Here is a 144,179-nt window from a genome sequence, read left to right on the forward strand (position 1 = left end):
CTTGCTAATGTCGTAGTAAATATATTTGTTATAGTGAATATGGAATATGATATGTTGAGTAAAATGTTGTGCTAAGATCTATTTAGGTCAGGAGCTGGTTATAAGTTCTGTTCCTATCCAATAACAATGGACAAAAGGGTCCTATCTTGTCAGCCTTGTCAGCAGGTGGCCAAGGACAACACCCACGCCATAGGCCTCTCAGTTCTTCCAACTCACGAGTTCTTGCTCTGAGGACACACACACACACAAACACACACACACACACATCATCACTGTTAAACACACACACACACACACACATCATCACTGTTAAACACACACACACACACACACACACACACACACACAAAAATCCCCTCTCTTAGGCTGAACATTTGAAGACAGAGAACCCGACTCAGAGCCAATGCAACAGTGACAGTAGCCTGCAGGGGACCTCGCCCAACTCATCAGGACCAATCAGAAGATCAGAACTACTAGATTGAACCTACTTCATTTATTGCATAAAATGTCTGCACACAATGTTTCGGGGCTCTCTTCAGAAATAATAATAATAATAATAAGCCATTTAGCAGACGCTTTTATCCAAAGCGACTTACAGTCATGCGTGCATACATTTTTGTGTATGGGTGGTCCCGGGGATCGAACCCACTACCTTGGCGTTACAAGCACCATGCTCTACCAGCTGAGCTACAGAAAGTGGATACTCATGGATGCGCATTGCAATTGTAAAATGTCAACACAATTGGAGACACCACGTCATTTTTGGAGACATGTTATTGACAGTAAACTATTGTAGATGCGACTGCTAACTAAATAAAACATTTTAGCTGGCTAGCTAATCATCTTAGCTAAATGTGGGGCAAACAATTCAGTTATTTACCGTTAATTTGAGGGATTGGGGTGAAAGAAATCGAGTTACATAGTGATACTTTACGATATACTGTATTGACAATATCGCAATATTTTAGCGCTAGTTGGCTGTACCTGCACCAAAACACCATTATTGTTCCTTCATAGCTTGTTCTCAATCTTTTCACATTGGGAGCAAATTTGTTTTCAGCACTTTTATTTCCATGACTGATCAAAACTCGTTCTCATGGCTTTCTGATCCCTCTGCAACAGACATATGGTGCGCAATAAAATCACAGTATCGAATCGCAATACGTATAGAATCATGAGACTCGCAATGCTGATGCATATATCTTATCGTGAGGTTCCTGGCAATTCCCAGCCCAAGTTCATTTGCCACAACAAATCTCTTCGCTAGCAAACGCGATGTCTTCTCCAAAACGGCAATGTGTCTCCAGCAATGTTTACTTTTTTGACGTTCTATGGCATCTCCACTTTCCAAGCATATATGACCACATGTAATATTTTGGTAAGTGATTCAAATAGTGAACTATGTAGGGCCAGGATGTAAAATATATGTAGCTGCAGCAATTTCTCTTATCTGATATGGTAAGTAATGGGGCTTAATTTATAGCTCCCTAAGAGTTTGACGAACGGGTCCGTGAACGCGATTCCAGATATATTTACCTCTGAATAAACTGCCTTTATTACACCATATCCACATCCAGTAAACTTGTGATTATCAACACTAACCTCATCGTTGTGGCGGCGGACAGCTAGCCTGTATCCCTCGTCATCCAGTTGAGTGAGTGGCAATGTCTTTTTTCGTTCGTACCAATTTTTGGAAAATCCTCGGGTGTAGGACTTTCCGCCTTTAGTAGAAACCTGTTGAATTATTAAATTTGGTCTGGGAGGTCCTAATTGTTTCGTTGCCAATTTATCTTCATTTGTTCGCCGAATCGCCGACAAAAAGGAACTTCTTTCAAACAATCCACTCTTTTCTCAGTTACGTTCATGGTTACGTAACGTATGACGAAAGCGCGTAAGTGCAAGCCCACAGACACCCATTGAGATTGTATTGAAGGCTCTGAAATTTGAAAAAAATAGATTTTACATGGGAGTCTATTACAGACTTCTGGGCGATTTTCAACCTGACTGAAATCGCCCCAAAAGGGGGGGGGGAGCCATTTGAAGCACGACTTTAGCCTGATTCGACATTTAGTGGCAGTGTGGCACTGTGGCAGATCAGACGTATAGATTACAACACTGATAACTACTGTTGCCGTGATATAATTGATTAGAAAAAAAATCCCTTCCTTTTCCCGTTTGGCAGTGCGTCGCCCATATCGCCCTATTGAACAGGCCGCCCCTGGTTCTGGGTCGATAACATTGATTCTTTTTTATATGGAAAACACCTTTTTGTCACCCTAGAATACACGCATAAATCAAAATCAAATTTATCTATAAAGCCCTTTTTACATCAGCAGATGTCGCAAAGTGCTCCAGTCACACAGATAGATGGGACTCCAAGGTAATGTTTCCCCTAGGTACAGATCTAGGATCAGCTTCTAGCAACACTTGCTCTACTTTACTCTTAACCATTGGCAAAGAAACTGACCCAGGATCAGTGTCCAGGGGCAACTCCGCCCTACTCCGATAGGGCGGTAGTCTTTGCACACTGGTTTACAATTCCAATCAATATTTGAAATGGGATGTGTCCAATGGAAACTGATGGATTCAATTCCATCTGGCCCATACACTTTTTTTGGCCTGCTGATATGAGAAAATAAAGTTAGAGCACCATTAATGTGTAAAATATAATTACTATAATTCTACTGTAATTTTATTTTTGTGGGTGTTGACTACCAGTCATGGTGTCAGTTCAGGTCAAACACAATAATTCGTCTTGGAAAGGTGAAACATTTGTTTAAGGATGATCGGTCCACTTTCAGAATGAGGCCACACCGAGAAATATGAAATCATATTTTTATTTATTTAACCTTTATTTAACCAGGTAAGCCAGTTGAGAACAAGTTCTCATTTACAACTGCGACCTGGCCAAGATAAAGCAAAGCAGTGCGATAAAAACAACAACACATATGCATTCATCATTGTCCGTGTTTCAACTCATCAAAAGTTCCGTTTTATTTTTTATTTTTTACATACATAAAGTGTCAGAAACTGCACCTAATTGTGTAAGAAGAGAACCACACGGCGTAAACATGACAAGAAGTTAATCAAAATCTTTATTCGTTACACTGTGTTACATTCAATATCCAATGAGTTTGTTTGACACGCATATAATAAGACCAATACAAACAAGCAGATTTTGTGCCTTACCTAACGGAGGAGGGACAGACGACTGAAATGTACTTCACGCCCTCATCTTCCAACTTCATACAAGTTGATACCTTCAACATTTACAGAATAAATGAGTCGTTTACGAGGAACGAGATACAAATCTAGTTCAGTTCATGTTGCACCACCGAGATTGTAGAATATTTGCAGAGCACAATGGCGGGCTAGAGTATCGAGTAATTTGAGAATTTAAATTCGTTGAGGCCGTTTGAATCAGCAATAGGTTGGACATTCCATATTCAAAAGAGTTGACACTAGTAAATTGACAGCAAAAGTCATGCCTGAAGTGACATTTTACTCGTCTGGTCGCAGATCTGGTTGTGCTGGAAAGCATAAACGCTTGAAGTTGCTAACACCCTAGGAGTTGGCTATACAGCACAAACAGATCTGGGACCAGACTAACATATTACTACATAAAAAAGAAATAGAAAAAAATCCTCTTAATTCTCAAAAACACAGGACTTGTCAATTGCTAATAAGCAAGTAACCTCAAATGACAGTAATATTATTCTGGAGAAATACAAATAACTCAACTGAGCCTTCAGCGTCCCCAGATACAGTAAGGTTTCAATAGTCTTTAGTACGATTCAGCTTTTCCTTAACAGTCAAGAAAATGGAAATCATTCCAAAATGAGACACAAAATCAGCGATCTATGGAACGAAAATAGAGGAAATCTTAGTTCCAGAAACTCTAAATGGCTCGGGTGGATCACCACGGCAAATATCATGCAAAAAATATAGTTCCGCATTATTTTCCATATGATCAAAAACTGATTTATAACATCATCAGTGTTTAAGACAGATCCAGCAACATACACAGGGGGTGTGAACAGGACGTCAGTTGGTCAATTGCACCCATCCAACCCTTAATAGATCACTGCAAAAATGACTAAATAAAACTACTGCGTTTCAGCCCTTAATAGCCATGAGCTGTTATGTAGTGTGGAATAAAATCAAGCACAAATAAAGACACTAATTGGTGGAAAAAAGAAAAGTACAACCTCTGTCGCTACACACTAGTGATTTAATGCTCTGAGTTTGGTTTTAGGCTGGACATAAAACTACAATATTATGGACAAAACATGGCGGTATGTATCAGGTTCTCTAGTCTGTGATGTCACATCTGGAATGGGATGTTAAACACAGTGCTCATGACAAATCATTTTTTAAATCACCATAGATGATCACTTTTCCAACTGTGAATATCAAACAATTAAGTGCAACTCACCCCCTTAATATCACCAATGAAAATGTATTTTTTTTACAAATATTTTTAGCTTTTTTATTTGATATGGAAAGAAACAAACCAATTAGTGATAGCTTTCATTTTTTAATCCATACTGAAAAATGTGGTTTCCTGAAGTCTACCATCAGATCCAGTGAATGTGAAATGCCACAGGTTTAAAACTGAATAATGCCTCAATCGAAGTCAGTTGGTTGGGAGTGCATTGAGTACATGGACCACGGTCGCATTCATTAGGGCACATCGTAGCAAAACACTGTACAACTGAAAACAAAAACAAGCGTTTCTTATTGGACTGATTGGAAGTCCTGGTAGTCCCTCCCTTTTTCATTCAGTTCGTTTAGTAAGCCTGTTTCGTAGCTTATGAACAACCCAGATGCCGATGAGTATAAAAAGGCTCAATCTACCTGAGATTTTAAGTTAAAGTATATTTACACACTCTCGCTAATTGGCACAAGTGTGGGACGAGAAAACCAAAATCACTACCTAAGTCAAAAATAACCATTGACTAAAGTGAGATTTGAGTTTTGTAAAAAAAAAAAAATGTAGTTGTTTAGATGAAAAGTAAATTTTTCTGATGTTTTGACCACTCTTTTTTGCTCCAGACCAACATAACAAAACAAAAAACATGACGTTAGATATGGTAAAATGGACAGACCAATGCGTTTCATAGAAAAGCATACAGAAGAATTGGACTTGAAAAACCACAGTGAGATGGCTGTGGGAACTAGTAACAGCCATAGAGTGGAAGCCATTTTTAATTTTGCCACGTCACAAGTCTAAAGCCACTCGTTTTAGTATATTCCCTCTGCTGACAGCCTGAAGCCTCGCAGCCAGGTGAGGTGAGTGCCACAGCCACAACCACACCCCATCAAAGAGTCCTACAAGCTGCTGTGAGTTTAGCAGTGGAGGCTGCTGAGGGGAGGACGGCTCACAATAATGGCTGGAACAGAGCAAATGGAATGGATTCAAACACCTGGAAACCATGTGTTTGATGTATTTGATACCATTCCACCTGTTCCGCTCCAGCCATTACCACGAGCCTGTTCTCCCCAGTTAAGGTGCCACCAGCCTCCTGTGGAGTCTAGATAGAAAAAACGAAGATGTTCAGGTGCCGTGGCTGCGGTGAGTCAGCATAGAAATAAAATAAATTGTTGACCTCAAGTCGAATTGCAACGTGGCCAAGTGCTGATAATATACATAACAAAAGTAAAGAGAGGAAAAATATTTGTTATAAATATAGAATATTTGTGACAGTCTCTCAGTCTCGGGAGCGAGGTGAAAGGTCAAAGTTCACCGGGGGGTGGATTCAGGGGTTGAGGCTGCTCTCTTCGACCTCCTGGAAGAGGGCGGTGTAGAACTCAGGCTCCAACTGCTTGTTGCGGTACCGGTTCACCACCTCAGCGATCTTCTGTTTCCGACGCACGTGCGGCGGGTTGTACGAGTCACTCTCCAGCCGCTTTCGCCGGCACGCGTTGATCACCGTCTGTCTCACCAGGAACCCTGAGAGGAGAGAGAGGACCAATGGCTCAGCACTGATGTGGAGAGAGAAGTGGTGGAGCTAGGCCCGGTGACTCACACATTTGGCATGTGTGAAGAAAACACACACAGTGCTACTCGTCACGAGTCATCGTGATAGCTAACACACACACACACACCTTTCACCCCTCCCCCCATACTCTCACCTAGTGACCTTCTGCTGACCACCATGCCGTCCACCAGGGGGACGACCATGCTGAACTTGCCCAGGGCCCCGTGCAGGCGGATCCGGAACAGTCCGGTCCTCAGAGGGTGGATGAAGATCACCTGCACGTCCTGACCTGACGATGTGGGCCTGAGAGGAGGAAAGAGGGTTGGACATGCGCACACAGAGAGAGACAGAGAGAGAGAAACAGAGAGAGAGAGAGAGAGAGAGAGCGAGAGCGAGAGCGAGAGCGAGAGCGAGAGCGAGAGCGAGAGCAGAGAGAGCAGAGAGAGAGAGAGAGAGAGAGAGAGAGAGAGAGAGAGAGAGAGAGAGAGAGAGAGAGAGAGAGAGAGAGAGCGAGAGAGAGAGAGAGCGAGAGAGAGACAGAGAGAGAGACAGAGAGAGAGACAGAGAGAGAGACAGAGAGAGGCAGATAGGAAGAGGAGGGAGAGCAGAAAGGTGGAAGTAGAACAGAGGAGATATGAGAGACTGTCTCCGCTGCAGAGGCACTATGAGCACCTCTTACCATCCTGCTTTATGAGGTCAGACACCATCCAGCTGGCCTTGTTCCTGTACTGTCTCTGGCCAGCCACCATCCAGCTGGCTTGGCTTTGTTCCTGTACCGTCTCTGGTTCAACCCTACATTGCATTGCCTTGCTCCTGTATCCTGTTCTACATGCTGCCCTGGCAAGACCTCGTCCCTGCCCTGTGTCTGGGTCCCCCGACCTACACTGCTTTGTCTCAGCTAAATGAACATTATGGATAATTATGAATGAATCGTGAATAATGATGTGCGGGAAGGTTAGAGGCATAAAAAAAATGTATGCTAACCTCCCCTGTTATTGGTAAAGGTGAGAGGTTAGCATGTTTTGGGGGGTATGATCTCTTTGGGCACAACATAACCTGAAACACAACCAAAACAAACGGCAAATGCATCCAACAAGTTTGTAGAATCACAAGCTTGATGTAGTCATTGCATGCTAGGAATATGGGACCAAATACTTAACTTTTGACTACTTTATTACACATATAAGTGGATTTGTCCAAATACTTATGACACATGGGGGGACTACATACATAAAGTGCTTTCATTTCTAAAAGGTAAAACAGATATGTATGAAAATACCCTCGAATAAAAGGTGAGATTCTGTACTGTCGCTTTATAGAAAACATTTGATCTCAAATCCAAAATGCAGGAGTACAGAGCCAAATACATTTTTTTAGCTTCACTGTCCAAATGAATAAACTCTGAGTGTACATTAGCCTCGCGAGCCACACTGATCCTGCGGACTCACGTGAGCCATTTATATTTGACTGGAGTAAAGGACAACTGTCTGGTCTTGGTGGTGGTCCGCTCTGAGCTTCTATCAGGTAAGTCAGAAGAGGATAGGGCTCCTATAGAGGTCTATTTAACTATTTTCTAGGAGTTTTTCCTTGTCATTGTCGCTGTGCTTGCTCTTTTGAGGGTTCAAGCACCCATTTACAGTGGGGAAAAAAAGTATTTAGTCAGCCACCAATTGTGCAAGTTCTCCCACTTAAAAAGATGAGAGAGGCCTGTAATTTTCATCATAGGTACACGTCAACTATGACAGACAAAATGAGAAAAAAAAATCCAGAAAATCACATTGTAGGATTTTTAATGAATTTATTGGCATATGATGGTGGAAAATAAGTATTTGGTCAATAACAAAAGTTTCTCAATACTTTGTTATATACCCTTTGTTGGCAATGACACAGGTCAAACGTTTTCTGTAAGTCTTCACAAGGTTTTCACACACTGTTGCTGGTATTTTGGCCCATTCCTCCATGCAGATCTCCTCTAGAGCAGTGATGTTTTGGGGCTGTCGCTGGGCAACACAGACTTTCAACTCCCTCCAAAGATTTTCTATGGGGTTGAGATCTGGAGACTGGCTAGGCCACTCCAGGACCTTGAAATGCTTCTTACGAAGCCACTCCTTCGTTGCCCGGGCGGTGTGTTTGGGATCATTGTCATGCTGAAAGACCCAGCCACGTTTCATCTTCAATGCCCTTGCTGATGGAAGGAGGGTTTCACTCAAAATCTCACGATACATGGCCCCATTCATTCTTTCCTTTACACGGATCAGTCGTCCTGGTCCCTTTGCAGAAAAACAGCCCCAAAGCATGATGTTTCCAACCCCATGCTTCACAGTAGGTATGGTGTTCTTTGGATGCAACTCAGCATTCTTTGTCCTCCAAACATGACGAGTTGAGTTTTTACCAAAAAGTTATATTTTGGTTTCATCTGACCATATGACATTCTCCCAATCCTCTTCTGGATCATCCAAATGCACTTCAGACGGGCCTGGACATGTACTGGCTTAAGCAGGGGGACACGTCTCGCACTGCAGGATTTGAGTCCCTGGCGGCGTAGTGTGTTACTGATGGTTGGCTTTGTTACTTTGGTCCCAGCTCTCTGCAGGTCATTCACTAGGTCCCCCCGTGTGGTTCTGGGATTTTTGCTCACCGTTCTTGTGATCATTTTGACCCCACGGGGTGAGATCTTGTGTGGAGCCCCAGATCGAGGGAGATTATCAGTGGTCTTGTATGTCTTCCATTTCCTAATAATTGCTCCCACAGTTGATTTCTTCAAACCAAGCTGCTTACCTATTGCAGATTCAGTCTTCCCAGCCTGGTGCAGGTCTACAATTTTGTTTTTGGTGTCCTTTGACAGCTCTTTGGTCTTGGCCATTGTGAAGTTTGGAGTGTGACTGTTTGAGGTTGTGGACAGGTGTCTTTTATACTGATAACAAGTTCAAACAGGTGCCATTAATACAGGTAACGAGTGGAGGACAGAGGAGCCTCTTAAAGAAGAAGTTACAGGTCTGTGAGAGCCAGAAATCTTGCTTGTTTGTAGGTGACCAAATACTTATTTTCCACCATAATTTGCAAATAAATTCATTAAAAATCCTACAATGGGATTTTCTGGATTTTTTTTTCTCAATTTGTCTGTCATAGTTGACGTGTACCTATGATGAAAATTACAGGCCTCTCTCATCTTTTTAAGTGGGAGAACTTGCACAATTGGTGGCTGACTAAATACTTTTTTTCCCCACTGTATATTGAACCCTTAGGCCTAGTTTCCCAGACCCCTTGACTAAAATGCATGCTTAGAGGAGAATCTCCATTTAAAGTTTTATTATTTATTAATATTGATAGATAGGGAGTGATGTGGGACAGGCTGTCAGTGATCAGTAGTGATAGATGGAGAGTGATTAGGGACAGGCTGTCAGTGCTGAGTAGTGATGGATATGGAGTGATTTGGGACAGGCTGTCAGTGACCAGTAGTGATGGATATGGAGTGATGTGGGACAGGCTGTCAGTGATCAGTAGTGATGGATATGGAGTGATTTGGGACAGGCTGTCAGTGCTGAGTAGTGATGGATATGGAGTGATTTGGGACAGGCTGTCAGTGCTGAGTAGTGATGGATATGGAGTGATTTGGGACAGGCTGTCAGTGCTGAGTAGTGATGGATATGGAGTGATTTGGGACAGGCTGTCAGTGCTGAGTAGTGATGGATATGGAGTGATTTGGGACAGGCTGTCAGTGCTGAGTAGTGATGGATATGGAGTGATTTGGGACAGGCTGTCAGTGCTGAGTAGTGATGGATATGGAGTGATTTGGGACAGGCTGTCAGTGCTGAGTAGTGATGGATATGGAGTGATTTGGGACAGGCTGTCAGTGCTGAGTAGTGAGAGTAGTGATGGATATGGAGTGATTTGGGACAGGCTGTCAGTGCTGAGTAGTGATGGATGGGAGCCTGCAGTGCAGTAACCTTGTGGAGGTGCTACTGTTGGCTGTGGTCTCCACTCCAGTGCTCGTCTCTACCAGCAGGTCGGCCAGGGGAAAGTTATCTACAACACAGGAATTCGACATACACTGCTCAAAAAAATTAAGGGAACACTAAAATAACACATCCTAGATCTGAATGAATGAAATAATCTTATTAAATACTTTTTTCTTTACATAGTTGAATGTGCTGACAACAAAATCACACAAAAATTATCAATGGAAATCAAATGTATCAACCCATGGAGGTCTGGATTTGGAGTCACCCTCAAAATTAAAGTGGAAAACCACACTACAGGCTGATCCAACTTTGATGTAATGTCCTTAAAACAAGTCAAAATGAGACTCAGTAGTGTATGTGGCCTCCACGTGCCTGTATGACCTCCCTACAACGCCTGGGCATGCTCCTGATGAGGTGGCGGATGGTCTCCTGAGGGATCTCCTCCCAGACCTGGACTAAAGCATCCGCCAACTCCTGGACAGTCTGTGGTGCAACGTGGCGTTGGTGGATGGAGCGAGACATGATGTCCCAGATGTGCTCAATTGGATTCAGGTCTGGGGAACGGGCGGGCCAGTCCATAGCATCAATGCCTTCCTCTTGCAGGAACTGCTGACACACTCCAGCCACATGAGGTCTAGCATTGTCTTGCATTAGGAGGAACCCAGGGCCAACCGCACCAGCATATGGTCTCACAAGGGGTCTGAGGATCTCATCTCGTTACCTAATGGCAGTCAGGCTACCTCTGGCGAGCACATGGTGCGGCCCCCCAAAGAAATGCCACCCCACACCATGACTGACCCACCGCCAAACCGGTCATGCTGGAGGATGTTGCAGGCAGCAGAACGTTCTCCACGGCGTCTCCAGACTGTCACATGTGCTCAGTGTGAACTTGCTTTCATCTGTGAAGAGCACAGGGCGCCAGTGGCGAATTTGCCAATCTTGGTGTTCTCTGGCAAATGCCAAACGTCCTGCACGGTGTTGGGCTGTAAGCACAACCCCCACATGTGGACGTCGGGCCCTCATACCACCCTCATGGAGTCTGTTTCTGACCGTTTGAGCAGACACATGCACATTTGTGGCCTGCTGGAGGTCATTTTGCAGGGCTCTGGCAGTGCTCCTCCTGCTCCTCCTTGCACAAAGGCGGAGGTAGCAGTCCTGCTGCTGGGTTGTTGCCCTCCACGGCCTCCTCCATGTCTCCTGATGTACTGGCCTGTCTCCTGGTAGCGCCTCCATGCTCTGGACACTACGCTGACAGACACAGCAAACCTTCTTGCCACAGCTCGCATTGATGTGCCATCCTGGATGAGCTGCACTACCTGAGCCACTTGTGTGGGTTGTAGACTCCGTCTCATGCTACCACTAGAGTGAAAGCACCGCCAGCATTCAAAAGTGACCAAAACATCAGCCAGGAAGCATAGGAACTGAGAAGTGGTCTGTGGTCACCACCTGCAAAACCAGTCCTTTATTGGGGGTGTCTTGCTAATTGCCTATAATTTCCACCTGTTGTCTATTCCATTTGCACAACAGCATGTGAAATTTATTGTCAATCAGTGTTGCTTCCTAAGTGGACAGTTTGATTTCACAGAAATGTGATTGACTTGGAGTTACATTGTGTTGTTTAAGTGTTGCCTTTATTTTTTTGAGCAGTGTACATCGCAGTTCAAACTTTTAGGTGCACACAATCTATCAAGGTGCACTGAAGTCAGTCATTTCAGAAATATGAAGACATGCCTCTAAAAATACAGGATAACAAACATTTAACTACTCGTTAACAGTTGCATCTGATAGTAAAATGTCTGTAAGGAATGAATGAGACATTCTACAGATCTGATACGTTGTTTCTACCAATAGTACAAATATTTCATGACTAGATAAGAGTGTAGTTCCGCTAGACTTAAATAACCAAAATGGCAGCCAAAAGAGGCCAGTTTCACGTGAAGGAGCAGGAAGTTAGCCTACCAATATCGTCGTAGCGCTCCACCCAGACTACCAGTACTTTGGTCTCGGGCCCCATTGGAGGGATAGTCCTGCCAGATGGCATCTTTTTAGACTTCACTGTGGGACTCTAAAGGACAGACAATAGTGGAAATCATGTGAACAAGCTAGAACAAAGAAAAAACGTTCAACTGACTACAGGATAAATGACTCCATAATCCAGCTTTAAGGCCTCAACACAGTTGTATTTTAACCTTTGCGTAGCGATCACCGTTCGCTAAACACAGCTAAGTAAGTCTCGAGTCAGTGAAAACCAGAAGTGCTTTGGCCCTCCAGACATGAATTGAACATCCCTGGGGTAGGGTTTGGGTTTAGGTGGGATGTGGGCATTGATAAGGTCAATCGGTCTGAGGAAAATAATACTAGCATACTTCAGGAGCACTTCACCACTTTTTAACCTACATATATGTTCACATATAGACACTGGTATAGTGCTGGAGAGAATGCTAATAATGTTAAAGTGTTACAATAGTCTGCGGTGTGTCTTACCCTCTGCGCAGGGGCCACATTGTCTGAGTGGTTGGGGAAGAGGTCCAGTGTGAGGTTGGACTGTTTCAGCAGGCTGGGCAGCAGGTCCATCTGAGAGTCTGGGTCTCCCGTGGGGAAACTGTTCTCTGACCACTCTGCTACAGAAACAACAACACACAGTCTGCACCCTAAACAGCACCCACTCCAGGCCACTCTTCAACATCTACAACTAGTTAGAAAGTATGTACAAATTATAATGGACATAAACCTTTTCAAATAACTGCCCTTTTCTGGCCTGCAAATTGCTTTTGACGAACAAATCGGTCCGAAAAGAAATATGTGCACCCTTGCCCTATATAATGCAGGTTCCATAGCGTTTCTTATTAGACAGGTTCAGGTAGTCCCTCCATGTATTAGTATGTTCTTTTTGTTTTGTGCCTAATGAATACCCCCTGCTTAATGGCTACCTAATGAATACCCCCCTGCTTAATGGCTACCTAATGAATACCACCCTGCTTAATGGCTATCTAATAGAATTACAACGTTCTAGAAAATAAAGAAGATTTGTAGAACAAATTAGGGGAAATCCATAAAGACACACAGTGGGGATTTCCTTCCTCTACAGACGACTTGAAACGGAGAACAGCGGCTTTGGGATCGATGGCAAACACAGAAAAAGAGCTGAGGAGAGAAAATAAGAAGTGAAGACTTGAAAGAGAGATGAGGAACGTAGAGGAAATAAGACCGGAGGATGGGAGAGAGGGATGAGGAGTGGGAGAAAAGTAAGAAGAAGTGAAGATGGGAGAGAGGGATGAGGAGTGGGAGAAAAGTAAGAAGAAGTGAAGATGGGAGAGAGGGATGAGGAGTGGGAGAAAAGTAAGAAGAAGTGAAGATGGGAGAGAGGGATGAGGAGTGGGAGAAAAGTAAGAAGAAGTGAAGATGGGAGAGAGGGATGAGGAGTGGGAGAAAAGTAAGAAGAAGTGAAGATGGGAGAGAGGGATGAGGAGTGGGAGAAAAGTAAGAAGAAGTGAAGATGGGAGAGAGGGATGAGGAGTGGGAGAAAAGTAAGAAGAAGTGAAGATGGGAGAGAGGGATGAGGAGTGGGAGAAAAGTAAGAAGAAGTGAAGATGGGAGAGAGGGATGAGGAGTGGGAGAAAAGTAAGAAGAAGTGAAGATGGGAGAGAGGGATGAGGAGTGGGAGAAAAGTAAGAAGAAGTGAAGATGGGAGAGAGGGATGAGGAGTGGGAGAAAAGTAAGAAGAAGTGAAGATGGGAGAGAGGGATGAGGAGTGGGAGAAAAGTAAGAAGAAGTGAAGATGGGAGAGAGGGATGAGGAGTGGGAGAAAAGTAAGAAGAAGTGAAGATGGGAGAGAGGGATGAGGAGTGGGAGAAAAGTAAGAAGAAGTGAAGATGGGAGAGAGGGATGAGGAGTGGGAGAAAAGTAAGAAGAAGTGAAGATGGGAGAGAGGGATGAGGAGTGGGAGAAAAGTAAGAAGAAGTGAAGATGGGAGAGAGGGATGAGGAGTGGGAGAAAAGTAAGAAGAAGTGAAGATGGGAGAGAGGGATGAGGAGTGGGAGAAAAGTAAGAAGAAGTGAAGATGGGAGAGAGGGATGAGGAGTGGGAGAAAAGTAAGAAGAAGTGAAGATGGGAGAGAGGGATGAGGAGTGGGAGAAAAGTAAGAAGAAGTGAAGATGGGAGAGAGGGATGAGGAGTGGGAGAAAAGTAAGAAGAAGTGAAGATGGGAGAGAGGGATGAGGAGTGGGAGAAAAGTAAGAAGAAGTGAAGATGGGAGAGAGGGATGAGGAGTGGGAGAAAAGTAAGAAGAAGTGAAGATGGGAGAGAGGGATGAGGAGTGGGAGAAAAGTAAGAAGAAGTGAAGATGGGAGAGAGGGATGAGGAGTGGGAGAAAAGTAAGAAGAAGTGAAGATGGGAGAGAGGGATGAGGAGTGGGAGAAAAGTAAGAAGAAGTGAAGATGGGAGAGAGGGATGAGGAGTGGGAGAAAAGTAAGAAGAAGTGAAGATGGGAGAGAGGGATGAGGAGTGGGAGAAAAGTAAGAAGAAGTGAAGATGGGAGAGAGGGATGAGGAGTGGGAGAAAAGTAAGAAGAAGTGAAGATGGGAGAGAGGGATGAGGAGTGGGAGAAAAGTAAGAAGAAGTGAAGATGGGAGAGAGGGATGAGGAGTGGGAGAAAAGTAAGAAGAAGTGAAGATGGGAGAGAGGGATGAGGAGTGGGAGAAAAGTAAGAAGAAGTGAAGATGGGAGAGAGGGATGAGGAGTGGGAGAAAAGTAAGAAGAAGTGAAGATGGGAGAGAGGGATGAGGAGTGGGAGAAAAGTAAGAAGAAGTGAAGATGGGAGAGAGGGATGAGGAGTGGGAGAAAAGTAAGAAGAAGTGAAGATGGGAGAGAGGGATGAGGAGTGGGAGAAAAGTAAGAAGAAGTGAAGATGGGAGAGAGGGATGAGGAGTGGGAGAAAAGTAAGAAGAAGTGAAGATGGGAGAGAGGGATGAGGAGTGGGAGAAAAGTAAGAAGAAGTGAAGATGGGAGAGAGGGATGAGGAGTGGGAGAAAAGTAAGAAGAAGTGAAGATGGGAGAGAGGGATGAGGAGTGGGAGAAAAGTAAGAAGAAGTGAAGATGGGAGAGAGGGATGAGGAGTGGGAGAAAAGTAAGAAGAAGTGAAGATGGGAGAGAGGGATGAGGAGTGGGAGAAAAGTAAGAAGAAGTGAAGATGGGAGAGAGGGATGAGGAGTGGGAGAAAAGTAAGAAGAAGTGAAGATGGGAGAGAGGGATGAGGAGTGGGAGAAAAGTAAGAAGAAGTGAAGATGGGAGAGAGGGATGAGGAGTGGGAGAAAAGTAAGAAGAAGTGAAGATGGGAGAGAGGGATGAGGAGTGGGAGAAAAGTAAGAAGAAGTGAAGATGGGAGAGAGGGATGAGGAGTGGGAGAAAAGTAAGAAGAAGTGAAGATGGGAGAGAGGGATGAGGAGTGGGAGAAAAGTAAGAAGAAGTGAAGATGGGAGAGAGGGATGAGGAGTGGGAGAAAAGTAAGAAGAAGTGAAGATGGGAGAGAGGGATGAGGAGTGGGAGAAAAGTAAGAAGAAGTGAAGATGGGAGAGAGGGATGAGGAGTGGGAGAAAAGTAAGAAGAAGTGAAGATGGGAGAGAGGGATGAGGAGTGGGAGAAAAGTAAGAAGAAGTGAAGATGGGAGAGAGGGATGAGGAGTGGGAGAAAAGTAAGAAGAAGTGAAGATGGGAGAGAGGGATGAGGAGTGGGAGAAAAGTAAGAAGAAGTGAAGATGGGAGAGAGGGATGAGGCCCACCGGAGGACTCTGTGAGCGAGGGAACGACAAAGGCGATTTCGGTCAAGGCGTCTGCATAGTACAGCACCCCCTTCTCTCCGTTGAACACGCCCCCGCCCGTGTCTCCCAGGGTGACCACGTCATCTGTGGGGACAGAGAAGAACTTCCTTACTGCTGTAAAAAAACAAAACAAGATTCAGGTCGGTACGATAATGTGAAAAAAGTACAGAAGCCCTTGGGGATGGGGTCTCCCTCCCTCCCACCTGGTGGGCTACTGTCTCTGTTATTGTTGCTGTTGTTGTTGTTGATGGACCAGCTGGTGTAGACACTGCCCGTCCAGCCCGGGTGCTGCCCCACCTCCACGGGCCAGCCCAGCGACAGCAGGAACTCCAGGAAGTGGTGCTGCACGTTGGAGCTAGACTCCACGTTCCTCAGGATCTGGTATGGGACAGAGTGATGGAGACACACAGATCACTGAGGAGATGTGAAAATAGAAATCAATGGTCAAGCCTTGTCTGTAAATGATTTTACATCGTCCAAAACTATTTTTAACTGTTAAAGAAAAGCGTATTCTTCTCTGAGACAGAAATTATTTTTCACTTTACAAAAACAACCAACTCAGCAAACAAATTAGCATTTCCCTCATCTTGACATATTCATATGTCTACACACTTGGCAAAACCAACAGATAATATTCTCCAGTCCATATCAGGTATTTTATCAGGGACCATTTTGCTTCAGACTAATTTTAGTGCTAAATTCAGATAGTAACTTCCTGTTTCAATGTTGATGCCCTCCCCTTTAACCCAGTTGATGGCCTCCCATTTAACCCAGTTGATGGCCGCCCCTTTAACGTGTTGATTCCCTCTCCTTTAACCGTGTTGATTCCCTCTCCTTTAACCGTGTTGATGCCCACCCCTTTAACCGTGTTGATGCCCCCTCCCCACTTTAACCCAGTTGATGCCCCCCCCCACTTTAACCCAGTTGATGCCCCCCCCCACTTTAACCCAGTTGATGCCCCCCCTTTAACCCAGTTGATGCCCCCCCCACTTTAACCCAGTTGATGCCCTCCCCTTTAACCCAGTTGATGCCCCCCCCACCCCCTTTAACCCAGTTGATGCCCTCCCCTTTAACCCAGTTGATGCCCCCCCCTTTAACCCAGTTGATGCCCTCCCCTTTAACCCAGTTGATGCCCTCCCCTTTAACCCAGTTGATGCCCTCCCCTTTAACCCAGTTGATGCCCTCCCCTTTAACCCAGTTGATGCCCTCTCCTTTAACCCAGTTGATGCCCTCCCCTTTAACCCTGTTGATGCCCTCCCCTTTAACCCTGTTAACCCTTCACCTCCTGGCTGCTCTTCTGGCCAGCCTTCATGTAGAAGAGGAAGACTGTGTCACAGGGCCGACAGGGCAGCAGGTCCAGGTAGCTCATGTCATCAAAGAAGCCCGGCAACCCAGAGTCCAGTGCAATCAGGTGGGGAGGTAGGCGACTGTTGCCGGGCTCCTGGAGGGCAGGAAACAAAGTGAAATGTGATTGGCTGGTTTAATCTGCCAATTTAAGGGCCAGTTTAACTGCTGTATTAGTTTGACTATATTTTGCTACCATGTGATAACCCATGTCATCAAATACAGGGTTTTAACTGAATACATCTTGCCATGGGTTGATTGCATGCTTTCCTGTTGAAACTTTCAACATGCTTCTTTCCTTCCTTGAAGTAGTCACTGATCTAACAGGATTGGACAGGTGAAAGCAAGGGTTTCCACTACATGCATGTCAAGGACCTTGTCTGTTTCAATCCCTTCAAAACAGACCCATTCTTTCCTCTTCTTCTCTCCTCTCCCTCACCTTGTTCCCCTCCACTCCTCCTCTCTCCCCTCACTCACCTTGTTCCCCTCTCCTCCTCCTCTCTCCCCTCCCTCACCTTGTTCCCCGCCACTCCTCCTCTCCTCACCTTGTTCCCCTCTCCTCCTCCTCTCTCCCCTCCCTCACCTTGTTCCCCTCTCCTCCTCCTCTCTCCCCTCCCTCACCTTGTTCCCCTCCACTCCTCCTCTCTCCCCTCCCTCACCTTGTTCCCCTCTCCTCCTCCTCCTCCTCTCCCCTCCCTCACCTTGTTCCCCTCTCCTCCTCCTCTCTCCCCTCCCTCACCTTGTTCCCCTCTCCTCCTCCTCTCTCCCCTCACTCACCTTGTTCCCCTCTCCTCCTCCTCTCTCCCCTCCCTCGCCTTGTTCCCCTCTCCTCCTCCTCTCTCCTCTCCTCTCCCTCACCTTGTTCCCCTCCACTCCTCCTCTCTCCCCTCCCTCACCTTGTTCCCCTCTCCTCCTCCTCTCTCCCCTCACTCACCTTGTTCCCCTCTCCTCCTCCTCTCCCCTCCCTCATCTTGTTCCTCTCTTCCTCCTCTCTCCCCTCCCTCACCTTGCTCCCCTATCCCCCCTCCTCTCTTCCCTCCCTCACCTTGTTCCCCTCTCCTCCTCCTCTCCCCACCCTCACCTTGTTCCCCTCCACTCCTCCTCTCTCCCCTCCCTCAACTTGTTCCCTCCTCCTCCTCCTCTCCTCTCCCTCACCTTGTTCCCCTCTCCTCCTCCTCTCCTCTCCCCTCCCTCACCTTGTTCCCCTCTCCTCCTCCTCTCTCCCCTCACTCACCTTGTTCCCCTCTCCTCCTCCTCTCTCCCCTCCCTCGCCTTGTTCCCCTCTCCTCCTCCTCTCTCCTCTCCTCTCCCTCACCTTGTTCCCCTCCACTCCTCCTCTCTCCCCTCCCTCACCTTGTTCCCCTCTCCTCCTCCTCTCTCCCCTCACTCACCTTGTTCCCCTCTCCTCCTCCTCTCCCCTCCCTCATCTTGTTCCTCTCTTCCTCCTCTCTCCCCTCCCTCACCTTGCTCCCCTATCCCCCTCCTCTCTTCCCTCCCTCACCTTGTTCCCCTCCACTCCTCCTCTCCCCACCCTCACCTTGTTCCCCTCCACTCCTCCTCTCTCCCCTCCCTCAACTTGTTCCCTCCTCCTCCTCCTCTCCTCTCCCTCACCTTGTTCCCCTCTCCTCCTCCTCTCCTCTCCCCTCCCTCACCTTGTTCCCCTCCACTCCTCCTCTCCCCACCCTCACCTTGTTCCCCTCCACTCCTCCTCTCTCCACCCTCACCTTGTTCCCCTCCACTCCTCCTCTCTCCCCTCCCTCAACTTGTTCCCTCCTCCTCCTCCTCTCCTCTCCCTCACCTTGTTCCCCTCTCCTCCTCCTCTCCTCTCCCCTCCCTCACCTTGTTCCCCTCTCCTCCTCCTCTCTCCCCTCACTCACCTTGTTCCCCTCTCCTCCTCCTCTCTCCCCTCCCTCGCCTTGTTCCCCTCTCCTCCTCCTCTCTCCTCTCCTCTCCCTCACCTTGTTCCCCTCTCCTCCTCCTCTCTCCCCTCCCTCACCTTGTTCCCCTCTCCTCCTCCTCTCTCCCCTCCCTCGCCTTGTTCCCCTCTCCTCCTCCTCTCCCCTCCCTCATCTTGTTCCCCTCTCCTCCTCCTCTCTCCCCTCCCTCACCTTGTTCCCCTCTCCACCTCCTCTCTTCCCTCCCTCACCTTGTTCCCTCCACTCCTCCTCTCTCCCCTCCCTCACCTTGTTCCCCTCCACTCCTCCTCTCTCCCCTCCCTCAACTTGTTCCCTCCTCCTCCTCCTCTCCCCTCACCTTGTTCCACTCTCCTCCTCCTCTCTCCCCTCCCTCACCTTGTTCCCCTCTCCTCCTCCTCTCTCCCCTCCCTCGCCTTGTTCCCCTCCACTCCTACCTCTCCTCCTCTCTCCCCTCCCTTGGTTTCCTCCACTCCTCCCTCTCCTTTCCTACCCCTCATCTTCCCCCCGTACCTTGAGTGCCTCCAGCGACAGGAAACCAAAGTGCGACAGGAAAAGGCGGGCGGTCTGGAACTCTTCTGAGGGCGGTGGGGGCTTGCAGTCTGTCAGCGGGTCTGGGAAGCTCTTGTTGCACCAGCGCTCCTCGCTGCCATGCTCCAGTGTTGTTTCATACTCAATCTGCTTGGCCATCACACCCCACAGCTTGGTGTGCTGCATCTCCAGCTGAGGGAGAGAGAGAGAGAGGGCAGAGAGAGCGAGAGAGAGAGAGAGCGAGAGAGAGAGAGAGAGAGAGAGAGAGAGAGAGAGAGAGAGAGAGAGAGAGAGAGAGAGAGAGAGAGAGAGAGAGAGAGAGAGAGAGAGAGAGAGAGAGAGAGAGAGAGAGAGAGAGAGAGAGAGAGAGAGAGACAGACAGAGGGGGAAGAGAGAGAGAGAGAGAGGGGTAGAGAGAGAGAGAGAGGGGTAGAGAGAGAGAGGGGGCAGAGAGAGAGAGAGAGAGAGGGGGCAGAGAGAGAGAGAGGGGGCAGAGAGAGAGAGAGAGGGGGGCAGAGAGAGAGAGAGAGAGAGAGAGGGGGGGCAGAGAGAGAGAGAGAGAGAGGGGGGCAGAGAGAGAAAGAGAGGGGGGGCAGAGAGAGAAAGAGAGGGGGGGCAGAGAGAGAGAGGGGGGGCAGAGAGAGAGAGGGGGCGCAGAGAGAGAGAGAGAGGGGCACAGAGAGAGAGAGAGAGGGGGGGCAGAGAGAGAGAGAGAGAGAGAGAGAGAGAGAGAGAGAGAGAGAGAGAGAGAGAGGGCAGAGAGAGGGGGGTCAGAGAGAGAGAGAGAGGGGCAGAGAGAGAGGGGGGGCAGAGAGAGAGAGAGAGGGGGGCAGAGAGAGAGAGAGAGAGAGAGAGAGAGAGAGAGAGAGAGGGCAGAGAGAGAGAGAGCGAGAGAGAGAGGGGGCAGAGAGAGAGAGAGAGGGAGGAGGGCAGAGAGAGAGAGGGAGGGGGCAGAGAGAGAGAGGGGGGCAGAGAGAGAGAGGGAGGCAGAGAGAGAGGGCGAGAGGGTGTAGGATGATGATGTTGCCCCTTTTCTCTGTTTTGTTTATTAGTTTCTTCTCAAAATGGTGATTAGGAGAGGGTAAGCACTGATCCTATATCTGTGTCAAAGGGCATATTATCTGCCTGGAGTGGGAACCTGTGGCGTAGTTCATTCTGAACACCATCTTATTATAAAATAGTAGTAGTCATTGTTGAAGGCCAGACCATATAAGAAGACTGCTCCCAAGATCATTCCCAGGACAATTTGTTTTAAAAAAAAAAAGGTATTTGAGTTGTGCTGGCGAGTCCCATTGCATACATACATCCACCCAATCGCACAAAACCACACCCATAAACACACACCCAATCCCCTCATCAAAAAACCTCAAAACACCACCACCAAAACACCCACACACGACATGAACAAACCTTCACAAAGCCTTCAAACTCTCACAAAACCAATACAACCCAATCCCTAGCTCCCAAACATGACCAACTCTTTCACATCAAAACCTTTCTTTCCCAGCATTAAATATAGATATTGGTGAAACATGTCCTGTTTGTGTGTGAGGACAACTCACTCACAGCCTGTCAGTTGAGAAACATTGCATTCCACAAATCATTTTCAGATAGACAAAGATTCATTGAAGTGGACAAGTTCACAGAGAATGACAAAATCTGAAGTTAGCCTACATTTAAAATCTAAAGTTAGTCTAGATTTAAAATCTAAAGTTAGCCTACATTTAAAATCTAAAGTTAGCCTAGATTTAAAATCTAAAGTTAGCCTAGATTTAAAATCTAAAGTTAGCCTAGATTTAAAATCTAAAGTTAGCCTACATTTAAAATCTAAAGTTAGCCTACATTTAAAATCTAAAGTTAGCCTACATTTAAAATCTAAAGTTAGCCTACATTTAAAATCTAAAGTTAGCCTACATTTAAAATCTAAAGTTAGCCTACATTTAAAATCTAAAGTTAGCCTACATTTAAAATCTAAAGTTAGCCTAGATTTTGTTTGTTGTGCTTGTTGTACAAAGTGTCCCATCTGGGGCCATATTCATTAAGCTGACCTTGAATCCGTTTTTTAATTAATAAATAACAGTGGGACCTGATCCCAGATAAGCACTCCTATTTTGAGGCGCTTTGTAAATACAGGCCCTGGCTGATGAGAACACTACCTCTACTCTGCAATACAATCCTCATTAGGGCAATGGAGACATAATGATTCTAATATGGACAGACAACCGATGCTAGCCTACCTCCTTATCTATGATATCGTGCAGGTCCGGAATGCTCAGGTCCGCTTTCACAAATGGAATTTTGTCCACTTCTTCAGGGAAGGGTCTGTGTTTGACGTTGAACCGGATCCCCACGTCATTTTTGGGAGTGGGCCGGCTCTCTGGGACAAACACCTGCTACAGAGAGAACAGAGAAAGAGATGAAAAAGAGAGAGAGTGAGATGGAGAAAAGGAGATGGAGAGAGAGAAAGACAGAGGGTGACAGATGGAGAGAGAGGGAGGAGGGAGGGAGAGAAAGAGAGAGAGGGACTTCTTATGAGACACAGACCCCTGAGAAAGAAGCTGGGAAGACTCCACAAAAAACATGAGCTGACACGATCATTTAGCAATGCTAAAGGTCTACGATGATGGGAAGACTCAACATGAAACCCGAACTGACATATGATAATTTAGCATTGTTAAAGGTCTACGATGATGGGAAGACTCAACATGAAACCCGAACTGACATATGATAATTTAGCATTGTTAAAGGTCTACGATGATGGGAAGACTCAACATGAAACCCGAACTGACATATGATAATTTAGCATTGTTAAAGGTCTACGATGATGGGAAGACTCAACATGAAACCCGAACTGACATATGATAATTTAGCATTGTTAAAGGTCTACGATGATGGGAAGACTCAACATGAAACCCGAACTGACATATGATAATTTAGCATTGTTAAAGGTCTACGATGATGGGAAGACTCAACATGAAACCCGAACTGACATATGATAATTTAGCATTGTTAAAGGTCTACGATGATGTGAAGACTCAACATGAAACCCGAACTGATATGATAATTTAGCATTGTTAAAGGTCTACGATGATGTGAAGACTCAACATGAAACCCGAACTGACATATGATAATTTAGCATTGTTAAAGGTCTACGATGATGTGAAGACTCAACATGAAACCCGAACTGACATATGATAATTTAGCATTGTTAAAGGTCTACGATGATGGGAAGACTCAACATGAAACCCGAACTGACATATGATAATTTAGCATTGTTAAAGGTCTACGATGATGGGAAGACTCAACATGAAACCCGAACTGACATATGATAATTTAGCATTGTTAAAGGTCTACGATGATGTGAAGACTCAACATGAAACCCGAACTGACATATGATAATTTAGCATTGTTAAAGGTCTACGATGATGTGAAGACTCAACATGAAACCCGAACTGACATATGATAATTTAGCATTGTTAAAGGTCTACGATGATGGGAAGACTCAACATGAAACCCGAACTGACATATGATAATTTAGCATTGTTTAAGGTCTACGATGATGGGAAGACTCAACATGAAAACCGAACTGACATATGATAATTTAGCATTGTTAAAGGTCTACGATGATGGGAAGACTCAACATGAAACCCGAACTGACATATGATAATTTAGCATTGTTAAAGGTCTACGATGAATATCAATGCCCTGACGCAGACATGTTTTCACCAAACAAGTCTGGGACCAACATCATGAATCATTGTTCATTTTGAATGAGAATATTGCATTACTTGACATTACTAGTGTCTCATTAAAGCCATGTGAAAAAACCTGGTTTTTAACAATGGAGTTGCTAGTTAAGTTAGATGTCACAATGTAAACCTGGACACTAATAGAAAGATATCACCGTAATGAATCTAAAGGGCTACCTTGTGGCTGGCGCGGGCCTCCCTGGGCTGATGGAAGAGCTGCATGGTCCAGGCGTGTCTCCCAGACATCCCCCTGATCAACATGGTCACGGACGGACAGGAATCTGCTGAGACACACACACACAGGGAAACCAGGTCAAAAGGGTATTTCTCATTAGGCACTAAACGGAAGAAGACAGACTGAAACACGGGAGAGCGGACTTTGTTTAATGTTGCTAAAAGTTTAGAAAAAAGTTCCGTTGCTCTAATGAAAACGACACAGGACTATTCTTATCAGCTATCAATCTGGTATCAGTGAACATGTTGAGGACTGATAACGTGAGAGAATAACTGATACCATGTGGAGGATAACTGATAACATGTGGAGGATAACCGAAACATGTTGAGGACTGATAACGTGAGAGAATAACTGATACCATGTGAAGGATAACTGATAACGTATGGAGGATAACTGATAACATGTGGAGGATAACCGATAACATGTGGAGGATAACTGATGGAGGATAACCGATAACGTGGAGGATAACCGATAACGTGGAGGATAACTGATAACGTGGAGGATAACTGATAACGTGGAGGATAACTGATAACGTGGAGGATAACTGATAACGTGGAGGATAACTGATAACGTGGAGGATAACTGATAACGTGGAGGATAACTGATAACGTGGAGGATAACTGATAACGTGGAGGATAACTGATAACGTGGAGGATAACTGACTTTGTTCATTGCCCAGCGGCTGCTCCAGCATGGCCAGGATGACAGAGTTGTCCAGGACAAAGTATCGGAAGTTCTTGTGGTTGGTGGAGGTCAGCCTGGAGTACTTGATCAGGGTGTCTTCGTTCAGCAGGCTGCAGGGGGAGGCGGGGCCGCTAGGCGACGGGAACGCCCCCAGGACTTGCATTATACTGACAGGGAGAGCAAAGAGAGGGTTTCCACTAGTTACCACTGCCACAAAGTATAAATGGGCCTTACCTTTAAAATGTATGAAAACAAAAATGTGCTTTTTGGTCTTAATTCAAGGGTTAGGCATAAGGTTAGCAGTGTGGTTAAAGTTAGGTTTAAAATCATATTAAGAAGAGAAACTGTAGAAATAGGCGGGGTTTATTACTCTTTGGCTGTGGTAACTAGTGACGACCCAAAGAGTGGGCATGAGGAGTGACTCCAGAGCTGCTGAGGGGAGGACGGCTCATAATAATGGCCGGAACGGAGCAAATGGAAAGACATCATACACATGGAAACCATGCATTTGATTTATTCCGCTCCAGTCATTACCATGAGCCCATTATCCCCAATGAAGGTGCCACCAACCTCCTGTGCTCCAGAGGTACAGTGTATTGGAAAGATAGAAAGGATATATGAGGCAGGAATCCCCACTATAATACATTTCAAACACTGAATAGGATGTACACTATCTGTCCAAAGTTTTAGAACACCTAGTCATTCAAGGGTTTTTCTTTATTTTTACTATTTTCTACATTGTAGAATAATAGTGAAGACATCAAAACTATGAAATAACACATATGGAATCATGTAGTAACCAAAAAAGTGTTAAACAAATCAAAATATATTTTATATTTGAGATTCTTCAAAGTAGCCACCCTTTGCTTTTATGACAGCGTTGCATACAGTATATACACAGTACTGTACCATATTGGGCTCCCGAGTGGCGCAGCGGTCTAAGGCACTGCATCTCAGTGCTTGAGGCGTCACTACAGACCCCAGGCTGTATCACAACCGGCCGTGATTGGGAGTCCCATAGGGCGGCGCACAATTGGCCCAGTGTCGTCCGGGTTTGGCCAGTGTAGGCCGTCATTGTAAATAAGAATTTGTTCTTAACTGACTTGCCTAGTTAAATAAAGGTTAAAAAAAAATAAAAAAAAAATAAAATAAATTGGAGTAATGGGGAATATACCAGGGCAGTCAATGAATGTATTCAACTCAAATCATATTTAAAAACAATTGTCAATATCTTCAAACCATGAACTGAATTTTAATTCATTCCCTGAACCGAGAGACTGAAAAACAGCTTCTATCTCAAGTCATCAGACTGTTAAACAGCCATCACTAGCACAGAGAGGCTGCTGCCTACATGCAGGCTTGAAAATCACTGGCCACTTTAATAATGTTTACATATCTTGCATTACTCGTCTCATATGTCTATACTGTATTCTATACTATCGTAATAATGTTAACATATCTTGCATTACCCATATCATATGTATATACTGTATTCTATACTATCTATTGCATCTTAGCTTATGCCGCTCTGACAATGACATTGCTCATCCATATATATATATATTCTTATTCCATTCCTTTACCTAGATTTGTGTGTATTAGATATTTGTTGTGGAACTGTTAGACATTACTTGCTAGATATTACTGCACTGTCAGAACTAGAAGCACAAGCATTTCGCTACACTCGCAATAACATCTGCTAACCATGTGTATGTGACAAATACATTTTATTTTAATTTATTTGAAATGGAATTGGCCCAAACTCTCCACTGTGGATTGAATTGTGTGGAAGCGTTTTACCACCGTGTTGACCTCTACCTTTGCATTTGAATCCCTGATCACAGTCAATTTCAAGGACTAGTAAATATTTATGGACCTCAGAGATGCAAAGCTGACTGCATTATGAATAGCAGAATATGAAACGAAAGAACATCTTCCAAATAATTGATTCTCAGGAGAAAGGGCCTCGATCCTTCCCTTGCTGCTTTGTACCTTTTCATTAAGGTGCATCTTTCATATTTTATAGAGTGCATCAATTGTTAGTCTATTCCTAGAAAACATTGAACCGCTGTAGTTTACAACAATTACAGTTTCTGAGGTGGAAGTTGGGAGAGTTCTATTTGGGTGTTTCAGTGAAACGTAAGTGAGGGAGGCCCCGCTCTCTCCTTTCCCAGATGTTTAGTTCATTTCATTCCGATCTCCTTCGCATTATTGTAGCCATTTTCTGTAGCCTGTAAACTATGCCTCTGTCTATCCCTGTTCTCTCCTCTCCGCACAGGCTATACAAACGCCTCACACCGTGTGGCTGCTGCCTCTCTAACCTGGCGGTCCCTGCACGCACCACCCACGTGGAGTTCCAGGTCTCAGGCAGCCTCTGGAACTGCCGTTCTGCTGCCAACAAGGCAGAGTTCATCTCAGCCTATGCTACCCTCCAGTCCCTCGACTTCTTGGCGCTGACGGAAACATGGATTATCACTGAAAACACCGCTACTCCTACTGCTCTCTCCTCGTCTGACCATGTGTTCTCGCATACCCCGAGAGCATCTGGTCAGCGGGGTGGTGGCACAGGAATCCTCATCTCTCCCAAGTGGACATTCTCTCTTTTTACCTTGACCCATCTGTCTATCTCCTCATTTGAATTACATGCTGTCACAGTCACTAGCCCATTCAAGCTTAACATCCTTGTCATTTATCGCCCTCCAGGTTCCCTTGGAGAGTTCATCAATGAGCTTGACGCCTTGATAAGTTCCTTTCCTGAGGATGGCTCACCCCTCACAGTTCTGGGCGACTTCAACCTCCCTACGTCTACCTTTGACTCATTTCTCTCTGCCTCCTTCTTTCCACTCCTCTCCTCTTTTGACCTCACCCTCTCACCGTCCCCCCCTACTCACAAGGCAGGCAATACGCTTGACCTCATCTTTACTAGATGCTGTTCTTCTACTAATCTCACTGCAACTCCCCTCCATGTCTCCGACCACTACTTTGTATCCTTTTCTCTGTCGCTCTCCTCCAACACTACTCACTCTGCCCCTACTCAGATGGTAATGCGCCGTCGCAACATTCGCACTCTCTCTCCCGCTACTCTCTCCTCTTCCATCCTATCATCTCTTCCCTCTGCTCAATCCTTCTCCCTCCAATCTCCTGATTCTGCCTCCTCAACCCTCCTCTCCTCCCTTTCTGCATCCTTTGACTCTCTATGTCCCCTATCCTCCCGGCCGGCTTGGTCCTCCCCTCCTGCTCCGTGGCTTGATGAGCTCACAGAACAGGGCTCTGGGCAGCCGAGCGGAAATGGAGGAAAACTAGACTCCCTGCGGACCTGGTATCTTTTCACTCCCTCCTCTCTACATTTTCTTCATCTGTTTCTGCTGCTAAAGCCACTTTCTACCACTCTAAATTCCAAGCATCTGCCTCTAACCCTAGGAAGCTCTTTGCCACCTTCTCCTCCCTGCTGAATCCTCCTCCCCCTCCTCCCTCTCTGTGGATGACTTCGTCAACCATTTTGAAAAGAAGGTTGACGACATCCGATCCTTGTTTGTTAAGTCAAATGACACTGCTGGTCCTGCTCACACTGCCCTACCCTATGCTTTGACTTCTTTCTCCCCTCTCCCTCCAGATAAAATCTTGCGACTTGTGACGGCCGGCCACCCAACAACCTGCCCGTTTGACCCTATCCCCTCCTCTCTTCTCCAGACCATCTCCGGTGACCTTCTCCCTTACCTCACCTCGCTCATCAACTCATCCTTGACCGCTGGCTATGTCCCTTCAGTCTTCAAGAGAGCGAGAGTTGCACCCCGTCTAAAAAAACAACAACACTCGATCCCTCTGATGTCAACAACTACAGACCAGTATCCCTTCTTTCTTTTCTCTCCAAAACTCTTGAGCGTGCCGTCTTTAGCCAACTCACTTGCTATCTCTCTCAGAATGAACTTCTTGATCCAAACCAGTCAGGTTTCAAGACTGGTCATTCAACTGAGACTGCTCTTCTCTGTGTCACGGAGGCTCTCCGCACTGCTAAAGCTAACTCTCTCTCCTCTGCTCTTGTCCTTCTAGACCTGTCTGCTGCCTTTGATACTGTGAACCATCAGATCCTCCTCTCCACCCTCTCCGAGCTGGGGATCTCCGGCGCGGCTCACTCTTGGATTGCGTCCTACCTGACCGGTCTCGCATGGCGAGAATCTGTCTCCGCACCACGTGCTCTCACCACTGGTGTCCCCCAGGGCTCAGTTCTAGGCCCTCTCCTATTCTCGCTATACACCAAGTCACTTGGCTCTGTCATATCCTCACATGGCCTCTCCTATCATTGCTACGCAGACGACACACAACTAATCTTCTCCTTTCCCCCTTCTGATAACCAGGTGGCGAATCACATCTCTGCATGTCTGGCAGACATATCAGTGTGGATGACGGATCACCACCTCAAGCTGAACCTCGGCAAGACGGAGCTGCTCTTCCTCTCGGGGAAGGACTGCCCGTTCCATGATCTCGCCATCACGGTTGACAACTCCGTTGTGTCCTCCTCCCAGAGTGCGAAGAGCCTTGGCGTGACCCTGGACAACACCCTGTCGTTCTCCGCTAACATCAAGGCTGTGACCCGATCCTGTAGGTTCATGCTCTACAACATTCGGAGAGTACGACCCTGCCTTACACAGGAAGCGGCACAGGTCCTAATCCAGGCACTTGTCATCTCCCGTCTGGATTACTGCAACTCGCTGTTGGCTGGGCTCCCTGCCTGTGCCATTAAACCCCTACAACTCATCCAGAATGCCGCAGCCCGTCTGGTGTTCAACCTTCCCAAGTTCTCTCACATCACCCCGCTCCTCCGCACACTCCACTGGCTTCCAGTTGAAGCTCGCATCTGCTACAAAACCATGGTGCTTGCCTACGGAGCTGTGAGGGGAACGGCACCTCCGTACCTTCAGGCTCTGATCAGTCCCTACACCCAAACGAGGGCATTGCGTTCATCCACCTCTGGCCTGCTGGTCCCCCTACCTCTGCGGAAGCACAGTTCCCGCTCAGCCCAGTCAAAACTGTTCCCTGCTCTGGCACCCCAATGGTGGAACAAGCTCCCTCACGACGCCAGGACAGCGGAGTCACTCACCACCTTCCGGAGACACTTGAAACCCCACCACTTTAAGGAATACCTGGGATAGGATAAAGTAATCCTTCTACCCCCCCTTACCCCACCCACCAAAATAAAAAATATATATATTGTAAAGTGGTTATCCCACTGGCTATAAGGTGAATGCACCAATTTGTAAGTCGCTCTGGATAAGAGCGTCTGCTAAATGACGTAAATGTTAAAATTTTTAAAAAGCATTAACAAGATATACAGGCTCTAATAGGTGTGGATACTGCATTAACAAGATATACAGGCTCTAATAAGTGTGAATACTGCATTAACAAGATATACAGGCTCTAATAGGTGTGGATACTGCATTAACAAGATATACAGGCTCTAAAAAGATGTGGATACTGCATTAACAAGATATACAGGCTCTAATAAGTGTGGATACTGCATTAACAAGATATACAGGCTCTAATAGGTGTGGATAATGCATTAACAAGATATACAGGCTCTAAAAGGTGTGGATACTGCATTAACAAGATATACAGGCTCTAAAAGGTGTGGATACTGCATTAACAAGATATACAGGCTCCAATAGGTGTGGATACTGCATTAACAAGATATACAGACTCCAATAGGCGTGGATACTGCATACAGCCCAACAAGATATATAAATAGACCCGGATTCTACATACAGCCCAACAAAATATAAATAGGCGTGGATACTGCATACAACCCAACAAGATATAAATAGGCGTGGATACTGCATACTGCCCAACAATATATAAATAGGCGTGGATACTGCATATAACCCAACAAGATATAAATAGGCGTGGATACTGCATACAACCCAACAAGATATAAATAGGCGTGGATACTGCATACTACCCAACAAGATATAAATAGGCGTGGATACTGCATACTGCCCAACAATATATAAATAGGCGTGGATACTGCATACTACCCAACAATATATAAATAGGCGTGGATACTGCATACAACCCAACAAGATATAAATAGGCGTGGATACTGCATACTACCCAACAAGATATAAATAGGCGTGGATACTGCATACTGCCCAACAATATATAAATAGGCGTGGATACTGCATACAAACCAACAAGATATAAATAGGCGTGGATACTGCATACAACCCAACAATATATAAATAGGCGTGGATACTGCATACTGCTCAACAAGATATAAATAGGCGTGGATACTGCATACTGCCCAACAAGATATAAATAGGCGTGGATACTGCATACTACCCAACAATATATAAATAGGCGTGGATACTGCATACTGCCCAACAAGATATAAATAGGCGTGGATACTGCATACAACCCAACAAGATATAAATAGGCGTGGATACTGCATACAACCCAACAAGATATAAATAGGCGTGGATACTGCATACTGCCCAACAAGTTATAAATAGGCGTGGATACTGCATACTGCCCAACAAGATATAAATAGGCGTGGATACTGCATACTACCCAACAATATATAAATAGGCGTGGATACTGCATACAACCCAACAAGATATAAATAGGCGTGGATACTGCATACTGCCCAACAAGATATAAATAGGCGTGGATACTGCATACTGCCCAACAAGATATAAATAGGCGTGGATACTGCATACTGCCCAACAAGATATAAATAGGCATGGATACTGCATACTGCCCAACAAGATATAAATAGGCGTGGATACTGCATACTACCCAACAAGATATAAATAGGCATGGATACTGCATACTGCCCAACAAGATATAAATAGGCGTGGATACTGCATACTGCCCAACAAGATATAAATAGGCATGGATACTGCATACTGCCCAACAAGATATAAATAGGCGTGGATACTGCATACTGCCCAACAATATATAAATAGGCGTGGATACTGCATACTACCCAACAATATATAAATAGGCGTGGATACTGCATACAACCCAACAAGATATAAATAGGCGTGGATACTGCATACTACCCAACAAGATATAAATAGGCGTGGATACTGCATACTGCCCAACAATATATAAATAGGCGTGGATACTGCATACAAACCAACAAGATATAAATAGGCGTGGATACTGCATACAACCCAACAATATATAAATAGGCGTGGATACTGCATACTGCTCAACAAGATATAAATAGGCGTGGATACTGCATACTGCCCAACAAGATATAAATAGGCGTGGATACTGCATACTACCCAACAATATATAAATAGGCGTGGATACTGCATACTGCCCAACAAGATATAAATAGGCGTGGATACTGCATACAACCCAACAAGATATAAATAGGCGTGGATACTGCATACAATCCAACAAGATATAAATAGGCGTGGATACTGCATACTGCCCAACAAGTTATAAATAGGCGTGGATACTGCATACTGCCCAACAAGATATAAATAGGCGTGGATACTGCATACTACCCAACAATATATAAATAGGCGTGGATACTGCATACAACCCAACAAGATATAAATAGGCGTGGATACTGCATACTGCCCAACAAGATATAAATAGGCGTGGATACTGCATACTGCCCAACAAGATATAAATAGGCGTGGATACTGCATACTGCCCAACAAGATATAAATAGGCATGGATACTGCATACTGCCCAACAAGATATAAATAGGCGTGGATACTGCATACTACCCAACAAGATATAAATAGGCATGGATACTGCATACTGCCCAACAAGATATAAATAGGCGTGGATACTGCATACTGCCCAACAAGATATAAATAGGCATGGATACTGCATACTGCCCAACAAGATATAAATAGGCATGGATACTGCATACTGCCCAACAAGATATAAATAGGCGTGGATACTGCATACTACCCAACAAGATATAAATAGGCGTGGATACTGCATACTGCCCAACAAGATATAAATAGGCGTGGATACTGCATACTGCCCAACAAGATATAAATAGGCGTGGATACTGCATACTACCCAACAAGATATAAATAGGCGTGGATACTGCATACTGCCCAACAAGATATAAATAGGCGTGGATACAGCATACAACCCAACAAGATATAAATAGGCGTGGATACTGCATACTGCCCAACAAGATATAAATAGGCGTGGATACTGCATACAACCCAACAAGATATAAATAGGCGTGGATACTGCATACTGCCCAACAAGTTATAAATAGGCGTGGATACTGCATACTGCCCAACAAGATATAAATAGGCGTGGATACTGCATACTACCCAACAATATATAAATAGGCGTGGATACTGCATACAACCCAACAAGATATAAATAGGCGTGGATACTGCATACAACCCAACAAGATATAAATAGGCGTGGATACTGCATACTGCCCAACAAGTTATAAATAGGCGTGGATACTGCATACTGCCCAACAAGATATAAATAGGCGTGGATACTGCATACTACCCAACAATATATAAATAGGCGTGGATACTGCATACTGCCCAACAAGATATAAATAGGCATGGATACTGCATACTGCCCAACAAGATATAAATAGGCGTGGATACTGCATACTGCCCAACAATATATAAATAGGCGTGGATACTGCATACTGCCCAACAAGATATAAATAGGCGTGGATACTGCATACTACCCAACAAGATATAAATAGGCGTGGATACTGCATACTGCCCAACAAGATATAAATAGGCGTGGATACTGCATACTGCCCAACAAGATATAAATAGGCGTGGATACTGCATACTACCCAACAAGATATAAATAGGCGTGGATACTGCATACTGCCCAACAAGATATAAATAGGCGTGGATACTGCATACAACCCAACAAGATATAAATAGGCGTGGATACTGCATACTGCCCAACAAGATATAAATAGGCGTGGATACTGCATATAACCCAACGGCTTTGATGAAGTAAGACATTTGTGAACAAAGTTATTGTAAACACACTGTATAGCTTCAAAACATGGTTAAAACTATAATTTTGACCTCAGCTGTCCACAAAAACAAGAGGTGTAGTTTAGTTAAAGGGGCAATATGTATTTCAAACAACAAAGCAGTGACCCCGAAACTTTTGGTTAACAGCTAAGGGATGGGGCTGGAAAATTTTACCACTCTCAAATTCATAAACAGACCTATGGATTCAAGGACTGACCATCCATAAAACCAAAAACATGGGCGGCAGGTAGCTTAGTGGTTAAAAGCGTTGTGCCAGTAACCGAAAGGTCGCTGGTTCTAATCCCCGAGCCGACTAGGTGAAAAATCTGTCGACGTGCCCTTGAGCAAGGCACTTAACCCTAATTGCTCATTTAAGTCACTCTGGATAAGAGCGTCTGCTAAATGACACACACACACACAAAAAAAAAATATATATATATATATATATATATATATATTGTTTTAAACATGTTTTGAGGCTATACAGTGCTTGTTTACATTTACGTTACAAACAACGCAGTACAAGTTTATATTTTGGGTTCTGATGTGGTATGACAGTTGAGCTAAGCTCATGAGGCATCTTCAAGAAACAATGGTTATATGTTTCCGGATTTCAATTTCAATTAAAGGGCTTTATTGGCATGGGAAACGTATGTTAACATTGCCAAAGTAAGTGAAGTAGATAGTAAACAAAAGTGAAATAAACAATACATATTAACAGTAAACATTACACTCAGAAGTTCCAAAAGAATAAAGACATTTCAAATGTCATTATGTATATATACAGTGGGGAGAACAAATATTTGATACACTGCCGATTTTGCAGGTTTTCCTACTTACAAAGCATGTAGAGGTCTGTAATTTTTATCATAGGTACACTTCAACTGTGAGAGACGGAATCTAAAACAAAAATCCAGAAAATCACATTGTATGATTTTTTAGTAATTCATTTATATTTTATTGCATGACATAAGTATTTGATACATCAGAAAAGCAGAACTTAATATTTGGTACAGAAACCTTTGTTTGCAATTACAGAGATCATACGTTTCCTGTAGGTCTTAACCAGGTTTGCACACACTGCAGCAGGGATTTTGGCCCACTCCTCCATACAGACCTTCTCCAGATCCTTCAGGTTTCGGGGCTGTCGCTGGGCAATAAGGACTTTCAGCTCCCTCCAAAGATTTTCTATTGGGTTCAGGTCTGGAGACTGGCTAGGCCACTCCAGGACCTTGAGATGCTTCTTACGGAGCCACTCCTTAGTTGCCCTGGCTGTGTGTTTCGGGTCGTTGTCATGCTGGAAGACCCAGCCACGACCCATCTTCAATGCTCTTACTGAGCTCTCTGGTCTTGGCCATTGAGGAGAGCTTGGAGTCTGTTTGATTGAGTGTGTGGACAGGTGTCTTTTATACAGGTAACGAGTTCAAACAGGTGCAGTTAATACAGGTAATGAGTGGAGAACAGGAGGGCTTCTTAAAGAAAAACTAACAGGTCTGTGAGCGCCGGAATTCTTACTGGTTGGTAGGTGATCAAATACTTATGTCATGCAATACAATGCAAATTAATTACTTAAAAATCATACAATGTGATTTTCTGGATTTTTTTATATATTTTTTTATTCCGTCTCTCACAGTTGAAGTGTACCTATGATAAAAAATTACAGACCTCTACATGCTTTGTAAGTAGGAAAACCTGCAAAATCGGCAGTGTATCAAATATGTGTTTCTAATATGGTCATACATTTGGCAGGAGGTTAGGAAGTGCAGTTCAGTTTCCACCTCATTTTGATTTCTCTATTGAGGCTTATATAAAATGTAAGTGATTTGCTTATTGTCATACACTGTCGTTGGAAGAAACATGGGGAAGATATGCAGCTTTAAAAGTTGACAAACTTGTTATCCCACCTAAGGGTTAAGTAGGAGAAAATGCCCTTTGAAAGATTTTGATGAGACTTTCACACTTCCTAGAGAGCTCTTCTTTGTTTACGACCATTCATCATCGTTCATACCTTCTTAAGCCTTAGCCCCACCCACATATGGGTCAGCATGGCATTGTCCTCCAGAAAGTACTCCATGTTCTTAAATGCAGCTAAATTCAGGGCAGCCATGTTTTTGAGAGCTATAGCAACACTTTTGCAGTTGTCCGTAGCTATATTTTCCCCAAATCTGCAGTAGCAAAGAAGGTCTATATACTGACCAGGGAAGCCCCCATCCTGTTACAGACAGGAGCCTGTGACAGAGCAGTCAGGACTCATCTCTCAGCATGTCCAACCACTCCATTATCTCAATCATGCCAATCATGACTAGCCAGGAGGGATCTTTTCCTTCTTCTGTATAGCTCAGTGCTTTCTCCTTGGCTAAACTAGGCTCATAATTTAACATTTTTATTTATGAGTCCCATACAAGTTTGTAATTAAGGCACATGAAAGTTCACATGTTCAAGAAGGCATGTATGGAAAAGAAATCGAATAATACAAAAGATTTCTAACGGCCCTACTGTGAAGTAGGAACTGGCGTCAAACGGCTCAAAACTTGAAACTGGTCACATATATCATTAAGTCCAAAAACGGATGTACCAATCACAGATTGCCCATTAAAGAGAGCACTAAAGGCAATGCATCTTAATAATAATAATAATAATAATAATAATAATAATCTTTCCCTAAACAACATAACAATATATTCCCATTACTCCTCTCAGGTGGCACTCACCATGACAGGGTGGCCTCAGCAGCATCCTTCACCCTCATGGAGGCCGGGTTGTGCTCCTTGTCCCCTTTGTACCTCACTTCCTGGTCACCCGTCTTGGACTTGCTGCCCGATATGCCCAGCTCCACGATCTCCAGGACCTCTATCAAACAGTCCTGCAACAAAACGCTACGTCATTGCACAGCACAAAAGTCAGGTGGTGAGTTTAGAGTGCTCATATAAGGCAGAGAGAATAAAAAAATTAACAAAAAAGTAAATCATGTAATGACGTCAAATGGAGGATTTGTGACCATTTGAATGATGAATGATTCAAAAGGAAGATTTGACCCACACTTTTCACAACTCAAAGCTTGATATTTGCTTCTATAGTGATAAGCTGTTTGAAGTCCAAAAGGTGGCTGTGCATAAACATGGCAGCCTCCATGCAGTACCACAAATGCCTTGTTTTCTAAGTTTGTCGTATTGCAGCTTGCTCTCCATTACTCTTTTGTATCTGCATTAGCACGTTATACATGATCCCAACTGTCGTTCCCAGATGCAAGCAATTTCAAAAATCTAAAAAGTAGATTGAGCTGATTTATTCCATCTTTATGCACCTTGGCCATTCTTAGATGGACAGAACAGTAAAAACACAGATTAAGCCTAGTCCTGGACCAAAACACACTCAAAAACAATATAGAAGGAAATATCAATGAGACTAATTGTGGATCAAATGCCTTTGAATCATTTGTCATTAAAATTGCTTTCTAGTAGCCTACTAGGCTTAAACTGGGAAAGCAGTGGTCCATATAGTAGGTGTTGTTGTGGTCCCTCTACCTTTTCATTGAGCATGTCAGGGTGTTCTATCAGCCACACACACAGGCACTGGAAGGCTGCCACGATCATAGAGTGGAGGTCTCTGGAGTGGAGGGGGGCCGGCCGGCTGCACTGGTACACGATGTAACCGCACACCGAGCTGATCGCACGTTTACGGTCTGCAGACTCCACACTCGCCTTCACCTGAGGAGGAGGGAGATCCAGCAGAGTTCAGTGAACTACAACTGAAAGTGTCTGTGTTGTAGAATCTCCTGGCTCTTATTCATCTCTATTGCAGTGGCAGTATGTGTTCATTATCATAGCCTTTTCATATTTGTCTGGCCACCTCATATGGTTTGTTGTTTCCACAACGATTACTAACATGGGAAAGGAAAGCCATGCTGGTTTTGTTGTCCACCGTCACCTTACAATGTAGGGTTTTAATTTGCTTTAATGGACAATGTAGGTGTTGTTGACAGCTCCAGATGCCCACTTGGTGTCCTAAAACGATCATTTTAAAACGTTGTGTGCCCTAATGAACAGGACCCTGCGGCTTTACCTTGGCAAGGCCGGCCAGCAGCTCCAGGGCGGCCAGGGAGATGCTCATGTCGGGCCTCCACTGGGAGTTGAGCCTCTGGGTGACCAGGTGGATGCTGCGGATCAGCAGGCCGGCTGCTGTATCTGTGTGGAGAGCTAGGGATATGACCCCCCAGAAGAAGACGCCATACCACGCCACGTCACACCACCACGAGCAGAGAAGGAGAGCTGGGGTTAGTAACTACTGGACCAGGCAGAGCACGTCCAATAAGCGGCAGCTACACTTAGGCCTTTACATACACACACAGCAATCAGAACGTCGACAGTACTATATGAGCAGTCCTTATGAGGTTGGATATTGTGGTTGTATTAGGTCAAATTCCATTTTCAATTAATTGAAAAATCCTCATTAGAAGAAAATATACATTTTTCAATTCATGAATTGAACCCAGCCCTGGTTTAAACCATGTTTGTTGCCAATAGAACGGTAGCCAAAACTAGGACAATTTTACCAAACATGAAATGTTTCTCAAAATAGAGCTGTGTTTGTTTGTAAGTGTTTCACTTGTCTTTCGGACACTTAGAGGTTAAAATTAAGATGAAGGAAAAGGAAATACTCCAAGAAATTGCAGTACAGTTGCTGCACACAAGAGGGTGCCTGCATTTAGTTGACGTTCAGCACAGCCATGTATTTGCCCAGTATGTAGCTATTATGAAAGACATTTGCAGCCAGTCAGTGGGTATAACTTGGGGATGAATCTCTATTGTATTTCCTTCATTCTCTCCTTGCCTCCTCCTCCAAAACACATTGGAGAAGAAGATCTCAGATTTCTGCTCCAATGTACTTTGAGAAGGAGACAAGGAAGGAGGACATGAGGAATCAAGGAAATGCATAGAGATTCACTCCACGTCTTGGCTCATATTCCAGCTCTAATAAAACAACATGCATATGCTGTATACACTAATGCATGCAGTTAAGATGTTTATGCACAAGTTGCACACGCTGTATAGCGAGAAAAGCTAGCAAGAGACAACAGACAGACGACTGTGTGCATTGTGATAATATAAGTAAAGTATAGTATCATTGAAATTACACAGCATTCCTGCAAATATGAAAATAAGAATGCCTTTTTGGTTCGTTAGGGAATCACCTTCACCCAACGTCATACATGTCCACTATAAAACTAAAGCATGACTGACAGGAATAAAAAAAAAAGGTGAAAAAACAGTCAACTTTCAAAACTATTATAGAAACATTACTGAAGTATTCAGACCCCTTAACTATTTCCACATTTTATTACGTTACAGCCTTATTCTAAAATTGATTAAATTGTTTCCCCCCCCCTCATCAATCTACATACAATACCCCATAATGACAAAGCAAAAACAGGTTTGTAGAAATGCTTGTAAATGTATTAAAAATAAAAGATCGGAAATATCACATTTACGTAAGTATTCAGACCCTTCTCCCATTCTTCTCTGCAGATCCTCTCAAGCTCTGTCAGGTTGGATGTGGAGCGTCGCTGCACAGCTATTTTCAGGTCTCTCCAGAGATTAGATCAGGTTCAAGTCTGGGCTCTGGCTGGGCCACTCAAGGACATTCAGAGACTTGTCCTGAAGCCACTCCTGCGTTGTCTTGGCTGTGTGCATAGGGTTGTTGTCCTGTTAGAAGGTGAACCATCGCCCCAGTCTGAGGTCCTGAGCACTCTGGAGCAGGTTTTCATCAAGGATCTCTGTACTTTGCTCTGTTCATCTTTCCCTTGACCCTGACTAGTCTCCCAGTCCCTGCCACTGAAAAACATCCCCACAGCATGATGCTGCCACCACGCTTCACCGTAGGGATGGTGCCAGGTTTCCTCTAGATGTGATGCTTGACATTCAGAGCAAAGAGTTCAATCTTGGTTTCATCAGACCAGAGAATCTTGTTTCTCATGGTCTGAGGCCTTTAAATGCCTTTTGGCAAACTCCAAGTGGGCTGTCATGTGCCTTTTACTGAGGAGTGTCTTCCGTCTGATCACTCTACCATAAAGGCCTGATTGGTGGAGTGCTGCAGAGATGGTTGTCCTTCTGGAAGGTTCTCCCATCTCCACAGAGGAACTCTGGAGCTCTGTCAGAGTCACCATCGGGTTCTTAGTCACCTCCCTGACCAAGGCCCTTCTCCCCCGATTGCTCAGTTTGGCCAGGCGGCCAGCTCTAGGAAGAGTCTTGGTGGTTCCAAACTTCTTCCATTTAAGAATGATGGTGGCCACTGGGTTCTTGGGGACCTTCAATGCTGCAGAAATGTTTTGGTACCCTTCCCCAGATCTGTGTTCGAAACAATCCTGTATCTGAGCTCTACGGACAATTCCTTTGACCTCATGGCTTGGTTTTTGCTCTGACACGCACTGTCAACTGTGGGACCTTATATAGACAGGTGTGTGCCTTTCCAAATCATGTCCAATCAATTGAATTTACCATAGGTGGACTCCAATCAAGTTGTAGAAACATCTAAAGGATGATCAATGGAAACAGGATGCACCAAAGCTCAATTTCGAGTCTCATAGCAAAGGGTCTGCATACTTATGTAAATAAGGTATTTCGGTTTTTTTTTTTTATATACATGTGCAAAAAAAATTCTAAAATCTGGTTTTCGCTTCATCATTATGTGGTATTGTGTGTAGATTGATGAGGGAAAAACATGTATTTAATCCATTTTAGAATAAGGCTGTAACATAACAAAATGTGGAAAAAGGGAAGGGGTCTGAATACTTTCTGAATGCACTGTATATACAGTGCTATGAAAAAGTATTTGCCCCCTTTCTAATTTTCTCTACTTTTGCATATTTGTGATACTGAATGTTATCAGATCTCCAACCAAAACCTAATATTAGATAAAGGGAACATAAGTGAACAAATAACACAACAATTACATATTTATTTCATAAACAAAGTTATGCAACACCCAATTCCCCTGTGTGAAAAAGTAATTGCCCCCTTACACTCAATAACTGGTTGTGCCACCTTTAGCTGCAATGACTCCAACCAAATGCTTCCTGTAGTTGTTGATCAGTCTCTCACGTCGCTGTGGAGGAATTTTGGCCCACTCTTCCAGAGTTTGGTTTTCGCCAGGCATTACTGGAACCATGTCGTCCAGAAAGTTATACTTTTGAATCATCTGTCCATAGAACGTTCTTCCAAGAGTCTTGATGATCATCCAGGTGCTTTTTGGCAAACTTGAGTCAACTTTTTGGACGAGATGGGTCCCATTATGCCTGGCGAAAACCAAACACTGCATTCCACTGCATTCCACAGTAAGAACATCATACCAAAGGTCAAGCATGGTGGTGGTGGTGTGATGGTTTGGGGATGCTTTGCTGCCTCAGGACCTGGACGACTTGCCTTAATAGAAGGAACCATGAATTCTGCTCTGTATCAGAGAATTCTACAGGAGAATGTCAGACCATCCGTCTGTGAGCTGAAGCTGAAGCGCAGCTGGGTCATGCAGCAAGACAATGATCCAAAACACACAATAAAGTCTAAATGAAAATAGCTAAAAAGCAACAAATTGGAAGTTTTGGAATGGCCTAGTCAAAGTCCAGACCTAATCCCAATTGAGATGTTGTGGCAGGACTTGAAACGAGCAGTTCATGCTTGAAAACCCACACGTCACTGAGTTAAAGCAGTTCTGCATGGAAGAGTGGGCCAAAATTCCTCCACAGCGACGTGAGAGACTGATCAACAACTACAGGAAGCATTTATCTAATATTAGGTTTTGGTTGAAGATCTGATAACATTCAGTATCACAAATATGCAAAAGTAGAGAAAATTAGAAAGGGGGCAAATACTTTTTCATAGCACTGTATATAAAAACAAATCCATTGTTGGACATGAAAGACTGTAAAAACACCAAGAAATCAGCTCCAAGTGATATACATTTTGGAAATCTGTTCCCATCGTATTCAAATGTAAGCAAGGTTTGAAATTATTATGTTTTAGTCAAATATTATCTGTTTGGGCTTCGTGCGGTCAATTTGCCGTCTACAGTTGATGATCCCTGGGATAGAGTTGACTAACTAGGAAGAGCTAGAGGTTACTAACTAGGAAGAGCTAGAGGTTACTAACTAGGAAGGGCTAGAGGATACTAACTAGGAAGGGCTAAAGGTTACTAACTAGGAAGGGCTAGAGGTTACTAACTAGGAAGGGCTAGAGGTTACTAACTAGGAAGGGCTAGAGGATACTAACTAGGAAGGGCTAGAGGATACTAACTAGGAAGGGTTAGAGTTTACTAACTAGGAAGGGCTAGAGGTTACTAACTAGGAAGGGCTAGAGGATACTAACTAGGAAGGGCTAGAGGATACTAACTAGGAAGGGTTAGAGTTTACTAACTAGGAAGGGCTAGAGGATACTAACTAGGAAGGGCTAGAGGTTGGTTGATTGATTTTGGCAGACATTGGTTCAAACAGTATTTATTTTATATTAAAATACTTCAGCTGCTCTCGATTAAGCTTCCCTGGCACAATGGCGCCAACTGAACAGTCTCAAAAGTGCAAACCCCGCCCACTTGGCACTCAGAGCATGCACAATGAAACACTCCAAGAAAGCAAATACTATTTGAACCCAGGTTAGGATTTTGGAACAGGGTGTGAGTGTGTTCTCCAAGGGGCTCACCGTAGTCCCTGAGGAGGGCCTGGGTGGGCCTCTCTCTGTCGGGGGTGGTGGCCTCGGAGCTGCCCCCGCTGGTGTTCCTGCTGTGGCTCTTGGTCAGCGCGTGGCTGCCGTCCACAATGCCCTGTTGGGATGGCATTGTCATAGTCTGCTCAAATCATTAAAGGGATATTTCACTCAAAAACAAACAGATTTGAGTATTTTGTTCATTAGTCCACCCAAAACATCTTTGTGGACTAATGAACAAAATACTAAAATACGTTTGAGTAGAAAATATCCTTTAAATACTAATTTATGGTGACCTCTTGCCAGGTTTCTAACCTCTTTCCTGGTTAAAAAAAAAATAAAAAAAAAATAAAAAAAATATATATATATATATATATTGTTTTTACAGATCTCTCTTAGCTACATGTTTTGTTCAGTTTATTTTCTTTACAAATGTCTTTCTGGTTGAGTGAGCATTTCTACAGCGTGGAGAACAAAATAATTGGACTCACCACCTCCGCTTGGGCGCAGGTGGACTCCAGGAGAGCGGAGTCTTGGACAATGTTGAGCATTGCACCTGTACAGAAAAAAAGGCCCTTTATGATTATCTTGATTCAAGGGCGACTCTGCACTATGTAAAAGAGAAAACTGTTTTGGCACGTTTCCCATGTTCGAACACACACACACACACACGAGACAACTACATCAAAGCACGCCTCCAAGACTCAAATCTGGTTGTCAGTCGCATTTCCTAATGAGGATTGAAACAGAGGCTAAATCACTCAGTTCAGCCACCTTTTATTAAAATCATAATATATCAAATTTTATAACAGACTTTTCATTGTAAAACAATCAAAGGTCAAATTAAGAAAATGGGTGGAGATAAAATGAAGATCAACTAACCCAGGATCATCTGCGTGTTGGTGGGGTCTGTCTCCGTCTGTAGTGCTCCTATTAGGATGTTGACCAATCGCAGCTTGAGGGAGACAAAGGAGACAGCCTTGTCATGCAGTGAGTTGTCGTCGTTGCTGAACTTTCCCTCCAAGAGCACCTGGAACATACAAATAATACATGTGGTTGACTTTGCACTTAGACAACCCTCTGGAACTACAGGGCATTGCAACTGTTAACTAAAACAGACAGTTTAGTAGAAATTCAGTATAACACAAAACGACTAAACATTGATTTAAGTCCAAGTCCCTGTCCATCGATTGTATCCATATGTAAATTATAAGAGCCATCCATACCATTTCCTCATTTTATTCGGTGCTCATTTTTTCTCATTAATTTAGGGTTGATATAAGGCATATTAGCTGTGTCTACACAACTAATTACATTTACATTTTAGTCATTTAGCAGACGCTCTTATCCAGAGAGCGACTTACAGTTAGTGAGTGCATAAATGAATGTTTTATTTTTTCATACTGTCATCCCCCGTGGGAATCGAACCCACAACCCTGGCATTGCAAATGCCATGGTCTACCAACTGAGCTACATCCCTGCTGGCCATTCCCTCCCCTACCCTGGACGACGCTGGGCCAATTGTGCGCCACCCCATGGGTCTCCCGGTCGCGGCCGGCTACGACAGAGCCTGGATTCGAACCAGGATCTCTAGTGGCACAGCTAGCCCTGCGATGCAGTGCCTTAGACCAATGGTGTGGGACTTGGAGCATCTTGAAGACTACGAGGTTTGAAAACATCGGACAAACTTTGGTTTTAGAGTGTAATGTTCCTTTAATGACAAGTGACTAACAGGTTTACCTCTGACTTGACGTTGCCAAAGTGGTGTGGCAGAGGCAGCATGGACAGCAGGATGTTGATGGAGGCTCTCCTCAGGTCTGTAGGGTTCACGTAGGTCTTAAACTTTGACAGCTCTCTGGAAAGGAGGAAATAACAAGTTACTTTATATAAAATGACAAACATTCAAAGGATATACAAAGGAGTTAGGCTCCTTTTAAATGTTTGTCATTAACTCCTTTTGAATATTTGTTATTGGAGTTAAAACTTAAATGACAAACATTAAAAGGAGACAGCAGTCAGATACCATGTTTAACCAACAATCAATTGTCCACTGATAAGACTCCTCAAACTATTTCTTACATTGACATTTTAGTTTTTTTCAAGCGTATACAGTGAGTTATGTTAAAATGTTCATTTCTGGGCATTTCCCTTGTGTGACACTAACAGACAAACATACAAAGACAACCTTCACCCGAAGAGCTAAACACACAGATTTCTGTCAACAGTGCATTCATTATGCAGGCAGATGTCCTTAACAGAGACCATTTGACTAACTTTCTGTCAAACATCATAAGACTAATTAGACAAGGTACATTTCCTGAGGAAAATGTGTGCGCTTGCTTCAGCTGTATAAGCTGTAAAAGCAGTTTCAGCACAGGAGAGTTTAGAATATTGAGAAGTATGGGGAAGAACAATAGTAGCTATTCTTTCAGCAAGCAAACTTAAAAGCTGGAATCCGCATTAGGAGAAACAGCACCACTGTTCACCCCCAGCACATTTGTTATTGTTTTTGTTTAAAAAAAAAAAAGCTATACATACTCTGCTGTCCTATCGCGCATGCAATGATTTCCAAGAGAAAATAAACTTTGTTCGTTGTTTGACGTAATTTCATTGTTTTTGTAATATCGCAAACGGATGTGGCAGTTTCACCACGACTGATTCCAGCTTTAATATAGATGTAGCATTAGTCACCGGTCGGGGAGGATGTTCTCCAGGGCAGAGATGAAGTAGGGGACCACCACGTTGATGCCCTTCAGGTCGGAGCAGAAGAGGGCAGAGGAGTTGAGGACGATGCTGGCTAGGACCGGTCGGCAGATGTAGTCGGAGATCTGGAGGCCCTGGATCAGAACCATGTAGAACCTGGGGAGCGGAGACAGAGAATGGTTTAGTCTAAGTGGAGCTTTTTAGACAGACCTAGAGGAGAATCCAGAAAGCAGCATTATTAAGTTAGCTGGCTAAGTATGATGAACAGCCACATAACTCTGGTCCTGGGGCCCCCAAGGGGTGCACATTCTTGTTTTTGCCCTAGCATTACCACACCTAATTCAAATAATCAAAAGGAGTCAAATCAAGTAGGTGAGTTGAATCAAATATGTTAAAGCTAGGGCAGAAAATGTGCACCCCTTTAGGTCACCAAGCCCAGGATTGGGAAACACTACGTTAAACATGTGGGTACCTGGACAGGTAAACGGGCAGGATCTCCTCGCCGGTCTTCTTGCTGCAGAAGATCCTGCAGAGGGTCCCACAGGCCTCGGCCCGGCCCGACTCATAGTTGTCGGGGAACTCGTTGGCGTCGAACATGGGGTTGGACACCATGGTGTCTGTGGACATCTGGGAGCCCTGCCTCCTCGGCTCTACACCCGCCTGAGTGGCCAGGGCTGGGGGGGAGAAAAACACAAGAATGGGGGACGGAGTAGAAGAGGGGGAGCAGAATAGAGAGGAAGGGGGTAGAGATAAGGGAGAGAGAGAAAAACACAAGAATGGAGAATGGTTAAGGAGAGGGTGGGGGTAGAAAAGCGAGAGAAACCACACCCATTGCCACACCCACCCCCCTGAAAGATGCCTCTAAGATCTCAGTGAGCTGAAACATGTTTTCAAATGTTGTGCTAATGGAATGGTACAATGGAGGATATTTACTATCAAGTTAACCTGACCGACTGCCTTTCACCTGACCGACTGCCTTTAACCGGACTGATCTACTGCTCCACACCCTATTCCCTATATAGTGCTATGGGCCCTGGTCAAAAGTAGTGCACTATATAGGGAATAGGGTGCCATTTCAGAATGCAATTTATGAATTTTGTCATTTCTAAGATAAAAGTGTGTATGTATGTGTGTGTGTGTGTGTGTATATATACACTGCTCAAAAAAAATTAAGGGAACAATTAAACAACACAATGTAACTCCAAGTCAATCACACTTCTGTGAAATCAAACTGTCCACTTAGGAAGCAACACTGATTAACAATACATTTCACATGCTGTTGTGCAAATGGAATAGACAACAGGTGGAAATTATAGGCAATTAGCAAGACAACCCCAATAAAGGTCTGGTTTTGCAGGTGGTGACCACAGACCACTTCTCAGTTCCTATGCTTCCTGGCTGATGTTTTGGTCACTTTTGAATGCTGGCGGTGCTTTCACTCTAGTGGTAGCATGAGACGGAGTCTACAACCCACACAAGTGGCTCAGGTAGTGCAGCTCATCCAGGATGGCACATCAATGCGAGCTGTGGCAAGAAGGTTTGCTGTGTCTGTTAGCATAGTGTCCAGAGCATGGAGGCGCTACCAGGAGACAGGCCAGTACATCAGGAGACGTGGAGGAGGCCGTAGGAAGGCAACAACCCAGCAGCAGGACCGCTACCTTCGCCTTTGTGCAAGGAGGAGCACTGCCAGAGCCCTGCAAAATGACCTCCAGCAGGCCACAATTTTTTTAAATTTTTTTTATTTCACCTTTATTTAACCAGGTAAGCCAGTTGAGAACAGGTTCTCATTTACAACTGCGACCTGGCCAAGACAAAGCAAAGTAGTGCAACAAAAACAACACAGAGTTACATATGGGGTAAAAAAAAAAAAACATAAAGTCAGAAATACAACAGAAAATATATATACAGTGTGTGCAAATGTAGCAAGTTATGGAGGTAAGGCAATAAATAGGCTATAGTGCAGAATAATTACAATAGTATTAACACTGGAATGCTAGATGTGCAAGAGATTATGTGCAAATAGAGATACTGGGGTGCAAAAGAGCAAATTAAATAACAATATAGGGATGAGGTAGTTGGGTGGGCTAATTTCAGATGGGCTGTGTACAGGTGCAGTGATCGGTAAGGTGCTCTGACAACTGATGCTTAAAGTTATTGAGGGAGATAAGAGTCTCCAGCTTCAGAGATTTTTGCAATTCGTTCCAGTCATTGGCAGCAGAGAACTGGAAGGAATGGCGGCCAAAGGAGGTGTTGGCTTTGGGAATGACCAGTGAGATATACCTGCTGGAGCGCAGACTACGGGTGGGTGCTGGTATGGTGACCAATGAGCTAAGATAAGGCGGGGATTTGCCTAGCAGTAATTTATAGATGGCCTGGAGCCAGTGGGTTTGACGACGAACATGTAGTGAGGACCAGCCAACAAGAGCGTACAGGTCACAGTGGTGGGTAGTGTATGGGGCTTTGGAGACAAAACGGATGGCACTGTGATAGACTACATCCAATTTGCTGAGTAGAGTGTTGGAGGCTATTTTATAAATGACATCGCCGAAGTCAAGGATCGGTAGGATAGTCAGTTTTACGAGGGCATGTTTGGCAGCATGAGTGAAGGAGGCTTTGTTGCGAAATAGGAAGCCGATTCTAGATTTAACTTTGGATTGGAGATTCTTTATGTGAGTCTGGAAGTTGAGTTTACAGTCTAACCAGACACCTAGATATTTGTAGTTGTCCACATACTCTAGGTCAGACCCGTCGAGAGTGGTGATTCTAGTCGGGTGGGCGGGTGCTAGCAGCGTTCGATTGAAAAGCATGCATTTAGTTTTACTAGTGTTTAAGAGCAGTTGAAGGCTACTGAAGGATTGTTGTATGGCATTGAAGCTCGTTTGGAGGTTTGTTAACACAGTGTCCAATGAAGGGCCAGATGTATACAAAATGGTGTCGTCTGCGTAGAGGTGGATCTGAGAGTCACCAGCAGCAAGAGCGACATCATTGATATACACGGAGAAAAGTGTCGGCCCAAGAATTGAACCCTGTGGCACCCCCATAGAGACTGCCATAGGTCCAGACAACAGGCCCTCCGATTTGACACACTGAACTCTATCTGAGAAGTAGTTGGTGAACCAGGCGAGGCAGTCATTTGAGAAACCAAGGCTATTTAGTCTGCCAATAAGAATGCGGTGGTTGACAGAGTCGAAAGCCTTGGCCAGGTCGATGAAGACGGCTGCACAGTACTGTCTATTATCAATCGCGGTTATAATATCGTTTAGGACCTTGAGCGTGGCTGAAGTGCACCCGTGACCAGCTCGGAAACCGGATTGCATAGCGGAGAAGGTACGGTGGTATTCGAAATGGTCGATGATCTGTTTATTAACTTGGCTTTCGAATACTTTCGAAAGGCAGGGCAGGATGGATATAGGTCTGTAGCAGTTTGGATCTAGAGTGTCACCCCCTTTGAAGAGGGGGTTGACCGCGGCAGCTTTCCAATCTCTGGGGATCTCAGACGTTATGAAAGAGAGGTTGAACAGACTAGTAATAGGGGTTGCGACAATTTCGGCGGCTAGTTTTAGGAAGAAAGGGTCCAGATTGTCTAGCCCAGCTGATTTGTAGGGGTCCAGATTTTGCAGCGCTTTCAAAACATCAGCTGTCTGAATTTGTGTGAAGGAGAAGCGGGGGGGGGCATGGGCAAGTTGCAGCAGAGGGTGCAGAGTTGGTGGCCGGGTTAGTGGTAGCCAGATGGAAAGCATGGCCAGCTGTAGCAAAATGCTTGTTGAAATTCTCGATTATTGTAGATTTATCGGTGGTGATAGTGTTTCCTAGCCTCAGTGCAGTGGGCAGCTGGGAGGAAGTGCTCTTATTCTCCATGGACTTTACAGTGTCCCAAAACTTTTTGGAGTTAGTGCTACAGGATGCAAATTTCTGTTTGAAAAAGTTAGCCTTTGCTTTCCTGACTGCTTGTGTATATTGGTTCCTAACTTCCCTGAAAAGTTGCATATCGCGGGGGCTATTTGATGCTAATGCTGTACGCCACAGGATGTTTTTGTGCTGGTCAAGGGCAGTCAAGTCTGAGGAGAACCAGGGGCTATATCGGTTCTTAGTTCTGTATTTTTTGAATGGGGCATGTTTATTTAAGATTGAGAGGAAATTACTTTTAAGGAACAACCAGGCATCCTCTACTGACGGAATGAGATCTATATCCATCCAGGATACCTGGGCCAGGTCAATTAGGAAGGCCTCCTCGCTAAAGTGTTTTAGGGAGCGTTTGACAGTGATGAGGGGTGGTTGTTTGACCGCGGACCCGTTACGGACGCAGGCAATAAGGCAGTGATCGCTGAGATCCTGGTTGAAGACAGCTGAGGTGTATTTAGAGGGTATGTTAGTCAGGATGATATCTATGAGGGTACCCATGTTTAAGGATTTAGGGTTGTACCTGGTAGGTTCGTTGATAATTTGCGTGAGGTTGAGGGCATCTAGCTTGGATTGTAGGATGGCTGGGGTATTAAACATATCCCAATTTAGGTCACCAAGCAGTACAAACTCAGAGGATAAATGGGGGCAATCAATTCACATATGGTGTCCAGGGCACAGCTGGGGGCTGAGGGGGGTCTGTAGCAAGCGGCAACAGTGAGAGACTTATTTCTGGAAAGGTGGATTTTTAGAAGTAGAAGCTCAAACTGTTTGGGTACAGACCTGGATAGTATGATAGAGCTCTGCAGGCTATCTCTACAGTAGATTGCAACTCCACCCCCTTTGGCAGTTCTATCTAGACGGAAAATGTTATAGTTGGGGATGGAAATTTCAGAATTTTTGGTGGCCTTCCTGAGCCAGGATTCAGACACTGCTAGAACATCAGGGTTGGCAGAGTGTGCTAACGCAGTGAATAACTCAAACTTAGGAAGTAGACTTCTGATATTTATGTGCAAGAAACCAAGACTTTTGCGATTACAGAAGTCAACAAATGATAGCTCCTGGGGAGTAGGAGTGATACTGGGGGCTACAGGGCCTGGGTTAGCCTCTACATCACCAGAGGAACAGAGGAGGACTAGAATAAGGATACGGCTAAAGGCTTTAAGAACTGGTCTTCTAGTGCGTTGGGTACATAGAATAAAGGGGGGCAGATTTCCGGGTGTTATAGAAAAGATTCAGGGCATTATGTACAGACAAGGATATGGAAGGATATGAGTAAAGTGGAGGTAAACCTAAGCGTTGGGTAACACTGAAAGAGATAGTATCTCTAGAGGCATCAATTGATTCGGTCTCTGAGTGTATGGGTGGAGGGACAAAGGAGCTAACTAAGGCAGGTTTAGCTAGGCTGGGGGGTCTACAGTGATATAGTACAATTAGAAATAACCGAAACAACAATAAACTAACCATGTTTGGGCTGAGGCTAAACATAAACAGGATGTAGTACCGTAAAAAGGAACAGTCCAGCAGATATCAGCTGTATAGCTGGGTTATCATAAGGTCCGGTGGTGAAGTGCTAGTGAGTAAGAGGCCACGGCTAGCGTGTGCTACGTCCGTTTTGTTGTAGCCAGCTGGTAGCGAAGAATCCGGAGTTAAAGGTCCAGTGATTCCGGCGGAAAAACTGATATGTTCTGGGTCGATAACGCCGCAGTGCTGACTGGCCGAATATCCGGTGATCAAAGTCCAGTGATTAAAATTAATCCCGCGGAAAAAAATCAAATGTTCTGGGTGAAACACTGCTAGCTGTGGCTAATAGCAAGTAGCTAGTCCAGTAGCTAGTTCAGTTTAGTGAGTAAGCGTGTGCTAACGGGCCAGGGCTAGCAGATGGATGGAATCTTCGTGGTTACGTCGTAACCACATCAGACGATTTCGCCGGCAGACCAGTCGTGTAGGATCGGCGGGGCTCCGTGTCAATACTATGTGGTCCCGTCCGGTTGATAGAGAGGTAGATAGCCGGGAGATGGGCCTAGCTCAGGTTGATTAGCCAGACCACAGCGTCCGTTTTGTTGTAGCCAGCTGGAAGCGATGAATCCGGAGTTAAAGTTCCAGTGAATCAGTGATTCCGCGGAAAAACTGATATGTTCTGGGTCGATAACGCGCTGTGCAGACTGGCCGAATATCCGGTGATCAATGTCCAGTGATTAAAATTAATCCCGGAAAAAAAATCCAATGTTCTGGTGAAAACACCGCTAGCTGTGGCTAATAGCAAAAAGCAAGTAGCTAGTTAGCTGGCTAGCTAGTTTCAACTGGAGATTCTAGATTCTAGATAAAGGTAAGTCAATAATAGAATCCGTTCCACATTGAGTGAGGCGGGTTGCAGGAAAGTATATCTTGTAGAAGGATGAAAAGTCTGATAGGGAAATATGTACGAAAAATGTACGAAAATAGGGTATTTACAGGCTATTTACAGACAGACGATAAAAACACAACTGCACTACTTCGCCATCTTGGAATGTGCATGTGTCTGCTCAAACGGTCAGAAACAGACTCCATGAGGGTGGTATGAGGGCCCGACGTCCACAGGTGTGGGTTGTGCTTACAGCCCAACACCGTGCAGGACGTTTGGCATTTGCCAGAGAACACCAAGATTGGCAAATTCGCCACTGGCGCCCTGTGCTCTTCACAGATGAAAGCAGGTTCACACTGAGCACATGTGACAGAGTCTGGAGACGCTGTGGAGAATGTTCTGCTGCCTGCAACATCCTCCAGCATGACCGGTTTGGCGTTGGGTCAGACATGGTGTGGGGTGGCATTTCTTTGGGGGGCCGCACAGCCCTCCAGAGGTAGCCTGACTGCCATTAGGTACCGAGATGAGATCCTCAGACCCCTTGTGAGACCATATGCTGGTGCGGTTGGCCCTGGGTTCCTCCTAATGCAAGACAATGCTAGACCTCATGTGGCTGGAGTGTGTCAGCAGTTCCTGCAAGAGGAAGGCATTGATGCTATGGACTGGCCCGCCTGTTCCCCAGACCTGAATCCAATTGAGCACATCTGGGACATCATGTCTCGCTCCATCCACCAACGCCACGTTGCACCACAGACTGTCCAGGAGTTGGCGGATGCTTTAGTCCAGGTCTGGGAGGAGATCCTCAGGAGACCATCTGCCACCTCATCAGGAGCATGCCCAGGCATTGTAGGGAGGTCATACAGGCACGTGGAGGCCACACACACTACTGAGCCTCATTTTGACTTGTTTTAAGGACATTACATCAAAGTTGGATCAGCCTGTAGTGTGGTTTTCCACTTTAATTTTGAGGGTGACTCCAAATCCTGACCTCCATGGGTTGATAAATTTGATTTCCATTGATAATTTTTGTGTGATTTTGTTGTCAGCACATTCAACTATGTAAAGAAAAAAGTATTTAATAAGATTATTTCATTCATTCAGATCTAGGATGTGTTATTTCAGTGTTCCCTTTATTTTTTTGAGCAGTTATATATATATATATATATATATATATATATATATATATATATATATATATATATATACACAGTGGGGAGAAAAAGTATTTGATACACTGCCGATTTTGCAGGTTTTCCTACTTACAAAGCATGTAGAGGTCTGTAATTTTTATCATAGGTACACTTCAACTGTGAGAGACGGAATCCAGAAAATCACATGTATGATTTTTAAGTAATTAATTTGCATGACATAAGTATTTGATCACCTACCAACCAGTAAGAATTCCGGCTCTCACAGACCTGTTAACTGCACCTGTTTGAACTCGTTACCTGTATAAAAGACACCTGTCCACACACTCAATCAAACAGACTCCAACCTCTCCACAATGGCCAAGACCAGAGAGCTGTGTAAGGACATCAGGGATAAAATTGTAGACCTGCACAAGGCTGGGATGGGCTACAGGATAATAGGCAAGAAGCTTGGTGAGAAGGCAACAACTGTTGGCGCAATTATTAGAAAATGGAAGAAGTTCAAGATGACGGTCAATCACCCTCGGTCTGGGGCTCCATGCAAGGTCTCACCTCGTGGGGCATCAATGATCATGAGGAAGTTGAGGGATCAGCCCAGAACTACACGGCATGACCTGGTCAATGACCTGAAGAGAGCTGGGACCACAGTCTCAAAGAAAACCATTAGTAACACACTACGCCGTCATGGATTAAAATCCTGCAGCGCACGCAAGGTCCCCCTGCTCAAGCCAGCGCATGTCCAGGCCCGTCTGAAGTTTGCCAATGACCATCTGGATGATCCAGAGGAGGAATGGGAGAAGGTCATGTGGTCTGATGAGACAAAAATAGAGCTCTTTGGTCTAAACTCCACTCGCCGTGTTTGGAGGAAGAAGAAGGATGAGTACAACCCCAAGAACACCATCCCAACCGTGAAGCATGGAGGTGGAAACATAATTCTTTGGGGATGTTTTTCTGCAAAGGGGACAGGACGACTGCACCGTATTGAGGGGAGGATGGATGGGGCCATGTATCGCGAGATCTTGGCCAACAACCTCCTTCCCTCAGTATGAGCATTGAAGATGGGTCGTGGCTGGGTCTTCCAGCATGACAACGACCCGAAACACACAGCCAGGGCAACTAAGGAGTGGCTCCGTAAAAAGCATCTCAAGGTCCTGGAGTGGCCTAGCCAGTCTCCAGACCTGAACCCAATAGAATCTTTGGAGGGAGCTGAAAGTCCGTATTGCCCAGCGACAGCCCCGAAACCTGAAGGATCTGGAGAAGGTCTGTATGGAGGAGTGGGCCAAAATCCCTGCTGCAGTGCGTGCAAACCTGGTCAAGACCTACAGGAAACGTATGATCTCTGTAATTGCAAACAAAGGTTTCTGTACCAAATATTAAGTTCTGCTTTTCTGATGTATCAAATACTTATGTCATGCAAAAAAATTCAAATTAATTACTTAACAATCATACAATGTGATTTTCTGGATTTTTGTTTTAGATTCCGTCTCTCACAGTTGAAGTGTTCCTATGATAAAAATTACAGACCTCTACATGCTTTGTAAGTAGGAAAACCTGCAAAATCGGCAGTGTATCAAATACTTGTTCTCCCCACTGTGTGTGTGTGTGTGTATATATATATATATACACATACACACACACACACACACACACACACACACACACACACATATACAGTGGGGAAAAAAAGTATTTAGTCAGCCACCAATTGTGCAAGTTCTCCCACTTAAAAAGATGAGAGAGGCCTGTAATTTTCATCATAGGTACACGTCAACTATGACAGACAAAATTAGAAAAGAAATCCTGAAAATCACACTGTAGGATTTTTTATGAATTTATTTGCAAATTATGGTGGAAAATAAGTATTTGGTCAATAACAAAAGTTTCTCAATACTTTGTTATATACCCTTTGTTGGCAATGACACAGGTCAAACGTTTTCTGTAAGTCTTCACAAGGTTTTCACACACTGTTGCTGGTATTTTGGCCCATTCCTCCATGCAGATCTCCTCTAGAGCAGTGATGTTTTGGGGCTGTCGCTGGGCAACACGGACTTTCAACTCCCTCCAAAGATTTTCTATGGGGTTGAGATCTGGAGACTGGCTAGGCCACTCCAGGACCTTGAAATGCTTCTTACGAAGCCACTCCTTCGTTGCCCGGGCGGTGTGTTTGGGATCATTGTCATGCTGAAAGACCCAGCCACGTTTCATCTTCAATGCCCTTGCTGATGGAAGGAGGTTTTCACTCAAAATCTCACGATACATGGCCCCATTCATTCTTTCCTTTACACGGATCAGTCGTCCTGGTCCCTTTGCAGAAAAACAGCACCAAAGCATGATGTTTCCACCCCCATGCTTCACAGTAGGTATGGTGTTCTTTGGATGCAACTCAGCATTCTTTGTCCTCCAAACACGACGAGTTGAGTTTTTACCAAAAAGTTCTATTTTGGTTTCATCTGACCATATGACATTCTCCCAATCCTCTTCTGGATCATCCAAATGCACTCTAGCAAACTTCAGAGGGGCCTGGACATGTACTGGCTTAAGCAGGGGGACACGTCTGGCACTGCAGGATTTGAGTCCCTGGCGGCGTAGTGTGTTACTGATGGTAGGCTTTGTTACTTTGGTCCCAGCTCTCTGCAGGGAGACCACACCCCCCGTGTGGTTCTGGGATTTTTGCTCACCGTTCTTGTGATCATTTTGACCCCACGGGGTGAGATCTTGCGTGGAGCCCCAGATCGAGGGAGATTATCAGTGGTCTTGTATGTCTTCCATTTCCTAATAATTGCTCCCACAGTTGATTTCTTCAAACCAAGCTGCTTACCTATTGCAGATTCAGTCTTCCCAGCCTGGTGCAGGTCTACAATTTTGTTTCTGGTGTCCTTTGACAGCTCTTTGGTCTTGGCCATAGTGGAGTTTGGAGTGTGACTGTTTTTATTTATTTATTTTATTTTATTTTTTTCTCAGGGGGAATGGATCAGCTTAATATTGCAGATAGATTGTATCTTCTATCAATGTAATTGTCTGCATCACTTCCAATCCCCCATGTTTATTTTTATTTTTTATATATATATTCCCCTTTATTACTTTTCAACCCCACCATCCTTTCCCTACTTGGAGTAAATTAGTGAACAACAACGCCCAGGCCTCTACTTCCGGTCTATACTTACTATCTACACCTTATGGACAGAGTTAATTTTACAATAATTCTATATATATATATATATATATATATATTTTTTGCTCCTGAACTTCTTCTACTCTCAACCTCTCCGATCATTTTCATGATGTCCATCCGGTTTGCTTCTAAATGCCATATCTTTCTAACTGTGCTCTTTCCCAAAAGCTCCCAACATACAACCTATATACTTGTTATGGACACAGTATGCTTACATTATTAGCTATCTTTGTTATTATTTGTTGTTATTTGTTATTAGTCCCATCCTTCAACTCTATTCAATACCTCCCATCTATCTCTTAACACCATCCATATAGGATTTCTATTTGCCATATATATTTCAACCGTACTGTGATGTTTTACAAAAGTTCTGAACCTTTCTATTCTCATTGCTTCTACAGATTGTGAATTAAAAATAAACATTTTTGCTAAAAGTATTATTATATTATTGATTGATTGACTATGACTTTTCAGATCACCCACTAATGCTATCTGCAAGGTTAGCTCCAGGTAAATATTGCAATCCCCCAGCCATTCCTGGACCCGTGTCCAAAAACAAGCCACAAATGGACAGAACCAAAACAAATGATCCAATGATTCTGTCTCCTCACAGCAAAATCTGCAGAGCTGGGAAGACTGTATCCCCCATATAAATAACATTCTATTGGTAGCAAGAATTTTATATAATAATTTAAATTGAAAGATTCAAATTTTTGAATCCGGTGTCGTTTTGCGTGTCAGTTCATAAACACTATGCCATGGGATCGGTACGTCAAAGATCTCTTCCCAACTATTTTGCAATCTATATGGGACGGCTGTCAATCCTTTGGTCCTTAAGTGAAACTGATATACTTTTTTATTTATCACAGTTTTCCTTAACCAATTATGTTCTTTAATGCAAGGCTGACAGACAAGTTCCTTACTTTCTCCCCCTTCAACTTTCCTCTTCCACTTTTGCAGTAAGGCTGCAATTATTTGGTTGTAATTTTGGGTAGAGCAGACATTTCCATATGTTTTTGTTAGCTGCATGTGCGACATAACTCCACCAGTCCTACCAATGATATCATTTACGAAGATTATACCTTTTTTAAACATTCTGTCAAAAAATAAAGTTTTTTTTGTCAATTAGTATATTTGAATTTAACCACAATATTTGTTGCATTATTTGTTCTGTCGTTTCTGGAGGATTAAATTGAAATTGCAACCAACTTTCTATGGCTTGTTTTAGAAATAGTGACATTTGGGAGATTATTTCCTTTTCAAATAACTGAAAGTGAGAGGTTGTAATCTGAATAAAGGGAAAAAGGCCTTTCTTGAACAGTGGGTGAGACAATCTTACTAATTTGCTTGAGAACCAGTTCGGATTTAAGTATAACTTTTGGATGACTGAAGATTTTAGTGATAGGTCTAATGCTTTAATATTTAATAATTTCTGTCCTCCGAATTCATATTCATTATATAAATATGCTCTTTTAATTTTGTCTGGCTTGCCGTTCCAAATAAAATTGAATATTTTTTTCTCATATTATTTAAAAAACGGTTTGCTAGGCGTAGGCAAGACCATAAGCAAATAGGTAAACTGGGATAATACTAAAGAGTTAATCAGGGTGATTTTTCCACAAATTGACAGGTATTTTCCTTTCCATGGTAGTAAGATCTTATCTATTTTTGCTAACTTTCTATTAAAATTTATTGAAGTGAGATCATTTATTTCCTTTGGGATATGTATTCGAGTATATCCACATCACCATCAGACCATTTTATTGGTAAACTACATGGTAATGTAAAAATTGTATTTTTAGTGATCCAATACGTAATATAGTACATTTGTCATAATTTGGTTTTAATCCAGAGAGGTTAGAAAATGTATCTAGATCCTCTATGAGGCTGTGGAGGGATTCTAGTTGTGGATCTAAAAGAAAACATGAATCATCTGCGTACAATGACACCTTTGTTTTTAAGCCCTGTATTTCTAATCCTCTGATATTATTATTGGATCTGATTTTAATAGCTAACATCTCGATGGCCACAATAAATAGATATGCCGATAGTGGACAACCTTGTTTCACTCCTCTTGACAGTTTAAAACTTTCTGAGAAATAGCCATTATTTACTATTTTACACCTAGGGTTACTATACATGATTTTGACCCATTTTAAAAGAGATTCTCCAAAATTGAAATGCTCCAGGCATTTATATATAAACCCCGGTCGAACTTTATCAAATGCCTTTTCGAAGTCTGCTATGAATAGCAGGCCTGGTTTCCCATATTTTCCATAGTGTTCTATTGTTTCCAATACTTGCCTTATATTATCTCCAATGTATCTTCCATGTAAAAAACCTGTCTGATTAGAATGAATAATATCCGACAATACCTTTTTAATTCTATGCGCTATACATTTTGCTAGGATTTTTGCATCACAACACTGAAGTGTAAGGGGCCTCCAATTTTGTAAATGGACTGGATCTTTATATTTTCCACTTGTATCCTGTTTCAGTAATAATGAGATCAGACCTTCTTCTTGAGTGTCAGATAATCTACCATTTACATAGGAGTGGTTAAAACATGCTAATAACGGTCCTCTTAGTATATCAAAAAAGGTTTGGTATACCTCGATTGGTATGCCATCCAACCCTGGAGTTTTCCCCGGACTTAAAGTCTTTAATTGCATCCAGAAGTTCCTCCTCTGTAATTTCACCTTCACATGAGTCTTTCTGTGTGGCTGTTAATTTGACATTATCAATAGAAAAAAAATCTCTACAATTAGCTTCAGTTAGAGGAGATGGAGGCGACTGAAAAGAAAAGATATGCTTAAAGTACTTTGTTTCTTCCTTCAAAATATCATTTGGTGAATTATGGGTGACTCCGTCAATTGTAACCAGTTTCATTAAGTTATTTTTGGTAGCATTCCTATGTTGAAGATTAAAAAAGAATTTTGTGCATTTTTCCCCATATTCCATCCAGTTTGCTTTATTTTTATAATATATTACACTTGATCTTTCTTGAATAAGTTTTTCCATTTCTTTTTGTTTTTCCTCTAATTTATTCTGAGCCTCTATGTTACAGTTTTTATTGCCATCTATCTGTTCTGTTAGACTTTCTATTTCCTTTCTTAGTATAAACTCTTTTGACCTAAATTGCTTTTGTTTTCGAGATGAGTACTGAATTGCATGGCCTCTAAAGGCACATTTAAAGGTGTCCCATACAATAAGGGGATTCGCTGTACCTATGTTATGTTGGAAAAAGTCAGTCATAAATTCCTTTGTTCTAATTATAAATAAATTATCAATGTATATGCCTATTATATGATGGTCCGACCGCATTCTGTCCCCTATCAACACTTTTTTTTACTTTTGGTGCCAACGAGAATGAGATAAGAAAGAAGTCAAGACGACTAGCTTGATTCAGTCTCCGCCATGTACAGTGGGGAAAAAAAGTATTTAGTCAGCCACCAATTGTGCAAGTTCTCCCACTTAAAAAGATGAGGCCTGTAATTTTCATCATAGGTACACGTAAACTATGACAGACAAATTGAGATTTTTTTTCTCCAGAATATCACATTGTAGGATTTTTATGAATTTATTTGAAAATTATGGTGGAAAATAAGTATTTGGTCACCTACAAACAAGCAAGATTTCTGGCTCTCACAGACCTGTAACTTCTTCTTCAAGAGGCTCCTCTGTCCTCCACTCGTTACCTGTATTAATGGCACCTGTTTAAACTTGTTATCAGTATAAAAGACACCTGTCCACAACCTCAAACAGTCACACTCCAAACTCCACTATGGCCAAGACCAAAGAGCTGTCAAAGGACACCAGAAACAAAATTGTAGACCTGCACCAGGCTGGGAAGACTGAATCTGCAATAGGTAAGCAGCTTGGTTTGAAGAAATCAACTGTGGGAGCAATTATTAGGAAATGGAAGACATACAAGACCACTGATAATCTCCCTCGATCTGGGGCTCCACGCAAGATCTCACCCCGTGGGGTCAAAATGATCACAAGAACGGTGAGCAAAAATCCCAGAACCACACGGGGGGACCTAGTGAATGACCTGCAGAGAGCTGGGACCAAAGTAACAAAGCCTACCATCAGTAACACACTACGCCGCCAGGGACTCAAATTCTGCAGTGCCAGACGTATCCCCCTGCTTAAGCCAGTACATGTCCAGGCCCGTCTGAAGTTTGCTAGAGTGCATTTGGATGATCCAGAAGAGGATTGGGAGAATGTGATATGGTCAGATGAAACCAAAATAGAACTTTTTGGTAAAAACTCAACTCGTCGTGTTTGGAGGACAAAGAATGCTGAGTTGCATCCAAAGAACACCATACCTACTGTGAAGCATGGGGGTGGAAAAATCATGCTTTGGGGCTGTTTTTCTGCAAAAGGACCAGGACGACTGATCCGTGTAAAGGAAAGAATGAATGGGGCCATGTATCGTGGGATTTTGAGTGAAAACCTCCTTCCATCAGCAAGGGCATTGAAGATGAAACATGGCTGGGTCTTTCAGCATGACAATGATCCCAAACACACCGCCCGGGCAACGAAGGAGTGGCTTCGTAAGAAGCATTTCAAGGTCCTGGAGTGGCCTAGCCAGTCTCCAGATCTCAACCCCATAGAAAATCTTTGGAGGGAGTTGAAAGTCCGTGTTGCCCAGCGACAGCCACAAAACATCACTGCTCTAGAGGAGATCTGCATGGAGGAATGGGCCAAAATACCAGCAACAGTGTGTGAAAACCTTGTGAAGACTTACAGAAAACATTTGACCTGTGTCATTGCCAACAAAGGGTATATAACAAAGTATTGAGAAACTTTTGTTATTGACCAAATACTTATTTTCCACCATAATTTGCAAATAAATTCATTAAAAATCCTACAATGTGATTTTCTGGATTTTCTTTTCTAATTTTGTTTGTCATAGTTGACGTGTACCAATGATGAAAATTAAAGGCCTCTCTCATCTTTTTAAGTGGGAGAACTTGCACAATTGGTGGCTGACTAAATACTTTTTTTCCCCACTGTATATCTCACTAGATCAGCATATTTAAGCCTCCATATATCTACTAGTTCTAATGTATCCATGACATTCACAATTTCCTTAAGAGCATGTGGGTGATTGTTTGTGGTGTGATTTCCTTTTCGGTCCATTGAGCTATTTAAAACAGTATTATAATCCCCCACCATAATAATATTGTCTTGAGTTGCTTGCAGGCTTGATAATTTATTATATATATTGTCAAAGAATTGTGGATCATCATTATTTGGTCCGTAAAGGTTAATGAGCCATATCTGTTTATGGTCCAATACCATATTTAAAATAATCCATCTACCTTGCGTATCTATTTGGACAATTTGCACATTCGGATCGAAATTACTATTAATTAATATCATCACCCCTTTTGAATTTCTTTGCCCATGGGAGAAGTATATTTCCCCCCCCCATTCTTTTTTCCACGCTACTTCATCTCGAATTGTTGAATGAGTTTCCTGTATACAATAGATATTATATTCCTTCTCTTTGAGCCATGTAAATATTGTTCTTCTTTTGTTATTATCAGCTAAGCCATTACAATTATAACTGGCTATACTTATTTCACCATACACCATAATGAGATACAAGTTTCAAGTCTATTTATCATTATAAATGTTTGTAAATTTACCAATAAAAAATAGCGTAATGATTGAGTGTCCATATAGCTGTACCGTGATATTTGCATTGCTACGGAGTAACCCTTCAATTGTTCTCCACTAATTCCCCGCTAAAGCCCCTCCCCATCCCAAGTTGAGCCGTCATCCCAGTGATCAGCATCCCACCCACGTCCCTCCGTATCCCTAAGGTCCCGAGAGGCCAGGACCCATCCATCGAAAACAGCACACAGTGCCACCCACAAAACAGAAGCAGATTAACCGCCAAAAGCATTTCCAATGCTTTCACCTCTCTCTATATATATATCTATATAACTATATATATTTTTTAAATTATGCATATCCTATTTTCCATCATTATCAATTAATATGTGTAATAATGTCGGCAGTTCACGCATATGATTCTAACATATAACCCGGATTGCCATTGTATTACATTTAATTCATTGACAAGCAATTATTATCCTAGCAAATAATTCCCGCGGTCCATCCCATACCCCCCCAACATCCCCACCCCCCCACAACAGATGCCAGACAAGCACACACGCACATACTCACATACTCCAACACACTCAACCCCCCTCCTCCACAATCCACCATAAAATGTGTGACTGTTTGACTGTTTGAGTGTGACTGTTTGAGGTTGTGGACAGGTGTCTTTTATACTGATAACAAGTTCAAACAGGTGCCATTAATACAGGTAACGAGTGGAGGACAGAGGAGCCTCTTAAAGAAGAAGTTACAGGTCTGTGAGAGCCAGAAATCTTGCTTGTTTGTAGGTGACCAAATACTTATTTTCCACCATAATTTGCAAATAAATTCATAAAAAATCCCACAATGTGATTTTCTGGATTTTTTTTCTCTCAATTTGTCTGTCATAGTTGACGTGTACCTATGATGAAAATTACAGGCCTCTCTCATCTTTTTAAGTGGGAGAACTTGCACAATTGGTGGCTGACTAAATACTTTTTTTCCCCACTGTACATACACACTTCTTTCTTATAAATGGCTAAATTCATAAATTGCAATGTCTACTTATTAGCTGACTGGAAATTCACACGAGGCAAGATATACGGCTCAAATATACTGACCAAACATCCACCATATCATGTAATATAGGCCTAGAGGCTAGAGTAAATACCAACTCAAGGTTATCAACTGAGGAACAAATAACGCTGCGGGGGAAGAAACTCAATGTTTGTTGGTTTCTTTGGAAAATAAGTGTTAGTGTGTAAGATCCTGTGGAGTGAGATTACAGGATCCAGGTCTGGTGGAGCAATACTAAGTCAGTTTGATTCCAGGCAAAACGGGGAAGTGGTTTGGCACGTTTAGGTCATATTAATTAGGGCACACCGTAGCAAAAACAAAAATGAGTGTTTCTTATTGGACAGGTTAAGGAAGTCTTTCTTCTTGTTTCCATCAGATTTCTTCCGTTTGGTACCTAATAATATATACAGTGCCTTCGGAAAGTATCGAGACCTCTTTACTTTTTCTACATTTTGTTACGTTACAGCCTTATTCTAAAATTGATTAAATATTTATTTTTTCTCATCAATCTACACACAATACTACATAATGACAAAGCAGGTTTTTAGAAATGTTTGCAAATGTATTACAAATAAAAAACAGAAATACCCTCATTTACATAAGTATTCAGACCCTTTGCTATGAGACTCGAAATTGAGCTCAGGTGCATCCTGGTTCCATTGATCATCCATGAGATGTTTCTACAACTTGATTGGAGTCCACCTGTGGTAAATTCAATTGATTGGACATAATTTGGAAAGGCACATACCTGTCTATATAAGGTCCCACAGTTGACAGTGCATGTCAGAGCAAAAACCAAGCCATGAGGTCAAAGGAATTGTCCGTAGAGCCCAAGACTGTAATCGCTGCCAAAGATGCTTCAACAAAGTACTGAGTACAAAGGGTCTGAATTCTTATGTAAATGTAATATTTCCAGTTTTTATTTTTAATAAATTAGCAAACATTTCTAAAAACCAGTTTTTGCTTTGTCATTATGGGGTATTGTGTGTAGATTCATGAGGGAGGGAAAAACTATTTAATCCATTTTAGAATAAGGCTGTAACGTAACAAAATGTTGAACAAGAGTTTTTCTTTATTTCTTACTCTTTTTTACATTGTAGAATAATAGTGAAGACATCAAGCTATGAAATAGCACATATGGAATCATGTAGTAACCAAAAAAGTTAAACAAATCAAAATATTATTCAAATAGCCACCCTTTGCCTTGATGACAGCTTTGCACACTCTTGGCATTTTCTCAACCAGCTTCATGAGGTAGTCACCTGGAATGCATTTCAATTAACAGGTGTGCCTTCTTAAAAGTTAATTAAGTTAAAATGAAACTGGCTCTCATGAGGACCGCCACAGGAATGGAAGACCCAGAGGATAAGTTCATTAGAGTTACCAGCCTCAGAAATTGCAGACCAAATAAATGCTTCACAGGGTTCAAGTAACAGACACATCTCAACATCAACTGTTCAGAGGAGACTGTGTGAATCAAGCCTTTCATGGTTGAATTGCTGCAAAGAAACCACTACTAAAGGACACCAATAATAAGAAGAGACTTGCTTGGGCCAACAAACACGAGCAATGGACACTAGACCGGTGGAAATGTGTCCTTTGGTCTGGAGTCCAAATTAGACATTTTTGGTTCCAACCGCTGTGTCTTTGTGAGACGCGGTGTGGGTGAACGGATGATCTCTGCATGTGTATTTCCCACCGTAAAGCATGGAGGTGGTGGTGTTAGGTAACTTAGTGGTTAAGAGTGTTGTGCCTGTAACCGAAAGGTCGCTGGTTCTAATCCCTGAGCCGACTAGGTGAAAAATCTGTCGATGTGCCCTTGAGCAAGGCACTTAACCCTAATTGCTCCTGTAAGTCGCTCTGGATAAGAGCGTCTGCTAAATGACTAAAATGTGTTATGGTGTGGGGGTGCTTTGCTGGTGAAACTGTCTGTGATTTATTTAGAATTCAAGGCACACTTAACCAGCATGGCTACCACAGCATTCTGCAACGATACGCCATCCCATCTGGTTTGGGCTTAGTGGGACGATCCTTTGTTTTTCAACAGGACAATGACTCAACACATCTCCAGGCTGTGTAAGGGCTATTTTACCAAGAAGGAGAGTGATGGAGTGCTGCATCAGGTGACCTGTCCTCCACAATCCCCCGACCTCAACACAATTGAGATGGTTTGAATTCAGTCGGACGGCAGAGTGAAGGAAAATCAGCCAACAAGTGCTCAGCATATGTGGGAACTCCTTCAAGACTGTTGGAAAAGCATTCCAGGTGAAGCTGGTTGAGAGAATGCCAAGAGTGTGCAAAGCTGTCATAAAGGCAAAGGGTGGCTATTTAAAAAAATCTAAAATCTAAAATATATTTTGATTTGTTTAACACTTTTTTGGTTACTACATGATTCCATGTGTGTTATTTCATAGTTTTGATGTCTTCACTATTATTCTACAATGTAGAAAATAGTAAAAATAAAGAAAAAACGTTGAATGAGTAGGTGTGTCCAAACTTTTGACTGGTACTGTATGTATGTATGTATGTATGTATGTATGTATGTATATATACACATATACACACACATACATACATACATACATACACTACCGTTCAAAAGTTTGGGGTCACTTAGAAATGTCCTTGTTTTCCATGAAAACATACATGAAATGAGTTTGAATAGGAAATATAGCAAAATGAATAGGAAATGTAGTCATTGACAAGGTTAGAAATAAATGATTTTTAATTGAAATAATAATTGTGTCCTTTAAACGTAGCTTTCGTCAAAGAATCCTCCATTTGCAGCAATTACAGCCTTGCAGACCTTTGGCATTCTAGTTGTCAATTTGTTGAGGTAATCTGAAGAGATTTCACCCCATGCTTCCTGAAGCACCTCCCACAAGTTGGATTGGCTTGATGGGCACTTCATTACGTACCATACGGTCAAGCTGCTCCCACAACAGCTCAATAGGGTTGAGATCCGGTGACTGTGCTGGCCACTCCATTATAGACAGAATACCAGCAGACTGCTTCTTCCCTAAATAGTTATTGCATAGTTTGGAGCTGTGCTTTGGGTCATTGCCCTGTTGTAGGAGGAAATTGGCTCCAATCAAGCACCGTCCACAGGGTATGGCATGGCATTGCAAAATGGAGTGATAGCCTTCCTTCTTCAAGATCCCTTTTACACTGTACAAATCTCCCACTTTACCACGAAGAATAGACTGACGAGTTTCAAAATACATTTCTTTGTTTCTGGCCATTTTGAGCCTGTAATCAAACCCACAATTGCTGATGCTCCAGATACTCAACTAGTCTCAAGAAGGCCAGTTTTATTGCTTCTTTAATCAGCACAACAGTTTTCAGCTGTGCTAACATAATTGCAAAAGGGTTTTCTAATGATCAATTAGACTTTTAAAATGATAAACTTGGATTAGCAAACACAACGTGCCATTGGAACACAGGACTGATGGTTGCTGATAAATGGGCCTCTGTACGCCTATGTAGATATTCCATTACAAATCAGCCGTTTCCAGCTACAATAGCCATTTACAACATTAACAATGTCTACACCGTATTTCTGATCAATTTGATGTTATTTTAATGGACAAGGATATTTCTAAGTGACCCCAAACCTTTGAATGGTAGTTTATATATACAGTGGGGAGAATAAGTATTTGATACACTGCCGATTTTGCAGGTTTTCCTACTTACAAAGCATGTAGAGGTCTGTAATTTTTATCATAGGTACACTTCAACTGTGAGAGACGGAATCTAAAACAAAAATCACATTGTATGATTTTTAAGTAATTCCTTTATATTTTATTGCATGACATAAGTATTTGATACATCAGAAAAGCAGAACTTAATATTTGGTACAGAAACCTTTGTTTGCAATTACAGAGATCATACGTTTCCTGTAGGTCTTGACCAGGTTTGCACACACTGCAGCAGGGATTTTGGCCCACTCCTCCATACAGACCTTCTCCAGATCCTTCAGGTTTCGGGACTGTCGCTGGGCAATACGGACTTTCAGCTCCCTCCAAAGATTTTCTATTGGGTTCAGGTCTGGAGACTGGCTAGGCCACTCCAGGACCTTGAGATGCTTCTTACGGAGCCACTCCTTAGTTGCCCTGGCTGTGTGTTTCGGGTCGTTGTCATGCTGGAAGACCCAGCCACGACCCATCTTCAATGCTCATACTGAGGGAAGGAGGTTGTTGGCCAAGATCTTGCGATACATGTCCCCATCCATCCTGCCCTCAATACAGTGCAGTCGTCCTGTCCCCTTTGCAGAAAAGCATCCCCAAAGAATGATGTTTCCACCTCCATGCTTCACAGTTGGGATGGTGTTCTTGGGGTTGTACTCATCCTTCTTCTTCCTCCAACCACGGCGAGTGGAGTTTAGACAAAAAAGCTAAATTTTTGTCTCATCAGGCCACATGACCTTCTCCCATTCCTCCTCTGGATCATCCAGATGGTCATTGGCAAACTTCAGACGGGCCTGGACATGCGCTGGCTTGAGCAGGGGGACCTTGCGTGCGCTGCAGGATATTAATTCATGACGGCATAGTGTGTTACTAATGGTTTTCTTTGAGACTGTGGTCCCAGCTCTCTTCAGGTCATTGACCAGGTCCTGCCGTGTAGTTCTGGACTGATCCCTCACCTTCCTCATGATCATTGATGCCCCACGAGGTGAGATCTTGCATGGCGCCCCAGACCGAGGGTGATTGACCGTCATCTTGAACTTCCATTTTCGAATAATTGCACCAACAGTTGTTGCCTTCTCACCAAGCTGCTTGCCTATTGTCCTGTAGCCCATCCCAGCCTTGTGCAGGTCTACAATTTTATCCCTGATGTCCTTACACAGCTCTATGGTCTTGGCCATTGTGGAGAGGTTGGAGTCTGTTTGATTGAGTGTGTGGACAGGTGTCTTTTATACAGTTAACGAGTTCAAACAGGTGCAGTTAATACAGGTAATGAGTGGAGAACAGGAGGGCTTCTTAAAGAAAAACTAACAGGTCTGTGAGAGCCGGAATTCTTACTGGTTGGTAGATGGTCAAATACTTATGTCATGCAATAAAATGCAAATTAATTACTTAAAAATCATACAATGTGATTTTCTGGATTTTTGATTCCGTCTCTCACGGTTGAAGTGTACCTATGATAAAAATTACAGACCTCTACATGCTTTGTAAGTAGGAAAACCTGCAAAATCGGCAGTGTATCAAATACTTGTTCTCCCCACTGTATGTATGCATGCATGTATGCATGTATGCATGTATGCATGTATGTATGTATGTATGTATGTATGTATGTATGTACAGTGAGGGAAAAAAGTATTTTATCCCCTGCTGATTTTGTACGTTTGCCCACTGACAAAGACATGATCAGTCTATAATTTTCATGGTAGGTTTATTTGAACAGTGAGAGACTGTTTTCCCTCACTGTATGTATGTATGTATGTATGTATGTATGTATGTATGTATGTATGTATGTATGTATGTATATATATATATATATAGTCCTGACAACCTCTCCCCCACCCCACCCACGAACACAGGAAGGAAATGGACACTTGTTCTTTCCCCAACAAATCAGCACAGCAACAATGACAAAGGGCACAAATAAAATTCTAAAACAAAAAATGGCAATCGGATATATGAAAACGACAAGTAAAAAAAATTGTACGGTAAGCTTGTTTTCCTACTTACAAGATTTATAAGAAAGGAGAATTTGACAAATGTAGCTGCAAGATAATAGAAATGGGAAACAAATCAAAGAACAGCATTGATACGATAAGATATGTATTATTCGTGGTCCAAGATTTCATAATGGTTCTTTGTTTTTAGGACTTTTCGTGGTGATATTTCTAGGTGCTCTTAACCCTTTACACTCGTGGGAATGCATATGCATTACCATAATAGCAATCAAAAGGGAACAGTTTGGAGATTATGGGAAAATTATTAGACTAAAGGTGGGGACAAAACAGTTAATAATAATGTTGATTTTATGTGCATTTTATATTTACTGTACTTTTCACCACATTTGTTGAGAACGAAATCTGAAAATACTCTGGATACATTCAGTAACATGATAAGAATATTCATGAGAAATTACAAGGGTTTGAGAGGTCTGACTGGTGTCTCCAAGTGGCCACATCCTGTACCTCTCCAAAGTGTGCACAGTTCCTACATAATTTCAATGCACTTTTATGACTCAAAGAGTCTTCAATTAGAAGGTGCTTTTTTTGAGCTCTCCTAGCTGTGCCGTTGAGGAACTAGAGCAAGCAGACTTTTAGTTGTTTGGAACACAGCCCTGCATCCCCGCCATCACACAATTACTGTTGTTTACGCATTCCAAAAACAGTGGGCATCGTTTGAAAGCGTGTTCTACTGCCAACATGGCTAGCTAAATTACAAAATACGATCTTACGGTGTTAGGCTTTCACAAGGCAATTCAGAGAAACAGATGGTCATTTTGGTGCGCATAGAATAGAGTGACGAGTGCATTCAGATGGGTGGTCCCGGCACATGTCTTCACAATACGACAAACATAGGCTCATTCTGTTCAGAACAACCCAGGGTATGACGTCATGTCATCTTGTAACTGTACATCATAATGATCATAAACGTTGACCCTGTATATGACATGAGTTTTATGATATGGAAATGTGAAGTGCACATTTGGACTAACTGGTGTTTGGCTTGCTTGTACGACATCAAAGCGGTATTTGTTATAAACCTCAATGTCTCATCTTTCAAAATACATTTACTTTATTTACATTCCCTCACTCAGTTGTCCAATTAGCGGGAGGGATGGGGCAACTTCTTGTCGTGTGTGGTGTTCAAGTTCAGAAACGCTGTCAGTCAAAACCAATACTGCGCTTTAAAGCGTTGACCTTGAGCTCTGACGTCATGTATAGCATGTTACTGTACAGCCACTACGTTCCCATTTAAGTGCTTATCAGTGTACAAATCTGCCATTTCGAACCCGTATACGGGTACGGCTGTAAAGAGTTAACATCAGTGTCAACAAAAGACATAGATAGTCGAAACAACCATTATACAAACAATATCATTACACAACTGAAAACTAAACCAAAAGATATTTCATAAACTATGTCTCCTGAACCTATTTGGACTAACTCCTTCACTGACACTCAGAATAGAGTTTTGAAAAAATTATCTTGTCAACAAAGTTAAAGAAATATGCAACATAGCCTAGATCAACTGAAAGACCACATTTTCCATAAAAATAGAGGATAGAACTCACAAGAATCATACTGGCAGCCATCCTACCCATTTCTCACAATTGGAGATGAAGACTAACATCTAACAGCTAGCATCATCCCAACTGAAATTCCCTTTGGCAGCTATTGACACAATGCACTGTCCATTACAAACAGTAAGACCAGCTCAGGGTTTTGTTGTAGAGATCACAGAGGAGTGGAAGCCTGAGCTTAAAGGGATAGTGCGACATTTAGGCAATTAAGCCCTTTTCTCTACTTACCCAGTCAGATGAACAGCATGTTAGCTGTTCCTGTAGACTTCCAGTCATTGCGCTAACGCTAGTTAGTAATGGCTCCAGAAACTACCTTCAACTTCCTTCAAACAAAATTGTATCCAAGTTCATCAGACCCTGGGTAAGTAGAAAAAAAGGCTTCATTGCCAAAATGTCACACTATTCCTTTAAGATCAGGCTTCCACTCCCCTCTGATGTGCACTATCACTTTAAGTTTTCTTTAAAAAAAATTTACCCTTATTTCTCCCCAATTTCATGATATCCAATTGGTAGTTACAGTCTTGTCCCATTGCTTCAACTCCCCTATGGACTCGGGAGAGGCGAAGGTCGAGAGCCATGCATCCTCCGAAACACGACCCTGCCAAGCCGCACTGCTTCTTGACACACTGCTCGCTTAACCCGGAAGCCAGCAGCACCAATGTGTCCGAGGAAACACCGTCCAGCTGGCGACCGAGTCAGCTTGCAGGAGCCCGGCCCACCACAAGGAGTCGCTAGAGCGCGATGGGACAAGGAAATCCCGGCCGGCCAACCCCTCCCGTAACCCAGACGACGCTGGGCAAATTGTGCGCCGCCTCATGGGTCTCCCGGTCACGGCCGGCTGTGACACAGCCTGGGATCGAACCAGGGTCTGTAGTGATGCCTCAAGCACTTCCTTAGACCGCTGCGCCACTCGGGAGGCCCCTTTAAGTGTTTTCACAGGTATGCAACTAAATCAAGTAGGCCTACAATCCAGGATATATCACCACAATTCCCTCCGCACACCACTTTATCCAACTGAAGACCACTGGCTCATCTCCACTTTATCCAACTGAAGACCACTGGCTCATATCCACTTTATCCAACTGAAGAGCACTGGCTCATCTCCACTTTATCCAACTGAAGAGCACTGGCTCATCACCACTTTATCCAACTGAAGAGCACTGGCTCATCTCCACTTTATCCAACTGAAGACCACTGGCTCATCACCACTTTATCCAACTGAAGACCACTGGCTCATCACCACTTTATCCAACTGAAGACCACTGGCTCATCTCCACTTTATCCAACTGAAGACCACTGGCTCATCTCCACTTTATCCAACTGAAGAGCACTGGCTCATCTCCACTTTATCCAACTGAAGAGCACTGGCTCATCTCCACTTTATCCAACTGAAGAGCACTGGCTCATCTCCACTTTATCCAACTGAAGAGCACTGGCTCATCTCCACTTTATCCAACTGAAGAGCACTGGCTCATCTCCACTGCTAAATGAAACTGACTCAATATTGTGGCTTGTGTGGGCCAGCAGTTAGTGCCACAGACCCCGGGACACACATGTATACCCTCGACTCTCTCGTCTCCTCTTCACTGTCCTATGCCAATAAAACCACCAAAAACAAAAATAAATGAAACCGCAATAATAGTAGAGAAGGGAGATTATTCTGAGATGAACGATGGTGGATCGGTATCGTGGTCACAATGCTAAAGTGCACTGGCCAATTGTTTTACCAGAGATGTCAGTTCATCTTGCAGGTTGGAATAAAATACAAAAATGGCATAAGGAAATGACATGTAAGACAAATAACACCATGGGTGCATCTCAATGGTCTGAAGTGGATTCATCTTCTTGTCTCCTTTCGTTTCATCCACTGGTCTGAAGGAGTAGAAATGGTGAATACCATTTCCCAGATGAACATCCTGCATATCCTTTTGGAATGGGCCATGTTCATTAGGCAAATGTGGAACATTCATTTACAGATAGAAATATCGGAATAGAGCTGACGTGATTGCTCTATATAATATATTTCTATATGAATGTTTCACAACATCCCTGGCCTGTGTTTTCACAGCTAAATAAGAGACAATAAAGGAAAGGAAGCAACTTTAGACTATTGAGACGCACACAGTACTAATCAAACCAGTTTTTGACACTTAACCTCCGACCCTGACCTTACCAGTCAAGCTATTGTCTCGGCTCAGGCCCGTGTGGAGCTTGCAGTGCACCAGTGCGGCGTCAAACAGCCACTGGCCAAACAGGTTGAGGACACTGTTGACCTTGGGCCTAGTGGGGGCGGGCAGCGGCCGGGGCTCAGAGCTGGTCAGGTTGGGGCTGGACAGGGGAGAGGTGGAGGACGGCTGGTGGGACACTTTGGGTTGGTGCGTCATATTCGCCTGGATGGGTAGGAGGGTGGGGGATAACCAGGAATGAATTAATTCACTGTCAAACGGGCATATTAAGAATATAAATGTTATGGGACATTAATATTTATTCCCATGATCGTCTGAGGCTTCCTTGGCAAAGGGATGCCGTATTTCTCCCATTTTACTTCAGATCTCGATTTTACTCTGATACAAATGGGCCATCTGAGGAAAAAACTACTCTGGTGTAGGAACCTACTGTGGAGGTTTTACTGGCCGTCTTGATGACCCCCGTGGGTTTGTTGCGGCGGCTGTGAGGGGGCGTGGTGTTGGTGGTGGTGGGGGGCGGCGGCACGCTCAGTCTGTTGATAGGGGTGGGCGGGGCACTGTCCGACCGGGGGCGGGAGATACCTGAGGGAGAGAGAGAGGAGGCGCATCAGAGGATATTCTGGTGTTTCAGGTGAAAACAGCAAGGACCAATCGGGTCCCATTTCCCCTCCACCCATATTTTGGTTAGAAGCGCCACTCGGATCAGGGAGGATGTTAGTAACGTCAACATTGGCAGCTCATCATCTTTGCGGTTCACCCTTCCTCCACAAGAGAGAAAGATACCAGCTCAAAATGCACAAGCCATGTGATGTGGATAGATGTCTTCTTTGCTGGGTGATATTCACCACAGATAAAGGAACAATGTAAAACATTTATAAAAATAAGTATATACATTTTTTTTTAAGAGAGAAAAATCCACACCACAATACATCGAGCAAGTTTCCCAATGTCACATTTTCGCTTCATAGCCTTGGGGTGGCTAGATAGCTAATTTTGATTGACAACACTTTACTTATTCAGATGCTTGGCGCAGACTATCAAACAGATACATGCATATAGTTACTGTCCACACTGACATCGATTGGGTGAGTGCTTCACATTACCACATGGATCAAACCCTCTAAACCTCTTTCTGCAATTTTCAGTGAAGCCCAAAACAATTTATAGGTAAACTGGGTTTCTGTATAAGCACTTTGTGACATCTGCTGATGTAAAAAGGGCTTTATAAATACATTTGATTGATTGATAGCCATCTTTCACAGATTTCAGCACTGATGATGCAACGTGGTGCACCAAACTGCTGCAGATGCCAATTGGACTGTATGGTCCGTTTAGTGGGTTTGCTAGCTAAGCTAACGAGGATATGTTTTATAAACACGAGTCTTGAAGCAACTTGACATACATTGCCACGGTGATGCTGCCACACACACTACACAATGTCTCTCCAAACACGCCATGGAAGATTATGACAACACTTTCCCCAACCAATTATCTCCATTATAACTTTCAAAGTTGATCAAATCTATTTTCTGGTTGATAAGGAAGGATAAGAGCAGGTTTGATTGTCATAAACAGTCATACCTTGCTATATCATCCATTATGCATTTATATTGACAGAATCATGAAAGGCTGCTTCAATTCAAGTGTACCTAAAAAGCTTACAATAGTATAGTCAAAGCGAGGGGTTATTACTAACAGGCCTATACTGTAAATGTGTAATGCTTTTCTACTAGCCTATATGAAAAGACCCAAAATACAGGGGTAGGGAAGTGAGGTTTTCAGGATTGAGACTGTTTGTCGCTGCGGTCCTGAAAGTGATTATGGATTTAAAAGGGCATGTCCACCATTTTTCAACCTCATATTCATAATCTCCAGCACCAAACCAGTGTTTACATATGTGAAAACAGCACATTTCTAAGTGATTAAAAAGATAAGGTCATAAGAAAAAATAATGATTTTTATAAGATTAAAAGTAAACAAACTGTGATTTCCAAAACCTGCAACAAGTTTCTAGCCCAAGGGAGGGTATTTTCTTGCTCTCCACATCACAGCGAATCTCAGTTAGTGTTTTTAAAATGTTGAAACGTTTTATGATGTCCTCAGGTAGAACTTTTAACTTCATATTTGTTTCTACAAAAGTGCCATTTTCACATATGTTGACACTGGTATTGTGCTGGAGATAATGAAAATGAGGTTTAAAAGTGGTGGAGTTGCCCTTTAAGTGCATGCACCAGCTACGTTCACCACACAAATCAGCTTTTTGCCAACCCCAGCAAATCCATCAAAATGTATTCAGCTCCCTTTATGATTGTTTGGGAGCAAACTACTACAGAGTACCATAGGAGGGCATGGATTGAAGCCTTTCTCGGAAATTGTTCCTAGACACGGCGGCACCTGAAGGAAAGAAAGTGGTCAAAGCACAGCCTGGAATATCAGAACGCCGACAAACCAACCATGACAACATTCACCTGTTCTTTTGGCAGCTGACACAGCCATCGATCAAAATGAAGAATCAAAAACAACTTCGCAGTTTCACATTCTGACACGGTGAATGTTTTTTTTTCCTCCCATAGATGTGTATGAGTATGTTGTTTTTCGTGACTGTAGAAGTGTGGCACCTTTTGTCTTATGCCCAAACACCACTACAGGAAATCCAGTTCGTTATGTCCACAGACGCCTGTGCAATGTTAATGATTGGATTTGATTGGGTTAGGTCCGGTTTAATAGTGTACCTAGAGAGGGAAGTCTGTCACGTATATTGGTCCTAGGAGAAACTGTCACTCCTGAGGGAGAGAGAGACACTAGCGCTGTTTCTGGGGACGAAGAAGAAGAAACTAGAACAAGAAAGAAAAAGAGAAAAATGACAGAAAAGCTGAAACACAAAATGGAGGTTTAGTTGTTGGGCCAAATAACTGCTCAACAAGTTATGAAGTTATGTTAGGTATTTATTAAAGACGTTCTGTGTTTGTGCACTGTACTGTAAGACATAATTGGCCACATAGCTAATCCTAGTCTGCGATTTTCAAAATGGGGGTCTACTACTATTAACCAAAAGATGAATCAAAGTAGTGTTGCGTTGCATGCTAGAAACAATGTATGTGTTTCTTTAAACATGGGGATGTCAAGAGATTTAGGGAAGTATATAGACTGCGTGACAGTGCTTTGATTAAGTATAGGGCCAAAATGCAGAGAGGTCTGCTTGAGTTCAGAAATACAAACATGGTTGAAGTCTAAGACTGTTGGGAGGTGTAGAGCAGGGCATTCCAACTCTGTTCCTGGACCCTCCTAATTAGGGTTGGAGTGAAAACCTACAGGACGGTAGCTCTCCAGGAACAGGGTTGGAGAGCCCTGGTGTAGCTCAACGGGCACAAGACAGTAGAGAAATGAAATGAGAAAATTACAATAAAGCTCTTTTCATTTGAAAATGTCTGGTTCTTGTTTAAAAGCCAGTAAACAAGCCAGGACAAGTTGAGGGGTCAACCCATTAACAAAAGCCTTTAGTCGTTGCTGGTCATAAAATCAAGGTGTTACTAAGTCAAATAACATCTTTCCATGCTTTCCATGATCATTGTCCACAAAATCAGAACCCTTTTACCCTTCATTTGAATGACAAAGACGCAGTTTACTAAGTACCATAAGAGGGCAGTTTCTCTCGAATCTCTCTCTTTGCGACCCCAACACCTAGAGGGGACGGAAGATGTACATGATCTCTTGGTCAGAAGTTCTCCAGCAAAACACGAGAACTGAAGGGATTGGATATGTGTAAGAAATATGAAAAAATCTCCAGCCAGCCTATCAGTGGACAACATGGAACTAATATCATTACATACCTATCCAATTTTTAAGGGCCCGTATTAAGAAATCGTCTCGGAGTAGGGAATGCTGATCTGGAATCAGGTCAACCCCCTCGTCGATGTCATCTTATTAATTACGATATATAAGGGAAAAACTGATCCTTGATCAGCACTCCTACTCTGAGAAGCTTTATGAATACGGGCCCTGATCTACATGAATTGCCTAGAGGAAGAGGCTAGGGGATGTTTCTGGACAGGGCCAAAGTCAACTGTAACAGTATGGATAAAAAGCAATGCTAAGGTGAGGTGAGGTAGTCTTACCCAGGAAGGCGTCCACCAGGCAGCTGACCCCCCTCATGGCCCTGAAAAAGATCTGGGGCAGTTGCTTGAGACAGGGGTGATGTTGGATCACCTCCTGGGGTACGCCGCTCACCCCCAGCAGCTGCTCCTGGAACTTTGGCGTGGAGCTGACCGTCAAAGGGCTGCTCAGGTCCACCGGGTTACTGCAAGAGAAGGAGCGGGAGGGGGGACTTTTAATGTCGAGGTGCAAAAATTGGTCCTGAGCATGTTATTTCTCTCCACAACCCAGCCATGAGAGAGTAACAGTTACATTGATGTAGCCTATTACAATATTTACTACAATATTTCCCCAGATCACTTTCTTAGATCATCTAGAATCATTTTCTTGTACCTTTGGATAAAAAAAGTGAGGTCCATCCAGTATGTTCTTCATTGAAATAAACAGTGTGATCTGTCTCGGATGATGATCCAAAAAAAGTCATCCCAGTATCATTTTATTATACTAAAATTAGGTCATCGGGGAGCATTTATACCGAATACATTCCAGGTGTAAACAGTAATAACTCTTATTCTGTGACACAGACCCAGATAGCTAGCTGTGTGGAACTCACCTCAGCATGTGCAGAAAGCGGAACCAGGTCTGAGCCACACAGTCATTGTCCATCTCAGTAGGGATGAGGTTGGCCTCCTCCTCTGGGACTTTGTACAGAGGGAAGGACGGACCGTAGGTGAACCGCAACAGTCTGTGCCAAAACAGAACATTTACACTTTCCATTTCAACCATTTCTTATTTGAACATTAACAAACATTTTTTATCTAGAAATGACTGCTGAGAGAAATGACTCCTGCCTGTTATCCAACTAGTTTTGTCCTACCTGAACTTGAGCACTCACATATGTTTCAAAACGTTATGCCCTACTGAACGGGACCCATATGTTTGAGCACTGAGCGTAAACAAAAGCCTGCAAACACAGGGTTGGCGACCACTGGTCTTGTTGTGGTGTGGCTACCTGGAGGTGAGGGCAGCAATGACCTTGCTCCACTGCTCCACCACGGGCGGGTGGTGCCTCCAGTTGGCCAGCATCTCCCTGGCCGTCTTCCAGTAGGGCGGCGTGGGGAAGCAGCGTGTGCAGGCCATGAACCACACCTCAAACAGAACGCTGATCAGCTTCTCAGCCAGCTTCTCCGCTATCCCACCTGAGAGAGTTGGGGGATGGCGGACAGGGGTGAGTAACTTTGAATAGGAAGAATGTTCTGGGTGCATAAAATAGCATATGAGAAAGAACACTGCATCTTCATTTGGAACTAAATAGTAATATTAGCAACTAAGTCAATTAACTTAGTCAAAGCCAAAACCATTATGGGACAAATCCTAATATCCACTTATTAATTATGTATTGATATCAATGGGAGACTAAGTAAACATTTGACTTAAGTGGATGTTAGAAGTTCCCCACGACACTACGAAAAGTACTCAAAGGCTGCCTATACACAGGCAGCCCAATTCTGATATTTTTCTACTAATTGGTCTTCTGACCAATCAAATCAGCTCTTTTGACGATAATTGGGCAAAAGATCAGAATTGGGCTGCCAGTGTAAAGGCAGCCTAATTGCATCTGTTCCGATGGACTGACCTCCGACAGTGGGCGGGGCTAGCAGAGTGTCATTTATGCGTAGCAGGAAGAGCAGCAACACCTCCCAGGTCTCCCGGGCCATGCCGCTGCCCGAATCCCTGGCCAGCTTCAGCACTGCCGTCAGCACCTGCTGGCACAGCCGGAAGTGCATGGGGCTGTAGTGCTCCGGCCTAAAAGAGGAGGGAGGGAGGTGAAGAAAGAGAGAGTTGGGGACCACATTTATAAAGAGAAGCCTGTAATAAACCTCTTCCATACTCCGTTCTCTCTAAGCCTTGTGATTTGGTTTGATGAACTAATGGAGGGTATCTGTCCCTATTTAGAATTACCATGTTACATAAGCAATGTACTGCAACTTTTAGAGGTTGGAGCCTTAAGGTCAAGAAGTTGTAATGTAGAACATTGCATAAGATACCCCATAGTTAGCGGTTAGCTAGAGCGTAGACATACAGTTAGCTGTTAGCTATAGCGTAGACACACAGTAAGCTAGAACGTAGGCACAGAGTTAGCGGCTAAATAGAGCGTAGACACACAGTTAGTGGGTAGCTAGAACGTAGGCACAGAGTTAGCGGCTAGCTAGAGCGTAGACACACAGTTAGCGGCTAGCTAGAGCGTAGACACACAGTTAGCGGCTAGCTAGAGCGTAGACACCAGTTAGCGGCTAGCTAGAGCGTAGACACACAGTTAGTGGGTAGCTAGAACGTAGGCACAGAGTTAGCGGCTAAATAGAGCGTAGACACATTGTTAGCCAGAGAGCTTAGACACAAAGTTAGCGGCTAACTAGAACGTAGACAACAGTTAGCCAGAGAGCGTAGACATACAGTTAGCTTGTACCTGGGCATGAAGAGGTTGTGGAGGTGTTTGAGGATGGTCTGCACGTAGAAGTTGGGCTCCTTGACGATGGGCTGGGGGATGGAGTTGCGAGGAGTGACCAGCGCCATCATCCAGTCCGTGTAGACGTCCACACACAGCTTGACCGTGTCCCCGTCCAGAGGAAGGGTCAGGCCGTAGCAGAGCACCTCCATCGTCCACTTCACCTGTAAATCACATCACACAGAGAACTCTGTTGTTAGAAAGAGGTGGATGCATTGGACAAGCTGGACAGTCAGATGTCATGTCAGTGATTGCTGAATACATGGGGACAGGGTGGATTCATGTTTTAACACTTGAAAGCCAATCAAAATAAGATGGCCTAATTGTGCGTTGAGTTAAAAAGAAGTGTTTAGGCCTAATTATTATGATTGTCGTGAAATTAGCTCATTTCAAACACAGGGCTAAAGGGATGGTTCATCTAATTTGGAGAGGTAGGTGAACTAGAGCATGGTGGAACCAGCCTTGCAACGTTCACCATTCTATATCACTTCACGTGTCAAAACAGGAAGGTGAAGACAGCTATTAGGGCTCTGTACCGGTACCCCCTGTATATAGCCTCCCTACTGTTATTTTATTTTACACCTGCTCACCTGCTCTAAAAATAAAAACGTATCTATTATTTTCTTAAAAACTGCATTGTTGGTTAAGAGCTTGTAAGTAAGCATTTCACTAAGGGTCTACATCTGTTGTATTCGGCGCATGTGGCAAATAAAATTTGATTTGATTTGACTAGGCTGGTTCCACCATGCTAGGTGAACTATCCATTTATTTACCAAATACAGTATTATCCAAAAATACTACCATCTCAAATATGGGATGGTTGTACAAAACACAAGCCCTACAAGCTGTTACATAGCCCAGTGCTATGTTAATAGAATTATCAGGCAAACTAAAACCAGCAGGAAAGACAAGGAGGCACTTAATAAGAGAATGCGTACATTCTTTGGCAGATGGCTTACATTTTTCCTTAGCCTGGCCCTATTACAATCAAGCCATTCCTCTAAATGGCTGCTGGGACTGGGACTGGGGCGAGCTCAAGGAGCCGTAGTCCACTGGGGTGGAGAAACAGTCAATAAAGTTGCAGGGGTCGAATGCCCCAGGGGGATACACAGGAAATCCTCTCAATGTTATCAAGCGAGCCCAGAGGCCTGGGGCTGTCCGAGCGACAAGGCAAACATGATGAGGAAGTGAGCAGCAAGGACAAAAGGGGGCAAAGCCAAATACTATTTTTCACCCAGCAACAATCAGAGAGAGAAGAGATTTGAAAACACAATGGAATGTAGAGGGGGAGGTGGTGTGTGTGTGTGTGTGTGTGTATGGGTTTCAATCAAGCGTGCAGTACAAAAAAAATAAAAAATAAAAACATTTCCATTCGCCAGGAGGTAGTTGAGTCCTAATGTGCAGGTGACCGTTCAGCCTCCTTGGTTTTATAAAAATAAGGGACTGAAAAAGCCCATCAAGGGCGTGTTAAGGTCATGTAGCTTATGTTCTGCCTAGTTCCTCAAACACAATGTCAGAGGAACTTGGAGCTAAAGACGGAAGAAACTTTTACTTTTCAATTAGAATAAGTGCCAATGAAGTTGACCTGGACATTAAAATACCCTCCCCATACATAGAGCAAACATCAACTACCCTAGAAACAAGTTGGCATTCTAACTTCACTTTCTATTCCCCTTGAATGTAAAATGCTGCAACAATTGGGCCAAGTCAAGTCAAATCTCAGCCTACAGGGAGGAGGTCAGTGACCTGGCAGTGTGGTGCCAGAACAACAACCTCTCCCTCAACGTCAGTAAGACCAAGGAGCTGATCGTGGACTACAGGAAACAGGGGGAGAGGGGGAGAGGGGTTGAGCACGCCCCATCCACATCGACGGGGCCGCAGTGGAGGAGGTTGAGAGCTTCAAATTCCTCTGTGTCCAAATCACTATAAAGTCATAAAAACATTGTCCAAACACACGCGCACAGTAGTGAAGAAGGCGTGACAGCGCCGCTTCCCCCTCAGGAGGTTGAAAAAGTTTGGCATGGGCCTTGAAATCCTAAAAAAGTTCTACAGCTGGACCATTAAGAGCATTTTGACTGGCTGCATCACTGCCTGGTATGGCAATAGCACCGCCCTCGATCGCATGGCTCTACAGAGGGTGGTGCAGACAGCCCAGTACATCACTGGGACCGAGCTCCATGCCATCCAGGACATCTATATCAGGCGGTGTGGTAGGAAGGCCCGGAAAATGGTTAAAGACTCCAACCACCCAAGCCATAGACTATTCTCTTTGCTTCCGCACGGCAAGCGGTACTGGTGCATCAAGTCTGGCACCAACAGGCTCTTGAACAGCTTCTATCCCCAAGCAATAAGACTGATAAATAGCTAACAAAATAGCTACACAGACTGAGTCAACCTTGTATCCTCATTGACCTTTTTCTTTTAGTCTCTATGCACACTCACAGGGCCCTACACATTCACACATAACATGCACGTAAAGCGGCTAGCAAAAGTATTCACCCCCCTTGGCATTTTTTCTATTTTGTTGCCTTACAACCTGAAATGAAAATTGATTTTTTGGGGTTTGTATCATTTGATTTACACAACATGCCTACCACTTTGAAGATGCAAAATAAAAAAAATTGTGAAACAAACAAGAAATAAACTTGAGCGTGCATAACTATTCACCCCCCCAAAGTCAATACTTTGTAGACCCACCTTTTGCAGTAATTACAGCTGCAAGTCTCTTGGGGTATGTCTCTACAACCTTGGCAAATCTAGCCACTGGGATTTTTGCCCATTCTTCAAGGCAAAACTGCTCCAGCTCCTTCAAGTTGGATGGGTTCCGCTGGTGTACAGCAATCTTTAAGTCACACCACAGATTCTCAATTGGATTGAGGTCTGGGCTTTGACTAGGCCATTCCAAGACATTTAAATGTTTCCCCTTAAACCACTCAAGTGTTGCTTTAGCAGTATGCTTAGGATCATTGTCCTGCTGGAAGGTGAACCTCCTTCCCACTCTCAAATCTCTGGAAGACTGAAACAGGTTTCCCTCAAGAATGTCCTTGTATTTAGTGCCATCCATTATTCCTTCAATTCTGACCAGTTTCCCAGTCCCTGCCGATGAAAAACATCCTCACAGCATGATGCTGCCACCACCATGCTTCCCTGTGGGGATGGTGTTCACGGAGTGATGAGATGTGTTGGGTTTGCGCCAGACATAGCGTTTTCCTTGATGGCCAAAAAGCTCAATTTTAGTCTCATCTGACCAGAGTACCCTCTTTTTTTCTGTAAGCAATGGCTTTTTTTCTGGCCACTCTTCCGTAAAGCCCAGCTCTGTGGAGTGTACGGCTTAAAGTGGTCCTACAGTGAGGGAAAAAAGTATTTGATCCCCTGTTGATTTTGTATGTTTGCCCACTGACAAAGAAATGATCAGTCTATAATTTTAATGGTAGGTTTATTTGAACAGTGAGAGACAGAATAACAACAAAAAAATCCAGAAAAACACGTGTTATAAATTGATTTGCATTTTAATGAGGGAAATAAGTATTTGACCCCCTCTCAATCAGAAAGATTTCTGGCTCGCAGGTGTCTTTTATACAGGTAACGAGCTGAGATTAGGAGCACACTATTAAAGGGAGTGCTCCTAATCTCAGCTTGTTACCTGTATAAAAGACACCTGTCCACAGAAGCAATCAATCAATCAGATTCCAAACTCTCCACCATGGCCAAGACCAAAGAGCTCTCCAAGGATGTCAGGGACAAGATTGTAGACCTACACAAGGCTGGAATGGGCTACAAGACCATTGCCATGCAGCTTGGTGAGAAGGTGACAACAGTTGGTGCGATTATTCGCAAATGGAAGAAACACAAAATAACTGTCAATCTCCCTTGTCCTGGGGCTCCATACAAGATCTCACCTCGTGGAGTTGCAATGATCATGAGAACGGTGAGGAAACAGCGCAGAACTACACGGGAGGTCTTGTCAATGATCTCAAGGCAGCTGAGACCATAGTCAACAAGAAAACAATTGGTAACACACTACGCCGTGAAGGACTGAAATCCTGCAGCGCCCGCAAGGTCCCCCTGCTCAAGAAAGCACATATACAGGCCCGTCTGAAGTTTGCCAATGAACATCTAATGATTCAGAGGAGAACTGGGTGAAAGTGTTGTGGTCAGATGAGACCAAAATCGAGCTCTTTGGCATCAACTTAACTCGCTGTGTTTGGAAGAGGAGGAATGCTGCCTATGACCCCAATAACACCATCCCCACCATCAAACATGGAGGTGGAAACATTATGCTTTGGGGGTGTTTTTCTGCTAAGGGGACAGGACAACTTGACTGCATCAAAGGGACGATGGACGGGGCCATGTACCATCAAATCTTGGGTGAGAACCTCCTTCCCTCAGCCAGGGCATTGAAAATGGGTCGTGGATGGGTATTCCAGCATGACAATGACCCAAAACACACGGCCAAGGCAACAAAGGAGTGGCTCAAGAAGAAGCACATTAAGGTCCTGGAGTGGCCTAGCCAGTCTCCAGACCTTAATCCCATAGAAAATCTGTGGAGGGAGCTGAAGGTTCGAGTTGCCAAACGTCAGCCTCGAAACCTTAATGACTTGGAGAAGATCTGCAAAGAGGAGTGGGACAAAATCCCTCCTGATATGTGTGCAAACCTGGTGGCCAACTACAAGAAACGTCTGACCTCTGTGATTGCCAACAAGGGTTTTGCCACCAAGTACTAAGTCATGTTTTGCAGAGGTGTCCAATACTTATTTCCCTCATTAAAATGCAAATCAATTTATAACATTTTTGACATGCATTTTTCTGGATTTTTTTGTTGTTATTCTGTCTCTCTCTGTTCAAATAAACATACCATTAAAATTATAGACTGATCATGTCTTTGTCAGTGGGCAAATGTACAAAATCAGCAGGGGATCAAATACTTTTTTCCCTCACTGTATGGACAGATACTCCAATCTCCGCTGTGGAGCTTTGCAGCTCCTTCAGGGTTATCTTTGGTCACTTTGTTGCCTCTCTGATTGGGCGGCCCTCTCTTGGCAGGTTTGTTGTGGTGCCATATTCTTTCAATTTTTTAATTGTGCTCCATGGGAAGTTCAAAGTTTCTGATATTTTTTTATAACCCAACCCTGATCAGTACTTCTCCACAACTTTGTCCCTGACCTGTTTGGAGAGCTCCTTGGTCTTCATGGTGCCTCTTGCTTGGTGGTGCCCCTTGCTTAGTGGTGTTGCAGACTCTGGGGCCTTTCAGAACAGGTGTATATATACTGGGATCATGTGACAGATCATGTGACACTTAGATTGCACACAGGTGGACTTTATTTAACTAATTATGTGACTTCTTAAGGTAATTGGTTGCACCAGATCTTATTTAGGTGCTTCATAGCAAAGGTGTGAATACATATGCACGCACCACTTTTCCGTTATTAATTTTTTAGAATTTTTTGAAACAAGTTATTTTTTTCATTTCACTTCACCAATTTTGACTATTTTGTGTATGTCCATTAGATGAAATCCAAATAAAAATCAATTTAAATTACAGGTTGTAATGCAACAAAATAGGCACTGTACATTTATAATGACTCTACACACACAACCACTCACTTACAAGCTGCTGCTACTCTGTTTATCTTATATCCTGATGCCTAGTCACCTTACCCCATACATATCTACCTCAATCACTCCAGTATCCCTGCACATTGTTAATATGGTATTGGAACTTACCCTGTATATATATTCACCTTACCCCTATACATATCTACATCCATCACTCCAGTATCCCTGCACATTGTTAATATGGTATTGGAACTGACCCTGTATATAGTCACCTTACCCCTATACATATCTACATCCATCACTCCAGTATCCCTGCACATTGTAAATATGGTATTGGAACTGACCCCGTATATAGTATGCTTACTTACTTGTTGTGTATTTCATATTTCTCTTATGTTTTTTTTCTAGTATTCACTGTACTTGTGCATGTTACATTAAAACTAAAGTCTTCACCCTTACAGCTTAGTTACACCTATCTGATTCAGCTCTGCAAAAACACCTGTTGTTGTCAGCAAAGGCTTCCTACCTCTTTGTCTGTCTTGAGCAGGTTGTCAGTGGATGGGGTGCCCAGGGTCACCCCCAGGGGTTTAACCACTGCATTGGCCACATCGCGCCCAACTGCCGGAGGGTACGAGTGAAGGACACTCAGGTGGCCCTGGTCGCTCTGCACCACCAGGTGCAGAGACCTCCACTCCGAGTACATGGTGGTGGCGTTCGCTCCTACTGGGTCCGATTGCTACCTGTGTGTACAAAGTGGAGTGAAGTCAGAATATGGGGAAACTACAGAGTGGACTGATGGCTCCAGCCTGAAGCGGACTTGATTGTAGCTGTTTGTAACTTGAATAAACACTCATAACCATTACTTATACTGACCCAAAAAATTAAACGCAACTATTTCAAAGATTTTACTGAGTTACAGTTCATAGGAGGAAATCAGTCAATTGAAATAAATTCATAAGGCCCTAATCAATGGATTTCACATAACTGGGCAGGGGCGCAGTCATAGATGGGCATAGGCCCACCCACTTGGGAGCCAGGTCCACCCACTCGGTAGCCAGGCCCGCCAATCGGAATGAGTTTTTCCCCACAAAAGGGCTTTATTCAAGACAGAAATACTCCTCAGCACTGCAGTGCTTGAGGCATCACTACTGATCCGGGTTCGATCCCGGGCTGTGTCGCAGCCAGCTGCGACCGGGAGACCCACGAGGGGACGCACAATTGTGTCAAGAAGCAGTCAAGGGGTCTGAATACTTTCCGAATGCACTGTACATCCAACTGGCCTCACAACCGCAGGCCAGGGTCGTGTTTCGGAGGACGTATGGCTCTCGACCTTCGCCTCTCCCGAGTCCGTACAGGAGTTACAGCGATGGGACAAGACTGTAACTACCAATTGGATATCATGAAATTGGGGAGAAAAAGGTGTAAAAAAAGAATAATATATTTTTTTAACATAACAAAAATAAATACTCCTCAGCAACCCCCCTCCCCCTCCTCAGACGATCCCGCAGGTGAAAAAAGCCAGATGTGGTGGTCCTGGGCTGGCTTTGTTACACGTGGCCTGCGGTTGTGAGGCCAGTTGGATGCATTCGGAAAGTATTCAGACCCCTTGACTTTTTTTCACATTGTTACGTTACAGCCTTAATCAACAATGGATTGTTTGTTTTTTTCTCCTCAATCTACACACAATACCCCACAATGACAAAGCAAAAACAGGATTGTATTTTTTTGTGCAAATTTATAAAACATTACATTACATTTCTAACTGAAATATCACATTTACATAAGTATTCAGACCCTTTACTCAGTACTTTGTTGAAGCACCTTTGGCAGCGATTACAGCCTCGAATCTTCTTGGGTATGACGTTACAAGCTTGGCACACCTGTATTTGGGGAGTTTCTCCCATTCTTCTCTGCAGATCCTCTCAAGCTCTGTCAGGTTGGATGGGGAGCGTCTCTTCAGAGATGTTCGATCGGGTTCAAGTCCGGTCTCTGGTTGGGCCACTCAAGAACATTCAGAGACTTGTCCCGAAGCCACTCCTGCGTTGTCTTGGCTGTGTGCTTAGGGTCATTGTCCTGTTGGAAGGTGAACCTTCGCCCCAGTCTGCGGTCCTGAGCGCTCTGGAGCAGGTTTTCATCAATGATGTCTTTGTACTTTGCTCCGTTCATATTTCCCTCGATCCTGACTAGTCTTCCAGTCCCTGCCGCTGAAAAACATCCCCACAGCATGATGCTGCTGCCACCACCATGCTTCACCGTAGGGATGGTGCCAGGTTTCCTCCAGACGTGACGCTTGGCATTCAGGCCAAAGAGTTAAATCCTGGTTTCATCAGACCAGGGAATCTTGTATCTCAAGGTCCGAGTCCTTTAGGTGCCTTTTGCCAAACTCCAAGCGGGCTGTCATGTGCCTTTTACTGAGGAGTGGCTTCCGTCTGGCCACTCTACCATAAAGGCCTGATAGGAAGAGTGCTGCAGAGATAGTTGTCCTTACGGAAGGTTCTCCCATCTCTACAGAGGAACTCTGGAGCTCTGTCAGAGTGGCCATCGGGTTCTTGGTCACCTTCTTACATTCAAGAATGATGGCCACTGTGTTCTTAGGAACCTTCAATGCTGCAGAATGTTTTTGGTACCCTTCCCCAGATCTGTGCCTCGACACAATCCTGTCTCGGAGCTCTACGGGCAATTCCTTCGACCTCATGCTTGGTTTTTGCTCTGACATGCACTGTCAACTGTGGGACCTTATATAGACAGGTGTGTGCCTTTCCAAATCATGTCCAATCAATTGAATTTACCACAGGTGGACTCAAATCAAGTTTTAGAAACATCTCAAGATTGATCAATGGAAACAGGATGCACCGGAGCTCAATTTCGAGTCTCATAGCAAAGGGTCTGAATACTTATGTAAATAAGGTATTTCTGTTTTATATTTTCAATACATTTGCAAACAAATCTTAAAATCTGTTTTCGCTTTGTCATTATGGGATATTGTGTGTAGATTGATGAGGAAATGTATTTATTTAATCAATTTTAGAATTAGGCTGTAACGTAACAAAATGTGGAAAAGGTCAAGGGGTCTGAATACTTTCCGAATTCACTGTACTGCCAAATTCTCTAAAACGACGTTGGGGGCAGTTTATGGTAGAGAAATTCACATTCAATTCTCTGGCTACAGCAATGGATGGATTATCTTGGCGAAGGATAACTGTTCACTAACAGGGATGTAAACAAATTTGTGCACAAAATGTAAGCGAAATAAGCTTTTTGTGCATCCGGAAAATTTCTGGGATCTTTTATTTCATCTCATGAAAAATAGGACCAACACTTTACATGTTGCGTTTATATTTTTGTTCAGTATATAAAGTGGACCCTGAAGCAGACTTGGTTGTAACTTGAATAAACACCCATAACCATTACATAGAAAGTGGACCCTGGTGCTGATATTCCCACAAGTGTATATTCAGTTTGACCTTTTCATGTAGCTTGAGAAGTCGACATATGTCAAACGCGAACTATGCGTGATAAGGAACATTTGAAGTTGACCAACGCTGTGCATAGGCGCTAGCTATATAACAAGTTAACATTGAACTGGAGTGAGCCTTGACGTGTTATTTCCAGAATGATCTGAATGGAATGTTAACAGAAAGGGCTCACTGAGTGCCAAATGCACACATGAACTGGACTGACCACCTGGCACTGACTCTCCACACATGCACTCACTCAGATACACAGTACACTCATCCACACACAACTGCTGCTACCAGACTCTTATTATTGCTAAATAATCCAAAACACATACAAACATGTGACTATTGAGTTAAATGCTTATGCGAAATGTTTTATTATATTCTACTGACCCATTTAATTTATATGTTCGTATTCTTATCTGTTATTATTTCTTATTGTTGTGGCATTGTTGAGAAGGAACCTGCAAGGAAGCATTTTGTTGGACGGTACCATGTGTATCAAATCAAATCAAATCAAATTGTATTGGTCACATGCGCCGAATACAACAGGTGCAGACATTACAGTGAAATGCTTACTTACAGCCCTTAACCAACAGTGCATTTATTTTAAACAAAAAAAGTAAGAATAAAACAACAACAAAAAAAGTGTTGAGAAAAAAAGAGCAGAAGTAAAATAAAGTGACAGTAGGGAGGCTATATATACAGTAAAATAAAGTGACAGTAGGGAGGCTATATATACAGGGGGGTACCGTTGCAGAGTCAATGTGCGGGGGGCACCGGCTAGTTGAGGTAGTTGAGGTAATATGTACATGTGGGTAGAGTTAAAGTGACTATGCATAAATACTTAACAGAGTAGCAGCAGCGTAAAAAGGATGGGGTGGGGGGGCAGTGCAAATAGTCCGGGTAGCCATGATTAGCTGTTCAGGAGTCTTATGGCTTGGGGGTAGAAGCTGTTGAGAAGTCTTTTGGACCTAGACTTGGCACTCCGGTACCGCTTGCCGTGCGGTAGCAGAGAGAACAGTCTATGACTAGGGTGGCTGGAGTCTTTGACAATTTTTAGGGCCTTCCTCTGACACCGCCTGGTATAGAGGTCCTGGATGGCAGGGAGCTTTGCCCCAGTGATGTACTGGGCCGTACGCACTACCCTCTGTAGTGCCTTGCGGTCAGAGGCCAAGCAGTTGCCATACCAGGCGGTGATGCAACCAGTCAGGATGCTCTCGATGGTGCAGCTGTAGAATTTTTTGAGGATCTGAGGACCCATGCCAAATCTTTTTAGTCTCCTGAGGGGGAATAGGCTTTGTCGTGCCCTCTTCACGACTGTCTTGGTGTGTTTGGACCATGATAGTTCGTTGGTGATGTGGACACCAAGGAACTTGAAGCTCTCAACCTGTTCCACTACAGCCCCATCGATGAGAATGGGGGCGTGCTCAGTCCTCTTTTTTTTTCCTGTAGTCCACAATCATCTCCTTTGTCTTGGTCACGTTGAGGGAGAGGTTGTTGTCCTGGCACCACACGGCCAGATCTCTGACCTCCTCCCTATAGGCTGTCTCATCGTTGTCGGGTGATCAGGCCTACCACTGTTGTGTCGTCGGCAAACTTAATGATGGTGTTGGAGTCGTGCCTGGCCATGCAGTCATGGGTGAACAGAGAGTACAGGAGGGGGACTGAGCACGCACCCCTGAGGGGCCCCCGTGTTGAGGATCAGTGTGGCAGATGTGTTGTTACCTACCCTTACCACCTGGGGCGGCCCGTCAGGAAGTCCAGGATCCAGTTGCAGAGGGAGGTGTTTAGTCTCAGGATCCTTAGCTTAGTGATGAGCTTAGAGGGCACTATGGTGTTGAATGCTGAGCTGTAGTCAATGAATAGCATTCTCACGTAGGTGTTCCTCTTGTCCAGGTGGGAAAGGGCAGTGTGGAGTGCGATAGAGATTGCATCATCTGTGGATCTGTTGGGGCGGTATGCAAATTGGAGTGGGTCTAGGGTTTCTGGGATTATGCTGTTGATGTGAGCCATGACCAGTCTTTCAAAGCACTTCATGGCTACAGACGTCAGTGCTACGGGTCGGTAGTCATTTAGGCAGGTTATCTTAGAGTTCTTGGGCACGGGGACTATGGTGGTCTGCTTGAAACATGTTGGTATTACAGACTCAGTCAGGGACATGTTGAAAATGTATCCTGTACATACCACTAATACTAGGGATGTCAAACGTTCAGGCTGTGCAGCCAATACGCTCTAGTCTAGAGCACCCGGTTAAATTGTGTTTGAGAGCATTTTTTAACTCTCTAAATGGTTAAATGAGTGAGAAAGATGATGTTGTTGCAATATACTATCATCTTAAATTGACATGTCAAATTATTTTGCCATATTCATTTACTGTATATTGCGCTAATTTCCCTAATGTGGTAACAGTTTGTGTTACTACTTTACACAAGCTTGAATTTTCACCTCATAAAATTTAGCGGAATTACACATCCTTTTTACCTCAGATTGGTGATTGTTACTATAAAAGTGTATAGGTCATCACAATGACATAAGATTGATTGCTTAAAACAGATAAATATATTTGGTTTTGTACCTTTGATTTAGTCACACGCACTGGGATGCTCATGACTTAGAACGCGGAGTTAATGAAATGGCCAGGAAATGGCACGGTCTCTCTAGAAAAGTCGCTGGCCATACACCAATACATGGATTTGACGGTCAAACTTGAACTTAAATAGCAGTCAACCATTGTCACGGTTGATATATTCTGTGCCGCGTCGTGATTATTTTAAGTTAACAGAAAAAGTGGTCTGTTCCCTTTTCCGTGATGGCAGCCTCCGAAATCAACATTGGGCATTCCAAAATATAGATATAAATTCTCATCTAACCAATCATGTATAGGTTATTCCAAGTTTCCATGTGGCCTTTGAAAAGTGTTAGTTTAAACAGCACTACACGCCAAACATTTGCCCCCTGTTCTATAGATTTCAATGTGATATTGATGGAAGAAAAAAAGTGTTACGTTACACTTACCGCGTTGGCGACCCACTTGACTCAAAATGCAACACTTCAAAATGTAGCTAGCTGTCTTCTACAAATTGTCCTCTAACCAGTGATGTACATTATTCCCAGATTACATGTGTTTTTTTAGCTGTGTTAACAGGACGTGCAACCTCAATTTCCCCCTCTCGCGCAATTGATTTCAACGCGATAACTATGAGTGATTGACAATCAATAAGTGTTGCGTTTCTTCTTCTGTTTTGGTGACCCCCAAATCAAAATGCATCACTCCAAAATGGATCTGACTGTCTTCTGCAGATTGTTCGCTAACCAGTGCTGTAAAAAATATATCCAGTTTCCATGTGTTTCTTTTTGTTGTTGTGTTCGTTTCAACAGCACATACAACCTGATTTCCCCCGTAATTTATATCAGCGATTTATTGCCACTTGTCAAAACAACAGGGTTTTTGGTGCATGTGCAATTTATTAGATGCTCGGAATATGATTATTGTTGCACATGTATGTGTAGATAGTACCTTTTTTGTTTAGGTTTTCAATATATCACAAACTGTTTCTGCATATTGGTTATTGATTTGGACACGTTAAAACTGTTTTGACATTGGGCTATTTATCAAAATGTCTTGTGAACAGGAAGCAGCGACAGCATCATTTTCAACGTAAGTTTCAGTAATATAAATTGAAGCAGAGTCCCCACTTTAAATCTTCGACAAACCTATAACTATTATTTGGAACACTACTCCTCTTACACAGTTTAAATTTTGGAAAAGCATTCCAGGTGAAGCTGGTTGAGAGAATGCCAAGAGTGTGCAAAGCTGTCATCAAGGCAAAGGGTGGCTATTTGAAGAATCTCAAATCTCAAATATATTTTCATTTGTTTAACACTTTTTTGGTTACTACATTATTCCATATGTGTTATTTCATAGTTTTGATGTCTTCACTATTATTCTACAATGTAAAAAAAATGAAAAAAAATGAAGAAAAACCCTTGAATGAGTAGGTGTGTCCAAACTTTTTGACTGGTAGTGTATGTAAATTGTAAAGTATTTTGTCTGTAACTTATTTTTTGTTATTTGTCAGACACCAGTAAGACTAGCTGTTGCCATTGTCGTCAGCTGATGAAGATCCTAATAAATAAAATAAAAATACATTTGTACATTAAAAACAGTGAACCTGTGGAATGTGCAGCCAGATCCTGCTAATTTGAGTATAAAATTAATAAAATGTCATCATTAGGCCTGCAGAAGGTTCAGATGGCATCCTATTTTGACAATAACGCTGCAGGTAGTAGCTTGAGATTGGGACTCAAACCCATGATCTTGTTAGTCCAAACAGCTAAGATATTATGAAAGGAGGTCGGAACTGCTGGTGTTGTACATACACTACATATACAAAAGTATGTGGACACTCCTTCAAATTAGTGGATTGGGCTATTTCAGCCACACCCGTTGCTGACAGGTGTATAAAATCGAGCACACACCCATGCAATCTCCATGGACAAACATTGGCAGTAGAATGGCCTTACTGAAGAGCTCAGTGACTTTCAACGTGGCACCGTCCTAGGATGCCACCTTTCCAACAAGTCAGTTCATCAAATTTCTGACCTGCTAGAGCTGCCCCGGTCAACAGTAAGTGCTGTTATTGTGAGTAGAAATGTCTAGGAGCAACAACAGCTCAGCCGTGAAGTGGTACGCCACACAAGCTCACAGAACGGGACCGCCAACTGCTGAAGTGTGTAGCGTCAGTGCTCAGTTGCAACACTCACTACAGATTTCCAAACTGCTTCTGGAAGCAACATCAGCACAATAAAATGTAAGTCGGGAGCTTCATGAAATGAGTTTCCATGGCCGAGCAGCCACACACAAGCCTAAGATCATCATTCGCAATGCCAAGTGTAAGCTGGAGCAGTGGAAACACGTTCTCTGGAGTGATGAAACACGCTTCACCAGCTGGCAGTCCGATGGTCAAATCTGGGTTTGGCGGATGCCAGGAGAACGCTACCTGCCCGAATGCATAGTGCCAACTGTAAAGTTTGGTGGAAGAGGAATAACGGTCCGGAGCTGTTTTTCATGGTTCGGGCTAGGCCCTTTTGTTCCAGATAAGGGAAATCGTAACACTACAGCATACAATGACATTCTAGACGAGTCTGTGCTTCCAACTTTGTGGTAATAGTTTGGGGAAGGCCCTTCCCTGTTTCAGCATGACAATGCCCTCGTGCACAAAGCGAGGTCCATAAAGAAATGGTTTGTCGAGATCGGTGTGGAAAAACTTGACTGGCCTGCACAGAGCCCTGGCCGCAACCCCATCGAACACCTTTAGGATGAATTGGAACGCAGACTGCGAGTCAGGCCTAATCGCCCAACATCAGTTCCCGACCTCACTAATGCTCGTGGCTGAATGGAAGCAAGTCCCCGCAGCAATGTTCCAAGATCTAGTGGAAAGCCTTCCCAGAAGAGTGGAGGCTGTTATAGCAGCAAAGGGGGGACCAACTCCATATTAATGCCCATGATTTTAGAATGAGATGTTCGAAGAGCAGGTGTCCACATACTTCTGGCCATGTAGTGTAGTTGTCAATGGTTTTAGCGGAGCTGGGGGTCTCCTTGCCCCCCACCAGCCAAATCTAACGCTATTGTGACGTTTTATTGTTAACGACCTCTTATTATCTGGTACCGATATAACGTTACAGGTGTTTTAGTAACTGCATCAAAAACATTTTCAATAACTTTTTATAAACAACTGAACATTTGACCACCTTCCCAACAAGTTAGATAAAAAGTTAGAGGCTACAACATCTTTATCTACTTCTCTGCTTCTCAAAACTGTAGGTCGGAACAAAAATATCTGCTACGGATCTAACGATACAGCTGTTTTAGTAAACATGACCATTTTCCCAAACAACTGCCATTTTGACCACTACCCCAACAAGTCAGACAAAAACTTGCTGTATGGAATCTTCCTCTACTTTTCAAATCAGAAAGCAGAACAGGAATAGCTTCTAGCAATCAAGAGGTAGAGCTGTTTTAGTAACCCATCAACTGCTTTCAGATGCAGTAAGTCATGTCAGAAGCTAGCAGATTCATTACTCTGTAGCTCAATTGGTAGAGCATGGCGCTTGTAACGCCAGGGTAGTGGGTTCGATCCCCGGGACCACCCATACGTAAAAATGTATGCGCACATGACTGTAAGTCGCTTTGGATAAAAGCGTCTGCTAAATGGCATATTATATTATTATTATTATTACTTGCCAACAACAGCTGCAAATTACAATAAAACTACATCACATTTTGAAGTTCACTTGCTTTGTCCAACACTATCATGAATCTAGCAAATAGTTTTTGTTGGTCAGCATGCAGTATTTATTTAGTTTTATAGCACAAACTTTTGTTAGCATGTTTCTCACACTGGTTTTAGTCTTGGAGGGAGCAGGCCTGCAAAGGCAACTGCAGGGTGGTTGCCTAGCAACACATGCCTCGGAGGGAGACAACTTCTTCATAGCAACAAGCACTGACCATAAAATTACTGACCACTACTGCCCATAACTACTGACCACAACTACTAAACCACATAACTACTGACCACAACCATAAAAAACTATTGACCACATCTACTGACCACAACTACACCACACAGCTACTTACCAAAACTACTGACCATACAACTAATGACTACAATCACAACTATTGACCACAGCTACTGACCACAACCACTGACCAAAGCGACTGACCACTACTACTGAACACCACACCTACTTAACAAAACTACTGACCACAACCACAAAACTACTAACCACTTTTACTGGCCACAGTGACTGATCACAACCACACAACTACTGACCACAACCACTGACCAGAACTAATGAAACACACATCTACTTACCATAACTACTGACCACAAAACTACTGTCCCAAAAAACAACTACTGACCACAACACAACTACTGACCACAAAACGAATGACCACAACTACTGACCAGAACTACTGACCACAACCACACAACTACTGACCATGTCCATACTGTACAGCCGAAAGAACCTGCAACACAACTAACTCAAATCCATTTTTATTTGTCACATGCGCCGAATACAACAGGTGTAGACCTTACAGTGAAATGCTTACTTACAAGCCGTTAACCAACAATGCAGTTTTAAGAAAGAATACCCCCCCCAAAAAAAAAGTAACAAATAATTAAAGAGCAGCAGTAAAAATAACAATAGCGAGGCTATATACAGGGGGTACCGGCACCGAGGGAATGTGTGGGGGCACCGGTTAGCTGAGGTAATTGAGGTAATATGGGGGGGGGGGCATTTGATGTTCAGGAGTCTTGTCTTATGGCTTGGGGGTAGAAGCTGTTTAGCAGCCTCTTGGACCTAGACTTGGCGCTCCGGTACCGCTTGCTGTGCGGTAGCAGAGAGAACAGTCTATGACTAGGGTGGCTGGAGTCTTTGACAATTTTTAGGGCCTTCCTCTGACACCGCCTGGTATAGAGGTCCTGGATGGCAGGAAGCTTGGCCCCAGTGATGTACTGGGCCGTACGCACTACCCTCTGTAGTGCCTAGCGGTCGTAGGCCAAGCAGTTGCCATACCAGGCAGTGATGCAACCAGTCAGGATGCTCTCGATGGTGCAGCTGTAGAAACTTTTGAGGTTCTGAGGACCCATGCCAAATCTTTTCAGTCTCCTTAGGGGGAATAGGTTTTGTTGTGCCCTCTTTACAACTATCTTGGTGTTCTTGGACCATGTTAGTTTGTTGGTGATGTGGACACCAAGGAACTTGAAGCTCTCAACCTGCTCCACCACACAACTGACCACAACTTCTGCTCTGGTCCTGGGTGTAGCTAGCTAGCGCTGGTTCACACCAGCTCTGGTCTAGCTCTGGTATGCACTATAAATTATAACTACTTAAATATGCATAAATTAGCATATAATACACTCCAACAATAATTGTAACTCTTGAACCGTTCAAGCTAGAGACACCAAACCAACTTTCACATGTTCAGGCTATCCTATCAACCAACCTTTTAATCTACCTACTTCTTCAACAATAACCAGTCACCACCATTACTACTGCAGACACCACCACTACTATAACTTATTTAAAACCCATTCAAACAAGCACACCACATTTTCTGCAGAAAATTGACTTTTTAGTGATCCCTTTTAGCCTAAATTGTTTATTTATTAGATAGAACTACAGCTAGCTATCAGTAGGTCTACATACAAACCTATTCTCCATAGTTCTTCAACTGCCACAAAAGTACTTTTAAAGAGCTGTCATCACTAGATGCACCATCATATTTATCTCCACAAATAACCTAAAACGTTATCATTACATCATCATTCAACTAAAATAAAATTTAATTTACACTGAACGTTTTACAAAAGTAATTTTTTTTATCTGAAACCCACACCATGAAGAGTGTTGTCCACATAATCCTACCTTTTATTCCCATGTTGTGACAGAAGATCTCTTTGTCCTTTCTTCTTTCAGTTCACACGCAACTACTGTAGTGTAGACATTTTTGTGATCTAACTGCCCCACAATCCAAAGTAATAAGGTTGATATAGTCGTCTATTAGAGTAATGAAACTACTAAATTTAACATTTACTATATGTAACTGCTTTGCTTTAAATAGTAAAGTAAAACTTTTTAAACTTCTTCCATTACCACCAAAATACTTGTAAAGAGCTAAAGCAAGCCCCAGAACTTTACTTGTAAAGTTACCATCTAGTTCCCAACGGTATTGTACTTAACCAGGTAAAAACTGCTGTATGAGTCCAAAAACGTGCTGCGATTGATTTATTTTGATGATATACCAGAATCACGAACGGATTAGCCCTGCCTACTAATACAACTTGACACTTTGCAAGCGCCCAACAGTGCCAGTGGACTGGAGACACTCACTGTTCAGGTGCACCGCGGTAAAAGGTCATCTTGAAAAGCATAGAAGGCATGCACAGCAATAACTTAGTGCACATGTATTTCTAGAGATAGCTTGCTACTAGCTAGGTCGGCCTAAAAACGAGTTGTAAGTAAAAGATTAACTAGCTAGCTGAAGGTGTTTTGACTCAAGGTTGTTGGCTAGCTAGCCAAAAACCAAATTATTGCTATGTAAAGAAAAGCAATCCAGACTGACAACTCCATGACAAACTTCGAGACATCAGTCCCAGATTGAACGAGCCACACAATGGCTGTTTTGTTCTACTAGCTAGCTAATGTTACTACTTGAAAAGTTATGGTTAGCTCTAGTTAACGTTGGACGCTGGCTATCACACACATCAACGCACAGAAATGGTCAGAGTCCAGCTAGCTAGCTGAAAAGTGAACCAACGTCTTCAACAGGCGCGAGTTACCTAGGTCTCCAATGCTGCCAATGCATTGGAACATTTACGCGTTAGTTTGCAAAATTAGCATTACTTATGGCATGTAGCTAGCATAGTCGATTCCCCTGTCTCACTGTTATTGTAGGCCGCACATGCTAGTTGGTTGGCTAAGCTAGTTAATGAAAACAAGACCACAACAGATCAACGACAGCTGGCTGTGTGTTGCTATTTACCGGTGTCAGAGGGAAAGACTGTCATATCAACCGTCTGTATTCTCAGCAAGCTTTACAGTACAAACAAGGATATAGCAGAACCATATTTGAAGGAAATCAACATCCAGTGACAAGAATAGCTACATTCGCACTGACGTCATCCGGTTGACGGCTATCCTGACCACTGAACTGTGTCGGTCACACATCATCTCATGACTTAAAAAAAGGAAGCTTGCTGAAATAATAAAATACTTATCCGAATGTGCACAATATTTCACATCAAAAAATAAAGAACCCTAGAATCGACAGTCTAATGTTTCTCAAAACAGTTAATTATGAGGTGTATATCCCTTTAAATGTACCCAATCATAATATTCAGCTCAAGTGCGCCCTCTACTGGATTTGACCAGTCCATGAAGGGAGAAAATAAATGAAATAAGGAAATGGGTTAGGGAAGAAGGAAAGGAAACGAGGGGATTAGGAAAGTATATGAGGAAAGGAAATTAGCTAGGAAATAACATGAGGAAAGGGATCTAGGGAAGGAAAGAGAAATGTGAAAAGCTTGGAACCCTTGAATACTCCAAAGAAATATATATTTTTTGTGTTCCCTTCCGAGTTTCCATTAGCTCAGGAAGTGTCATAGTTCAGGTAAATGTGCAACGCAAAACACCTCAGTGGGAATATGTGTTAAAACAGCGCACAGTAAGTGTCTTTTGTATTCGTAAAATGAATTTGTGGTGATATGAAAATAGATTTTCGGAGGATTCCAAGACCATATTGCACACAATGATTATTAACAGTTAGACAGAGCGTCGGGACAGTTGTAGCCTTCACATTGGCTGCGCTGTGATCAATGGTTCAAATGAGAGCCCAATGGTTGTATGGCCTTGGGTTCTCGAGAGCTATATAAGTGCCATGACTTTACTACACTACATGCCCAAAAGTATGTGGAAACCTGCTAGTCGAACATCTTATTCCAAAATCATGAGCATTACATTTACGCAGACGCTCTTATCCAGAGCAACTTACAGTTAGTGAATACATATTTTTTTTAAATACTGGCCCCCCATGGGAATCGAACCCACAACCCTGGCGTTGCAAACGCCATGCTCTATCAACTGAGCTACATCCCCGCCGGCCATTCCCTCCCCTACCCTGGACAAATTGTGCGCCGCCCATGAGTCTCCCGGTCGCGGCCGGCTGCGACAGAGCCTGGATTCGAACCAAGATCTCTAGTGGCACAGTTAGCACTGCGATGCAGTGCCTTAGACCACTGCGCCACTCAGGAGACTGAGTTTTTAATATGGAGTTGGTCCCCTCTTTGCTGCTATAACAGCATCCACTCTTCTGAGAAGGCTTTCCACTAGATTTTGGAAAATTTCTGCAGGGACTTGCTTCCATTCAGCCACAAAAGCATTAGTGAGGTCGGGCACTGATGTTGGGTGATTAGGCCTGGCTCGCAGTCGGCATTCCAATTCATCCCAAAGGTGTTCGATGGGCTTGAGGTCAGGGCTCTGTGCAGGCCAGTCAAGTTCTTCCACACCGATCTCGACAAACCCTTTCTGTATGGACCTCACTTTTTGCACGGGGGCATTGTCATGCTGAAAAAGGAAAGGGCCTTCCCCAAACTGTTGCCACAAAGTTGGAAGCACAGAATCATCTAGAATGTAATTGTATGCTGTAGCGTTAACATTTCCGTTCACTAGAGCTAAGGGGCCTAGCCCGAACCATGAAAGAAAGCCCCAGACCATTATTCCTCCTCCACCAAACTTTACAGTTTGCACTATGCATTCAGGCATGTAGCGTTCTCCTGGCATCCGCCAAACCCAGATTTGTCCATCGGACTGCTAGATGGTGAAGCGTGATTCATCACTCCAGAGAACACATTTCCACTGCTCCAGAGTCCAATAGCAGCGAGCTTTACACCACACCAGCTGACGCTTGGCATTGCGCATGGTGATCTTAGGCTTGTCTTAGCTGTTTGGACTAACAGATGCAACATTTAGGGTTTGAGTCCCAATCTCAAGCTACTTCCTGCAGCTTTATTGTCAAAATAGGATGCCACCTGAACCTTCTGCAGGCCTAATGATGACATGATTTTATACACTTTATCCTCAAATCATTAGCAGGATCTGGCTGCACATTCCACAGGGTGTCAGGTTCACTGTTTTTAATGTACTATTTATTTAATATGTTTAATTTATTAGGATCCCCATTAGCAGACGACAATGGTGACAGCTAGTCTTACTGGGATCCGACACACAACAAAAAATACATTACAGACAAAATAGTTGACAATTTACAAACATTAACATGTAGTGTGTGTGTGTGTCAGTACATGTACACAACACAATGTGATGCATTTATAAGGTGATGCCAAAGCAACATTTCCATCCTAGCTCTGATGGACAGTAAAGTTATATTCTATTCTATAGTACAATAACATAGAGATACAGTTAAAATAAGATCATAAACAGGTAGCCTCGTATTACCAGACCGATTACCGCTGCAGAATGTAAACTCGCAAGACTTCCGGATGGTTGTACGAGGTTAACATCGGGGTGTAATTCACCCGAATTTCATTCTCCTGATACATGTTTTCTTCATATTCTGATCTATGTTATAACAAGTCAGCTATTGTAATTTGATTTGGCCTTTGTGGGGCATGGGATAATTGTCTTTAATTAGATACAGTATGTCAGAGTTCTATTTGCTGGGTGATGTCATCCTGCTTTTACAAACATTCTCGTGGACGTGCTCGGTTCTTTATTATCTTTCACTGTTTTAACCAAATCAAATGTAATAATACAAATGAGAAATCACCCTGTAAGACCATTTGTAACCAGGAGATGGCGCCATGCACACACAAACCAATAGTCAAAAGGAGATGAGCGCTCACTGCAGGTGGAGACAACTATTCATTATGGCTTGTCCACATCAGAACATAAGACCACACAGTGCAGTGGATCATAAGGTTGCAATGCTGTTGGCCTATCTTCTAAGAATATACAAAAAGACAATGACCTTGTCAACAATCTGCAGTATGCAAATATCAAAATCGTTGGAAGATCATGCATTCAGTTTTGGTTAACATGATGAGTTGCATGAATTTCTTCAGAATATAATTAATACATACCTCTGTTAAAAAAGGCCAGTTTTTTTGTTGGACACATAAACCAGGGCTTAGTCAATTTTGTCTTGAAGTGGCAATTTGATGTGGTAAATAGCCTATACATTTCTTGTGTAATTTCCAAAGATGGAATCTGTTACCTAATGTTGTTATGGATGGCGTAGCTCATGTAATAAGCAGGTCACCAAAGATCTAGATCATGTCTACATAGACGGTACAACAAAATGCAATATCCCATACAACCCTTTTGACCTTGTGTTATTGGTCCTTGTCCCCAAACAGGGACATAACTACATTTGATTTGTTGGAGCACATTGTAGTTGAACCCGTCAAAGGCAGAGAATCAGATTTGGTCCTGTATGCCCTTGGGTGTATTCTGGTGATGGGCAGGCACGTGCAGGGTTAAAGGCTTGTCATATAAATCAAGTGGAATCACTTCAGAGGTGAAAACATGCATGATGCTGACTGTCCGGGAGGCACAGTTTAACCCTTTAACACATCAGCCCATGTCCATTGTTCTAAAGAAATGCCCAAATGTTCCATTGAAACAATACTGTGCTCTGTTTTACATTGCGTTGGGATCACAGTAAACATAGAATAGAAGATTATTTTCCACATCAGTGAGCTGGAAATGGTTTCCCTGAGGAAGATTAATAATACATTGATCAATTATGACTGTGACACAATTTGCTGCATCCTCATTCAAAGGCATTGTTGGGACGAACTCAGACACACACAAACCCGGTTGCAAAATGGCTTGTGCTATAGTTGGTTTCATTCAGTTGTTTCAGTTGTATTCGGCATCATTATGAGAGAGAGACATGTCAAATGACAGTTATCGGAGTGGACGTGCAGATCAAAGGTTGACAAATACCAAAAGAGAAAATCATAAAAATCATAAGAGATTAAAAGAAATCATAAAAAATATTAGATATTTTAAGGACATATTAGTGGCCTTGATTAGCACAAAAGAGCCATGTCTCTCCTATGCATAACCCATGCATAACTTCTACATAGATGTTTTGATGACTAGTCATGAACACAAGATCCTATCGCTATTGGTTCGTTCACCAGTTAAATCTGGTTTTATGTCAAATGTACTTTTCTGTGTTTGTCCAATGACTGTGCTCTTCGTGTTCTGTTTATATAGCTAGTTCCCCCCCCCCATCCCCCCTCCCATTAAGCTTTTAAAAGCTTTTCAAATCATCCATAATTGATCAGTGTTTTCACTTATGCACTACTTTTCTCACTCTCATTATTACTTAAAGGGTTGAATATGTCCAGCGCTGTTTTTCCTTATTTCATTATACTGTAAAAAGACAGATCTGTCTTGCTACACTGTAAAGAGGTGTATAGTTTTTGATGTTCAAGGCTCCTATTTGTCTGTTTTCCTCATTTAGTGATTTAGCAGGTTATCCAAAGTGATGTATAGTGAGTAACTTAGCCTAGTTATGCTGTTGCCTAACCTCAATAAGCCAATGTTGGTACAATTCAACTTATAGAAATCATCTATATAATTCTATACTTCGAAATGAATAACCACTGTGGAAAGCATTGACTGACATGCCTAAGTAATGTAATATCAATGTACCTTTATAACCTTTATAACAATGTTCATTGAATATGCACTCTCAGCCATGAAGCCATGCATTTAGTGGTCTTTCATTGCTGATGGAAACTTTATGAAACTGGTTCTTGTCAACCACACCATAGCTCTGTGTGAGTTTATATTACTTGTCTCTTAGAGGGGACACTCCCTCCTCAAACCATTTCTCTCAAAACACCTCATTTTCAGAATATCCTCTCTTTTTTCCTCAGTAAGAGCTCTAAGACGACATCTGAAACCTATGGTGGTATAGAGAAATGACTTCCCCAATGGCAGACTAAGAGACAGATAGTCATAATACCCATGAAACCTAGCGGTCAAACAAGGAAATAGTCCCAATTGTTTTTCCACCATTCAATTTTCCATAGGGGATTTTAGAACGACTTCATATAAGGTCTGTGTTTCGTGTAAGCTTATCCTGGCTTGACGTTTTGATAACCACGTAAATCTCTCTCGGACAAGGTAACTTTTATCAATATATTTGCCTGTAATTCCACCCCTAATTAGCCACTGATGTGGCTATCATACAGAACTACACATCCTGTCGCAAGCGTTGACATCATCACTCAAGGCACTGTTGCAGGATGGGAAAAACCTCCACATTTCTCCACACAAACTCCTGGCAACAAATAGCAAGGAACCTAGCAAGTAAATGCAAATAGAATAACTAGTAAATATTATAGCCTTTTTGTAGTTTCTTGTTTGAATAATTGATATTGAGTATTTGTTGTGTGTATTGTTGTTTAGCATCTTTCAAATGACCTACCTTTGTAACTAACTAGCTAACCTTAGGTGTCTCCGTTGATCAGAAGCAAGGATGATTTTGTGCTATGTACCGGATTGTAACAACTACTCCGATAAGCACACGTGCATTTTATTGTTTTCCGACCTCTGTAATCGAGAGGCATTGCTCGAGCCTTGTGAAAAGGTAAACCCTGTTTGCTAGCTGCTAACAAGCTATTTTGGTTAGGTCAAAGATCTGTGGTTAGCTAGGTGCTTATAAAAATTTGCTAGATAACCTCCGACTATAGTTGTGTACAACACACGTTACCTTCCTTACAAGTAAAAAGAAAATCAACATAGCATAACGCAAGCTAGCATAATGACTGTTGTGACCTTTTTATTGACAAGTATTTAGTGAGCTAGCCAGCTAGTTAACATTAGCTCACGGTTTGTGTAGTCATACCTTTTCATGTTTTGACATGCAAGTGTAATGAATACTCGGACAGAGTGGTAAGATCCAATCGCAGAATAGCGATGCTTTATTAAAGTACAGACAAGGGAAAGGCTTAATCGTGGTCGGGCGGGCTGTGGTCAAAACCGGGCCAGGCATAGACAGGCAGAGGTACCAAAGGAGCGGGCTTAGTCGTAGTCGAGGTCACAGGCACAGGATCCGAGAACGGTAATCACTGGGGTAGACAAGTAGAGGATTAAGCAATACGGGGAGTCAACTAACAAGGCACTGGTCGGATACACGGGTAATCAAAACACCAAACTCTCTCTCTCTCACTCGGAACAAAACGCTTAGCAAGTCACAATGGAACAATACCTCGCGCCGACTGAGCTTCTGAGCACACCTTAAATCCTATACTAATTACTGACAGGTGTGCTCAGAACTCAGGTGAATCAGATCGAGTCTGATGACTCCCCCTCTCAGTAGATCGGGGAAGTGTCAGACTCTGTCTAGATCCTGCCAAACCCCGATCCCTTACAGTATCCCCCTCCCCAGGGCCGGCTCCTGACGGCCTTCTACCTCTACCGGGTGGTCTTCCTCTGGGTCGGGGTCCTGGATGATCTGGGTGCTCAGCGTGGAAAGTGGCCTTGAGAGCGGGATCCAGTATATCCTTAGCCGGAACCCAGGACCGTTCCTCAGGTCCATATCCCTCCCAGTCCACGAGATATTCGATGCCCCCTCGTCTCCGTCTTGACTCCAGTATCTCGTGGACTGTATAGATGGTGTCCTGTTCCTCCTCCAAAGGTGGTGTAGTAGGTTGTTGAGCGATTGGTGGATACATCGGGCTATAATGGACAGGTTTCAGCAGGGAGACGTGGAACGTAGGGTTTATCCTGTAGTGTCGAGGAGGAACAGACGGTAGGTGACAGGGTTAATACGCCTCTGTACTTTGAAGGGACCAATGTACCTGGGTTGGAGCTTCTTGCAGCTCCGTCGGAACCGCAGGTCTCGGGTAGACAGCCACACTCGTTGCCCGGGTTGATAAATGGGAGTAGGTCTCCGGCGTCGGTCGGCGTAGGTCTTTTGTTGTTGTGAGGCTTGGCTGAGATGTTGATGGGCCGTCTCCCAGACCTGCGCACTCCGACGGAACCACTCGTCCACCGCCGGTACCATCCCTGATGCGGTATCCCACGGAAACAGGGGAGGCTGATACCCTAGAACACACTGGAAGGGCGTTAAACGTAGGGAGGTGTGAATGAGTGAGTTCTGAGCATACTCTACCCAAGGAAGGAATCGACTCCACTCTTGCGGTTGCCGCGAACATTGTTGCCGTAGATATTTCCCAATTTCCTGGTTGAGCCGTTCTGTCTGCCCATTGGCCTGGGGATGATATCCGGAGGTTAGGCTAACCGAAATGCCCAAGCGTTCGCGAGAACGCCTTCCATACCCGGGATACAAACTGGGGTCCCCGGTCGGAAACAATATCCTCCGGGACACCAAACTGCCGGAACACCTGGGTAAACATAGTCTCAGCCATCTGAGTGGCGTTAGGCAAACGGGTCATAGGTACTAACCGACACATCTTGGAGAAACGATCGATGACCACGAGAATTACAGTATGGCCCTCTGATTCAGGTAGGTCGGTAATAAAGTCCATAGCAATGTGCGACCATGGTCGTTGAGGAGTTGGCAATGGCATCAGCTTACCCTCCGGTAGTGCACGAGGTACCTTGGACTGGGCACATACTGGACAGGATAAGACATAGTCTCTGACGTCATCTGCGAGAGAATCCCACCAGTATTTTCGGCTGATGAGTCGTGTAGTTCGAGTGATTCCAGGATGACCAGATCCCAGCGACGTGTGGCACCATTCCATCAGTTGAGGGCGAAGAGAAGCTGGCACAAACACCTTAGACTCCGGGGTTTCTGGAGGGGCTGGTTCCGCTTGTAAGCTCTCCTGAATCGTGTCATCAATAGCCCACCTCACCGGTCCAGCACGGTAACTCATGGGGAGAATAGTTTCTGGCTCCACGGGTCTTTCCGTGCGCTCGAACCGTCGGGAAAGCGCATCCGCCTTACCATTCTTGGACCCGGGGATATAAGACACGGTGAATCGGAACCGGTTGAAGAATAAAGATCACCTGGCCTGTCGGGAGTTCAGTCGTTTGGCGCTGTGAAGATACTCCAGGTTGCGGTGGTCCGTGAGCACCTGGAACGGATGCTCTGCTCCCTCCAACCAATGTCTCCACTCCTCCAGGGCTAACTTCACCGCCAGTAATTCCCGATTACCCACGTCATAGTTCTGCTCGGCAGCATTCAATTTCCGGGAAAAGAAAGCACAGGGTCGTGATTTAGGCGGCTCACCTTGGCGTTGGGATAACACGGCTCCAACTCCAACCTCCGAGCGTCCACTTCCACGATAAACGGTAAGGTAGGGTCCGGCTGACATAGAATAGGAGCGGTGGTAAAACGTTGCTTCAGCGTCTCAAACGCACGCACTGCCCCCTCCGTCCAGTTCAGACCGCGACCCTTGTAGCTGGTCATCACCGACAGAGGCGCTGCGGTTGTGCTGAAATTACGCACGAACCGTCTATAGTAATTGGCAAACCCTAAGAACCTCTGGAGCTCCTTCACCGTCTTGGGTTGAGGCCAGTCTTGTACCGCTTGCACCTTAGATTCATCCAGTTTAACACCGTCGGCAGTGAGTATGGCCCCAAGGAAGGAAATCGTAGTGACGTGGAATTCGCTTTTTTCTGCCTTCACAAGCAGAGAATGTTGTAGGAGCCGATCCAGAACCTGTCGTACATGGGACACATGTTCACTCAGCGAGTTAGAATATATGAGGATGTCATCAATGTATACTATGACAAATCGATCAATCATGTCTCTGAAAATGTCATTCATGAACGCCTGAAATACTGAGGGCGCGTTGGTAAGTCCATAGGGCATGACACAATATTCGTAGTGTCCTCGATGTGTGATGAAGGCGGTCTTCCATTCATCCCCCTCTCTAATACGCACCAGATTGTACGCACTCCTGAGGTCCAGTTTACTGTACATGGAGGCCTGTCCCACCTGTTCAAGGGCGGCTGGAATCAAAGGAAGGGGGTAACGATTTTTTATGGTTATATCGTTCAACCCTCGATAGTCGATACAAGGACGCAGTCCGCCATCCTTTTTCTTCACAAAGAAAAAACTGGATGCGGCGGGAGACGTCGATGGGCGAATGGCCCCTTGCTGTAGCGCCTCATCAACATACTGACTCATCGCTTCTCGTTCAGGCTGTGACAACGGGTAGATTCTTCCACGAGGAGGTGTAGCTCCGGATAGTAGATCAATCCCGCAGTCCCAGGCCCGATGAGGTGGTAACACGGTAGCCCTCTCCTTGGAGAACACCTGCGCGTAATCCTGGTATTCTGTAGGGACCACAGTAGACACCGCACCCTGCGCATCCTCCACAGTAGACGTTTTGCACGGTAAATTGAGGCACTCTGCCCTACATACCTCACTCCAAGCTGTGATATCGCCAGATTTCCAGGAGATGACCGGATCATGGAGGACGAGCCAGGGGTGGCCGAGAACTAGTGGCTCCCGTGGAGCGGAGATGATGAAAAAAAAGATGTTCTCCTGGTGTATGGCGCCCACTTGTAACTTGATCTCCCCGGTACGGTGCGTAATGAACCCAGTGCCCATGGGCTCACCGTCTAGCGCGTTGACTCGCAGGGGAGGTTGAATAGGAATAAGTTGAACTCCCAACTCCTCAGCAAGACCCATATCCAGAAAGCTGGCCGCCGCTCCGGAATCAATAAGTCCTTCCAACCTGCGCACTTTCTCTCCGACAGATAAGGTAACAGGTACATACATTTGTTTAGCTGTAATGTTCAAAACGGGAGTCTCACTCACCGGTTTGGCAGTTCCGAGGCGATATCCTGAGGTACGGTTAGGTCGTACCGGACATTGACGCACGAAATGACCCGACTGACCACAATACAGGCATAGTCCGTCTTGCCGACGTTGTTGTCTCACCGACCCTTGTAGAGGTGACCGTCCCAGTTGCATAGGTTCCTCCTCAGATTCTCTCCTCCGCTCTGTCGCTTGCATAGGACCAGTGATCGAGGGCTCCCGAACTGTGGATGCCTGGTGTTGCACTATAAGATTATCAATAGAGATGGCAACTTTGATAAACTCATGTAGCGTAGTGATATCTCCTCGACAAGCCAACTCAGTCTGTACGTCTTTGCGCAGCCCTCTACGGAAAACTGTGAGCAAAGCAGTCTCGCTCCATCCGCTACCGGCTGCTATAGTACGGAACTCTAAAGCGTAGTCGGCTACTGTGCGACGGCCCTGCTGAAGTTCGCATAGCTGATCTCCCACACTACGCCCAGATACTGGGTGGTCGAACACCTCTTGAAACAGTCTCTTGAACTGAATTTCCTCATTCAGCTCGGGGACCTCAGCTGCCCAAAGCGCAGTAGCCCAATCCAGTGCTCTTCCCGTTAGCAGAGAAATCATGAAATCCACTCTGCTACGGTCATCGGAAAACATGGAATGATTATACGACGTATACAGGGACATCTGGAGTAGAAACCCCTGACATTTGCCAGGTTCCCCGTCGTACCTTGTCGGTATAGAAATCGGAGGTGCATGACGAGGACTGACCGTACTCGGGGTGGTGCCTTCCGCTGCACCAGCGTTGAGTAGCTGTAGGAGTTCCTCCATGCGTTTCTCCTGTATCTCCCATCGCCTCTGTAATTCCGCTGGATCCATGGTAATGGCGAGGTATTCTGTAATGAATACTCGGACAGAGTGGTAAGATCCAATCGCAGAATAGCGATGCTTTATTAAAGTACAGACAAGGGAAAGGCTTAATCGTGGTCGGGCGGGCTGTGGTCAAAACCGGGCCAGGCATAGACAGGCAGAGGTACCAAAGGAGCGGGCTTAGTTGTAGTCGAGGTCACAGGCACAGGATCCGAGAACGGTAATCACTGGGGTAGACAAGTAGAGGATTAAGCAATACGGGGAGTCAACTAACAAGGCACTGGTCGGATACACGGGTAATCAAAACACCAAACTCTCTCTCTCTCACTCGGAACAAAACGCTTAGCAAGTCACAATGGAACAATACCTCGCGCCGACTGAGCTTCTGAGCACACCTTAAATCCTATACTAATTACTGACAGGTGTGCTCAGAACTCAGGTGAATCAGATCGAGTCTGATGACTCCCCCTCTCTGTAGATCGGGGAAGTGTCAGACTCTGTCTAGATCCTGCCAAACCCCGATCCCTTACAGCAAGCTAGCGTTATCCCACCGGGGAAGGGATATTTAGATAGCTAGTTAATGTTAACTCACCGTTCGTGTAGTCAGACTTGCTAGGTAACGTTAGTCAGGCACCATGGCGTGGATAGTTGGTTAGCTAGCATGTCTAACTACATGAACAGAGAGCTAATGTTAACTAGCTAGCTAGCTAAATATCGCCTGGTGGGCTAGCTAGTTAGGCACCTTGGTTGGCTAGTTTGCTACATTAGCTAAAGTTAGCTAGCTGGCTAAGCTGGCTAGCTAGCTCCCAAAGGACTTGTGGGCTCAGTGTATTCCCCATACAAAACACAGAAACGGTTTTGTTCCACTAGTGCATCTGTTGTACATGACTAATCAAGTGACCTGTGAAGTCAATTAGACATGTCAGCAGGGATGGAAATTAAGCTAGCCCGAGGTTAGTAGTTTTCAGACTGAGCTAGTAGACAATGTGCCAAATTAACCTGACACAGCAGTGAAATGGCTAATAGAAAATTTGCCAAACTAGCCTGACACAGCAGTGACATTTTTGCCTTTATGTCCCCTTTTCCCCATGTTTTAGACATGAGGTGTGACATGCAGAACATCAGGCTCACCCCACGAGAAGCAGTGCATGATCAACGCCACCCTCAGCCAGGAGATCTTCTGGAAGTGATGTGATCTCTCTCTCTCTCTCTCTCTCTCTCTCTCTCTCTCTCTCTCTCTCTCTCTCTCTCTCTCTCTCTCTCTCTCTCTCTCAATTCAATTCAATTCAATTCAATTTCAATTTAAGGGCTTTATTGGCATGGGAAACGTATGTTAACATTGCCAAAGCAAGTGAAGTAGATAGTAAACAAAAGTGAAATAAACAATAAATATTAACAGTAAACATTACACTCAGAAGTTCCAAAAGAATAAAGACATTTCAAATGTCATATTATGTATATATACAGTGTTGTAACAATGTGCAAATAGTTAAAGTACAAATGGGAAAATAAATAAACATAAATATGGGTTGTATTTACAATGGTGTTTGTTCTTCACTGGTTGCACTTTTCTTGTGGCAACAGGTCACAAATCTTGCAGCTGTGATGGCACACTGTGGTTTTTCACCCAGTAGATAAGGGAGTTTATCAAAATTGGGTTTGTTTTCTAATTCTTTGTGGATCGCTGTAATCTGAGGGAAATATGTGTCTCTAATATGGTCATACATTTGGCAGGAGGTTAGGAAGTGCAGCTCAGTTTCCACCTCATTTTGTGGGCAGTGTGCACATAGCCTGTCTTCTCTTGAGAGCCAGGACTGCCTACGGCGGCCTTTCTCAATAGCAAGGCTATGCTCACTGAGTCTGTACATAGTCAAAGCTTTCCTTAAGTTTGGGTCAGTCACAGTGGTCAGGTATTCTGCCACTGTGTACTCTCTGTTTAGGGCCAAATAGCATTCTAGTTTGCTCTGTTTTTTTGTTTGTTCTTTCCAATGTGTCAAGTAATTCTCTTTTTGTTTTCTCATGATTTGGTTGGGTCTAATTGTGTTGTTGCTGTTGTCCTGGGGCTCTGTGGGGTCTGTTTGTGTTTGTGAACAGAGCCCCAGGACCAGCTTACTTAGGGGACTCTTCTCCAAGTTCATCTCTCTGTAGGTGATGGCTTTGTTATGGAAGGTTTGGGAATCGCTTCCTTTTAAGTGGTTATATAATTTAACGTCTCTTTTCTGGATTTTGATAATTAGCGGGTATTGGCCTAATTCTGCTCTGCATGCATTATTTGGTGTTTTACGTTGTACACAGAGGATTTTTTTGCAGAATTCTGCATGCAGAGTCTCAATTTGGTGTTTGTCCCATTTTGTGAATTCTTGGTTGGTGAGCGGACCCCAGACCTCACAACCATAAAGGGCAATGGGTTCTATAACTGATTCAAGTATTTTTAGCCAGATCCTAATTGGTATGTCAAATGTTATGTTCCTTTTGATGGCATAGAAGGCCCTTCTTGCCTTGTCTCTCAGATCGTTCACAGCTTTGTGGAAGTTACCTGTGGCGCTGATGTTTAGGCCGAGGTATGTATAGTTTTTTGTGTGCTCTAGGGCAACGGTGTCTAGATGGAATTTGTATTTGTGGTCCTGGCAGCTGGACCTTTTTTTGGAACACCATTATTTTTGTCTTACTGAGATTTACTGTCAGGGCCCAGGTCTGACAGAATCTGTGCAGAAGATCTAGGTGCTGCTGTAGGCCCCCCTTGGTTGGTGACAGAAGCACCAGATCATCAGCAAACAGTAGACATTTGACTTCAGATTCTAGTAGGGTGAGGCCGGGTGCTGCAGACTGTTCTAGTGCCCTCGCCAATTCGTTGATATATATGTTGAAGAGGGTGGGGCTTAAACTGCATGCCTGTCTCACCCCACGGCCCTGTGGAAAGAAATGTGTGTGTTTTTTGCCAATTTTAACCGCACACTTGTTGTCTGTGTACATGGATTTTATAATGTCGTATGTTTTTCCCCCAACCCCACTTTCCATCAATTTGTATAGCAGACCCTCATGCCAAACTGAGTCAAAAGCTTTTTTGAAATCAACAAAGCATGAGAACACTTTGCCTTTGTTTTGGTTTGTTTGTTTGTCAATTAGGGTGTGCAGGGTGAATACGTGGTCTGTCGTACGGTAATTTGGTAAAAATCCAATTTGACATTTGCTCAGTACATTGGTTTCACTGAGGAAATGAACTAGTCTGCTGTTAATGATAATGCAGAGGATTTTCCCAAGGTTGCTGTTGATTTTCCCAAGGTTGCTCTCTCTCTCTCTCTCTCTCTCTCAATTCAATTCAATTCAATTCAACTTAATTTAAGGGCTTTATTGGCATGGGAAATGTATGTTAACATTGCCAGAGCAAGTGAAGTAGATAGTAGACAAAAGTGAAATAAACAAATATTAACAGTAAACATTACACTCAGAAGTTCCAAAATAATAAAGACATTTGTCATATTATGTCTATATTCTCTCTCTCTCTCTCTCTCTCTCTCTCTCTCTCTCTCTCTCTCTCTCTCTCTCTCTCTCTCTCTCTCTCTCTCTCTCTCTCTCTCTCTCTCTCTCTCTCTCTCTTCTCTCTCTCTCTCTCTCTCTCTCTCTCTCTCTCTCTCTCTCTCTCTCTCTCTCTCTCTCTCTCTCTCTCTCTCTCTCTCTCTCTCTCTCTCTCTCTCTCTCTCTCTCTCTCTCTCGTTTAGTAGTCCAGATAATTTTCATAGGTTGTCCTAACCAACTCTACTTACTTATTTGGAGTTTAATGGAAACATTGAAGTTCCAGCCACGAGGGATGATGCTGGGATAGCAGGTAGCCTTTTGATTTGATGTTGGCAGTTAATATGAAATATTGTCAGTTAATCATTCCAGTTAAACTGGCTTGCTAGTTAGCTGACAAACTAACATAATGTGCAGAGATGAACTACTGTGGCTGCTTTGAGCAAAACTTGAATGTAATATAACCTATTCTAGGAGCCTATTGTTTGTGTATAATCTTTATTCATTGTTCACTTGTTTTTCAACAACGTCAGGTACAGGCAGGGATGGCTGGGGCCTTCAGCAAGTAAGACACAGGGTAAGAAATAATTTGAACATCATAGATATAAATTCCCAATGTGCCCATGATAAAGTTAACTACAGTACTTTAGTTGGCTGCTTTGAGCAAAACTTGTATGTAATATAACCTAGTCTGGGAGCATAGTGTGTGTGTGACGATCCCGGCTGTCTGAGTCGGGTCCTGTCTGGTGACTAGTGTTCCTGTTCGTAATCTCCAGTTTCCCGAGGGTTCGGGAACGCTCCGGGGAGCGCTCTTGTTTTCCGCACCTGCATCCCATCAGCAATCTGCACACCTGGTCCTGATCATCACCCTTCTTAGGCTCTGGCCCAACATCCAGTTCCTGCCGGATCGTTAGCCATGAACAGTATGTTTGTCAGCGTATCAGTCTCTGAGCCATTAGTGTTAGTTTTGTTGTTTTGCACCTTTTTGACTTGCTGTGTACTGACCTCCGTTTTGTTCTGTCTGCAGTCTCTCACCCGGAACCTTCACCCAACCTCTGCCTGATGGTCGGCGGCTGCCGAGCCAGTACCGGACCAACCACTGCACCCTCAACAACCCATCCACGCCACCCGCTCTGTTCCCTGGATTATTCAGCCTCACTCGGAATCTATTAATAAACACTCACCGTTGTCTCGACGTACCTTGTCCTGGTCTGCTTCTGGGTTCTGGCTTAGTTAACCGTGACAGAACGATCCGGCCTGGATCTAAGAACGGCAAGGCGGACGCCTTGTCCCGGATGTTCTCCAAGACGGAGGAGAGTGGGTCCAAGACTGAGACAATTCTCCCCCGGAACTGCGTCGTGGGAGCAGTTATGTGGAAGATTGAGGAGGAGGTGCTGGCGGCCCTTCGGACTCAGCCCGGTCCCGGTAACGGTCCACCCGGTCGGTTGTTTGTGCCTGAGTCGGTTCGTCCTGCTGTCCTCAAATGGTCCCACGCCAGCAAGATGGCTTGTCACCCTGGCGTGGCTCGGACAATGGCGTTTCTTCGCAGACGCTTTTTGGTGGCCTGCCATGGCCGAGGATACTCGGGGTTTTGTTGCTGCCTGTCCAGTGTGTGCGCAGAATAAGAGTACCAATCGGCCCAGCTCTGGACTACTTCACCCCCTTCCTATTCCCCGGCGACCATGGTCGCATCTGGCCCTGGACTTCGTCACGGGGTTGCCCGCTTCTGAGGGGAACACGGTCGTTCTGACTATCGTGGACAGATTCAGCAAGTTCGCCCACTTTGTGCCAATTGCCAAGCTTCCCTCTGCCTCGGAGACGTCCGAGATCCTGGTTAGGGAGGTTTTCAGGGTCCACGGTTTGCCCAGTGATATCGTTTCCGACCGTGGCCCTCAGTTTACCTCTGCTGTCTGGAAGTCCTTCTGTTTGGCCATTGGAGCTACCGTCAGTCTCACATCTGGGTTTCACCCCCAATCCAATGGTCAGGCGGAGAGAGCCAACCAGAAGATGGAATCAACGCTACGCTGTCTGGTCTCTTCCAACCCCACCTCCTGGGTCTCTCAGTTGCCTTGGGTTGAGTATGCCCACAATACTCTTCCTACATCTGCCACTGGGATGTCTCCCTTCCAGTGCCTGTATGGCTACCAACCTCCCCTGTTTCCTTCTCAGGAGAAGGAGCTCTCAGTGCCTTCTGTTCAGGCCCATATTCGTCGTTGCCACCGGACCTGGCATCGGGCCAGAAAGGCACTCCTTAGAGTTTCGGACCGGTATCAGCTCCAGGCGAATCGTCGCCGGATCCCCGCTCCCACCTATACCATCGGAGATAGGGTTTGGTTGGCCACACGGGATCTTCCGTTACGGACTGAGTCTAGGAAGTTGTTACCGAAGTTCATTGGTCCGTTTGTGGTGGAGAAGGTGATCAATCCAGTGGCAGTTCGACTCAAACTACCGAGGACGCTCAGAGTCCATCCCACCTTTCATGTCTCCTGCCTCAAGCCTGTCTTCCTCAGTCCTCTGTTGCCTCCTCCGCCTCCTCCTCCTCCTCCTCGGATGATCGGAGGTGGTCCTGCCTACACGGTGCGTCGCATCATGGATTCCAGACGGCGGGGCCGGGGTTTCCAGTATCTCGTGGACTGGGAGGGGTATGGCCCTGAAGAGAGGAGTTGGATTCCGCGGCGACAGGTCCTAGATGCGGACCTCATCAGTGACTTCTACCGCCTCCATCCTGGCGCTCCGGGAGTCCGCCCGGTGGCGTCTGGCCGGAGGGGGGTACTGTGACGATCCCGGCTGTCTGAGTCGGGTCCTGTCTGGTGACTAGTGTTCCTGTTCGTAATCTCCAGTTTCCCGAGGGTTCGGGAACGCTCCGGGGAGCGCTCTTGTTTTCCGCACCTGCATCCCATCAGCAATCTGCACACCTGGTCCTGATCATCACCCTTCTTAGGCTCTGGCCCAACATCCAGTTCCTGCCGGATCGTTAGCCATGAACAGTATGTTTGTCAGCGTATCAGTCTCTGAGCCATTAGTGTTAGTTTTGTTGTTTTGCACCTTTTTGACTTGCTGTGTACTGACCTCCGTTTTGTTCTGTCTGCAGTCTCTCACCCGGAACCTTCACCCAACCTCTGCCTGATGGTCGGCGGCTGCCGAGCCAGTACCGGACCAACCACTGCACCCTCAACAACCCATCCACGCCACCCGCTCTGTTCCCTGGATTATTCAGCCTCACTCGGAATCTATTAATAAACACTCACCGTTGTCTCGACGTACCTTGTCCTGGTCTGCTTCTGGGTTCTGGCTTAGTTAACCGTGACAGTGTGTGTGTATTAACTATGTGGAATATATTTGGACCATTCGCTTCCCTGAAAACAGGTACTGACAGGAGGCGTGACGAGAACGCTGATCCAGTGCCTCCCTAAAAAACTGATTGGAATAAAACTGATAACTGATTTGTGTGCAAAAACTATTTATAAGATATTTACAGATGTTCACTGTTGCAGTGCCAACTTTGGGAGCATGTGGTCCTCGAAAAACTCCTCTAGTCCAGCAATATGAATCTGCCAGAGGTCATCACGCTGAATTGGGATGGTGATGGAAGTTTTGGTGGTCCACGCAATGAAGAAGCAAGTGTCCCTTCCAGTGATGTGGAGCTGGTGCCAGTAAGGATGGTCTTCATGGAGGCGATAAGATCGTCCCACCTCCTGGATATAGAAATCCATTGACTTCACCGCTCTTCAATGATAAGGTCCCTTGCACCATAGGGACACTTGACCTCCACCACTGCTGTGATGCCCACCAGACCATCCAGTGAGGCACCCAGGATCCCAGACCCCGTGACCCAAAGCCCTGACTCCTGCACATCCATACCTGTAGTCATTTAGAATGCCTTGATGTCCTCCTCTTCATTATCTGTGTCCTACTTTACAGACAACACCCCATCCAATGACTGATCTGAGGACCCTTTTTAGCAGCAACGGGGTAACACGCTTGGCCCTAACCACTGCTCCAACATTGCTGTCCGTCAACCTCCCTCTCCTCATGGTGTGCCAGTTGGGATTGTTGCGCTGTCCAACTGTTGCCTGCCATATAGCCTCCTATTGCTCCACTGTTATGAGAATTATTTAACAAACAATTTCAGTGTCTCTGTGCGTCTCCCAAAATCAAGAAACGGACAGAGTCCCGGTCTGCATAGTCAGAGATTTATTCATAGAGAGTTCTGCCATCACAATTTCAGAGTCCATCTTTTATACTCATACGTCATACATAAATCCCTCCCCTCTTTAGGCAGGCTGTAGTTTTCCACTTTATAATTGCTCTCCTGACCATCAGTTCACACACACACTTTCTTATCATAGCCTACTCCCTGCATTCCTCAGTTATTGCCGTTCTCACAATATTCTGCACCATGTTTCATACTCCTTAAATAGCCTAACAGTTTCTCTCCTCCATAAATTGGGAGGCCTCTTTATCTTAGTTTCTCAGTTGTCTGTAGACAGTTCTCCTTGTCCTTTGTTGTCTGGTCTAACTCTTACTCACATTGCTAAATAGTAGCTCAATGTCATAATCTTTACTGGTCCTACACTCGCACATTCTAACACATTTCACACAGTTTTAGGGTGTAATAATTAGTCATTAATAATTATTCTATCAATCCACACTAAATATGACACACATACTCACAAAATATGTTGTTATAGAAATGAATCACACACATTGAAGCATATAAGTTGATTTGCATATAAAAACATTAAAAATTGTCTCATTCAATACAGGTTCATCAGGGTTACCCCATGATTAAAAGCGTAACGTTACTCTTTAGCAATGGTACCTAACCTGTTTACCCACTATCTGGAAACAACAGTCTAAGCCTATAGTGAAGAACATTTGCTTCATCACATCCTGCAACATCGGTTAACTAGTACATCATACTTAAAACAAGACTTTAATACACAAAAGATCATTACAATAACTTTTAAACTAGAGATTTATAGTTCTAGGTAAACATCCAGTCTCAAACTATCTGAATCGTCGTCGTCCTCCACCAAGCCTGGTAGGTCATATTCTTAATTCGGTTGGTCGGAGATTGGGCCGTATCTCACCGTCTGCTGTGATACTGCCTTCTCCAACGCCTTGCTCACCAACCCTCGGACACAGGGAATAAGACAACATCCACAAAGAACAAGTATACCCATAGAAGCTATAGCTGCACCCAGAATAGTTACAACAATAGTTTTCCATTTACCAAACATGTTATCAAACCAACCACTTATTGATGTATTCACCCCCCAGTTCTCAGCCCATTCTTTAATTAATGCAGTGAGACCTGCCAGTGCTCTAGTTACTGTACCATCTGGGGCTGTATTGTTGGGGATAAACATACAACAATGACCTCCCACCATCTTGCAAATCCGCACTTCTCTGCTAAAAGCATTTTGAGAACCAAACTATTCTGCAGGTCATGAGTGAGGTGGCGGATAGTTGGCCTGAGATTCTCTTCACTGCATCCCCTGTCTAATTAACGAACCTTTGTAGATGTAATTAATCCAGTCAACATTTTTATCAATTGTAACCCACCAGAAAAACGTTGTTGTAAACCCTTCTCCAATTTGATCTGTGATTCGCATTACTTTGGTGTCTATAACATTGATAATCTCCGGGGTTCATGGTGAATTACCCACTATCACTCCCGAGTGGCGCAGTGGTCTAAGGCACTGCATCGCAGTGCTAGCTGTGCCACTAGAGATCCTGGTTCGAATCCAGGCTCTGCTGTAGCTGGCCGCAACCGGGAGACCAATGGGGCGGCGCACAATTGGCCCAGCGTCGTCCAGGGTAGGGGAGGGAATGGCAGGCAGGGAGGTAGCTCAGTTGATAGAGCATGGCGTTTGCAACGCCAGGGTTGTGGGTTCGTTTCCCATGGGGGGCCTGTATGAAAATAATAATGTATGCACTAACTGGAAGTCGCTCTGGATAAGAGCGTCAGCTAAATGATGTAAATGTGAATTGGGGTGCCTTAATATTATCCTTTTTAAGAGTGGTTATTTTAATATCAGAACAATTAGGTGAGGTTTGGTTTGATCCCAAATCTATCACACAAGAGAACATGGTCTGAGGCATAGGTGCAGTTAGAAGGGTTGGCCTACCTGTTGAACAGGCATAATTAGTTTGACCCAATGCCCTAGCTGTGTAGTTCATCCACCTTACCCAGAAGTTCTCATTTGAAATTCCTTCTACTTCTCCTTGGTTCATTTCCTGCAAGAGGAAATATTCTACCCTTGGTGGTTTAGTGCTATTTAGGATTCCTTCTGAGGGCCTTCCAAGGGGTATTAGACTATTTGATGATACCTCTGGTGATAACATTGGATCTACCTGCTGATCTGTCTCGGAGGTGGAAGATTCATTTTTCTCCTATCTGCCCCGAAATCATCAACACAGGCCCAATAGTTCCTTGCTATGTCATCTTGCATAATTGACTTTACCGTTATCACCAGTTCCGTTTTATATTTATCATGGGTTTGTTTAATTCCCCATCGGTGTACTGCGTCCATTCCATTCTCATAGTATGTTCCCCAGGTATGTTTAAACACCCTTGCCCAAAGACATGAGCGTTCCCAAGGCCAAATGTATTTACCATAATTTACTAACTTTCTTGTACACGCCCCCTTCTTACCAAAGCCCCCAAAACCTCCTATCTCTTCATGGGAGAAGTCGAATGGTATCTTGAATCCCCCATCTTGTCCTAAACTGACTTTAACTATAAAATAATAATTCCCCCAATAGTCTTTCTTGGTTTCAGTATTTCTACGAGATCGAATCAGTGCATCATTTCCCTGTTTAGGTTGACCTGGATTAATCCATAATATGGTTAACATGATGATGCAGCTCAGAGTCCCCCAAAATCCCCAAAACCGCCATCCCAATCCTGTCCCTGACCCACCTGCCTGGTACTTCCCCATACCCACACCTCTATAAACACCCCACAGTGATGAAAGGTCGGGGTAGGGTTTCTTCATTAACAGAGTTTACCCCCGAACCCTAGTGGTTCAGTTCTTCTCTTTAACTCTGTGTGTGTTCAACGGTGTTGGTATGTGGGCCTACCTTTTTGCAGTGGGTAACGTGGACCCAAGTGGCTCTCTCAGCTATTCTTATAGCGAAGGCAGTTACCAATAGGAATTGGTATGGTCCCTCCCAGCGTGACTGCTTTCAATCCTTTTTCCTCAATGATTGGATCCACACCCAGTCTCCAGGTTATATACTATGAATCACATTCTCCTTTCATTCTCCTGTAGGACACAAATTCTTAGACATACGGGTATGGTTAACGAACAATTTTCTCATGTGTTCTGCTAGTGTATTCTCTAGTTCTATGTCTGCCTGTTCTGGTCCTGCCAACTGTGGCATTCTGTAAGGTCTTCCAAACACTTTCTCAAAGGGGGATAACCCATCTTTATCTGGGGTTACTCTAAATTTCTTCCCTTCACTCTGTGATAACTCTATAAAATCAATTTCCAATTGCTGGAAGGGGTACTTAGCCGGAGGATACTCACCCTGAGGTGCCCTTTGTCTGCCCTGGTGATTATTTTGAGCACAGATAACACATCTTGAACAAAAGTTTTGTTTTTGTAAAATAATTAGTAATCCCATATGCAACAAAGTGTTGTCTAATTTGCTCTACCATCCATCCCTCCCGTTGACACATGGCTCTGCCCGTGTGTCAATATTGCAGCATATCTAAACAGTAATTTTGGGAGAATTGGTAAGCAATCTTTGACCCATATTCCTTCCTTATTTACTGCGCCTTGCTTCACCCATCTGTGAGCTTCCTTAATTGGGGCCCTACTGTAGCTCTCTATAAGTAGATCTCTATCTATCGAAACTTCCTCTTTTGACAGCTGACTGGGACCAGAGAAGTGTTTTAACCCTGCTGACAATATTTGATAATACCTCAACTTACTTCTATCCCGTAAAAGTAATCCAAGATTAGTACAATTTACTAGCAACAGGTATCCCTCATTCAGGGAAAGCTCTCTCTCTCTTCTGTTATTTTATGGTTCGAATCATATATATTATTACCAAATTATAAAGTTCTTCACACTGTTCACAGTACTATAAATTACCCTCAACTTGGTAAAATAAACTATCTTAAAGTCCTCCTCTCATGCCTTTAGAATTTACCAGTGTGGAAGATCAATTCACACCAGAAAGTCAAAACAGAGTTCAGAGGCCATTGAAATCATTCAACGAACTGTTCCATCCCATAGTATACTAAACATTACCATCATCCTAAATATTTCATAAATGTTACTTATCCCAAGTGTTCATTAAGTCCTCATGACATTTATTCTTATAAGAAATCATGTATACCCTAAACTCAGTCAAAACCGAAAAACTCCATAAAATACACTGTGTGTGCTCCTTTAAGACTTATCACCTTTGACCTGTTGAAAAACCCCTAAAATCAAAATAACAACCCTTTATAAACATCATACTAGGTGTGTTGTTTTTTATTTGAAAAACCCAATTGAAAAACAACAACCAAAAATAGCCAGGCCCCACTTAATTTGGTAGCTCACTTTTATGACCTAAATATTGCCTAACTCCACTAAACTGCTCCCCCTATCCCTGGGCAACATTCCAATGAGATAAGCTAATCTCTTTCTCCTGGAAGAGAAATTATTCATTTTGTTAACCTTCAATTACCATCAGTAATCTAAAGATGGTAAGTACACACAAAACATGATACAGATATCCCCAGTCCTAACTCATCAATAATCGTTTGTATCAATCTAATTCCTCATAAGTAATCCATAAAACCACTCAAAATTCCTAGAGTATACAATGATTATGTTTACCCTTCAGATCATATCCTCTTTAAATCTCACAATGATTATTGAACCTCTAAATCTGCTCCATGTGATCTCATCTCAAATGATCCATTATCAATTATTTGATCAACACCATAGGAAAATCTGTCTCCCTTCTATTGTACCTGTCGCCCCTGTAAATGTCATATTTTCATTAGCCAATACAATCACATACTCCGTGTAAGTAAGACATTAATTTTATCCCAGGCATACCCTTAACATAGTGCTATAGGAGACTTCCATCAATCCTGGAAGACACTATATAATACCACGTTTCATTAAGTTCACTACACCTTCTAATATAAACCTATAACCCCTTTCTATTAATTTAATCATCGCAACCTGTTGCATTGATGTTTTTAAAATATAAACCTGTTGTTTAATAAATCCACTGTTTGCATTGAACACATCTCTCAGTCTCTCTAGGTATTGACTAATAGTCTCACTGTCTCCCTGCTTACACTCGTGGACTTTGGAGAAGTCGGCATGTCTGTGACAATATTCTCTCAGATTATCACAGAGTTGTGCCAATTTATCTCCATAAGCCCCTCCTTCTGCCCACTCTAGAACCAGCGCATTCCCATCTCCGGGAACCCAGTTTCCTCTCACTGCCGCCCAGTCCTTTAACACTATCTGTCTGACTGCCCTCTCTAGTTCCCATGTATTCAGCTTAAAGCTGGCGGTCAGCCCTTCCATATCTCTTCTGAACTGGTGTACCCCCGTTTTAGGGTGGGGTATCCCTTCCACTGCTCTCAATACATCTCTCTGCTTCGTTTACTAAATCCTGGCATGAGTAAATTCTATCCACACACCACCAAAAATGAATAATCATATTTGCATACACATAACTAGAAAGCATGAACTCAATGCCATTCTTGCTCAAACAATGCAACTCAACATCTCTCATCACCCAATCTCCATTACTTTCTTCACACAGGAAACCCTGTACAATCTCCATCCTCTATTGCTGACTCACCATCCAACACTACTCCTAAACATTTCTTAAATCTAATTACCTCTGTTATCAACTAAAACCATAGCCACCTCTTATGAAACCCCCAATCTGTCATTGTTCAGAACACAGCAGATACAGTGGGGAATAAAAATGTTTTTAGTCAGCCACCAATTATGCAAGTTCTCCCACTTAAAAAGATGAGAGAGGCCTGTAATTTTCATCATAGGTACACGTCAACTATGACAGACAAAATGAGGAAAAAAAATCCAGAAAATCACATTGTAGGATTTTGCAAATTTATTATGGTGGAAAATAAGTATTTGGTCAATAACAAAAGTTTCTCAATACTTTGTTATATACCCTTTGTTGGCAATGACACAGGTCACATTTTTTCTGTAAGTCTTCACAAGGTTTTCACACACTGTTGCTGGTACTTTGGCCCATTCCTCCATGCAGATCTCCTCTAGAGCAGTGATGTTTTGGGGCTGTCGCTGGGCAACACGGACTTTCAACTCCCTCCAAAGATTTTCTATGGGGTTGAGATCTGGAGACTGGCTAGGCCACTCCAGGACCTTGAAATGCTTCTTACGAAGCCACTCCTTCGTTGCCTGGGCGGTGTGTTTAGGATCATTGTCATGCTGAAAGACCCAGCCACGTTTCATCTTCAATGCCCTTGCTGATGGAAGGAGGTTTTCAATCAAAATCTCACAATACATGGCCCCATTCATTCTTTCCTTTACACGGATCAGTCGTCCTGGTCCCTTTGCAGAAAAACAGCCCCAAAGCATGATGTTTCCACCCCCATGCTTCACAGTAGGTATGGTGTTCTTTGGATGCAACTCAGCATTCTTTGTCCTCCAAACACGACGAGTTGAGTTTTTACCAAAAAGTTCTATTTTGGTTTCATCTGACCATATGACATTCTCCCAATCCTCTTCTGAATCATCCAAATGCACTCTAGCAAACTTCAAACGGGCCTGGACATGTACTGGCTTAAGCAGGGGGACACGTCTGGCACTGCAAGATTTGAGTCCCTGGCGGCGTAGTGTGTTACTGCTGGTAGGCTTTGTTACTTTGGTCCCAGCTCTCTGCAGGTCATTCACTAGGTCCCCCCGTGTGGTTCTGGGATTTTTGCTCACCGTTCTTGTGATCATTTTGACCCCACGGGGTGAGATCTTGCGTGGAGCCCCAGATCGAGGGAGATTATCAGTGGTCTTGTATGTCTTCCATTTCCTAATAATTGCTCCCACAGTTGATTTCTTCAAACCAAGCTGCTTACCTATTGCAGATTCAGTCTTCCCAGCCTGGTGCAGGTCTACAATTTTGTTTCTGGTGTCCTTTGACAGCTCTTTGGTCTTGGCCATAGTGGAGTTTGGAGTGTGACTGTTTGAGGTTGTGGACAGGTGTCTTTTATACTGATAACAAGTTCAAACAGGTGCCATTAATACAGGTAACGAGTGGAGGACAGAGGAGCCTCTTAAAGAATAAGTTACAGGTCTGTGAGAGCCAGAAATCTTGCTTGTTTGTAGGTGACCAAATACTTATTTTCCACCATAATTTGCAAATAAATTCATTAAAAAATCCTACAATGTGATTTTCTGGATTTTTTTCTTCTCAATTTGTCTGTCATAGTTGACGTGTACCTATGATGAAAATTACAGGCCTCTCATCTTTTTAAGTGGGAGAACTTGCACAATTGGTGGCTGACTAAATACTTTTTTCCCCACTGTGTGTATATATATATATATATATATATATATATATATATATATATATATATATATACACACACACTGAACAAAAATATAAACGCAACATGTAAAGTGTTGGTCCCATGTTTAATGAGCTGAAATAAAAGATCCCCAAAATGTTCCATATTATACACAAAAAGCTTATTTCTCTCATATTTTGTGGACACGTGTTGACATCCCTGTTAGTGAGCATTTCTTCTTTGCCAAGATAATCCGTCCACCTGACAGGTGTGGCATATCAAGAAGCTGATTAAACAGCATGATCATTACACAGGTGCACCTTGTGCTGGGGACAATAAAAGGCCACTCTAAAATGTGCAATTTTGTCACACAACACAATGCCACAGATGTCTGAAGTTTTGAGGGAGCATGTAATTGTCATGCTGAATGCAGGAATGTCCACCAGAGCTATTGCCAGAGAATTGAATGTTAATTTCTCTACCATAAGCCACCTCCAATGTCGTTTTAGAGAATTTGGCAGTACATCCAACCGGCCTCACAACCGCAGACCACGTCTATGGCGTTGTATGGGTGAGCAGTTGGCTGATGTCAACGTTGTGAATAGAGTGCCCCATAGTGGCGGTGGGGTTATGTTATGGACAGGCATAAGCTACAGACAACAAACACAATTGTATTTTATCGATGGCAATTTGAATGCACAGAGATACCGTGACGAGATCCTGAGGCCCATTGTCGTGCCATTCATCGGCCGCCATCACCTCGTGTTTCAGCATGATAACGCATGGCCCCATGTCGCAAGGATCTGAACACAATTCCTGGAAGCTGAAAATGTCCCAGTTCTTCCATGGCCTGCATACTTACCAGACATGTCACACGTTGAGATTGTTTGGGATGCTCTGGATTGACGTGTACGACAGCTTGTGCCAATATACAGCAACTTCGCACAGCCATTGAAGAGGAGTGGGACAACATTCCACAGGCCACAATTAACAGCCTGATCAACTCGATGTGAAGGAGGTGTGTCGCACTGCATGAGGCAAATGGTGGTCACACCAGATACTGACTGGTTTTCTGATCCACGCACCTACTTTTTTTTAAAGGTATCTGTGACCAACAGAGGCATATCTGTATTCCCAGTCATGTGAAATTATTAGGGCCTAATTTATTTATTTCAATTGACTGATTTCCCTATATGAACTGTAACTCAGTAAAATCTTTGAAACTGTTGCATGTTGCATTTATATTTTTGTTCAGTATATCTTTACAATTAAAAAATAAGGTGACCACCGAAAGCCAGATGGAGATGTGTAAATTAGAAGTGCATTCAGTCCTGATATTACTGTAGCTTAGGCTACGCTGCAGCACATGGAGGGCCTACATGTCACAAGAAAGAACGTTACCATGATGGGATGATAGGTCTACATGCATTGTGAACTGCGCTCCATACTGAGTTGGGCTGTCCCCACCCTGAGCGTTGATGATTGATCATGCAGATGGCAGAGAAAAGGCCGTAGACAAGCCAGATTTAGACATTGCATATCATTTAACAGTTCCATTTCACTTCATGCACTTCATATAAATAATTTATTTTAATTTACCGGTTTCTCGCAGTTACTTATCCCGGAAAAAAGGAGTGGTTTTGGGGCGGTAAATCTTGGTAACCAGGTTCCCGCCATTCAACCCTTGGTTGGATGTCTAAACAAAGTCAATAATTCTGAATGTCAATACATTATTTTTGTATTCATTCTCATCAATGACAACAGTTTAGAACCGAGTTATCACTCATCTAAATCTGGTATCCGGGGAAATCTGGTTAATGATTATATAAATGATTAAGTGGCTATTTCCTTGTAGAATGTTGACAGCTGTGTAGAACACATTGCTAAGATGCTTAAACTTAATGTAATAGCTAATCTCACAGACACAGGATAAACTTTTTACTCATCATTATTCACTATTCATTCAGGATTATCCATAATCATGGTAGCATCCACATTCATGTAGAAGTGTTTAGAAACATATTATATTCTTATTTACAATAAAAGCGACCCCAAAATGACCATAAAAGGCTCATATTAGATTGTGTAGAAATGCAGGAAATTAGCTTTAGATGCCCAAGAACATTCTGAGGGAGGACCCCCAAACCCCCCACCAGGTTATGTCCCCTACACTTCTAAAACCAAAGTTGCGCCCCTGGCTGACAGTGTCGGCTAAAGATGACATGCAGGAGCTTCCTGCACGAATTTGTAGTCTTGCTGACGTCTTTTCTGTTGATAATTAGCATTTTTATGGAGTAAATTGAGGCGAATATATTGATCAAACTCACCTTGTCTGAGAGAAAATTACATGGCTATCAAAACGTCACGCCAAGGTAAGCCTACACCAAACACATACTTCATATGAAGTGTTTGTAAAATTCACCATGTGAAAAATGAATGGTGGAAACATTTCCGTGTTTGACCGCTAGGTTTTATGGGTATTTGAATGTATTAACATAAAAAAGTGTTGTTTTGTTTTGTGTACAGGGTGTTCAAATGAAGCTGGCAAATAATCAGTAGAATATTTTTTGTTTGATATCCACTGAGTTCATCTAGGTTCAAGTATACTAATTATATTATGACTTAGTTTAATGTATTTGATGATCGCATAGTACGTAAAGTAAATCAAATCAAATCAAATTGTATTGGCCACATGTGCCGAATACAACAGGTGCAGACATTACAGTGACATGCTTACTTACAGCCCTTAACCAACAGTGCATTTAAAAAAAAAAAGTTAAATAAAACAACAACAAAAAAGTGTTGAGAAAAAAAGAGCAGAAGTAAAATAAAATAACAGTAGGGAGGCTATATATACAGGGGGGTACCGGTGCAGAGTCAATGTGCGGGGGCACCGGCTAGTTGAGGTAGTTGAGGTAATATGTACATGTGGGTAGAGTTAAAGTGACTATGCATAGCAGCAGCGTAAAAAGATGGGGTGGGGTTGGGCGTGGGGGGCAGTGCAAATAGTCCGGGTAGCCATGATTAGCTGTTCAGGAGTCTTATGGCTTGGGGGTAGAAGCTGTTGAGAAGTCTTTTAGACCTAGACTTGGCACTCCGGTACCGCTTGCCGTGCAGTAGCAGAGAGAACAGTCTATGACTAGGGTGGCTGGAGTCTTTGACAATTTTGAGGGCCTTCCTCTGACACCACCTGGTATAGATGTTCTGGATGGCAGGAAGCTAGTATGTCAAGTATGTCAAGTAATACACAACTAGTGTGCACCCTTCTCCTTTTAAGTCCCCTTCATGATATTAGAACATCTACACTACAGCATACAACGTACCATGAAATCTAGTTTTTTTATACCCAAATATGACTTTCAGGAACAAAACAATGAATGTAGAAGTATGAGACATTCCATCTTCTCTTTAATACACTGTGCATTGTCATCATACACTAGCACAGTCATCAGTATGTATACATGGAAGTGGCATGGATGAACAATATATGTTAACGTACCTTGGTGCAGAAGTTAGGCCTCTCTCTCTGCAGCTACAGCACGAATACCATTTTGGTGACAATGAAATTCTAAGCTATAGGAAAAACAGATGTGAAACGTGATCGCGCCAGATCATCAGGTTTGACAGCTTGAGAGGTGTCACATTTTATAAGATGTAAAAAAAAAAAAAAAAAACATGAAAAAGGCTAACTGTAAACAGCAGTGGAATGATAGAGCTTGTAGGTACGCTAAATACGTTGGGGTCCCTGTTCCATCAAAAGCATGGAGTATCTAAATGTTATTAATGGGGTAGAATGCTTCTACACTGTGTTCTAGTGATTGGATGAAGAATTCCAACATGGATTCTTACAGCTCAGGAAGAAAGTGTTGTATCACCACTGAAGGTTCTGGATACAGATTTTGATTAAATAATGTTTAATGAATTGTTGGTGAAATAGAAACCTTCTTCAGTTAAACAAATTATAACATTTCACAATACATTATCCACACTAGATTTTTTAACTCACTGGCTGAAGTCACCGGTAAGAAGGGCATGGCTTTGGTCGTCTTTTTACATTATACTTCACACTGATTAGTCATGCCAAAGCTTAAAGTTATGCTTATACTTATAGTTATGATTATAGCTGTGATTATACTTATAGTTATGATTATAGTTGTGATTATACTTATAGTTATGATTATAGTTGTGATTATACTTATAGTTGTGATTATCCTTATAGTTATGCTTATAGTTATGCTTATCCTTATAGTTATGATTATAGTTGTGATTATACTTATAGTTATGATTATAGTTGTGATTATACTTATAGTTGTGATTATCCTTATAGTTATGCTTATAGTTATGATTATACTTATAGTTATGATTATAGTTGTGATTATACTTATAGTTATGATTATACTTATAGTTATGATTATAGTTGTGATTATACTTATAGTTGAGATTATCCTTATAGTTATGCTTATAGTTATGCTTATCCTTATAGTTATGATTATAGTTGTGATTATACTTATAGTTATGATTATATTTATGATTATACTTATAGTTATGCTTATACTAATGCTATTGCTAAACCTAAACTTATACTTAGACACAACCATCACGTTAGCCACTGGGTAAAACATTCATTACTCGCATTACTTAATGAACTCAAACTGGAGCTTTTGTTAATTTACAAGGGCAAAACCATGTTTACATACCTAGTCAAATTAAGGCCTAAAAGCATGTGAAACAACATGACAACACATTGGTCCATGGTTTCAGCCTCAATCCCATTTAATGGGCTTCAATGGCAATTTACTGACAACCTTTATGAGATGATTTCACAAAATGTTTTAGAATCCATTCGGCTCTTGAAGTAGACAAATAACGTCTAAACCAAAATGACAAGGCTGGAGGACGGAGAGGCAGGCTGTTTCGCCACAAATTGCCCCTTTTCCTGTGGCGTAGTTACGAAACTCATGGAAAAATATACATATTAGGGCTGGCGTATTAACTTTGTGTGGCTCGTTTTTACAACATGATGAAATACAAGGTGGATACAAACTCACAAGTTTCTTGATGACCTAGTTCTTGAAAGGCTAAATGTTTATCTTCAAACTAGACGTACCATGAGCTGGTTTTCTGGACACTGATTAAACCTAATCGTAGACTATAAAGCACTTTCAATGGAAATTCTCAATTGAGTCCAGGACTAGCTTTAATTTGTGTCTGGGAAAACTAGACTTTTAACATTTTCTTACTAATGCATGAGGGTGGTAAAACTATGATTAAGAATATACAAAGTTCTTAATTTCTCATTAATGGATAGTTGCCTGTCGCAGGAAATGTAAACCAAGTTAGGTTCTCAATAGTTTGTTTGACCTTTACCAGTAGAATGGATGGGTTTGAGTCATATAGAGAATTCAGAGCAGATTAACACAGTATTTCCACGGGACCATGCCTTCACAATCAATGATCGTTACCTATCCAATGATATTTGTGGCCAGCTGCAAATTCAGACATTACAACCTTCTTGATTTTCCATGACAACAGGAGACTAGTATGTTATACCAACTGGCATGTTTCATAATGATTTCATAAGAGGACTCGGGACGACGTCAATGCCTCTTATAATAGAAACCAGAATCACAGTCGTAGAGTTCAAGATTGAGTCAAACATCTTTGTTTACATTATATGTCACTATTTTGATGTATTCTAATGACACCATGTTGTAAACGTTGTGTGAGCATTTTGGGGAGACAGTTTGGGGGTTGTTGATTGTAGCATGTCAGTATTCTTAGCATGATAAATGTTGAGGTTGATCCCTCGAACAAACTTGGACCAATGGCATCAACTGTTCTCCTGCCTTCTGCACATGCAATATGTTGACAAGCAACCTCAAAGTGCGTGCCTATTGTCATTCTGCTTTCAGACCATTTGATTGGTGGACGATTTAATATAATATATGTCATTATCCAGATGCTTTTATCCAAAGTGACTTACAGTCATGCACGCATGTATACATTTTCATATGGGTGGCCCCAGCGGAAATTGAACCTACAACCCTGGTGTCGCAAGCGCCATGCTCTACCAACTGAGCCACCCACCACTACATATTTTCCAAAGACTATATAAATGCTTGCAAAAGTATTCAACCCCCTTGGCATTTTTCCTATTTTTGTTGCCTTACAACCTGGAATTAAAATGGATTTTTGGGGGGTTTGTATCATTTTAATTACACAACATGCGTACCACTTTGAAGATGCAAAATATTTTTTCTTGTGAAACAAACAAGAAATAAGACAAAAAAACAGAACTTGAGCATGCATAACTATTCATCCCCCCAAAGTCAATACTTTGTAGAGCCACTTTTTGCAGCAATTACAGCTGCAAGTCTCTTCGGGTATGTCTCTATAAACTTGGCACATCTAGCCACTGGGATTTTTGCCCATTCTTCAAGGCAGAACTGCTCCAGCTCCTTCAAGTTGGATGGGTTCCGCTGGTGTACAGCAATCTTTAAGTCATACCACAGATTCTCAATTGGATTGAGGTCTGGGCCATTCCAAGACATTTAAATGTTTCCCCTTAAACCATTCGAGTGTTGCTTTAGCAGTATGCTTAGGGTCATTGTCCTGCTGGAAGGTGAACCTCCGTCCCAGTCTCAAGTGTCTGGAGGACTGAAACAGGTTTCCCTCAAAAATGTCCCTGTTCCAGTCCCTGCCGATGAAAAACATCCCCACAGCATGACGCTGCCACCACCATGCTTCACTGTGGGGATGGTGTTCTCGGGGTGATGAGAGTTGTTGGGTTTGCGCCAGAGATAGTGTTTTCCTTGATGGCCAAAAAGCTCAATTTTAGTCTCATCTGACCAGAGTACCTTCTTTTTTTCTGTAAGCAATGGCTTTTTTCTGGCCACTCTTCCATAAAGCCCAGCTCTGTGGAGTGTACGGCTTAAAGTGGTCCTATGGACAGATACTCCAATCTCCGATGTGGAGCTTTGCAGCTCCTTCAGGGTTATCTTTGGTCTCTTTGTTGCCTCTCTGATTAATGCCCTCCTTGCCTGTTCTGTGAGTTTTGGTGGGCAGCCCTCTCTTGGCAGGTTTGTTGTGGTGCCATATTCTTTCCATTTTTTAATAATGGATTTAGTGGTGCTCTGTGGGATGTTCAAAGTTTCAGATATTTTTTTATAACCCAACCCTGATCTGTACTTCTCCACAACTTTGTCCCTGACCTGTTTAGAGAGCTCCTTGGTATTCATGGTGCCGCTTGCTTGGTGGTGCCCCTTGCTTAGTGGTGTTGCAGACTCTGGAGCCTTTCAGAACAGGTGTATATATACTGATATCATGTGACAGATCATGTGACACTTAGATTGCACACAGGTGGACTTTATTTAACTAATTATGTGACTTCTGAAGGTAATTGGTTGCACCCGATCTTATTTAGGGGCTTCATAGCAAAGGGAAAAGAAAAGGAGGTTGATAGAATGATAATGTGGCCTACATATGGAATTACCCTCAGGTATGAGGCTGGATGAAAGGATTGAGAGAAAAATCAACCATGAAAAACCTGTACCTACTAATTAGACGAGGGTGTGAAAATAACTGATCCTAGTTAGCAGGTCACTGGTTGGAGTTGTACTGTACTGGAAGGGCGTGACCTCTGAACTCCATAACAGTTCATAAGGAATACATAGACACTTACAAATGTAAATAGATCTTTATTGTCCCAGAAGGGCAATTCTTATGGTGCGTAAAATACATATTCAAAGGCTACATAAAAACTTCCACACAGCAAATATACGGTGAGGGGGTAAAAAAACAAAACATGAACAAGCACACTAAATTTGTTACAATATGTAACATACTACATTATATACATTGTAGCATTATGTCAAGTCAACCAGTGGAATGCATATCTCTGATAGTGTGCTTATGTAGCCAGTGTCCGTTATAAAGTGTGTGTTGGTGTCTCTCTATGTCAATTTCCTTTCTATGTCTACTGAATTACAATGAATAATATACAAATCCACTGCCCTGGGATGACTTCTAACATTTTTATTGAACAATATTATATTATATTATAAAATGATGAGTGTCCTCACTTTCCTGTTATGACCTTCGAACTACATGTATATCTAACAATATCAGAGATCATGAGTATCCTCACTGTCCTGATATGACCTTCCAACCTATATCCAACAATAGAGATTATAAATGACCCTAATCCACCAAAATTACTTCTAGAAATATATTTTATAACAACCGATTATGAGTGGCCTGGAAAGACTTCTTGAACTAGAATCAAACAACAGATTATGAATGACCCAGAGTAACTTCTAGAGCTATCTACACTATCTAACAATAGAGATTATGAATTACCCCAGAGTAACTTCTAGAGCTAGCTATCTCTTCTAACATCATTGGAAGGTTATGAGTGTCCCAGAACAACTTTTAGAACTATCTAGCAATATTGGGCTCTCCTCTATAGCTAACATTTAGCCTCGAGCGGCGCCACCCTTTTAAAAACAGGAAATGGGGAACACAGAAACTAATAGACAAGTTCTCCTTAAAAAAAAATTAAGATGCAGTCTTTGAAGTGTTTTTTCCTGTGTACATTTTATGATTCTCTGTAGCAGTGTTTCCAAATTCCTCTCCATCTGTGCGAACGTGATACCTCTCTTTAGTACAGTGAACTGGAAATGCAGGCTGTGTTTTATATAATCCCCAAATCCAACCAACTCTCACATCCCATCATGCAAATGTGGTACAGTTTGAAGAACATCCGGCTCCAACCATATGCCTTAGCCGTGTAAGATACAACCATTTATTATGCATGCTTTGCACAAGGCTTATGGTAATAAGGTATTAAATTAGTGCTGGACATTATTGCCTCCTCTATGTCCTTTCTGTTCAAGAGATTTTCATAAAAGTCAGATAAAGCAAAAGGGTGCAGATTGTAACCCAGATGAGCTGCGTTGCCGTGCTTCTCCGGAAATATTTGATAATTCAGATCACTGTCAGGGAGTTTATGATAAAATATCTCCCAGAGACAAACTCTGAACTGGCCGCGAATTCAATTACTCTGCTGTTGGCTGGGTTAAATTGATCCCCAATGAGACTATTTGTCCAATGTAGCAACCACTCAATTTACCAAATGAAATGAGTGCTTCTGTGTTAAAACTCCTCTGTTGAATAAATAAAATACCTTTACCTCAGTATATATTAACTTTACTCTACAACATATGACTGATTCACAAATATGAATTGAGGGAAAACATTGAGGTGAATCTAAATGTGAACAAAATAAAACAGCAAAGGACATATTTCAAATTCAATTTAAACCAAACACAGTCCAATATACAGTAACATGTTCTATAAGCATACAGATATACTGTATGTATATAATAAAACTAGATATAGATGTATAGTGCAAATGTTTGGTTGTGAAGCTAGTTTCATTGAAAGGCTGTGTGGGACTTTTCTTCAATATTTCAATGACCAAAGTCACAATGACAACACCCGGAAATCCTCTAATCCACCTATTGTGATCATAGCCAAGCAAACATGCTCATTATAAAACTAGCTTCCTGAGCAGATTGTGTTTATGATGTGGATTAAAAAAAAATATTTTTTATGTTTCCCTCTCACTCTCTCTCTCTCTTTACTCATTGTGGTGGGTCCCTTGGGGTGAAGCGAAAGCAGAGGTCTTCTGTACAGAGGGGAGGGGGAAGGAGGGTGGAGAGGAGACAGAGAGGAAAGAGACAGAGTGAGAGGGGGGGAAGGGGAGGGGGGAAGAGCGAGAAAAAGAGGGGAAGAGAGAGAACGAGAGGGGAAGAGAGAGAAAGAGAGGGAAAGAGTGAGAGAGTGAGAAAGAGAGGGAAAGAGAGGGGTAGAGAGAGAGAAAAAGAGGGGAAGAGAGAGTAAGAGAGGGGAAAAGAGAGAGAGTAAGAGAGAGGAAGAGAGAGAAAGAGAGGGGAAAAGAGAGAGAGAGAAAGAGAGAGGAAGAGAGAGAAAGAGAGGGGTAGAGAGAAAAAGAGAGGGGAAGAGAGAGAGAGAAAGAGAGGGGAAGAGAGAGAAAGAGAGGGGAAGAGTGAGAGAGTGAGAAAGAGAGGGAAAGAGAGGGAAAGAAAGAGAGAGGAAGAGATGGGAAGAGAGAAAGAGAGGGAAAGAGGGAAAGAGTGAGAGAGAAAGAGAGAGAGGGGAAGAGAGAGAGATAAAGAGAGAGAAAGAGAGGGGAAGAGAGAGAAAGAGAGGGGAAGAGAGAAATAGACGGGAAGAGAGAGAGAGAAAGAGAGGGGAAGAGAGAGAAAGAGGGAAAGAGAGAGTGAGAAAGAGAGAGAGGGAAAGAGTGAGAGAGTGAGGAAGAGAGGGAAGAGGGAAAGAGAGAGAAAGAGAGGGAAATAGGAAAAGATGGGAAGAGAGAGAAAGAGAGAGAAAGAGAGGGAAAGAGAGCAAAAGAGAGGGAAAGAGAGGGAGAGAGAGAAAGAGAGGGGGAGAGAGAGAAAGAGAGAGGAAGAGAGAGAAAGAGAGGGGAGAGAAAGAGAGAGGAAGAGAGCGAAAGAGAGGGGAAGAGAGAGAGAGAGAGAGAGAGAGAGAGAGAGAGAGAGAGAGAGAGAGAGAGAGAGAGAGAGAGAGAGAGAGAGAGAGAGAGAGAGAGAGGAAGAGAGCGAAAGAGAGGGGAAGAGAGAGAGAGAGAGAGAGAGAGAGAGAGAGAGAGAGAGAGAGAGAGGAAGAGAGCGAAAGAGAGAGAAAGAGAGGGAAAGAGAGCAAAAGAGAGGGAAAGAGAGGGAGAGAGAGGGAAAGAGAGGGGGAGAGAGAGAAAGAGAGAGGAAGAGAGAGAAAGAGAGGGGAGAGAAAGAGAGAGGAAGAGAGCGAAAGAGAGGGGAAGAGAGAGAGAGAGAGAGAGAGAGAGAGAGAGAGAGAGAGAGAGAGAGAGAGAGAGAGAGAGAGAGAGAGAGAGAGAGAGAGAGAGAGAGAGAGAGAGAGAGAGAGAGAGAGAGAGAGAGGAAGAGGAAGAGAGCGAAAGAGAGGGGAAGAGAGAGAGAGAGAGAAAGAGAGGGGAAGAGAGAGAAAGAGAGGGGAAGAGAGAGAAAGAGAGGGGAAGAGAAAGAGAGAGAAAGAGAGCGAAATAGAGAGAAAGAGTGAGAGTGAGAAAGAGAGGGAAAGAGAGGGAAAGAGAGGAAAAGAGAGAGAGAGGGGAAGAGAGAGAGAGAAATAGAGAGAAAGAGAGGGGAAGAGAGAGAAAGAGGGGAAGAAAGAAAGAGAGGGGAAGAGAGAGAGAGAGAAAGAGAGAGGAAGAGAGAAAGAGAGGGGAAGAGAGAGAAAGAGGGGACGAGAGAGTGAGAAAGAGAGAAAAAGAGGGAAGAGAGGGAAAGAGAGAGAAAGAGAGGGAAATAGGGAAAGATGGGAAGAGAGAAAGAGGGAAAGAGAGAAAAAGAGAGCAAAAGAGAGGGGAAGAGAGAGAAAGAGAGGGGAAGAGAGAGAGAGAGAAAGAGAGGGGAAGAGAGAGAAAGAGAGGGGAAGAGAGAGAAAGAGAGGGGAAGAGTGAGAGTGTGAGAAAGAGAGGGAAAGAGAGGGGAAAAAAGAGAAAGAGAGAGGAAGAGAGGGGAAGAGAGAAAGAGAGGGAAAGAGAGAAAAAGAGAGGGAAAGAGAGGGGAAGAGAGAGAAAGAGAGGTGGAGAGAGAGAAAGAGAGGGGAAGAGAGAGAGAGAGAAAGAGAGAGAAAGAGAGGGGAAGAGAGAGAGAGAGAGAAAGAGAGAGAAAGAGTGAGAGAGTGAGAAAGAGAGGGACTGAGTGAGAAAGAGAGAGAGAGACAGAGTTAGAGCGGGAGAGAGAGAAAGCGAGAGAGGGAGAGAGAGAGAGAGAGAGAGAGAAAGAGACTGAGTGAGAAAGAGAGAGAGGGAGAGAAACAGAGAGAAAGGGAGAGAGACAGAGTTAGAGAAGGAGACAGAGAAAGAGAGATTCACAGCAATCCGAAACCCCAGCAACAAGATGCTTTATATTTCAACCAGTGAGCTTCAAAACATACAAACATCAAACACTACTGTACTTACTGTATTAAATCCGAAACATTAATAAACATTTTCATGACTAATTAATGTTTGCACCTTGCCAAGAATCATTTTCTTCCTCCATTAATTCTAATTGGCCCAATTAATCATGCAAAAGGTAATTAACATAGTCTGATGTGAAGTAAAGCTACTTATGACCTTCTGGGATACCAGACTTTGTTTCTCGATACAAATAAAAATTAGTCAAGGGTGGTAGTCTCTTGATGCCGCGGCGCATCGCACATAATACCAATGACTCTGTTCTATTGTGACAGTTTATGTGAGAATGACAGCCGCATTTACAAAAAATTTTTTTTTAAAATTCACACAATTTTTTTCTCACAATTCACGAGCTGCTTAGCACAATCCACACACTGGAAGCCTTCAGAGAGTAGAGGGTGGGAGAGAGAGAGAGAGAGACACAGGGAGAAAGGAAGAGATTGCTCCCCAGTTGGATTTTTTAAGGCTCCAATGGCAATCTCTATGTATAGCCACCGACTGGACTGTCAGTGAGTAATATAATTGTCTGAGGTCTGACTGCGACAGCCAGCTACTGTAGCTAGCGAATTTGGCAGTGGAGCATGTCATAGGGCCTACACCCTAGTGACATTCTAAGGCAAATCCATTTAATGTGCCATCTATGGGGTTCTGATAGAAGGGACTCAGGTCACGTCGCCATTGGCCCCTCTGCTGTTGTGCCTTAATGAACATTTCACAGGCTTTCATGTGTCAATGCAGCAAAGCCAAAGCGGGCTGCAATGAGGAAGTGATGCAACCACAATGCCATGTGAGCGAACGCTGACACCAAATGTCGGAGGAAGTCTAAAACAGTGAGGTACTTGTAGAAGAAAAGAAAGAACGAGAGAGAGAGAGAGAGAGAGAGAGAGAAGATGATGAAGTTACTCAGGTGGTCAGGGGGGCTAAATGTCAAAGTGCAGAAGCAAAAGTTGAATGTCAAACTTACCACATTTTCCAGGCTTGGACGGTTTGGTTAGCTTAGCGCTGAATTTCGTTTTTTTAGCAAGCATCATCATTTCTCACACTCAAGTCGAAACACCAGTTGAACATGTTAAGGTCAAACTAACAATTTGAGCTCATTAATAATTTAGGACATAGGCAGTGCCATGAAAAACACAAATGAATCCTATTCTAATAACATTGGCATTATAAAATAATGCATTTAGATACCAGCCCATAGAAGGTCATTGTATTGCATGAGAACATACAGTATATCCCTTTTCTGTTAGAGCGAGAGTGAGTGAGAGAGATAAACAGAGGTAGAGAGAGAAAGAAAATAATGATATTCTCCCTGGGTGCACAATTGGCAGTGAAAGCAATTTAAAAAGTGATGTATTGATCAAGCTGTTGGAAGCCAAACCTGACAGTCTCTTATCCCCCACACTACAAAATCTTTAGACAATACATTACACAAATTATGTTCTTATGCTATCCAGCACTGACTTAATAATAACGACAATAATGGTCTTCTTATGACAAGACATATAGGGATGGTTTCCCGGACACATTAAGCCTAATCCTGGACTTAAAACTATTTTTGATGGATATTCCCCATTGAGACGGTTTTTAGTCCAGGACTTGTCCTAGGCTTAATCTGTGTCCGGGAAACAGCCCCATATTGTTAAAGTGTTACTTCAAATAAAAATGTTGTGCAAGATAACTACTCTCATAAAGGTATAATCAATTTAAGAATAGATTAGAGAAGCTGGTGAAGAAATGTACATCTACATGGGCTGCACAATTGCAGTAACTTTCCCCAAATTCCCAGGTTTTCCAGAAATCCTGTTTGGAGGATTCCAAATGTCCTGCTTATTCCCTTCTGATTACAGGAATTGTTCAACCGGGATTTCTAGAAAACCTGGACATTTTGTGAAAGTTATCAGAAACTGGAAACCATATCATGACATCTGCTATTGTTTCTCAAGAGATATTCGTGGTAAAAGATGACCATGTAAATAAATCCTATTCGGTCAAAAATAATACTTGAATTCTAATTCATAATCTGACTACAGATAATTGACATCCTTTCACAGTTTCTCATCAGGCAGGGCACGTCGAAGCAAAATTGGCGAGGAAAATTAGCTTATTTTATTCCAAGGTAAAACAAAACAATAGCACTCTGCCACAAAGCATTAATTGGAGAAAGAAAAAAAAACTATTTCTAACCTGTAAACATTGTCAACCTAAATATTTGACATTAAGCAAATTAGATCTGTAGCTAAAAACATTTCTGTAATTTAAATTTGATCTGCAAGTCAATGCCATTAGGAGCTCCAGTCAGAGTTGCCTCAGGGGCTGTAATTAACTTTAGTCAAGCGCGGCTAAACATTTTGGACATTTTTCCTAGTCCAGAATTAACTGTCACAGTAGAGAGAGAAAGCAACCATCTTGTCACATTGAGTTTATTTAGGGGTTGTGGAACGCTCTGCCTGCTCCGTTTCTTCTCTCGGTGTAGTAATGTTTCATGATGAGTGAGATTATGGAAAAAATGACAAAGAGAGAGCCGACCTGCTGGTATGATGCAAAGAGATTGAAGGCTGAGGAGTTTGTTCATGGAGCTATACATTACTGGGTTGATTTTAGGCAGTAATGTACAATATATACACTATGTATAGGGTATTGCGCTTTATGTGGTTCAACTTCAACATGGCCCAGATACATCTGCTTAGAAATGTGTCATTTTAGCCACTTTAGGTGACATATTAGTTACATGTCACTATAATGACATACTATAAGGTATTATGCTTTATGTGTTGAATTCCAACATGGCCATCTTTACATCTAGTGTTGATGGTCAAATCAACGACTGCATGCTCTCCCATATGGGCCTACTGTACAGCACATGCACTAGACATACAGCAGCTGTAAAGCCGATCCAGTGGCATGAATTCATAAGTCAGACACACAGATGTCTTCCCCGGACCACCTGGGTGAAGTAGGAGGCTCACCTTGGATTGGTTTAGCCAAGAGCAAGAGGAATGATCTGGCCTATATGAATAGAAAGGCCCAAGTGACGTAAATGTATGGTGACAACAACATGGAACCAGGAACGGCTGTTTCCAGTTTAAAAAATGGGTTTGTAACTGCACAGATGGAGTTAGTGTTGACATATATTTCAAGCAGGAATAAAACATGACAGGTTACTACATGGGCCGGATGATCAGCAAAATGTCAGTTCTTGTATACCGCATACTATATGTCAGATGTCTTTGTCAAATGGCTGGGAGTCTGAGATACATATTTACTTTACTGTTGCTAATGTTGTCAACACTAATACTCAAAAACACATCACGACAAGGCCATATCTGAGCATATTTGTTATTGTAACTGATGTGAATTAGAATGAAGCCAATTCCTTGAGAAAGTTGTTTCAGAGCATGTACCAACTGGGTAAAGCTAAATAACTGTAACAAAAAGGCTAAGTAATACTTATAGAGAAGCTACAGTACATGTTATGAGTGAGTAACTGAATGGCTAGTGTTGCCGATTAGCTCATTATCTTGACAACCACAATAAACAACCCAGGAACCAAAGAATACACTCAAATAACTGAATTCCTAGGCACTCTAACTGCCTTTTAATGGTTGCAGGACAAAGACCTTGCACGGCGTATCCCTCCTACACATCATTTAAATCAATGACTCAATCAGTGCCACAGAATAATTTCAGTTGGGTTTCATTTATCGAGAAATACAACTTTCCACTTCTTCAATCATCTAGATTCTAGAAATGACTATTTGAGAAAAAATTTCTGGGTGGTCATACAAGTCAAGCCACAAAGTTTGATTTATGCTTTGAAATAAGGTTTGACTGGAACCAAAATAGCCAAAATGGACATTAAAACACAGGAGGTTAGCCATTTCCACTCAGACTATTATCTAGTCTGTAATTATGACACATATATTATTCCATATATTACTGCAAAGTGAAAGAATGACAATTACGGTCCTTTTACTCCGGCTCTAACTATTCACACTGTGGCACTGATGCTTCCATAAAAGTACGGGATTAAATTACACAGGGAAAGCACTCACTTTTTATTTGACAGCCCCTGACGCATCCCCACCACCAGCCAATCTTACTGAGATGTCTGTAGTGAGGATAATAAGGACAGTGGTGTCAGATGATGGCTGCAGGTCCTTTAGGGTCCTGGTCCGTTACTATAGTGGTCGTTTACTGTCCAACCATCGTGGCTCATCTGATATAGACTGTAGGTCTAATGACATGTGAATGTTGGTTACTGTTACCTTTCACTTGTAAAATGCAGTTTGAGAGGATGGGAGGATTGTAACCTTTAAAAAGCAACTAATGTCATGTATTTTATTGTGTACGTTGCTTTTATTCAGTCACAGCACATGGCAATGCGTGCACATATGTCGAAACGTTGGTTATTAGGATATTAAATGATTGCATCTGAGCTCCTAGAGTGTGAGGCTTTCCTTTTCATTTTCAAGTGTTTTACGCCGTCAGTCAGCACCTCGCCTAAATAGGTGTGCGTTTCTTTCGCCTTTATCTTAATGCATGCACATATAACTTATACCTGTATGTCAGTTTACTTCTACATTTTAGCCATTTAGCAGGCACTGTTATCCAGAGCAATTTACAGTAGTGAGGGCATACATTTTCATACTTGTTTTGTACTTGTCACGATCGTCGTTACAGGAAGCGGACCAAGGCGCAGCGTGTGATACAAACATGACTTTATTTTAATTAACGTAACGAACAAACCAAAACACGACTCGTGAAGTCCAACGGTTAAACATACCGAAACGGAACAAAAACCCACAACACCCACAGGAAAACATACAGATTAAATATGGCTCCCAATCAGAGATAACGAGCCGACAGCTGACACTCGTTACCTCCGATTGGGAGTCATTGACCAAACATAGAAATAAACCCAACAGAAATACAAACATAGAAATACACCCAACGAATGAACACACCCTGGCTCAAATTACAGAGTCCCGGAGCCAGAGCGTGACAGTACCCCCCCCTAAAGGCGCGGACTGCGACCGCGCCTCAATACGGGCTAAACAAGGGAGGGCTGGGTGGGCATACCTCCTCGGCGGTGGCTCTGGCTCTGGCCTTGATCCCCACCTCCTCTCCCACCCCCCAAAGTACCCCTGGTCCTGTCTAGCCCCGCTGGCCGGAGCCGGACTGACGACACGCGCCCCTGGCTTGGTGCGTGGAGGACGAACGGGCCTTACCAGGCTGACGACGCGCACCACTGCCTTGGCGCGGGGAGCAGGAATGGGCCGGACCGGGCTGACGAGGCGCACCCCTGACTTGGTGCGGAGAGCGGAACCGGGCCGGACAGGGCTGACGACACGCACCACAGACTTGGTGCGGGGAGCAGGACTGGGCCGGACAGGGCTGACGGGCGCACCACAGACCTGGTGCGGGGAGCAGGAACGGGCAGAGCCGGGCTGACGAGACGCACCACAGACTTGATGCGGGGAGCAGGGACAGGCCGGGCTGAACTGGCGACGCGCACCACAGACCTGGTGCGGAGAGCAGGAACGGGCAGAGCCGGGCTGACGAGACGCACCACAGACTTGATGCGGGGAGCAGGAATGGGCCGGACTGGACTGACGACGCACACCACTGGCTTGGTGCGGGAAGCTTAGATGGGCCGGACTGTACTGGGGACACACACCACTGGCCCTACACCGGGATCTGGAACGGGCCGGACCGGACTGGCAACACACGCCAGTACCTCTCGCCGTGCCTCTACTTCCTCCATCCCCTCTTTGACCAGTGGCCCCCGTAACCCGGCGGCCTTCTCCGGCAACCCACTGGACCGCTCTATCGCGGCCTCCTGCTGGTCCGCCGTTGTGAGCCCCCCCCTAAAAATTTTCGGGGCGTCTCTCCTACCCGTGGCCCAGGTCTCCATGTCCCTCGCCAGCTTCTCGCCCTTCTGCCATAATGTCAAGCCCCTCTCTTCCTCACTCGGCTTGACCCAGTCCAGGAGGCGAAGGAGATCTGTGAGGGATCTCCCGGCGATGGCTCCTGGACACGCTGCTTGGTCCCATCTTGGTGGGTTTTTCTGTCACGATCGTCGTTACAGGAAGCGGACCAAGGCGCAGCGTGTGATACAAACATGACTTTATTTTAATTAACGTAACTGAACAAACCAAAAACACGACTCGTGAAGTCCAACGGTTAAACATACCGAAACTGAACAAAAACCCACAACACCCACAGGAAAACATACAGATTAAATATGGCTCCCAATCAGAGATAACGAGCCGACAGCTGACACTCGTTACCTCCGATTGGGAGTCATTGACCAAACATAGAAATAAACCCAACAGAAATACAAACATAGAAATACACCCAACGAATGAACACACCCTGGCTCCAATTACAGAGTCCCTGAGCCAGAGCGTGACAGTACTGGTCCCCCGTGGGATTCAAACCCACAACCCTGGCGTTGCAGGCGCCACGCTCTACTGACTGAGCTACACAGGACAAAGACCTTGCACGGCGCTGTTAAAGGTCACTATTTTGACATATTCTAATGAGACCATGTTGGCACAATATACTGTAATATATAGTATTATAGTAGTACAATAATATCAGAATTGACAAGCAAATTCAGCCCGGCATCCGACATTATTTTGCATGAGCTTTTGGTAGTTTACAACATGTTATGCATACTCATACATTATCTCACAACATGTTATGCATACTCATACATTATCTCACAACATCTTCCAACATTGCAGTTCTTGTTTGAACCACATTATTTTGCTGTGAAATCCCACTAGCAACTTCTTAACTCAAATGTAAACCAACTGCTTGCTTAAAGGCCTAAATGAATAACCACGGTCCCCCCACCCATTCAAATAACACCGAAAATTCCCTTGTCTCTACATAGAAGTGTCCACACAAACTGAGAGGCATTCTGGATGAACTGTATGGTAAATAGGCCCTGGCTGTGAACGTTATGATAAAATGAAACCGTTCAAACCAGAGTGAAGCAAATGGAGAGTTGGCTGCCATCGCTATGATTTTCTTTCTTTCATTGTATGGATGCACGTTGTGAAAATATCCTGAAAATGTCCCTTTCTTTTTTTGTGCACTGAAAAGTCTGTGGACACTGGAATGTGAGAAGAGAATTCTGGGAAGATCGGGCCAGACTAAAAGAGGCCCTCTGACAATGTGGTGACAAAACAAATCCCCAACTGTCAATCATATCACTCCACTGTCAATGAATGGTTAATCCTCTGGTGAAATATGTTTTTGTAGACAGAGATTCTGTCCCAGATGGCATCCTATTCTCTACATAGTGCACTAAGCCTATGGGCCCTGATCAAAAGTAGTGCACTAAGTAGGGAATAGGGTGTCATTTTGGGATGAAGACAGATTGGGTTGGAAGGGGAGTAACTTGTGACAACTTCTAAATGGACACAGTCCTCCTTTGGTGCATATCTGGCTGAACAGTAAATAGTAACCTAACCAAGCCTAACCAACCTAACCAACTAAGCTAACTACAGGTAAGTGAACACAACACTAACTAACTAACCTTACCTAATCAACCTAACCAATGGTCCTAACTAAACAACTTAAATTTTTCCCTAAAGGCAACTTATCATTTCAGCACGTCATTCTTCTTTTGTAAAATACATCTTCTGTATACCAGTGGAATTCTGATGTTCGTTGCGAGCCAACCTCTGATTATATACACTTAATTATTGTATGACTTGTTACCCAGACTTTTTATTTATTTTACTGTAATAGACAAGGCACTGTGTTGTATCAATTCAATTCCCTCTCTCAATTCCAAATTAAACAAGGACAATGAAAACATGCAAGCTCCTTTTGAACCAGACTTGGTTTCAGGCTCAAATAAGTATTATCATCTCCATGACAACAGTTGTACTGGTAACATGGAAACATATTCATGTAAACCATGGCAACATTTTCCAATTGAATTAAGCTGCACCTGTGCACATTATAGAAGAAAGGGAGATAAAAGATAAAACATAGACTGGCTGTTGCTGTCTGAACAGCTGTGTCTGATTTGGTTTTATATTACGTTTATTTCTTCTAAATTGACAATATATCTGTCTTTTCTCCAAAACAGACAAATACAAGAGGACTCTCAATGTTTACTGTCTCTTCAGTATCGATTGATTGATGTATTGTGGCTAAGTGGATTTGTATTTGAACTATTATTTAACTATTATTTAATTAAGATACAGTTATTTATTTAACATACCATTATTGCAAATAACGGTCTGACTAACTACCATTTTGAGTGAGAGATGCTACGAAGGTAACAGAGAGAGAGGGGGTAGTGATAGAGAGAGAGAGAGAGGGGTAGAAATAGAGAGAGAGGTAGTAATAGAGAGAGAGAGGGGTAGAAATAGAGAGAGAGGGGTAGAAATAGAGAGAGAGGGGGGTAGAAATAGAGAGAGAGAGGGGTAGAAATAGAGAGAGAGAGGGGTAGAAATAGAGAGAGAGAGGGGTAGAAATAGAGAGAGAGAGGGGTAGAAATAGAGAGAGAGAGGGGTAGTAAGAGTGAGAGATAGAGGTAGTAATACAGAGAGAGGGGTAGTAATACAGAGAGGGGTAGTAATACAGAGAGGGGTAGTAATACAGAGAGGGGTAGTAATAGAGAGAGAGAGGGGTAGTAATAGAGAGAGAGAGGGGTAGTAATACAGAGAGGGGTAGTAATACAGAGAGGGGTAGTAATAGAGAGAGAGAGGGGTAGTAATAGAGAGAGAGAGGGGTAGTAATAGAGAGAGAGAGGGGTAGTAATACAGAGAGGGGTAGTAATAGAGAGAGAGAGGGGTAGTAATACAGAGAGGGGTAGTAATACAGAGAGGGGTAGTAATAGAGAGAGAGAGGGGTAGTAATAGAGAGAGAGAGGGGTAGTAATACAGAGAGGGGTAGTAATACAGAGAGAGAGAGAGGGGTAGTAATACAGAGAGGGATAGTAATACAGAGAGGGGTAGTAATACAGAGAGGGGTAGTAATACAGAGAGGGGTAGTAATAGAGAGAGAGAGGGGTAGTAATAGAGAGAGAGAGGGGTAGTAATACAGAGAGAGAGAGAGGGGTAGTAATACAGAGAGGGGTAGTAATACAGAGAGGGGTAGTAATACAGAGAGGGGTAGTAATACAGAGAGGGGTAGTAATAGAGAGAGGGGTAGTAATACAGAGAGGGGTAGTAATACAGAGAGAGGTAGTAATACAGAGAGAGAGAGAGGGGTAGTAATACAGAGAGGGGTAGTAATACAGAGAGGGGTAGTAATAGAGAGAGGGGTAGTAATACAGAGAGGGGTAGTAATACAGAGAGGGGTAGTAATAGAGAGAGAGAGGGGTAGTAATAGAGAGAGGGGTAGTAATACAGAGAGGGGTAGTAATACAGAGAGGGGTAGTAATACAGAGAGGGGTAGTAATAGAGAGAGAGAGGGGTAGTAATAGAGAGAGAGAGGGGTAGTAATAAAGAGAGAGAGGGGTAGTAATACAGAGAGAGAGGGGTAGTAATACAGAGAGGGGTAGTAATAGAGAGAGAGAGGGGTAGTAATAGAGAGAGAGAGGGGTAGTAATACAGAGAGAGAGGGTAGTAATACAGAGAGGGGTAGTAATACAGAGAGGGGTAGTAATAGAGAGAGGGGTAGTAATACAGAGAGGGGTAGTAATAGAGAGAGGGGTAGTAATACAGAGAGAGAGAGAGAGGGGTAGTAATACAGAGAGAGAGGGGTAGTAATACAGAGAGAGAGGGGTAGTAATACAGAGAGGGGTAGTAATAGAGAGAGGGGTAGTAATAGAGAGAGAGAGGGGTAGTAATAGAGAGAGAGAGGGGTAGTAATACAGAGAGAGAGGGGTAGTAATACAGAGAGGGGTAGTAATAGAGAGAGAGAGGGGTAGTAATAGAGAGAGAGAGGGGTAGTAATACAGAGAGAGAGGGGTAGTAATACAGAGAGGGGTAGTAATAGAAGAGAGAGAGGGTAGTAATAGAGAGAGAG

At 43.5% G+C, this 144,179-nt stretch overlaps 1 protein-coding gene across 8 annotated transcripts; it reads right to left on the reverse strand.

The window, feature by feature from the left end:
• Nucleotides 1-5,454: 5,454 nt before the first annotated feature.
• LOC121577992 (ral GTPase-activating protein subunit beta-like) lies at nt 5,455-96,649 on the reverse strand. Of its 8 annotated transcripts, none has more exons than XM_045223649.1 (33): nt 96,472-96,649; nt 83,987-84,200; nt 77,866-78,068; nt 77,035-77,204; nt 76,411-76,597; nt 76,012-76,143; nt 75,422-75,603; nt 74,940-74,987; nt 74,039-74,140; nt 73,644-73,700; nt 71,737-71,888; nt 71,294-71,510; nt 45,076-45,277; nt 44,592-44,759; nt 43,641-43,755; nt 42,783-42,930; nt 42,392-42,456; nt 41,898-42,018; nt 37,273-37,406; nt 36,735-36,917; nt 35,922-36,073; nt 24,194-24,381; nt 23,473-23,579; nt 21,784-21,939; nt 19,529-19,738; nt 17,041-17,199; nt 15,962-16,136; nt 15,720-15,842; nt 12,428-12,564; nt 11,903-12,008; nt 9,929-10,007; nt 6,136-6,284; nt 5,455-5,953 (listed from the first exon to the last, which is right to left on the reverse strand). In XM_045223649.1, the coding sequence occupies exons 2-33, from the start codon at nt 84,161-84,163 to the stop codon at nt 5,760-5,762; spliced, it is 4,698 nt and encodes a 1,565-aa protein (XP_045079584.1). In that variant the 5' UTR covers nt 84,164-84,200; nt 96,472-96,649; the 3' UTR covers nt 5,455-5,759. The 8 variants fall into 8 exon arrangements, with proteins under 8 accessions (XP_045079584.1, XP_045079587.1, XP_045079588.1 ...); XM_045223652.1 differs by lacking the exon at nt 96,472-96,649 and adding an exon at nt 95,355-96,462 and having other exon boundaries at nt 42,395-42,456; XM_045223653.1 differs by lacking the exon at nt 96,472-96,649 and adding an exon at nt 95,355-96,462 and having other exon boundaries at nt 37,273-37,394.
• Nucleotides 96,650-144,179: the final 47,530 nt, after the last annotated feature.

This window comes from Coregonus clupeaformis, chromosome 12, assembly GCF_020615455.1.
Source record: "Coregonus clupeaformis isolate EN_2021a chromosome 12, ASM2061545v1, whole genome shotgun sequence".
Lineage (NCBI taxonomy): Eukaryota > Metazoa > Chordata > Actinopteri > Salmoniformes > Salmonidae > Coregonus > Coregonus clupeaformis.

Excerpts from the sequence above, each read along its gene's own strand:
- LOC121577992 (XM_045223649.1), bottom strand. The coding sequence starts at position 84,163 with ATGTACTCGGAGTGGAGGTCTCTGCACCTGGTGGTGCAGAGCGACCAG. Across the intron at positions 74,141-74,939 it reads AGAGAAACTGCCCTCTTATG|TTTCTTCTTCTTCGTCCCCA; the intron begins GTACTTAGTAAA and ends TTCTTGTTCTAG. Across the intron at positions 36,918-37,272 it reads TGCTGGCCGGCCTTGCCAAG|GTGAAGGCGAGTGTGGAGTC; the intron begins GTAAAGCCGCAG and ends CCTCCTCCTCAG.